The sequence below is a fragment of the Cricetulus griseus genome, chromosome 2 (assembly GCF_003668045.3).
Source record: "Cricetulus griseus strain 17A/GY chromosome 2, alternate assembly CriGri-PICRH-1.0, whole genome shotgun sequence".
NCBI classification, from domain to species: domain Eukaryota; kingdom Metazoa; phylum Chordata; class Mammalia; order Rodentia; family Cricetidae; genus Cricetulus; species Cricetulus griseus.
In genome coordinates, this window is record NC_048595.1 from 216,717,157 (window position 1) to 216,861,335 (window position 144,179).

The window sequence follows — 144,179 nt, forward strand, 5'->3', positions numbered from 1 at the left end:
TACATGCATGTGACTACGTATTCCATGTATTTTTTTCTTTCATACACATACTTCTTTTCTCTTTGCCAGTACTTTATTCAGCATCTCCATGCACAGTTTCTCTCTCCTACTCATTTTTCTCTCTTCATATGTTTTAAACACAATAGATGATTATTCAGCAGTTCGAGACACATTGTGGGCTAGCACTGTCTGATGACTCACCACATATTGAGCCCATTCCAGCCTGAATCTGGACTCTGAGAATGGAATCTGGGTGTTCCCAACCTCAGCATATTTTTTAGACTCATGCTCCCTGACCTATGCCAATGCAGGAGGGTTGTCTGCTACCGATTGATTGCAGAAGCATCATAGCATAATGATAATTGGAGGCCAGTGGCTGCTAATTGAGGCTATTTCATAGAGGGTGTATACGTTAATGAGTGTAGTTTCTTTTGTTTAATGGTAATCACTCTTAATCCATTTACACAAAAGAAACCATAGTTAACAAAACTGTAAAGTGGAGACATGTGCTCTCAATGGAGCTTCTTCTAAAAATATTTCCAGATTACTACATTCTTTTTCCATCGTATATTTACTCTATACATTATGTTGTTCATATCTGTTATATATATATATATACATATATATATATTATTTTATCTGTAAGTGTAAGGACAACATATACCTTATTAATGAGAATAGAAACAGAACTGGGGATGAAAATATTCCTCTTATTAAAAAAGATTTTATTTATTTATTATGTATACAACATTCTGCTTCCATGTATACCTGCACACCAGAAGAGGGCACCAGATCTCACAATGGATGGTTGTGAGCCACCATGTGGTTGCTGGGAATTGAACTCAGGACCTCTGGAAGAGCAGTCAGTCCCTTAACCCCTGAGACATCTCTCCAGCCCGAAAATATTCCTTTCTAATGAATATTCCTTTGCTATTATATGACACAGCTATGAATAGTAAAGATTTTAAGTGTAATTTTTAATTGAAATTCACCAAGAGAGTGCACAATTTAAAAATATGAGTGTCTTAGCCTATCAAGTACTCTAACATCAAATTCTGAAAATGTTTGGCTTCAATGGGTTAATTTAAGACACTGCAAACATAAAATACCTCTAGCTCAAGAAATAGTTCTAAGTCTACCCAAAGGATTTATGTAGAGATGGTCCTTTATAATGAGTAAATGTTAGAGATGAGTTAAATGCTCAGTTAAATCAGTTTCGATGCATTTACATGAAGGAAGTCATGCTTCTCTTAAGCCAGTTTGAATTAAGTGTGTGTGCTAAATGGAGAGAGCCCTAAATTGCCTTTGAATGGCTGCTGGTGTTTCTTTTCTTAAGCTTGACAACAGTTTTGATAATAATTGGGAGTGGCTGCTTTAGTAAAATTAACTGTAAGAACCCTTAAGAAATCATTCCTAGTAATTTTCACAAATAATTTAATTCTAAATTCAATAACCTTTTACCCAGACAGTTTCCAAGTTCACTGGAATTGCTGGCCTTTCTCTCCACGCAGTGAGAACATATTCTCATGTTCTAAGTCAGTGTTTAATAACATGCTGCTTCAAAGAGGAAGAACAACTGACAGTAGGGCTACAATTAAAAATAGGTTCTAGATATTCAACTTTGAAGGGTATCAGAGGAAATGGCAAAAAATGAATGCTTTTTATTTGTTTGTTTATGTACTATACCAAAATCAAAAAACTGGGGATGTGGTTTCAATAGCTCAGACTTCCTTTTCCTTTGCTTACACGTTTTCACATAAGATTGCTGTCCATTTTTTTCTCTTCGACTCATACATAGCTTTATCAGTACAGTATTCCTACAAGTCTAGTCTTTTAGAATAAATGAGGTCACCTAACAGATACTTTAGTGCAATTAAAAAAAAACTGTTTTAAGGTCTTGAATTTTTGTCTTAAGTAGCTCTTCCTTTAAGTTGTCCACATGTAATCAATTTCACTGAAATGTGTTGCCCTGTCTCCTTAAAACACACTGTCTAGGATATATAGAGATTTACTTGACACTAATGATTAAAGAAATACATGTACCACGTGAGGCTTTACATGTTAAGCTTTCTTTTTTTGACTATAAGGTTTTGGTAAATGAGAAATTATGCAATGTTTACACAATACAATTAGTTCTCCCCCTTAGTCTCTGAATTATGAACTTAGGATCTGTTACTTTGTTCTTAAGTGCTAAGCTCTTTAATATTTGCTATAGCGTCTTTTCCTTATCCCTTAAACTTTTATGCAGACAAAAAGAGTACTTATTTTTGGCTTCATATGATTTCCACTGTTCTTTTTCTCCTTGAATGGTATTCTTTCTTAGCAGAGCACAAGGCCTGGTGTGTGATTCTTTGAATATTTCTTCAATGAGTGCATCTGTACTCACAACTTTAGGTAGCCTCAGCAAATAGAGAGATAAAGTAAAAGGCAGCCCTTGGTGGCAGGCAGATGCAAATATCATGTCTACTTTTCCCACTTTGTGTTTCGGGACAAGGTATCCTGCATCCCAGGTTGCCCTTTACATTTCTAAGCAGCCAGAGGTTACCATGAATGTCTGACTCTCTACCTCCACCTCCTGAGTGCTGAGATTACAGGCATACACCACCACACCTGTTTTATATGGTGCTGGGTCTTGAACCCATGACCTAAGCTGTATATCCTGCCCACTTTTACACATTTGTTCATGAACACAGGAATAAGGCATACTTTCCCAAGATTCCATTATTTGTTAAAAGGAGCCCTTGCTGGTCTATTAGGAATATTCACCTAAATGTCTGCTGTGGCTCTTGATTAATAGTAATAGTCCTTTAACAGTGAATTTAGTTTCATCCATAATACCTAACACTTAATACCTGACAATATTTATCATCTTCCCACAGCTCCTATCACTGCCATCAAATGCAACTGATATTGAACAAACTGAATTAAAACAGAAGACAAGATACCAAAGTTCCTATTGCAAGAGCCATTGGTGTTTACAAAACCTGAATGCTACAGCAGCATTACCCCACTGCTCCAGATCAGCTTCTATATTACTCATAATGCACAATTAGGGTGAATGTAATGATTTTAATGTGATTAGTCTAGCAGATTGGAGTTGTCCTACAGGGGGAAGGGATAACAATACAAGAATAAAGTTTCCAGTGTAACAAAAAGAAAACAATAAGAAAACTATGGCCTTGTTACATTATTATTATTATTTTGTTTTTATGAGGCTGATATACTTTGGGATATTCCTTGTGATGTCTAGAGGACTGACTCCTAGGAGACAGAAAATAATAGGAGGTAAACACAGTGCACTGATGGTGGCATCAACTGGAATGTCCTCTCTCTGGCAAAGTTGTAGTGCTTCATGGCACAGGCTATACCTGAATGCTTTGATGGGGAGACAACTCCAGATGATGGAAGTAATTGCACAAGCATATGTCCTCTGATTTGTCAATGCACCCAACAAGGCATTTTTTTTTTTGCATGGGGCTTATGCACAATTCCTGTTTGCACCCGGGGGGCAAGGCAGGTTAATAAGTCCAAGAAGGAGGGGAGGCTGTGGGAGGACATAATAACTGGGAGGACTTCACAGCCTCTACCTGGGGGTAAAGGGAGGAGGGCTGAGGATGGAGGGTGTTGTCTTCTGCTTCTGACTATGTGTTAAGTGGCAGGAGAAATTTGGAAAGCTGCTTTGAGGAGGAGCCAGAGGTTGGGCATGGGGTGTTTTGTGCCTCACTCTCCCCACTTGTAGGAAACCTCTCTACATTCACAGGTAATTGGTTTGGAAGGAAGAAGACTGGCCAGGGAAGAAGGCCATTCTGTTGCTCCTCCTCTTGTTGCTTATCTCTTGTCTCCTGACTCTCTTCCAAAGCCACCTCAGCCGAGCCAACGTGGCTGCAGAGCATCTTGACAAGTGGCAGCATCTGCTTGGCCTCCCTGTGCACTCCAGGCCACCCCATTAGCTGCTCACCATCCCTGGCTATTGGGACCTCTTCTGATGGCTGTGGCCTCCGCTGCCCCAGGGAGCACCTTCTCTAAGCAGCTCCTTTTCTCTCTCCTGGTGAGTAACAGCCAAAGGATTAGGGAACTAGGCATGCTAGCACCTGCTTCCTCATGCCAGTTGGGGCTTGAAAGTGAGTCTTGGTAGGAAGAGAAGGCAGGGGGATAGAGAGAGGAAAAGAGAAGTTTATGAAAGAGCAATTCAGAGAAGAGCTGAGGGGCTCTTCCAGGATGGGAAGGAATAAGCTTAATCTCCAAGCTCCAATGCCTGGGTAGTAATGTCTCTCCAGGGAATCCCTCATTTAGTTTTCTGTGGTGTTTTTTTGTAGGGAGAGGTGAAGTAAGTTTTTGGAATTTGGCCCAGAAGTTTCTGAGATTTGCTTTAGACACTAGGCATCTATAAAGCTCATGTATTTAGCATGCTATTCCACTGAGCATCAAAAAGAGAAAAAGATTCTGGATACAGCTATGAATTACTCAAGATGTTCTTAGTTGACTCAGAAAGCCTTTAGAGATGAGTAGAACCATCTGTGTGATGCTGCATTTCAACTCAACAAGAAGAATGGGGCAGTCACTGGAATTGCCATAAAGTTGCCTCCCACTGGGGTTACAACCACCTTGAACTGTTTACAGGATGCTATGTGTTGCCTTTAATGGGGAAAGTTTCTCAAATCTCCATCCAGAAATTCTGCATTGTAACTACTGGTTTTTAATTTAATGTTTTATTTTACCAAAAATAATTCAGTTGTAAATCATATTTTCAGAATTTAGGGGACAAACATTTTCTCCATATGAATAATTCTTAGTGCAGGGTTGACAGTCCATTTCTCATCCGGTCACTATCTGAAGAAGGGCACACAGAAAGCACCAGAGTTAGCATTGGTTAAGTAAAATGTGGTTAAACCCAGCTTCTTCTTGCTTTTGGTTCTGGTCCCTGCCTAGCCCTTTATCCCTTGATTTATCCTTAGCCTTTTCATCCTTGAATCCTATACTGACTGGATAGGTCACAACTCCTTCCAAGTCATTTAGACCCCAATTTAACTTGGAGACAGAGGAACTACTTTAGATGTTCTGGAAATTTCCATTGTTTCCGTCTAGAGAAGGTGTATTCCTGAGGTGGGGGCCTTAAGAGAGGGATGAACTAAAATGAGGAAAGGTTTGGAAATCTAGATATATCCTATAAAATATATGTACACACACACACACACACACACACACACACATATATGTATACATATAGGTATAGGTATATGCATATGTATACTCATCTATTTATAGTTATGGTGGGTTTTTCCTACATTATACATCTAGACTTTATCTACCTAAACTTTATCCTGAGGCACAGTCTAATGCAATTCTTGGCATTAGGGATGATGATAATTCTAAAAAGCCAAATGAATAAAAATGTCTCTTGTTTTCATAAGTGGTTTATTTAAATTACAGCTGTATGTAATGTGACCTATTAAATGGCAGCTTGCCACATTATATGCCTAACAGATTTGTAAAACAAATTTACAACCTGTTTTAAGCCGCTATGGTACATCTGGTAGACTTGAGTTGAGTTAGAAGGATACAGCATTCTTATAATGAACATTAACCATTTTGCTCATCCTTACACAAATAACATGCCCGTAACTTTAGAACCTGACCTTTGAGAAAAATTTATCACAAATTGATCTGTGTGATTCTGGAAAATACAGCTGTGATCTTTTTTAAAAAATCAGCATGGAATCATTTTAATAAAGACAAAAGAGCAAATAAACATAAAGTGTCACAAAAGAAATAAAAATATTTTGAATTCATGGAATTCTCCGAGTTCAGTACTTTTACTTTGTTAGATATTGCTTGTGTATCTGCTTTGGAGTTCCCAGTTTTTTTTATAACAATAGCTGTTCCTTGAATATAATTAAAATTCAGAGAATTCTGTTAGTTTAAAACGTTTAGCTAGGTGGTTTGAAGACAGATTTTGAAGGCTTTTATTTTCTTTTCTAAGACAATCTGAAAAGTGATTTAATCAAAGTGGGTTGGTTCTATTATTTTTATAAGCCTCAAAAATGCTTCAAATATTTCTCACTTCAACAGTAACCTCAAGTAACAATAATAAAAAATAAAGGCTGGAGAGATAGTACATCAATGCTTATAGAATTCTAGAATTCAGTACTTTTTCAGTCTAAATATCTGAGATTCGTGGACAGTTTTGGAGGCAATACTCTATAAATTCAATAGATCATAACACATTTTGTTGCAATTACATAATAATGTTGTTTCCTAAGAACTGTTCACTTATTTTTTTCATTGATACTAAATGATCCTGGAGTTCCCAAAGATTGTGTCAATCACTTTCTAAATGGATATGAAAAAGTAGAGGATTGAAAGGTTCGTTTGTTTCTAAAATTGACAGTACAGACAAAATTGCAATGTAAAAAAAATGATCAAATATGATATATAAATTTGTGTGTTTTTTTTTTTTTTTGAGGTTTTGGTATTATTTTGCGATGCTTGTCGAAAAATTTCTCTTCGAGTTCCCTCTCATCTTAAGGCCGAAACTCCTGTAGGCAAAGGTGAGAATTTGCCCTGGGAATTTGACAGTTGTAACTTACTGCAATTAGTATTTGGCTGCTCTTTGAAACTTTGGATGAAAGTTATGTAATTGCTACTCATCATTAAAACTGGAAAGTAGCTCCTTTTTTATTCATGGTGCTTGAATGTAGTCAAACTATCAAATTTGGTTGTGTATCTTTCTTGCTAGAAAAATTAGAAAACATCAGAGAATGAAGACAATTCTCTTAGTTCAAACAAATCCAAGCACCAAAACCTGAAGCTTATCTTAAGTCATGTCAACACTTCACCAGCCAGAATCCCAGTGTCAGCTTTCTTGGCTTGTGAAGCATGAAACAAATATCTAAGTTGAAATGCTCCATATAAAATCTGCACTTGTGGTTGGTAGCAATGAATACATATTTATATGGTCTCTTTCACAGAGTACCTTGTGAAAGTCAAATATAGTTTTAGTGGATTTTTCTAACACCGCCATCAATATGTATTAGGCACTGAGTTTATCAAACCTCAAAAATGTTTTATGTGATGATTATTTGCATTATTAATGAGAAACATTGCACAAGAACATACTAGGTTTCTCACCTGTTGCAACATAACTTTTATGTTATTGCCAAAGAAAATTTAACTTAATCTCAAAATCTATTGGCACCATCTTAGGATAAATGAAGTTTAAAATTATATAAGTCTACAATGTACTATGAAACAGAAATTTATATATATGCAATTTATGTATACTATGTTATGTAATTATACACAAATTACACATATATGATGTATATATAAAATTTCTATTTCATAGTGTATTATATGTATTTATACATGTAAATGTATATACATGTTTATATATGTTGTTTATATAAATTTATATATATATATATATATATATATATACCTATCTACCTCCAGATAGTTCTTGATTTATGATGGAGTCACCACATCCTTTTAAATCCATTGTAAGGTAAAAGTAAGGGGAAAATGCATTCAACATACCTAATCTACCAATCTATCTTAGCAACAGGGTCCACTGTACAGTTTCAAACATAGTCCCTTACTATCTCCTCATTTGAGGATCGCTAGGAGTGGCTCATAACCCTGGCCAGCATCATGAGGAAGAGTTTTACCATATATCCCTACATTAAAAAGGCTCAAAGTCAGTTGTTACCATATGTATATCACTTTCTCACTGTCATGAAGTTGAGCCAGTCAAAGTCAAGGACCAGTATACACAAACTTGTGCACACTAGGGAAAGTAGAAGCAAACCAAATCCAATAAAGCTGAAGCATGTTTTATTTCTTAAATTAATTCATGATGAAAGTAATGGGAGAGGCAGGAATGTAGCTCAGTTTGGTAGAGGCTTGACTTTGCTGGATGAGTTCCTGGGTTATATCCTCAGCATTGTCAAAAAGGAAAGAAGGAAGGAAGGGAGGAAGGAAGGAAGGAAGGGGAGGGGGCACCAAAACTCCATTAGTTTAATTTTCACAGTCCCTGTGTTTTAGAACAGCAGGTGTTCAGTGTCCCACCCTCCTTCTGCTCCTCCCATGTTAACTGGCAGCTGTCATTCCTGTAAGACTCGTTCCCTTCCTGTTTAACCTGACATCACTGTGTAATGTCTTCACTGCAGTGAATCTGGAGGAGTGCCTCAAATCACCCAGCACGATCCTGTCCAGTGACCCAGCCTTCAGAATTCTAGAAGACGGCACAATTTATACGACTCGTGACCTGCTTTTGTCTTCTGAACAGAAGAGGTTCTCTATCTTCCTCTCAGACAGTCAGAGTCTCCTGCAAAAGGAGATAGAAATTGTGCTGTCAGCAAAAGAAACAAAGGTAAAGCAGGTTAGGGAAGAAGGTCCTTACAGGGCCTCCATTGCATCTGCAAGGCTAAAGTCATCCTTGAATAATTCCTTCATCTTTTGCACTCAACATTTTCATAACTGAGGATTGGACTGTTAAAGAGAATGGCATATACACTATTTACAGTTAGTATTGATGAAGAAGACCATGGCTGTGAGCAGAGTCACAATTTCAAAGATTTCAGATAAATTTTGAGGTGTGGCAGGAAGAGCAGCTAACCTGAAGAACAAGAACAAGAACAAGGCTAGGGTGGGACTCAGAGAACAATGAAGCAGGCCAAGCAGTGCCACTCCACCCTGTGGCTTCTTTCCAATGGGGCTTGTGGCACTACCTGCTCACATAGTAGAAAACTCTATAAGTCCCCTATCTTTTTAGTGATTGTGTGGCCTGGCCAAGAGGGGTATGTATGTCTTGTATTTAAGAGTGATGAGTCCCAGGCAGGAGAAGATTGCTACACTTCATGTCTATGTTAAGTAAACTAAGCATAATGACTTAGTCTCACAAAACTACTGATTACATTTATAAACAGATTTCTGAACGAACCCTCTTTTGATTGCAAAGACCACTCTTCCTTGAATTTAAATTATGCTTCATGCTAATCAATCATTATTCTCTTTATCCAAATTGCATGAAAGCTGCTTGAATAAATGCTGCTCACATTTTTTTCTGGTGGTATATAAATACTTATAGACAGTGTTTCCATGGATTTTATCTGTACTGTTCCTTATTAAATGAAGCCAGTTCTTAGGTATTTGTTAATGGATCACATATTTGGAGGCCAGGAAAAGTCTATAGCTTCTCAAAGATGTTTATTTATATCAATGACCAACCAAATTTTGATTGCTAAATGGTTACAGCAGAAAATAGAATGAGGGAATATGATGTGGATGAGGTCAGTGTGTGTGTGTTTATTGAAAAAATAATACAATTTCTTTAGAGAGTATCCATAATATTGTCATATTTTCTCCATCTTGCAGTACATGGAAAACCACAATTTTAATAATGCTAAGTAAAGCTGTATTTCATTGCTCATCAAATGTAGGTTTTTAGGAAGAGACATACTGAAGACACAGTGCACAATCGCAGTAAGAGAAGATGGGCTCCTATACCATGTTCGTTGATGGAGAACTCATTAGGCCCATTTCCAGAACACGTTCAGCAGGTAGTTCCCATGTTTTTAAAAATTTCATATGTGTTGAATATTTTACTTACTTATTTGTTTTACATCCCAACTGCAGTTTTCCCTCCCTCCTCTCCTCCCAGTCCTCCACTCTCTGACTTTCCTACTGTCACCTCCCCCCAATCCACTCCTCCATTTCTGTTGAGTTAAGGGCAGGCCTCCCACGGATGCCAACCAAACATGGCATATTGAGTTGAGGTAACCCCCCTCATATTAAGGCTGGGCAAGGCAACTCAGTTTGAAGAGTAGGGTCCAAAATGCCAGAAAAAGTATCAGAGACAGGCCTTGCTTACACTATTAGGAATCCCACAAGAAGATAAGCTACACAACTAAGGTGAAACTTTAATGGCTGGGGATGAGGGTCAGTGGTAGTATGTTTTCCAAGCATGCACAGGGTCCTAAGTTCTATCCCCAGTTCCCAGTAAAGTACATAAGTAAATAGTGTATAATATATTGAATGAGGGATTTAGATTATTAACAGTACTGGCATCATCTATTCATCCCAACAAGGAATGTATAATGACTTCATAGAGTTTCTTCATCCAAATACTTGTTTTTCAAGTGTTTTTTAAACACTGTATTCATTTAATTGGGGTAGGGGGTATGCATGTGCCCTAGAAACATGTGTGTATGGTTCGTCAGATGGCTTGAAGCAGTTGGTTCTCTCCTTCCACCATGTGGAAGGTTTGAACTCAGGTCAAGCTTAGTGGTAAACATCCGCATTCTTGGGTCATCTCTCTCATCCTATGCTAGATCTCTAGGCAAGGATTTGCAGAGAGTTTGCCTACCAATTCTGCATAGCTCAACTTTGCCTTAAATGAACACTTATCCCCTAAAAATTGGTCACTTTTTGGTTTAGTAAGTGAGCTGCCTCTTTGCCACACAGCTGAAATGAAAGAATAGGGCAGCTTTGGAAAAATTTGTGGAATTAATTGTGCAAGAAGCTCTATTACTTCACCTATGATAATAACAGTTTTTAATGCTAAATGCTTTGAAAGCACAGAAACGTTTCCCACACTGAGTGTAGGAACAGAACAGGACAGCGAAGGCACACTGCTCCACAGGCTGCAGAACTGCATGGATAGTAAAACATTAAAGATCAAGCAAGGGACAGAGTCTGTGGCTTCACACATGGAAGAATTGAGATAAGATTTTGAGAACATTGGGAGATGTTGGGCAAAGGAACAAAGTGAAGAGAGAAAGTGATTAAAAAGAAACTTTCACAAGACACTAGATTAAGATATTGGTCAAGATGTATTTGTTCTTTCTCCAAATCATCTCTTCTTCAGATCCAATCTGATGCTGCCCAGAATTATACCATCTTTTACTCCATCGGTGGACCAGGAGTAGACAAAGAACCTTTCAATTTATTCTACATAGAGAAAGACACTGGGGACATCTATTGTACCCGAAGCATTGACCGTGAGCAGTATGACCAATTTTTGGTAAGATTGATGAAATATTTGTTTAACATTAGAGGTTTATTATTCATATCTTAGTATTTTAAGTATTATGTTTTGCAAATACTAAGTGTCTAATTATTTAATATGTAGATTGTTACTATTCAAAATAAACCTCAAAGTTCCATTGGTGCTAGGCTGAAAAAGTGACAGTGGGTATAATAAGGGAAGCAAATAGGTAGAGAAAGGGAGGGTGTGTGAAAATACAAGGACATATTTCAAGCATAGATGTTTATCTGTAAGCTCTGGAGAAGTAACCAGATTTTCCTCGAGTTCAAAGTTCTCTGTAATAAAATACTTCAATTATTTTTACCCATGCTTTTACTTTGAAAAACACATGAGATCTGAAAAACAAGATAAGTAAAACTGGTACTTGGGCGAATACCCAGAGCTAATTGTTCTAAGCTGGGTTCGTCACCCAAGGGATTCTGAATGTGTGTAAAAGTTGGTTGGGTCCACCATTTCAGGCCTTGCTTAGTGGGGTGATACTACCTCGTCCCCCCATTCCTCAGAAATTTAACACCTGAATAGCATTGTGTCTTCTTAGGCATCTAGAACTTATTTACCAGTTCCTCTTCTGCTTCTATCTAAAGACAAATCCACACATCTGTTTGCCATCCTCATCTTTAACTGGAGTATAAGAACATCCCCATTGGTTTAGGAGGATGATGTCGAGGGACACTAGTTAAGTTCTTACAATTGCCAACTATAAGGGAGGTTGATAACTACATTCTTTGCTGATAGAGTTTAGCCAAGAGAAATATCTATTTAGAAGTTCAGAGAGGCATCTTAGCAGCCTTCTGAGAACTCAGCAGGAGTTGGAGGCCACAGAAAGCCACCTGTTAAAGGAGGGTGGAGAGCTCCCAAGAAGATGCATTTACAATAGAATGACTTATTTGAGCCAGGCATATTGGACTGACCTGCCATCCCATCATTGTGGAGGGGAGGCCAAGACAGGACAATTGTGAATCTCAGGCCAGCCTGGGCTGTTTAGTGGGAGTCTACTGAAATAGCAAGAAAAGAACAGAAAGAAAAAAAGGGTGAAGGGAGGGAGAGGAGAGTGGGGGAGAGGGATGAAGGATGGAAAGATAAATCAACTATAACCAACTCTGACCTGAACGTTACTTGATACTTAGAATGTGAAATACGAAGGTAGAAGGAGAAATCAAGAGGAGAGGTGCTTGGTAAAGAACTGACAAAGAGGAGGCTGGTGTTTGTCCTGGAATATCATTAAAGAACTCATTGGGGTAGAACGAGTTTTAAAACAACATAATTTCCACTGTAGATATTTCATAATTGAAGGCAAAGGGTGGGCTGTTGTGACACGTTCTTTATAATTTTATGCCTCTTCCAAAATTCTCTAGATTAAACATATTTTGCTTCTAATAAGATAAAACTATTTCTTTTTTAAAGATTTATTTATTTAATCTGCACTGCTGCTTTGCCTGTATATACTCTGTGTGAGAATGTCAGTTCCCCTGAAACTGGAGTTACAGACAGTTGTGAGCTGTCATGTGGTTGCTGGGAATTGAACCCAGGTCCTCTGGAACAGCAGCCAGGGCTCTTAACTACTGAGCCATCACTCCAGCTCCTTAAATTGTTTCTTTCTTTTGTTTTCCTTTGGTTTTTTGAGACAGGGTTTCTCTGTGGCTTTGGAGGCTGTCCTGGAACTAGCTCTTGTAGACCATGCTGGTCTCGAACTCACAGAGATCCACCTGCCTCTGCCTCCTGAGTGCTGGGATTAAAGGCGTGTGCCACCAACGCCCTGCTTAAATTGTTTCTTTAGAATGTTGATTGAAGCTGTAGCAGAGAGAAGCCAAGTGTCACTGTAATCTTTTCATCTTTAGTATTGTAAGTGTTGGGAGAGGAATGTAAGCATTGGGCATAGGAGGCCAGCGAGGGCTCTGTTGCAGAGCTATCTGTAGCCCATCATGGTTTCTATTTTTATCTCTCTCTCTTTTTTTTTTTTTTCTGCTGATCGCACGTGGGGTCTCACCTATGTAAGCTAAATGTGTATGCCACACCCAACCCCACCGGAAACACTTTCACCTTTCTGTCCACACACAAGAGACACTTGCTAGAGACAGTGTAACCACTCACTGCCTTGACAACGCCTTCCCCAGAAGCAGAGCGGTGACCCACAAGGCACTCTGCCTGAGACATAAGAAGCACTGCTGCCCTAGTGCAGAGCTTCACTTCACTGAACATTCTCTATGAGAGTTCTGATAGGGGCTGGCTTTCAACCTTCTGTTTTTCCTTGCTTCTTACTATAAATACTGTTAGGGGATTGTTAATACAAGCTTCTTTGAAATTTTCAAAGTTTTTACTATTGCTCGACACTTTTATGCATTTACCCAATGAATTTCCATCATTCTCACCTGTGGTCCCCAGATCCCCGCACCAGCCTCAATCTCAGCCATGCTCTTCCGTCCTCAGCATCATTTTTCTGTGTGGCTAGAGTTCCTTTCTTTTTGTATGAGTTGTTAGCTTTACATTTTCATGTGGGAGATGAATAAAATAATTTGGAGTCAATATTCAAAGTTAGACTTTTGAGCAATTTCATCTGGTGAGCTACCCTGTTTCTCTCATGTTCATGTCTTAATGGGCATTAAGAAATACCACTTGTAAAATATATTTTTTAAAAATCGAATTTACTAAGTGAAATATCACAAGACGATGTAAACACATTGCAACAATAAAATCACCAGAAGCAGGATGGATTAGAAGATTTCTTTGTCAAAGGAAAAGTTTTAATTAATATGCTCTAAAATTACATATCAGTATTTTTTTAATTTTTTTTATTCAAGTTAGGAACAAGCTTGTTTCACATGTCAATCCCTTCTCCCTCTCCTTCCCCTCACCCCATCCCTCCTCCCCAACCCCTGACCTACCTCCCACCCCATCCACCCTCCACTCCTCAGGCAGGGTAGGGCCCTCTACAGGGGCTCTGCAAAGTCCACCACATCTTCCTGGGCTGGGCCTGGGCCCTTCCCCATGTGTCCAGGGCCAGAGTGTATCCCTTCACGTGGGATGGGCTCTGAAAGTCCCTTCTTACACCAGGAAAAAATACTAATCCACTACCAGGGGCTCCCTGGAGTGCAGAGGCCTCCTTATTGACATCCATGTTCAGGGGGCTGGATCAGTCCTGTACTGGCCTCCCCGACAGCATCTGGGGTCGATGTGCTCCCCCTTATTCAGGCCAACTGTTCCTGTGGGTTTCTCCAACCTGGTACCGACCCCTTCGATCTTCATTCCTCTCTCTCTTCAACTAAATTCCAGATTTCAGCTCAGTGTATATCTGTGGATGTCTGTCTCTGCTTCTATCAGCCACTGGATGAGGGCTCTTGTTATGGGTCAGGTCGGCACACATATCAGTATTTTAAAACAACAGTTTAATTATTTTAGCTTACTATAAAAGACTGTATAGATATATTTGTCTTTTTCTGTCTTTTTTTTATTTAAAAATTATATGGCTTATTCTTTATGTTCCCTAAGTCCTCTTAGGCCCTACCAACCTCCATACCCATCCAACTTAATCTCTCTCTGAAAAACAAAATAAAATAAAACACACACACTAAGATAATAAAGGTTAAAAAAAAAACAACCAAACAAAACAAACAAAAAACCCAGCAAGACAAAAGTATTAAAATAAAAAACAAAACAATAAACACAAAAACCAAACCCTCACACAATAAACACGGCTTTTATTTTGTGTTGGCTAACTGCTTTTGGACATGGAATCTTCCTGGAAGTGTGATGCTTCCAAATGATGCTCCATTGGGAAAAAAAAACCTTTTTTTCCCTTCTTGCAGGTATCAATTGCAAATGGCTTCTCTATTATTTGTGTCCACTTCCTCTTTTCAGTGCTGGGACTTTCCCTGGTTTGAACCTGTGCAGGCCCTGAGCTTGCTTCAGAGTGTCTCTGTGCCCAGATATGCCTTAGCCATATTGTGTCTGGAAGATACTGTTTCCTTGGGATCATCAACCATCTCTGGTTCTTTTAGTCTTTTCCAACAATTCATTTTTTTAAAAATAAATTGTATGGCTTGTTCCTCCAGTACAGCTTAAGTTTCTATCACTATTCTTTGTATCTTGGTGATCTATAACCTCCAGGAATCTGTCTCGTTAGTTTTAGGCTGTTAATAGCTATCTGTCTGCCACAGAGGAGTTCTAATGGGTGACACAACACTGACCATGTCACACACAAACAGAACTCTTTAGAGACATATACTATACATACTCCAGAATTTTGTACTGGGGGGGGGGTTATTCAATTTCTTGATTGTCTGCTTTTATTTAATTTATAGAAATGTGAGTTTTTAATTATAAGTTGCTATGTTTAAAATAATTTCATTTATCCAATGGCTGAGAATAACAGCCTTAGGGCCAACTAACTATTATTTTTTACTGTGTTCATATTCTGTCTTCTGCCCAAGCTATGTTGTTTATCTTGACTTCTGAAGATTTTCCAGGCAGGTCACTCCATCATTGCAGTTTAAAGAGTTATTTTTTATTATTAAATTTAGCTAATCTTATAGAGATTCATAACAGCATTTTGGCAGTTATCAAATATGAGGGGTGTTTTCTATGTATTTTTTCTTATAAGAAGGGAGATTTTTGTACCCATTCCTAATTATTCCACAAAGACAGTGGCAAAGATTTTTCTTTCAAGTTGTTGGAGGTTTACACCTTTTAAAAAAAATCTTCAAAGCTCTGGCCTCTTCCCTTTTCACCCAGAGGTATCCTGTGGAGTGTTGCTGATCTTGTTCCCAGACATGCAGCTCTGTCCATCATCTATTAGACCCTAAAATGTCAAAATCTACATTGTCATAGTGGCATTTACTTCCAAAAGTAAAACTTATATCACCACCACAAATTACCTTACAATGACTATAAAAATCATATGTTATGGGAAATTTGAAATAAAATCTGGATTATTAAATCCATATTTCATTTCATTCTTATATCCAATTTCACAATAAAAAACACCTTTGCTGAGACAATAGGACTAATTACAAAACCTAAATGAAACAGAAATCTATTTTGCCAGTAGATGGAAAGTAATGGACTAAGTAAGTCAGTTTAGTTTAAATGTAAAGTTTCCATGAGATGTAACTTGGTACATATCTATAGTTTCCCACAAATGACTAATAAAGTACAATTTAAATATATAGTTTTTATAGACCAATAAAATATTTCATTAAAATGCTGAAGACATTTGTAATCTAATAGATAATTTTATTTTATCTGGTCTTAAATTTTGAAACCAGCCTTTTGAGAACAAATACATTAAATCCTGGCAGCTGGGATCAGGATTATCCTATTGTCATATAGTTTAGAAATGAATATGTTTTTATTAGCATTTATTAGAAACACAAGTTTGTGATAGAAAATACAGGTAAAGATATCACCCAGATACAATTGTGATATGTATCTGGGTATAATAAAATTGAAACCCGTTATAAGCTTTGATACAGTCATTATGAGCATAACTTCAATGGGTCTACCTGTGTTCTAACAAGTCAAAAGATACATAATTAATTCTGAGAGCCCCTGGAGCTCATGGTACTGGGAGCACATGGGCCTTTGGTAGGAAAATAATGAGAAATAACTCTTCAAGGTGGCTGAAACTATATGGTGCATGCACACAGTGACTCTGCATTCTATATGTTGTGTCATTTCTTAGCTATGCATGGCTGTGTATGATGTTCTTAAACAACACTCTTTGCCTTACTCCTGGGCTTCCTTTTGTGCATGTTTTGTCACGTAAGAATCAGCTGACAGTGTTGTCTTCCTTCCAGGTGTATGGATATGCAACCACTGCTGATGGCTACGCCCCAGACTACCCTCTCCCCTTGCTATTCAAGGTTGAAGATGACAATGACAATGCCCCATATTTTGAAACCAAACTGACAGTTTTTAGTGTGCCTGAAAATTGCCGAATTGGTAAGTTCACATTAAAAAACAACATTTATAATTTATTGTGTTGTGTGCCTATGTGTGCACATGTATGTGTGCATATGTGTGTATGTGTGTGCATGTGTGTATACGTGTGTCTGTATGTGTTTGTATGCATGTGTACATGCATATGTGTCCATGTGTTATGTGTGTATGTGTATATATGTGTCTGTATGTGTTTGTGTGCCTGTGTGCATGCACATGTGTGCATGTATCGTGTGTGTGTGTGTGTGTGTGTGTGTGTGTGTGTGTGTGTGTGTGTGTGTGTATGTGTATGTGTTTGTGTGCATGAGGCTGTCAAGGATGGGTTCTTTCCTTGCACAGTGGATTTGGGGTCTTGAACTCTGATTGCCAGGCTCAGAAACAAGCCCCTTTACCCTTTGTGCTATGTTCCTGGTCCTAGATTTTACAATGGTTTAATAAAAAGTTACTTGCACTTCAAAATACTTCAATGTAAAATGTTTGTTAGGCATGGTGGTACATCCCTTAAACCTCAGTACCCAGAAAGTAGAGATCAGTGATATCTGTATACTCAAGACCAATCAGGACTTCATAAGGCCAGCCTTGGCTACAAAGAGAGACATTATATCAATAAATATTTCATTTTTTGGTACTTTGGATTATACTCATCTTTTGTTTACCTGTTAGAAATAGTTTTCCTATTAAGAGTTAGATTGGTCTGAGCAAATTTTCTTAAATTTATTCTTATACTTGAAGTAAGTTCATACCCTTTCCTTTTTATATCATGACCACAATTCTGGTAATCTTTACTTGATTCAGTTCTCCCTAGGGTCAGTTGTTGGTTTTTGGTAGTTCGATATAACAGAAATATTGTAGCATGGAAAGAATTGCTGTGTTTTTATTCAGCTGGGAGCTTTCTAGAAGAAGGGATATGGCTAGAAATTCAGAGAGAATATATGGAGCCAAGATTGTGCTCTGGGCCTCTGGAAGAATGTAAGAAAACTGCCCAGTGTTTAAAACACTGTAAGAAGTGTAGTTAGTTACAGCCCTCTGCATTCTGCTTCTGGGTCATGTGCAGATATGATACTTCCCTCTTAGAAGTAACTGTAAAGCTGTAATGTCCAGTCTATGAATATCCTCTGAACTACGGATCACTACATTGCATTTAATTCTCTCCTATATTAACAACCGCTTGCATTTAAGAATAATTCAGCACATTTATTAAGACGTAACATGTAAAGTCTGTGCTTTACCAAGACATTTTACTAAATTGTGCTACAAGAGAGAAGTTGCCATTTAAAAGTAGTCCAGGAACGGCTGTTAGCTGCCAATTGTTGACAGGAAAAAGAATTTGAGAGACATTGTTACCAAATGTCTGATTTTCTTGAGTGTAAAAATACAAGCCATGCTTTCCACAGTATTCATTTAGCTGAAGTTCCAGTACGAGGTGCTTGGGGGAATTTTACAAGAGCATTTGTATAATATTCAGATTATCTGTAAACATCACTGGTGTGTGTGTGTGTGTGTGTGTGTGTGTGTGTGTGTGTGTGTGTGTGTGTGTGTACAACATATTGCAGTGGTGCCTTTTTTTGTTTGTTTGTTGTTCAATTGTATTATGATTTAAAATTTTGACAATACCGGCTTTATCTAAACAGGAACTTCAGTGGGACAAGTGACTGCCATAGACCATGATGAGCCAGGAACCCTACACACTCGTCTGAAATACAAAATCCTGCAACAAATCCCAGATCACCCAAGGCACTTCTCTATACACCCAGACACGGGTGTGATCACTACCACCTCGCCTTTACTGGACAGAGAGGTAATGGATCACTGCATTAATTCATCAGTCACTGTGTTTAAGCCGGTAATTACTGGCAGGATGATTACAGTGCAGCCACTGTGCTTACTCCTTAAGCTTTCTTCCCAGGCTATGCCCAGGCATTCTCTGGAGACTTTTGCCTCTGCAGAGATGCTGAGATAGTACAAGGTTAAGACAGGTCTGACTTGCTCTCATTGTGCTGATATGCTGTCTTAATAACATTGCTTTAATTTATTTCATTTCTCATTTGGAAAAGTAATTTCATTATAATGTATGCAATTTAAAAAAACGAACAAAATGTTTCATTAAAGAAGTTTTAGAATCACTGGTAAATAAGAGCAGAAAGTCAGTGGATTCCCATTTGCTTCCATACTCACACAACACAGGTTCACTCCTACAGGTCTACTGTCCATTGATATTTAACTCCTGGGATCACTGACATATGTAAATATGTATCATTTATATCGATGTCTATACATACATATATATAGAGACGGGAGGGATTGGGAGAGAGATTCTTCATACTTTCACCCTTTTCAGAATGTCACAGTCTAAGTATGTATACAGTATGAAGCTTTTCTAGACTGGCTGCCTTCTCCTACTAATCTGCATTCCCCTGTGTCCTTTCATGGTTCAATAACTCATTACTTCACAGAACACACTATCCCTCTGTTGTCTGAATGTACAAGTCTGTTATCTCATTTCTCAGCTAAAGAGTATCTGGGTTTTGCTTAAGTTTTGTCAATTATGAATGGAGACGTTTAAATTATACATGTAAACATCGGCTTCTGCATAGTTGGTTCCTTTTCTTTTGTTGTGAGAAAATAGCTGACAGGAGTAACTCAAGGAAGGAGGGTTTGGTTTGTGCTCAGCTTTGAGAGTACAGTTCAGCATGGCAGGAAGAAATGGTGTGAGGTCGCTGGTCACACTGCACAGTCAGGAACCAGAGTGCTGCAGCTCAGCCGTCTATCTCTGTTTCCCCTTATGTTAGTCTGGGACCTCAGAGTGCAGGATGGTGCTGTCCCTTAGCAAACAGGGTGACATCTTCTTCCCCAATCAAATCTTTGGACACGCCCTTTCAGGCATGCCCAGGGCTGTGTCTCCTAAGTGATTCTAAATCTAGGCAAAGTGACAGTTGAAATTAGCTTTACCATTTGCTCGATTTCTTGTTTGTTATTTGTATTTAAAATGTTTTTATTAGATAATATTCAGGGATGGGCATGCAGCTATGTGTACAGAGACATATAAAAAATTTAAAGCATATTTTTAATATAAGTAGAGCACAAAAAGTATTACAATAATTGTAAGTGAGGGGAAATATACATCTTCCCCAATAAACGCCCTTTAATTCCTCCCTCCCTCCCTCCCTCCCCCTCCCTCCCCCCTCTCTCCTCCTCCCTGTCTCCCTCCTTCCCTTTCTCCCTTCCCTCCTTTCTTTTTTCCACAGAAATGTGATACTTATAAGCTAGTGATGGAAGTTCGAGACATGGGGGGCCAGCCTTTTGGTCTATTCACTACAGGCACAATCACAATTTCACTGGAGGATGAGAATGACAACTCACCATATTTCACCCAAACTTCTGTGAGTACACTTGTGTGTTGTTTGTCTAGATTCCTTCATACTAAAAACAAGATCTAGAATTTGGCAGCTCCTTGAGAACAGACATTTTGCTTTAAATAGTCATCATTTAATAACAAAAGAGTGAGAAAAACATGGTTTCTGTAAGAATACTAGCTGAGGTGTTGCAGTTTTGGGATGTAAGGAAGTAGTCTTGCTCTTGGCTGCTGAAAAATTAATTCTTCCCCTCTGATGGGGCACATGTGTTCCATGTTTTCTTGGTTAAGTTTACTACAGTTTTGGGATCCTTGGAATTAAATTCTTTTATAAACTGAAGAAAAGACTTTCTTTCTAATGTCCCATGTATTACAAGTTCTGAAGAAGGATAGGAATTGGCATTATATCCTCTGCTGGGGTCAGATAGAAGTCCTGCCCCCAGCTCCTATTGTGTAGTGCCTTAGCCAGTAAATTTTGTGAGGCATAATAGATGATGAGATTTCCAAGGAGTGGTTGTTTTTCTTACTTTTAATGAGCAACTTTGCATTTTTTCATGAGTCTACACCAGAGTTTTAGCCAGAGAATAAGGAGTCTAATACAATGATGGACTGTCAAAGATCTCATTCACATAGACCCTAAACCAGGATTTAAATCTAGATCCAATCCTTTTCATCTTTCTACGAATTCATCTTACCTCTCTTGCAGATTATAATTTATCTTTTTAGTCTTTTAATATTTTATGTTTTTTTAATTTCAAAGAGTGATACTTATGATTTAAGTTCTCAAAAAGAGACAGAGAAAACTTTTCTCTTAAAATGTTTGCTTGTGAATCTAAGTAAGTAAAAACAAGATTATTTTGAACATTGGTAATTCTGAACAACAGCCATAGCTCAGGGGTTGAGCTCTGGTTTTGCATACTTGAGACACCAGGTTCAATCCACAATATTATGAAAAAAATTCCATCATACAAATTCTCGCTACCAAGTATTATGTGATTAATATGTCAGTGTAATTTAATTGGTGTTTTCTATGTCTAAGGAGGGGTACAAAATCTAAATGCCAGATAGGATTAGAGAAGAGATCAATCTTCAGATCAGAGAGATGGAAAATCACCTCACAGAACTTTGGCAGTTAAGAGATGAGTCACCTGCAGTGAATAGAAGGGATTTGTAAAGGGGATTAGGAAGAAAGAATTTAGCCAGATATGAAACATAAATTCTTTTCCAAATTATGAGTGTCTATTACCTCCATCTTACATTCTTTATAATTTTAAATATAAAAACCACTCTGATGAATAATTAGAAAGGCATTTTACTCCCAGTACACTACAGAAGTAGAAGAAAACAGAATTGACGTTGAGATTCTAAGAATGAAGGTACAAGATCAAGATTTGCCCAACACTCCTCACTCAAAGGCGGTGTACACAATTCTCCAAGGAAATGAAAATGGGTACTTCAAAATCACAACCGATCCGAATACAAATGAAGGAGTCTTGTGTGTTGTCAAGGTATGTAATAATCATAAAGATAATCCTTAACCCTTTCAAGTCCATGTTTCAGCATTGATATAGAAATTACCCACCTTCTGTGAGCCCTTCTCAGAGGAGCTACAGGCAATTAAAGGACACACAGGCTCAGCAATGTAGCCACTCCATCCACAGATAAATAAGCCAGGAGGACGAGTTGGGAAGAAGAAGGGATTTTGTGGTGGGGAAAGGGGATAAGAGAAGATAATGGGGCTTTGGTAAAAAGACATTATATACATGAAGGTGATGTGTAGTAAACATATTAAAAATCAATATTTCCTGTATGTGTATAACCACAATAGTGCAGTATGGGGCTGAAATGCTTTACACTGGTTGACACAGACACTTTCCTATTATTTTACTCCTTCTTACTCATACAGACACAAACTTTGTTTTTGTGTAGAGGAGGATAACCATGGCAGAGAAATGTTGAATCTGATACTTTACTTGCCTCAGTGGATGGCATTGAGTGTGCACACTCCCTGGCTGCTCTCTGAATCACTATGCCCATGTCTCCCTCTTGTATGTCTTTTCTCTTATTTCCCAGAGGTAGCTAAAAGCTTTCTGAAGAAGTTATTTTTGATAAGATTCTCATACATTTACACTGTATATTCTTTTTCACTTTTGCTTCTGTATTTCTTTCCTTCACCATTTTCCTTGAAATTTAACTTGTTTCACAAGTCTTACTTGGATTAGAAACTATTATGCTGCAATCCTATTAGTGTTTAAAGTTACAATAAAAAAAATGAAGATAGGATCTTCCAAAACAAAATTAGGAAGGAAAGTTGTTGAATCTTAAAAATTGTTGATTTTAACCATTTTAAGAAGCAAATAATTGACCTTTTCATTAATACTAACTTTGAGTAACATTTTAAAAGTAAGAATGGCATTCCCTTTGTATTAAAACTTGGAATCATCAGTGTTTTGCACAACACTACATTGACTAATCAATGTATGTTTATACACAGCCACTGAACTATGAAGTCAATAGCCAGGTCATTCTGCAAATTGGTGTCCTTAATGAAGCCCAGTTCTCTAAAGCTGCCAATGGACAAACCCCCACAATGTGCACCACTACTGTCACTGTGAAAATTAGAGACAGCGACGAGGGCCCTGAGTGCCAGCCACCCGTCAAAGTCATTCAGAGCAAAGATGGATTGCCAGCGGGCCAAGAGCTCCTGGGCTACAAGGCCATGGACCCAGAAACAAGCAGTTCTGAAGGCATAAGGTGGTGTGCTTTCCTGAAAGCTCCTGCACTTTTACTGGGACATGAACTTATTTCATATTTAGGGATGCTCATTGTGTTCTCTCTTTGCTCATTTGATGTTTGATTTTTAAAATCCAGGTATCAGAAGGTGGGAGATGAAGATAACTGGTTTGAAATTAATGAAAGCACCGGAGTCTTGAAAACCCTAAAAGTTTTAGACAGAGAGTCAAAGTTTGTGAAAAACAACCAATACAATATTTCAGTAGTGGCGATGGATGCAAGTGAGTGACATTTTATAAAAATAAAATGTGAATGTACAATGTATGTCTAAGAAAGCATGGGGGTAAGAACTCTCTGTGTCTAGGTCAAATTTTAGTTCAGTCATTGTTTACACTGAGGTACTAATAGTTTACAATGAAAAAACAATGTGTTCAGTATGATTTCTCATTAGACTCTGATCACCCATTTAGTCCTCTGTCCACTCCTCAAGCAAAGCTACCTGAGAATAAGTGACCAAAGTCTTATGTTGAGTATTGGTTACTCATTTCTGTTGAGGGATCTCTGAGTTACTTCCTCTTCCATTTGGGTTATGATGCCATAAACATGCTGAAATGGCTCAACCCATCTAAAACAGTCTAGTTCATGGTAGGTTTATTCTGAGCATCTCTTAAAGAAATAATCCAATTTTGGCTCACACCTTTGCTGGAGTTTGTGATTGTTGAGAGCAGTTCTATAACCACTCAAAAAGGAAAAAAAATAGTGTTCTTCAACAGTCTCATAGTATATACAAGCCACACTTAAGGATAGGGCCCCAGTCTCAGCAGTAGGTGGCCAACACAAAACAAACTCTGGTATTTTTTGATGTTTTTCTTTTTAAATTTCATAATGCCTTGTCTGGGCTTTTTTGTTGTTGTTGTTGTTAGGGTTAATGAAACACCACTATTAAAAGCATGGTGCCTCCAGTAATCTGGAGGCAGGAGCTGATGCAGAGGCCATGGAGGGGTACAGCTTACTGGCTTGCTCCTCATGGCTTTCTCAGCCTGCTTTCTTGTAGAACCCAGAACCACCAGCCCAGGGATGATATTACCCACAATGGACTGGATCCTCCCCCATTAATCATTAATTAAGAAAAATCTCCCCATTAATCATTAATTAAGAAAATGCCCTACAGGCTCTTTTACAATGGGATCTTACAGCATCTTCTCAATTGAGGCTCCCTCTTCTTCGATGAGTCTAGTTTGTGTCAAGTTGACATTAAATTAACCAGGACATTTACCTTACAGGTCTTTTGCTTATATGTTATATACCTGGTTTTTGGTTTTGTAATTTTATTGGATTTTTGTGTGCATATGTGAGTGTTTCTGAGTCTATATATGCTGCTTGTACTTTTCCTTTGGCTCTTTTTTCTATGTATTTTGTCCTATTTTTGTTTGTAGTATTTTATGTTATTATTGTTTTTATATGCCTGTTTGTTTTTCCAAGGAGAGAGAAAGAAAGGGTATGGATTTGGGAGGGTGGGGAGGTGGGGAGGATCTGTGAGGAGCTGAAACAGTAATCAGAATATATTGTATGAAAAACCCATTTTCTATTAAACAACAATAACAAAAGACTAGTTCTAGAACCTACTCTATAGAGAGTCTCGTCAAATATTGTCAACTCTTGAAATGAACCTTTACTGGAACCATGTTAGATAGTTTAAATAAACACATGCATATAAAAATGTGCTAGTAGTGTTTGCTAGTGAATGCATGTAATATTATACAATGTATTATATAAATCTATATCATAGAAATAAGAGAAATGAAAGTTAAACAGAAGTTACACTTTGATTATGTATGTCCCCATGTAAGATGAATCTTCATAGAGATAAAGGGAAATGATCTTGGGTTTTTCTGATAGAGCTTATTCTTTATTCTTTTTTTATTTTTATTTATTTATTTATTTATTAGTTCTAGTTAGGGAACAAGCTTGTTTCACATGTAAATCCCTTCTCCCTCTCCTCCCCTCACTCACATCCCTCCTCTCCCACCCCCATCCACCCACCACTCCCCAGGCAGGGTAGGGTCCTCAACGGGGGCTCTGCAACGTCCACCAAATCTTCCTGTGCTGGTCCTGGGTCCTTCCCCATGTGTCCAGGGCCAGAGTGTAACCCTTCACGTGGGATGGGCTCTCAAAGTCCCTTCTTGCACCAGGGAAAAATACTAATCCATCCCTGGAGTGCAGAGGCCTCCTTATTGGCATCCATGTTCAGGGGTCTGGATCAGTCTTGTACTGGCCTCCCCGACAGCATCTGGGGTCAATGTGCTCTCCCTTGTTCAGGCCAACTGTTCCTGTGGGTTTCTCCAACCTGGTACGGACCCCTTCGCTCTTCATTCCTCCCTCTATTCTTTATTCTTTTGCCTCTCTGATTAACCAAAGTCTCTGCTGGTTTTCAGTGTGCAAGCTGAGTGTGTAAAACATACTGCCAGACAGTAACATAGGCTATTTCTACACCTGTCTTGAATTTGCGTAAGTTAATAACATACAATGATTCCCCGGGTATTTTTGCTATAATGTTTTTACAATTATTTTTTACATTAAATTGTGTGTATGCATGTGGGTGTGTGTGTGTGTGTGTGTGTGTGTGTGTGTGTGTGTGTGTGTGTGTGCACGTAGATATGTACATGTGAATGCAAGCTTTAGGTGTTGTCTCCCAAAGAGCTGGAGTATAGGTGGTTGTGAGGCACCTGATAAAGATCCTAGGACTTGAACTCTGAAGACCCTCTGGAAGAGCAGTGCATGCTCTTCACCACTGAGCCATCTCCCCTGCCATTTTTGCTCTAGTTTTAAAGTAGCAGCTATATCTACTGAAAGAGAGACAAAAGGTTAGTAATGAAGAAGCCTGCTGCTTACTGTTAACCACAGGGGCAAGCTGACTCATGCCCACTTTCCCTACCGAAGGCTTTTCTCATGTCTCATTCCTGCTGCCTTTGGATAAAAATACCATATCCTCTTCAGGGAGTGGGCCAGCAGGATTAAAGAACCCTCCTCCCAGATAAAATCATCCACGTTTCAGAATCTGAACTGCTTCTAAATGTAAATGTCATTACCAAGTAACATACTTATGTATCTTCTTTCTTTTTTGTTCCACACCTCAAACATGCGTTCCTTTTATATAATTATTTTACTGTGAGTTAACAAACCCTACCAAAATATGGGAGGAACATTAACTGAGAAATATTAACATATTATGCTTTTTAATTCTGGGTGTTTTGTTATTCTTTCTTTGAAATGTTTGCTGTTCCCATAAGTAAAAATAAAATCTAAAGTGGTTTACACATATAATTATGATGGAAAATAGGGTTCTCTATTCATTTACTTTTAGATGTTGATTATGTATTAAGTTCTAAGCACAAGACCAAGGAAACTAGGGATCATGAGATGAGGATTTTGGTCTGACTAATAATGATAATTTTACTACTTTATTTTCTCAGAAGAATGTCTATGGTATGAAAAGTTTAGCAATAGAGAATGTTTAGATGTCTTTACACAAGGAGAAAGTTCAGAGGCTCTCATTTTGGAGCATGAAGAGGGGAACATTGTAGAAATGCTGGAAAGACTGATGGAAGAAAAATGAAATTCTAATTTAGAAAGGAGGAATTTACAGAGAGCAAAATAGAAGAAAGTAACTTTGTTGTTTAGTACTGAAAGATGTAGGCATGATGGGGTTACTATAAAAGAGCAAAGCTTAGGCAAGCAATGTCCCAGAGTTATACATAACCAAGATGTGCCCTAGAAATGATGAGGATATTGCAAACTTCAATGAGAAAATCATATTGCAATATAAACACTTCCTTTCAGTTTTAGTCTTAATATATGCATGAGTAAAGTATAATGAACATTTTGTTTTGATTCTCAAAGTTATGTTTTAGATGATGATTCAGGAAGTCCTAATGACTTTTTAGAATCCAGCTCATTCCTTGTATTTCTTGTGTGCTGCATTCTTGTCTGTCAGCTGATTTTCTGCTGTCAGTGTAGGAGACACTGTTTTACACACCTTACTCCTAGAACATGAGAACACCAGTGTTTCCTCCAAATAAGCCCCCAAACATAGGTCCCTTAAGCTATTCAAATGAATAGCAATGGCAACTTCTTGATTGTTCGCATTGTCCTTGTTTGATTCTCAATACTGCAATTTAAGCATTTGTATACACTGGAATTAATATTCCAATTATCACACATGTTGTGTTGTTACTCTGAAAATATGCCTTTTCTCTTTCTCACTCATATAATTTTTTTTCCAGATTGGTTATGAGCTCAATTTTTTCCATTAGTAAACTTTTCCCTTTTGAAGCATCAAGATGAGAATTTGTCACATATATGCTTAATGCAGATTTTGAGAGTCTATGTATGTATGTGTGTGCGTGCATATACATGCACTGTGTTTAGAAAGCTAGAAGAGAGTATTGAATTCCCTGGAGCTAAGAGTTGCAGACAGTTGTGAGAAGCTGGACTGTTGATGGCTAAGCTAATCCAAGACCTTCTCAAGACCCTGATAAAAAGACAAAGGGAATCTAGTTCTGTGTCCTGGCCTAGGGATACACTTGGCAAGATGGAGGCTAGGGATGGGGCCAGGGTGTTAAACGAGTTAAATTCCTGAGAACTTGGCTTTTCCTCCTTAAGAGACTGAGTTATCAATCCCGAGGTCTCTGTGTGCTTGCTGTCTGATACTCGTGAGATATGCTGTGTTCACTTTATGGAGCATTGCTTTACGAGCTTTCTGCTAAATGAGTCCTGTTTTTCCCTTAAAAACTCTATGTAAGTTGCTGTGCTTCTTAATAAACTTGCTTGGCATGAAACACCTTGTGCAGTAACTCCTGATTCCAGGGTTCCTTTCTCTTTAACTTCTGATCGTCCCCCTAAGAACCCTGTCACTGAAGAATGAACTGCTTGTCCACTTTACCTGACATGTATGCTACGATCTTAACTGTGGTCCTCTGAAAGAGTAATAAGTGCTCTTTTCCAATGAGTCCCAATGCAATGCAAATACCTAGATTTGCTATTCCTCTATGGATTGAGAGGTATATAAACCTCCAGATCTAGTTTGTGAAATTCACTACTGAGGACTTTATAACTTTGAGGTGTATTTGAAACAATTGAGCTTACACTTTATAAAATACCTTCTTTTTATCTTCTTTAAAAAGTCTTAAAATTATTATTGAGTGGCTATCATATCAAAGTGGTATCAAATTTTATTTGATTCCAAAAGTAATACACATAATATTGAAGAGTTAATGGGCTTACCACAACTTGAGAAGAAACAACATGGACTCTTTCTAATAATAACTCTATTCATTCAGGGGCTGACTTGTAATAGGATGAGCTTGCAGACATGGAAAACATATAGTAATGAGAACTACCCACTTTTCTAAGGCTTTTTCTGGAAATTCTAGGCATTTGTAGGTTAGTTGGCCTATGTACTTATTAGCTGTGACTGATACTTCCCACTCACTAACACTTATCATTTACCTAAACAGATAATTCAAAGTAAGTTGTTGAACTAGATAAATGTATGGCGCCACCTCTTCATGATGTTTTGCCATTTCCAGGAACTGGAAAATCAGCTTTTGGTATCTTGAAACATCTAAGAGTTTATTTTCAACTCTGGTTTTGACTAACAAACTTCCCAGTAATATCAAACATCTCCCATTCTGTTTTTATCAGCATGCTTCAAACTGAGAATCTTATAGGAAGAAAATCTTAACATGATAAATATTTTAAATACTGACTTAGGTGAATCTCAATTTGCTTTGCTATGGGAGTAACTTATTTGCAATTTATCCTAGTTGGCCGGTCCTGCACAGGAACACTGGTAGTTCTTCTGGAAGATTTTAATGACCACGCACCTCAGATTGACAGAGACCTGACCATTTGTCAGCAGGATAAGGATTATGCAATTCTGGAACCAGTTGATCTGGATGGACCTGACAATGGTCCACCTTTTCAATTCCTTTTGGATAATTCTGCCAGCAAACTTTGGACTCTAGAACCACAGGATGGTAAGTGATTATTCTAAATCCTGAAAGCAATCCTGGCTCAAGATGCTGAAGGCCTTTGCCTTGGTTAGTCATAATAAATACATACACACTGTAGGAAATTACTGATTTTGGAAAAATAATAACACTTTAATATCTATCTTTTTGCCTGTCATATATCATATGCCTATCAAATATCTATCTTTTATTTCTATATATTTTCTATTTGTTAATCAATTATCTACCTAACACCTTGCAATTATCAATTATCTACCTATGTATGTATGTATGTGTCTATTTATGTATCAGTCGTCATCTATCTTATGTATGTTACAATTAGACTTTTGCTCTGAATATCTTTTAAGAAAATATAAAAATCAACTTTAAAATAATCTGAATAACATTTTAAATAAAGGTCAGTCTATTTTTCAGACTATTTTCAATCTATTTTCTTCTTTCTTTTCTTTTCTTTCTTTCTTTTTTTTTTTTTTTTTTTTGAGACAGTGTCTCTCTATATAGCCCTGGTTCTCCTGGAACTAACTATATCAACTATGTTGGCATTGAACTCACAGAGATTCACTTGCCTTTGCCTCTGCCTCTGCCTCCTGAGTGCTGGGATTACAAGGCATGTGCCACCATTCCAAGCCTGGATATCAGTCTATTTTTAATGTAACCTAATATCAACCCTTTCTTGCTTTTCTAAGACATCAAAATCATTTTTAAGAAAGAAAAATGAACCATTATAGTTTTGATTGTAGGTTAATTCCTTGAAAGCACACCAAGTAGGAACAATGTTGCTGTTGAAAAGTCACATTAATGTATACTCTACCCTTTTTCCTTTAGGTAAACGTGCCTTTCTTCGTCAACGACACAATCTCAATTATAACTATTACTCTGTGCCAGTCCAAATAAAAGACAGACACGGTTTCTCTGCAAAACATGTGTTATCAGTGAGAGTATGTGACTGTACAGTTCCATCCGAATGCAGAATGAGTTATAAGGAAGAGAGGGATGCTAAACCAAATGTAGTCCTTGGGAAATGGGCCATTCTCTCCATGGTCCTTGGCTCTGCATTGCTACTGTGTAAGTATTATTATTCAAAGTGTATTAACTCAAGTGTTATATAGTACTTATGTGTTAATTTTCCACCAATGTAACAAAATCCTGGGGAAAACAACTTACATAGAGAAGAGGTTTGCTTTATTTTAGTTTCAGAGTTCTTGGTCATGACACACAGGCTCTGTTGTGTTGTGCCTGTGATCAAGAAGCACGTGGCAAAGCAAAATTAGAAACCAAAAAGAAGAGGGTTCACTCTTCTTTTTAAAGGCATGTCCCCAGTGATGCCAATTCCTCTCATTAAGGCCCACCATTTGAAGATCCCACTGCCTCTCAACAGCACTCTGAGGTAGGGACCAAAACATTAACACATGGACCACTGGGGGCAGCTTGTCCCAGCTATGGTAGTCTAGAAAGATGTACAAAAAACATGTGTAACTATCTGCACATGTGTAATTGTTGGCTCATGTGCCCTTTAAAAACTTTGTACCTCATCTGTAAGTGAGGTTCTGAGTCATAGATGAAACAGCAATAATAGCAGATTAAAACTGTTTAGGTATGTTTCAGAGATCATGTTTAATTCTTCAGAAGTTATTTGTGAGACAGTGAAGATTTCTGAAAAATTGTACAGATAGTTTTAAAAATCTTCTTTTCAAATTATTTCTTAGATTTCTTAAGTCATTTTTTATTTGAATTAGAAACAAGATTGTTTTACATGACAATCCCAGTTCCCTTCTCCTTCCCGTCCTCCCCTATCCCCCCCCAAATAAAACCGTACCTATCACATATCCTTTCCTCTACTCTTCCCCTGACTCAACCTTTCTGTTCCCTCATGATATTTCTTAATTTTTAAATTTTTTTGTTTTTTGTCAAATTATTTTAATATTTACCAAAATGCAAAATGGTATTATTTTACTTTGTGTTCTAATTTTTTTAGGTATACTGTTTACATGTTTCTGTGTGACTACTACTAAGAGAACGGTAAAGAAATGCTTCCCAGATGATGTAGCCCAGCAAAATTTAATTGTATCAAACACTGAAGGACCAGGAGAGGAAGTGACGGTAAATTAGAACTAAAATTCCACTGAATTCCATGTTGATCCAGTGAACATAAATGATTACTCCACTGTAATAACAAAATGTGATGCTTATTGATGCTTATTGACCCTTACTTAACCAAAAATTGAAGTGCCCTGCATATTTTCTTTCAATGATCATTTATTTATATTGGCCTCAAAGAACTACTGTAACACACCGAGTGACCCAAACAATAAAAACTAGATATCATAGATAAGATATTGGCAAGATCATGTGTCATCTGAAGTCTCTGTGCAGGGATGTCCTAAGCTCTATTTACTTCTTGTTCCTTGCTTTGTAGTCACATAAAACGATTTTCATGGTATTATCTCCTGTATGTCTTATACACCAATTTTCTCTTTTGGTAAGCTCACTGGTTACTTTAGATCAGATGCTTAGCTAATCTGGAGTAGTTTCCTTGAAACTTCACGTGGTTGTAGCTGCAGTGACCCTGAAGTGAGGACCTCAATCTGTGAATTCTTGGGAGGGGAGGGCAGAGTTTGATCCAGAATGCCCATGATATGGTTCTTAACATTATCCTGGTTTTACATGTGCAGGACATGTACAGCATGTGATTTATCTAAGGTAGGAAGGAGGTGGTTCCAACGCCACTGACTCATTTTCTAACTCCATCTTTAGGAGGCAAATATTAGACTCCCGACACAGACATCCAACATCTGTGACACAAGCACATCTGTTGGGACTCTTGGTGGCCAAGGAATAAAAACACAACAAAGTTTTGAGATGGTTAAAGGAGGCTACACTTTGGAGTCCAATAAAGGAGGTGGCCACCACACCTTGGAATCTAGCAAGGGAGGCGTTCTGGGAGCAGGAGACGCTGGCCGATACACATACACAGACTGGCAAAGTTTCACTCAACCCCGGCTTGGTGAGGTAAGTCCCCAGTTCTTCAGGTGCCCACTATGTGAAATCCCAACATGATTTATATACTATCCCAAAGTATAAACTATCCTCTCATACACCTGAAACACACCTTCCCATCTCTTGTGCCAGCATAGACATTGACGTCAAGAGAAAACTCAGAGAAAAATACTCTTTCAAAGTTCAATTTAAAAAATATGATTTACAAGACTTCAAGACTAGTTTATGTGGATGTCTTTGAGATATTGAAAGACTGATGTCTTCCTTACTAACTATTATCAGAAAAAATAACTGTGAAAAATTGGCTATAGTATAGCCATAAATTTCCAGCGTTTTGCCTGTGTGCTGGAATTCTACACGTGGTTATGAAATTTTGCCTACCTAATTCAACCAGATAGGTTAGTGAGCTTTAATCTTAGGTTCTACTTTAAGATTTGGAGTGTTTTCCTTGTTTGTTTCAGATTACTCAGGCTAATGTGAGCCAAATTAGTGTGTTAAATAATTATAGCTACATAACATGTTGTATATGTTACACATGTTATATATAACATTTATGCATTAGACTCTTACAACTACTTAATAGTATAAATGCAAGCAAGAATCACAGCCTACATTGGCTTTTCCCATATATATGAAGAAGCCATTGAAGTAAATTTCAACTAAATACTCCTTTATTCAAGTGGGAAGTTTAAAGGTATTTCTGTGATATATGCATAGCCTTAGTTCTTAAAAATGTGTTCACTGTGACCATTTATTTATTTGCTATACTTTAAAATGAATATAATATAGACCAATCATGTGCATTTTTTATATGTAGGAATCCATTAGAGGACACACTCTGATTAAAAATTAAACAGTAAAAGGTAAATCCAAGACTCATTTTTATGCTAGTCTGTTTAGGTGTCTTTTAAAAGCCATAATAAATTGTGCTCTTTCTCCACACAGAAGGTGTATCTGTGTGGACAAGATGAGGAACACAAGCATTGTGAAGACTACGTTCGTTCATATAACTATGAAGGCAAAGGCTCCATGGCTGGCTCTGTAGGGTGTTGCAGTGATCGGCAAGAGGAAGAAGGGCTGGAGTTTTTAGATCACTTGGAACCAAAATTTAGGACATTAGCAAAGACATGTGTGAAGAAATAAATGTCTGGTTAATAGAGAGACACCTGCAAATGAATATAGAGGCATCACAGGATACAAAAGGATAGCACCTTGTAGTAGTGACTTTGCTTATTGAAGGTGAAGTCATTTGTAGATAAGGGTGCTTTACCAACCACAGCTCTCCAAATTCTCCTTGTCTCCAGAACTTCCTTGTTGTCTAGACAGGAAGTTGTCAGTGTTCCTTTTCTTTCTGTGCATGTACACATTGCCCTCTAAGGACTGGACTGTGTCTGCCACTGAAACTGGTAATGTTTGAAGCTTAAGCTCTTTTGCACACTGTGCAAGTCTCCATGGTGCAGTTGGGTATTGTGGAAGCTTAAAACATGAATCTGCTCTGTCTATGTACAAATTAATATTTTCTTCAAAGTTGTGGGGAAAATTCTGCTTCTAAAATACTTTCTTTCTTGCCAAGATATTGTTTTCTCTATCCCAGAGTAGTTTCAGATGAATTTTTAAGTATTTCTAGGTGTTGCCTTTTGTGTGCCTAAACAAGCTTGATTCTTGCTACACTTTTCACTCTTTCAAAGAGCACCATCTTCATCCAGCAGCCTTCAAAGCTTAGTCCTTGGATATCTGCCCATGTGGCTGTGTTATCATTGGGTTCCTGGAGCTTCTGTTGGAATGACATGGGTCAGAACATTAGGCTCACAGTGCCTTGAGCTGCAGAGATGGGTTAAGGATTCCATGAAAACACTAGAATCCTCATCTCCATAGGCTGGCTTAGGCTCACAGATAAATTTTGTTTGTCTGACTTAATGTGGCATTACTTTACACACAGACACACACACACACACACACACACACACACACACACACACACACACACACACACTAGCTTCTTAAATTGATACTGATTCACTATTTCAGTGGCTTTCAATTGGTCTTTATCTTCAAGCCTTTTTCCAATCAGCCTTAAAAGCATCAAGCTGTAACTGGCACAGAGTTTCTCACTTTCCATGTGTCAACACTGAGTTAACGTCCATACTGGAACTTAACACTCAGTCTACCTTGGTAATTACTCAAAGAAAAGCTGGAAGACCAGAAATAATTTTGGGTAGATACGCATCAAAAATTTTAATTCATTAGAGCAATACTCATCAAATATTAAGGAATTGTGAATTCATAAATATTTTAACATGAGTAGAAAAATGAAGATTTAGCATTTTAATGAAATATTATTTTATTGATCTTTAAAGAACTATATATTTAAATGATATTTTATTAGTCATCTGTGGGAAACTACAGATATGTGTCAAGTTACATCCCATGGAAACTTTACACTTAAACTAAACTGACTTTCTTAATTCATTATTTTCCATTTATTGGTAAAATAGATTTCTGTTTCGCTTAGGTTTTGTAACTAGTCCTATTGTCTCAGTTAGCAATGTTTTTTATTGTGATATTGGAAATAGGAATAAAATGAAATATGGATTTAATAAGCCAGATTTGAGTCTGTAAATTTCCCATAATATATGATTTTTACAGTCATTGTAAGATAGTTTGTGGTGGTGATGTAAATTTTACTTCTGAAAGCAAATGTCACTATGACAATGTAGATTTTGACATTTTAGGATCTAATAGTACTAATTTGGAAATGTATGAAATGCCATAGCAAATTATATTCTTCATATGGGATATTCTATGAGCAGTTACAATTATTAGCTTAACAATAACATAAGTGTTGTTTGTCTTCATCTTTCTCCTATACTTACTGAATTATAGATCAGAAAATTTATGACTAAATTAAACAGCACAATTGATATCCACAGTGGATCTCTCATTCATCAAGAGAAGGCTCCCCAAGGTATCAGATGAGTTATTAGAAAATGTGGGAAATTAATCTGTATTAAGCAGTTTAGCTATTTTAGATATTTTCAAGTCATTATTAAAATTTATATCAGAAGAATTATATTTATTGTTGGATTTATTAGGCAACTCTGGGTAATTCTCTTTTTGCACCAAAATTTAAATATTAATTGTTTGATGAATTAAATCTATGAAACCCTATCAGACTGCAAATTTAGTTTGCTAATAAAGTACTGTATTTCATACAAATTTTGAGTTAATTGTTGATTTAATAAATGAATAGTTATGAATGTTTTCTGTATCTCAACATATATGGGGGTCATACAATTCGGTTTTTCACTTTTTGATTTAGGTTTAAAATATTTCATGAGAAAAAAATCCCATGGGAGGTTCAAAGGGACCAAATGGTACAGTTTCTTTGAGAAAGCTACCTTCACTTCAACTCCCCCTAACATACTGAATTTTCATTCTCAATGTTTAAAATGGATTGCATCAAATTTGAAACCTGTATATACGTTTACTTATAGAAATGTCATTTGAAAAAAGATTGAAACAGGTGTCTTAAATGTGATGAGTTTTACTTTCCCTTTGGTAGTTTATCAGTTAAAAGTGGCATGTGGAAATCCTAAATGAGATGACAGCTGCAGAACAGTCCATTTTAGGGCACTGACCCAGCCCATTATCTGCTATTCTATCTAATAAGTCTATGGCAGCACTGTAGGCAACCAGACACTGCCTTTGTCTTTCTGCATTTGGATGGATGGCAAAAGGATAGGAGAAAGCTTTCTAAGAATGGATAGACTCACACAGTGTGTAGAGCCCAATCAAATAAGCAAATATATAAAGTAAACACTTTCTAGAATAGGTGTTATCTGCATGAAAGATAAAAGCTATGCTATATTACCGTAAATCCCTTTAACCAACAGCAATAGCCATTTTTAAATATATATGTAAATGTGTGTCTGAGGATCAGTATGAGAAACCCCTGACACGACCCTTGGGTTTCTAGTGTACTCATAATATGTATTTTATAAAGATGAATTGTTTAAAGTCTGCATTACTAATTGTTATTAATCAATGGGAATAAGGTACCTTTTGATAAACAATCTACAGAGTTACAAGTCATTCACTGACTGTAGGGGTGGGGAAGTAAAAGTAGGCATGCCCTTCCTTTGGTCAACATTAGGCCTGAGAATATGAATACATAGTATTTGAAATTTGTCTTTAGTTGTCAGTATGCAATAAATATCTGGCACTGTGGGATTTCATTTCTGATATTTAGGAACTTTATAACATGACACTATGAATTGAAAAATAAATTTCAAGGCTACAGATGAGCTATGAAAGGTTTTACCTAGATCTCATACCTGGAATTCACATAGTTACTTTCTCCCTGTTGAAGTTTAGGAAAAGTAACAGAAGCTTCAATTTAAATGTGATTCAGGGGTGAATTGCTGTTTCCCATGTGTGGGCAGCTGGGTTTGATCCCTCAGACTCCAATGCAAAAGAAAACCCAGAGTGAAAAGGGTTTTCTTTCTTTGACTTTGCTTCCCATAATACGTGTAGTGGGTGAAGAATTACAGACTGGAGAATAGTTACATAGCTCCGAGTTTCCCTTGGAAGGTAAGTCCATGAGACATTCCACACATGGCTGCTATCCTACAACAGGGGTGGAAGTGCCTTGTGTGTCATCATTGCTCTCATTGCTCATCTGGGAGACCAGCACTGATAGCATTACTTGCAAAAATTTAGGAACTCAAATTCTTGAGTCCTGAAGCTCCTACACAGGCGACTGTGAGCTGGACCCGGCCCTGGGTTTCTGATATAGTCCACCTTAGGGACCTTGCCCTTCTACTGTCTTTTATCTCAGTGCTAGCTCTTTGACTCTCCGTGTCCTGTGGTCCCAGAAACACGACCATTGCCTGACAGCTTGCCAGGGCAGGGACGTCTCACACTCCACCTAGGCCTGATTGAATTGGTATGTGCATTTTAGGAAGAGCGCATTTAGGAAATGTGCATACTCACGAAATGGCATGCAAACGATGAGGTGAGAGGAAAGACAGAATCCATTAGCAAGTGAGGGAAGCCAATAGCACATTAGAATGAACAGGGCAGGTCCCGAGAGCAGCAGGCCCAAGACAGTTATTCTTGCTGAGTGGGTGACCCACATTCAAAACCATCTGTCAGCACTTGAGAAGTATCAGCCCCTCTCCTGTTTGCTGACAACTGACTTTTTGAAGACTTTGTACCTCAACAAGACCATATACTGTAAGAGACACGGGACATACAATGTACTCAAATTTTAATAAGGGGCATTTTCATTACCACTTAATAAATTGGATTTTTCCCACCCCAAATTAAGGAAATCACATTTAACAAAATTCTGTAAGTTTTGAGCAATCCTGTCAAAACAATTTATCCAATTTTAGCTAATCATAAAGTTGAACAGGCCCAGTGAATGCTTTAATGATTAGGTGTGTTGCTGCAGGCTTTTTTTTTTTTTTTTTTTTTTTTTTTGTACAGTTTATCGTGGCATGCCCTTAAAATCTTATTTTGTTGCCTGTGGCTGATACAGACTATCATGGGTGTGACTAAGACAATGTCAAAACCAGTCTTTTGTGTCAAGTAATCACATTCTTTCAAGGTTGTTCTTCTTATTATTAATTTTCTTTAGGTCTGGGAAACCATGCAGAAAAATACCAAGGTAAATAATGTCTAGGAAGATGACTCAGTTGGGGAAAGTACCTGTGGTGCAAGCTTGAAAACCTGAGTTTCAATCCCTAGTCTCCATGTAAAAGTGGGACTCTACACTCCTAGATGAAGGGTAGAGAAAGGAGAATTCACACAAAACAATATGAGACCTGTCTTACTTATACAAGGTAGAAAGTGAGGGATGAAATCTTAGGTTGTCTTCTGACCTCCATTTGGGAGTGCCTGCATTTATATATACACGAATGTATACACACACACACACACACACACACACACACACACACACACACACACTGAGACATATGCAGTCATACATACACACACACATACACACACACACTCATACTCACACACATAAACACATATTCTCACACACTACCATTCTTACACACTCACACACTACACATACACATACTCATATCATATGGATATTTACTCATATACAGACTGACGTGCACATACACTCACACATACATTTACACACATACACTCACACTTATCCACTCTCACACACATACTTGCATACTCAAATAACACATACACTCACACACATACTCACACATACACATGCAGACAAGTTTTTAATAGTTAATTTAAAGATTTTAGTAGCAGTGAGAACTCATTGAGTTGAGGAGCTTCTTTTTAAGTCTCAGAACTAAATTCACTCCCTGGAGCCCACATGGTAGAAGGAAAGAATGACTCCTGCATGTTGTCCTATGACTTTCACAGGCACTGTTTTGGTATGCATACATTCAACAAAATGTGAAAAAGTAGTAGTCTGATGCAATGTTAATAAAATTAATACTGTTTAAAATGTTGTGTATATAACATAAACATACTATTTAATATAAATAAAAATCATTAAAATATAATGCAATTATTAATATTAAATGTTTAATTGACTTTTTGTGCTTTCATATATTATACTCACAGTTGAGCATTAAGAAAATACTTGTTTCTGGTGGCATATGTCTGCTGCTATTCATGGTGGTCGAGGCAGAGATTTCAGGGTTTCAAGTATCTATTTACTAATATCTATTTCTAATTTTATTGAGTACATATGTGCCTAACTAACCAAATGCAACATTGTCTTACATTCTGACCAATGAGGAGTGAAAATATTATGCATGAGGCTTCTGGGTAGGACTCTAAAGAGAATCAATTCCTCTGGAAGATGCATTTGCTCTACTCCCTTTTCTATATTTAATATGTGTTAAAATGCCTGATACTCAGGAAGCCATTAGGTGTGCATCAGATCAAAGACTAAGTGCCAAGAGTGGAAGAAGTAAGTATTGAGAAAGATTAAACAAAGAACAATGGCTTGTGCTTTTAATTCCAGCAGTCTGGAGGCAGGAGGATCTTCAGTTAGAGATGAGCCTTGCTGCAGAAGAACATATTTTAAATAAATAAATAATAGAAGGAAGATAGACGAATGGAAGGATGGATAAATAGATGATAGAGATAAAAAGATAGATGATAGGTAGGTGATGATAGATTGATGACAGATAGGTGATAGACGGATGATAGAGAGATAGATAGATAGACAGATAGAATAAAAGCTCCCTTGGTAGTTTGGTGGCACCGTGGCCATGCTGTTAAGTACATTAATGAAATGTGTATTACAGATACAAAATCTTAGTTTTTTTTGTTACAATGTAGCTGATTCTAAACAGATGCAAATAACAAAGATTGGCTCCAAATATTTTTTGCCTATATTTTGATTCAACAAAATTCAATTTCTAGACCTCTCTTTCTCCCCCGCCCCAGGACCTTCTTCCTGTCTTCTTGCCAGGGTCTCATGAAGCCCAGGCTGGCCCAGAGTTTGCTGTATAACCACGGATGACCTTGACTTTGGGGTTCTCCTTCCTCAGCCTCCCTGGTGGTAAGATTGGAGGAGTGAGCACTATGTTGGCCAATAAGTCATTTTCTTTTCATCTAGACTGCAAACCAATGAGGCCTGATGATATTCTAGGGTTCTTCCAACCCACCCCAAAGCAAAGTGTGGGGAAGAATTAGTCACTTAGTGGAAATAAGACCAGGATAATAATAAACAGCTAGAAGGTACTGTCTTCCTGTCTTACAAAACCTGAAGCCTGACTTCAGAGGATATAAGATATTTGGAATTTTCTAATGGGATGTTGTATGATTCTCCAGGTTATTGAACCTCTTTACTCTGACCCTTCAACTTTAAGAATAATCTTGTCATTGATTTTTTCCAGATTTTTAAAATTTAAATTATAAGCAAGCCTGTTTTACATGTCAATCCCAGTTCCCTCTCCCTCCCCTCCTCTCCTGCCCACCCAATAACCCCTATCCCATCTCCTTTCTGCTCCCCAGGGAGGTTGAGGCCTTTCATGGGGGGATCTTCAAAGTCTGTCATATCTTTTGGAGTAGGGCCTAAGCCCTCCTCTGTGTGTCTAGGCTGAGAAAGTATCCTTCTATGTGCAATGGTCTCCCAAAGTCCATTTGTATACTAGGGATAAATACTTATCCATTACCAGATACCCCATAGATTGTCGAGGCCTCGTGGCTGACACCCAAGTTCAGGGGGTCTGGATCAGTCCTATGATGGTTTTCCAGTTATCAGTATAGGGTCCAGGAGCTTCCCCTTGTTCAGGTCAGCTGTTTCTGTGGGTTTCACCAACCTGGTCTTGATCCCTTTGCTCATCACTCCTCCCTTTCTGCAACTGGATTCCAGGAGTTCAGTTCAGTGTTTAGTTGTTGGTGTCTGCTTCTGCTTCCATCAGCTCCTGGATGAAGACTCTAGGATGGCATATAATGTAGTCATCAATCAATGGGGTCATCTTTGTAGATCACAGGACATTTCCCTAGTGCCAGATTTCTCTTTAAGTCTACATTGATTTTACCAACCGAATTATCATGTTCTTAGAATTCAAGGACTTGTGTTTTCCTTGCTGTAAGGTAGCCCTTTGCAATAGGGCTCAGCGAGATTTTGCTTTAGTTTTTACTTTTTGTTTTGCCTGGGATAGAATCTCTCTCATGCATGCTAGCCACAACTCTGCCCCAGAGCTCTACTCCAGGTCTGGGGTTTGTTTTTAAATTGTTTATGTACATGGTATTAGATATTTAATTGTTGCATTAAATCAAATCTCTAAATGAGAACAGCTTCTGCCAGTGTACGTTGGTTAAAACACAGTATGTTATGTCTGTAGTGTTTTATTCTCTGCCCCTGTGAGTACTCCTGTCAAATGGTGTGATACTGATCTAGCTGCCCGCAGTCTGACAATTTCATAGCCCAAGGTATGATTTCACTGTTCATTTCATCAAAAGTCTGTCTCTTCATTTTCATTACAATCCCAAACCATTTTCTATGTTTCCTTGAATAAACTTCAGCCTTAGAGCCAGTAAATGTGAACTTGACAGAGATGGTGGTAGTTTCAGTCTGTGACAAGACAATTATGTGGTTTTGCTGTATGACTAATGATTGTTATAGCTCCCAGTGAACTGCATTGGAATTCTGTTGTTCTACGTTGTAGACTATATAAAACATCTTGTTTATTGCAATAGAATGGCTAGGACCTGTATTAGTCTGTAATGACAGGTGAACAGTGGCTTAAACAAAGTAAAATTAGTTTTTCTCTAGTGTAAAGCAAGGCAAATGTAGGGTTCTTATGGAGGCAACTTAATGTTCTTGAAATCATTTTTTGTTTACTTTCTTTTATACAAAAAACTTCAGAAACACAAGATGACCAATGTAACTTCAACTATCACATCTGCTTTAAAGTGACTGTCGAGACAGAATACTAATCTAGAACTCTACAATTTCCTGGCTGTGTAATGACTGGGAAATTAGAGACAGAAGATAGATTTACAAATCTAATCATGACAGTTATTCAATTGGTTATAATGATATAACTGGACAAAAAAGTCACATAGAAGAGTCAAGGACTTTTTGTATGTGGAAAAATGAGGCATGGCTCAAGCAAGGCAGGGGATAGCATTTTGTTGATGCAGAAATAAAGACTAGAGACAAGAAACGGTAAAAAAAAAAATAGCAGAAACAAACAGTCAAGAAGCAAAAGTGCCCCAAAGTACAGCTAGGAAACTGATGTTAAAAGATTTGGTGGGAGATGGTGGTGAGCTGGAAGACCAGGTGAGGTGGTCACATAGCAATAAATAGTCCAGTGCACCATGATCAAGAAGCTTGGCAGGAGGCCTAGAGGTGAACAGAAGCTGAATCCTCTGACTCTAGTTTCTTGACCAAGTGGGAGTATGACAAAGTCAATAACTTCACTGAGGAAAACAACAGAGCTCAGTTTTATTTTGGGGTGATGATGACTTTAGAATACTTTGAACATGAGTAGTTTATGGGAGTTTCAGGCAAATCCTTTCTGTCTCTAATTTAGTCATAAAGGGCACACTATATGTGCCTTTTTGCTACTATTTAGTATCTGCGTAATCTATCCTAAGGGTTAGAAGTGCATTCAGGACCAGAGCTGCTTTTTACATAGCAGTTACACTAAGAAGTGTCTATAATGGTGTGATATATTTCATTCTGTGTGGATATTCAACTGTGTGTTTTTATGCTCAAGGACATGCCAAACATTTTGTCCCTTGTCTATTTCTTCCCACTCACCTAAGTTTTCCTATCCTGACTCTAGGTTCTAAGATACTGTTGGGAAAGTCACACTAATATGTTAACTTTCATCATTATCATCATTGACAGAATCTCTAGTATCCCAGACTGTTGTCAGACTTTACATGTGGCTGGGGATAACCTTGAATTTCTGATCTTTCTGTCTCCACAAATCTGAGAGATGGGATTACAGACATGCACCACCATGCTCCGTTTATGAGTTGCCATGTATCAGACTTGGGGCTTTTTACATGCTAGGCAAGCAATCTACCAACTGAGCTACCAGCCCCAGTCCTGGGGCTTGATTTCTAGTGAAATATAATTAACAGGAGTGAGAACAATTTGAGTTATAGTCAATAAAACTATCACAGAAAGAAAAACAAAGTGAGAAAATTTGAAAGAATCCAATGACCAAGAGGTGGCTTATTTTCTATTAGGTGGACATGGTTGAGTGGAGCCTACATGGTTGGAGAGACACATTTTATCTTCCAGAAAACAGCAACAGGCTGTGGAAAGACTCTTGAGAGGACTCTTATGCCTTCTGTGAATACACTGGAATAGCCATGCAATACTTGGCCTTTCAAATCTGGGAGACTGTTGGAGATTTGGCATTTGGTCTCACTGAGGTGAGAAACCTCTGTGGGATTTTTGCTTTGCTTTTTAAAAGTTTGAAAGAATTTTAGAAGACCTTAGTACAATAAATTAACATTATGAACTATTTACATGTCTTTAATTCTTAATGATTTATTGAGAAAGTTACTGTGTATGTAGCTCAAGCTAACCTTTAACTCCTGGTCTTTTTTGCCTCAGTTTCTTGGGGGCTGGGATTATAGGACTGTGCTGTTAGATTCAGTCCTACACTATTTAATGACAAAGACAACAAATTTGCTTGGTTGAAAACAAATTAAAGTTAGGAACATTGGCAACAAGAAAGCCAAATAAGAGGTTTTGGGCATAATCTTGAGAGATGATGGCAGTTTGAATCAGAACAGTGTTGATAGAGATGGTGATAACAAGGTGAAGTCCAGGTATGTTTCCCAGCTGCCTTTGGTAGGATTTACTCATTGGATCTAGCATGAAAGAAAAAAAGAAGAACCAAAAAGTTGCTTAACTAGTGGAAAGGGGATGTTTGTCTTGACTGAAAGCAGAAAGATGGATTTTGCAAGACCTTTTGGTACCAGAGTTAAGACTGCAATATGTAGTCGGAAACGAGAATCCAGAGAGAGAGAGAGAGAGAGAGAGAGAGAGAGAGAGAGAGAGAGAGAGAGAGAGAGAGATCTGTAACAGATTTAGAGATGCTGGTCTCAGCATCCTGCCAAGACTTAAAGTTGGAGACTGGATGAAGCTGACATCGGAGTGAGAATAATGGGAACCATGATGTAGGACCAGCACTAAGTCCCATGGCACAGCAATACTGAGGGATTATACAAGAAAAGGCATCAATTAATGATATGGGGAAGGAAAGACAGAAGTCAAGAGAATGATATATTCAATGATGGGTTGACTAGCTTCTTGCAATTCAGATACTAAAACAAAGCTAAAAGCAATGCCTGTTCTACCCAACTTTAAGAACATCCCTTTATTCTTGGGATATAGTAACTACTAGAAGAAATAGGGTGGAGCAAGATAGGGGCTTTCCTTCTTTTTCTTCACATGTGATTGGGAAGATACAGGTGGTTCAGTGGATGAGTGGGAGGAAGACGCAGAATTTTTCCATCAATGACCTTGAGCAGCTGGGAGTAGAAAGTAGACGATGGCACATAAAGAGAACCTGACTTTAGTTGTGAAGGGGTGGTGCTTACAAGGAGTAGAAGAAGAGATCATACATCTGCCTTAAGTGCCCTGAGTACAGGTGGAGAGAACCTTCTGAGGTTCTCCATAATTTCAATTGCTCTGTGAAACAGAAAGCAGGTCAGTAACAGGTCAGGCAGATGTTCTGAAGTTTTAAACAGAGAAAAGGTATCCAAAGATTTCTAATAAAAAGCTCTAGGGAGAGTGTTTTCATGACTTTAAACTGGATAATGGTAGCAACCAACACAGAAAAAAGGAAGAGGGCCTGGTGAGTGTGCCCATCAACAATTACTGTTTTTGCTTCCATCTTTCTCCATTATATCTTCTAGGCACAGTGACCGTTGCTTCTTTCTTCTGTCTGTCAGCTGCTCCATCAAACACTCTGAAACCCCAATATTCATCCATACATACTTGAAGTTTTAAATCTTCACATTTTAGTTGTGAAGTTTGAAAGAACAATTTTCCTTGAGCATGTGGAAACTGGTCATAAATATTACCAGTTAAGATTATTCATATAACATAAGCTATAGTTGAATTAATAGTTCTTTTTTAAAATTAATATTTTAAATAGTAGTGTAATGTGAGTTTTCTTGGCCCAGCAGGTCCTGCAGTTGCCCTTGGACACCCCAAATAAGCACACAAAGACTTATATTAACTATAAATCTGTTGGCAATTGGCTATTTTTTCTTATTGGCTAGCCCTGTCTAAATTAACCCATAACTACTAATCCATGTATTTCCACATGGTCTTGGCTTACCAGACCTGCAACTCCATTGCCTGCTACATGATGATGGCTGGCTCAGCAGGTCCACAGAGAAGAGAAGAGAGCAATTTCTCGTTTGTCCCTGCTTATATTCTGATTCTGCCCAGCTATGTCACTTCCTGCCTGGCCAATCAGACAATCAGTGTTTTATTCATTAACCAATAAAAGAAACATATACACAGAAAGACTTCTCCCATCATATTAGAATTAAGTAAATAAAATAATTTCAAAGTACATTACTGGGTTCTTCTAAACTATCAATTCTATTCATCAGTTTCTTCATTCTGTGTTGTTTTTATTGTTTTAGTGTTACTTATCCAGTCATATGCTTAGAATTTCAGTAAGATTTTTTAAACTCATTATGGGCTTGTAATATTCCTAAGAAGCTCTAAGGAACAGCAGAGTCTCAGATAAGCAGTGGTTATAGAATCTATCTACTGAACAATTTTCTATTGGGCACAGAATTTAGTGGCTTCCTCTTAGTGGTTGATTAGCATTTCAGGCCTGTTTATTCAAGTTTTTTTTCCTTCTATTAAAGTACATCTTCCAATAAATTTTTTGAGACAGGGTTTCTTTGCAGCTTTGGATTCTATCCTGGAACTTGCTCTGTAGACCAGGATGGATTTGAACACACAGAGATCCACCTCTATGTGCCTCTTGAATGCTGGGATTAAAGGCAAGTGCCACCACCAACAGGCAAATAAAATACTTTACTACTTGTGACTTGAAATGGTCTTCTTTACATACCTCACATAAAACATCACAATTTACTGATTTGGTTGACCTACCTAATTTGAAGCTTGAATTCTCATTTTTTTCTACAGGCTACCTAGTGTTTTCATCTTTTGTTAATAGATTATGACATATTGAATCTGGCCCACCTTGAGGATATTTGGTCTCTTTATCATTTGGAATATGTTTTTGAATATCCTCGAATATATGATTATGTGTGACAAAAATAACAGCCACACATGTGTTCTACCAGTTGTGATATCCTGTTTATATGTACCACCCAAGACTTCTAGCTACTCCCATTGAATCAATGTTGGCATCTTCTAAACTCACTTGGCTTGTAATAGTTCATTTCATTATTATCCCTCATTACAGGATAGAAACAAGTCTATACTACTAACAAAAAGACACATAATAAAAAGCAATATACTATTCAACTTCCTCATAAAACATTTTACTATAAAATGCTCCTCTTAAAACACACTTTAATATATCAATTTCTCTTTCTTTTTGTTAGCACCTTTTCCCTTGCCCCCACCTTGCACACATGTATTTCTCCAACTCATGTTTTACCACCATGAGGAGGTTAGAATATAATTTTGTAAAACCTTGCTATTGTTGTAAACTCTTTGCTCACTTATATTTACATTTAATTCAGAAATGCTCTATTTTAGCTATTGAACTAGACTCTGTTTTTAAGAACCACTCATGATGGCATATGGAGCCTGGTGTTCCTGACTTGGAACAGGGATCAATGGGGGGTATCGACAATGTGATTTATCTATTGCTTCCTGAAGATGGTGATGCAGATTGTCCCTAACATACTCACAACAAACATTCTTTTTATAGAAAACAATGAGAAGCTCTAGGAATTGCACAATAAGATAACAATTGCTCAATCAACAGGAAATGAGTACATTGATGGATTGCTCAGCCTTCTTTTAAAATTGTAATTCTATCAGGGTTCTCAAATTGTTCACAACATCAGCTTTTACAATTATTTGGCAAAAGGATAATTTAATGTTTTAGCAACTGTTCTCTTATTTCTTGAAATACACATTGGTAGCCTCTGAGATTCCTCTGTTTTAAAATGCCCTGTCCCTTTCTTGTACATTTGTCATCTGAAGCTCTGTTACATTCCTGCACATGTGTTGAAGTCCCTCCCTCGACTATCTCGTTATGTTTTGTTTGTTTGTGTCACAAAACATGTCTTCTTGCTACTGAAGAACTGCTGTAGTGGTCTCTGTTAAACAGAAATCTCAAACTTAAATAAATACAAATTTATTCAAGATTTCTTTTTCTAGAAAGGAGATCAAAGAAACGGGATGTGGTGGCTAGCAGGAGAAATGGAATAGAGAGAGGTAGAGATTTATTTTGACATCCCTTGGTATTATTGGGAGGACTGAGAGGGTTTAGTGAATGATGTAAGACAGAAGGGACAGAATTACTCCCAAAATGACCTTGAGCAGTGGGAGCAAATGGGATGATGGCACAAGAGGAGAGGCTGAGCTTAGTGGTGAAAAAGGTGGTGCTTCCCTGCCATGGAAGAAGAGACTTGGATTTATTTTGAAAATTCCTTTCTACCTCTTGGGATATAGTTGTTTATTTTGCACTGTCTTCTCTTAACTATGAATCTGCAGCCACAGCACAGATTGGCCAAGCCAGAAGCTACTTTGCATATGGGGTTGAGTAAGGGCCCAGTTTTATTTTTATAGAACCACACATCTGTTCTCTGAATCCCATCACTCAGTGGTTTCTTCTTTCCCTCGGGGTGTCTGTATCAAGCAAGATCCTCCAGAGGGACAGAACTGACAGAATGCATCTACCTTACCAAAGAAGAGAACAGTTTACATGATAGAGGCTGGATAGTCCAACAATGTTTGTCTGCTTGCCTGAGAAGCCAAGAACCCTACAACTTGTCTATTTGGCTGGATGCCTCAGTTGTCCTAATCTGACACTGGAGGCTGGAGGCTCTTGGTCTTCGGTTCACATTCCAAGGCCAAAGAAGCTGGGAACTGAAATGAGGGGTTAAGGCAGCAGCATAAAGAATGAGTGCCCTCACCAGGGGGAGGCAAATGGCCTGCACTTCCTTCTGAAGGTGCTTGTTACCCGGGGGAGGATCTTCTCCTTTATGGAATTTCTCTCAGGGGATAATCAAAATTAAGCATTGTGGGGTCTGCTGCAGCCTTTATTTATTTTATTTTTTAAGACAGTAAGTTCTTGCCAGGTGGTGGTTCACACCTTTAATCCCAGCACTCAGGAGGCAGAGGCAGGTGAATCTCTAAATTCAAGGCCAGCCTGGTCTACAGAGTGAGTGCCAGGACAGCCAACACTACACAGAGAAACTCTGTCTCAAAAAAAAAAAAAAAAAAACCAAAATAAAAAAGATATTAAGTTCTTAGTTCTTATTGCACCCTCATCTTTCTTAATTTATAAATTAAAACCAACCAGTGTATTTGTCTACTCTTTTACAGGGACAGTGTTCATTCTTTGTAGGCTTCAATTAAACATGTTTGGTATGTTTGATATGTATTGGGAATTCATGCTCTAGTAAATGTGATCCAAGACATCAGTCTAATATATTGGTATACACGGAGAGTAGAAAAAGGAAAGAATCACTTATCAAAAATGTGTCCAAATGAGCTGTGTATTTGCCATTCATTCATTTGCTCATTTCCTCATTCATTCCACAAATACTTAACTGTTAGGTGTTTAGGAAGTGTGCTAATGCAGGATCCATAAAGGTGAGCTCCTCCAAAGGGCATAGTCATTAAATGTAATCTTTGGTGAGAAAGAAATATTAATTAGAAATTAATTAATTTATTAACAAATTTATCATGATAATTATGACAAGTGTTCTGAACTAGTTCCTTGAAGAGAATTTTACATTGTTTGGGGATAAATGAAAGCTGACATTTGTAGAGTAGACAGGAGTTAACCTGTTGAGGGACAGAGGAGAAGCCAGGTGGAAAAAAACAACACACTGTAGCACTTACAGCAAATGAAGTCTATGAGTGCAGAGACCTAAAAAACACAGGTGTGTGTGTGTGTGTGTGTGTGTGTGTGTGTGTGTGTGTGTGTGTGTTTGTATTAACACTTAGAGTACAGCAATACTTATAAGTCAGATAAGGCACAAGGGACAGTCTACATATAATCAGAAGAGAATACATAGGCACAGCCAACAAGAAAGAGGAAAAACCAGGACAGATGATCTTGGCTTGTTTGACCTGGGATTTAAACTCAAACACACTCTCTATTACTGGCTCCCATGAATATATTCTGGTTCACTGACACTAATTTTGAAAAGCAAGCTCATAGAAGTATGTGCAATAGTAGAAAGTAAATAGTTTATATAACAAAAATGCAAAAATGTATCCTTTGTGTTACAAACAAATTCGTTTTTTAAAACTGATGCAAATTTTCGAAAAGTACACAAACCATATACAATCCCATTTTAGTTTTGAATATTTAAGTGGTAGATGACAACGGAAGTCTTCGCTTGCTGCTGAGAAGGGGCTGAAGGATTACAAGTGATGAGTGAATCAGCATTAGATAGAACCAAGTCCTAGACCAAATGGAGAGTCTCCTTAGGAAGTGGTAGAAAAGCAGGGGACAGTCACAAGAATGAAATGGAGCATTAATATAAGAGGCCAGAGATGGGGTAGCACAGTGTGGAGAAGAGGGGTGCCCATAATAACAGACACTGAAGAACTTAAGGAATATTTAGAGTGTTTATTCCAAGTGCATCATACACCAAATCATTTAATCCTTATGACACCTCTAGGCAGAGAAGAGTTGTGCCCTTGTTGTCATTGGACTGACTCTTTCATCCATCCCTGAGATCTGAGCAGAGCATTTGAATCTTGTTTTATTTTCCACTGTTGGTTTGTGTCATCCTTGCTTCATTGTCCATTCTGTGTTAGGGACACACCTTGGATAGATAGAGTCCTCCTGAAAGCCACATTCATCCACAGGGTTCTCTTTCATGGACTCTGGCAATGGCAGAAGGTGGAGGTGGGGATTTATCAAGAATTAACCTGCTCAGTGGCAGGTGAGTTTGTGCACACAGCTGTGTAAGTGGCATTTTGTTTGCTTGCTCATTTACTGCAGTGTATTTAGTTTCTGGCTTCGGAAACTAGAAGACTGTGAAACTATTGGGTAGAGTTGGGCCCTCGAGTTTGAGTTGTACATTCTTCCTCTCTTTGTGTCTGACTCTCTTTGATATCTGTGTAAGCAACCTCTGTCTTCAGCTGTCTCTTGGTAAGTCTCTCACAATCAGTTCACTGGTTTTGTTTTCGATGGAGAAGGTGCCATAGGATCGCTTTTCTTTTCAAATGTGAGTGCTGGTGCCCCAGGAGTTCTCAAAGCAGTGCAAGATGGACAGGAAGTCAATCATGACTTCTGTGGTAAAGTAACAGAGCTGGCATATGTCTGCAGAGTTAATGTTCACAGCCAAATGACATTCTCAAAAAGCCACATCTGTCTACGCCTCTCACACTTTCATGGTAAGATGTTTCAAAACTGGAGGAATTTACAATGGTCAGCTAGTCTAATCCATTAAGGTGGAACATTTACTTAGAATATATAAATTTCATCTAATCCCTTAAGTCAATTTTCATGAACAAATAAGAAATCTACATTTTATAAGTTTCTGTTATCTGGTATCTCTGAGATGAACTGTCAGATCGCTTGCTCTCTCACCCCTTTCTGGAATGAAAAAGAGTATGAGCCATCCCAAAGGTATTGGAGACTGAAGGTAGGCAAGAGTTTGGCAATGTCCTATTGTTAAGAGCTGTGATGCTGAAACCAGATGGCTTCTGTGCTTTCTGGAAAGCTTGGAGCTCGACACTGTGATGTCATCACCAATGAGTTGATTGGCATTCATGAAATCACCACTGGGCAAACATGAATGAAGGTCAAGAAGTAAGAAAACAAAAGCATGACACTCAGACTCATGACCCAGGTTCATTTTTACTAGCAATTGTTGATAATTTTATGGCTATGGAGACAACAGAACACTTACATAGTATTCATTAATAGAAAATAACATGGCAGGCATTTACCATTAGACCTTAACATTGAATTTAACATGTGATTGCTATTAACACCATTCTGGGTCTGGGCAAACACTATCAATAATTGAACCGGCATCAAGTGCTGTGGTTATGTCTTCAAACTTGTTTTCTGCTGCTGTCTTTAAAGCAGGTAACAGCGAAGGGACATGTTTGTCTTACTTGTGAAACTTCCCTGGCCTCTTTGAGAAGAGGTGCAGAGGTGAGTCAGAAAGCCCATTCTGAGGAGTGCAAAGCACACAGCTCTTGAGCTCAGTCTTCCTGCTTAAGTGCTGCTGTAATTCATAGGCTTAAGTGCATGACAAGACAGGATGCTCACTCTCCTCTAATCCCGATGACACCACAGAGAAAAGTAATTGGTACCGGGACTCCCATGTGGGAGATGCTCAGAAGAAAATCACAAGAAAACATGTTCATATATGACAAGGTTCTCAGAGAAAATCAGTAGCCCACATTTAGCTGACGGCTGGGCCTCAGCTGATGAGTTTTCTGTAGTAACTTTGGATTTGTTATTTTCCCTTCCTTCCTTCCTTCCTTCCTTCCTTCCTTCCTTCCTTCCTTCCTTCCTTCCTTCCTTCCTTCCTTCCTTCCTTCCCTCCCTCTCCACCTGCTTCCCTCCCTCTCCACCGGCCTTTCTTTCCTTTTCCCGCTAAATTATAGAACCTGTGTCACTGTCAATCTACGTAATTTCTGGACTGTATTTACCGTCTGTCAGTTAGACTTTGTTTTACACAATAGAATTTCCTTGAGTTCACCTCTTATCAGGCTGGTCTCCGGCAGCTGTGAGTAACTCAGCCAGTTGATCCAGGGCAGTTGTGGGTCTGGGAGTGACCCCCCAGGGCAGGGACCTCCACCAGCATTGGGCAGTGCGCTGGGCGGGGCCAGGACAAGAACTCTCCTGTGACTCTTAGTACAGTCAGGGCTTCTGCTGGGCAGGGCCAGCTACTAATCCTGCCAGACGGCCACTGGGGCGGGGTGGGGGTGTGGGGGTGTGGGGGTGACAAGGGACATATAGGTGGCGTCTGCTGGTGAGAAACACCTAGTACAGGTGAAAGGGTGGCGGTGAGAGGAAGTTCCCACCGGTTGAGTTCTTAAAGCCATGAAGACACAAGAAAAATAACAAGGAGTGGCCAATTGGAGTCTTTTGGACTTGCCTGGAGCTCCACCCTCGGCCAGAGGAAAAGCCCCTCGGGACTGAGGCGGGAGCATCAGACAAGCGCGAGAAAGAGGCCTGTGCGCGCTCCACCTCTGCGCAGCGGGTGCGGGGCGGCGACCTGTCCTTTGGGCTGGCTATGGCGGCTACAGGAGCTGCGCGCTTGCGGTGTCCAACCCTTGGCCTTCCGCCCCTACTGACCCTAGCGGTGAGCTCCGGGGACCATCCCAGGGACGGGGAGAGGGGCATCGGGGCCGGGGCGGCTGGCCCAGGTGGGGTCATCGGGACTCGCGATGTCTTAAACTGCAGTTGTTGGAGGTGAGGGAAGGGCAGCAGGAAGCAGAGCGACCCGGGCGCCAAGGTCCCGCAGGGGAGGGAGTGCTGCGGCGAGCTGTAATAGGCACGCGCGGCTGGAGACTGGGGGCGGATCGCGAAAGCCCAGCCAAAACCCTCGCCTCGGGGTTCCCTGGGCAGAGCAGGGTGCGCCGGGGCTGTGCAGAGGAGTCTGGAGCAGGTCACTGGAGCCCTGGATGCCCGCCTTCCTGACTGAGGCCAGCTGCCCAGGGGGCGACAACAAAAGCCAGTGTGGTGTCCTTGGGGTCAAAAAAAGGACTTGTTGCTCTTGAGGGTTCTGGACCAGGGTTGGGATTCGAGAGAGAAGTGAGAGATGGAATGAGAGAGAGAGAGAGAGAGAGAGAGAGAGAGAGAGAGAGAGAGAGAGAGAGAGAGAGAGAGAGAGAGAGAGAGATGGGTGGACACTGATCCCCTAAATCCCTGAAAAGTGAACGAACTGGCCCTGAGATCTTGTCCTGGGAGGAGTTTGCATTCTTCATCTCAAGTCTGCTCAGATTCATTCTCCTTTAAGAAGAAAAACAGTCTCCTCTGAGGCGTGAGCCAGAAAAGTGGCTTTATTTCAGACAGGATTGGTTCTCTCCAGGAAGCCAGAAGCATGCAGAATTCACCCCAGGATTAGGCCTTTGGGGAGTCAGGGATAAGACTGCCCCAGATTGTAGTTTTATATGAGTCCCTTGGACAAGCAAAAGTCACTGTGCTAGGTGCAAAAGAACAACCAACTTGGTAATGTCCTTTACTCTTGCTTGCAGCAGTAGGCTCAAGCTGTCCATGAAGGAAATCTGGGGACCCTGTGTCTCTCTCTCTCTCTCTCTCTCTCTGTGTGTGTGTGTGTGTGTGTGTGTGTGTGTGTGTGTGTGTGTGTGTGTGTGTGTGTGTGTGTGTGTAAGTGAAGGAAGCCTGGAGGAACCCAGGGAACCATGTGTGTGGTTGTGTCTGTGTGTGTGTGGGTGGGTGTCTGAATGGTTAGGGTGCCTTCCATTTTTCCTGGACTTTCTTTTTACAAGGGATTCCTGCGGTTTTAGTTACTGAAAATGTGGTTGATTACTGGATTTAGAATGTCAGTTCCAAGGCATGAATGGACTTTAAACTTTTGATTACAATTCCCCGGGTCAATCCATGGACACAGGTAGGGATAGGTATCTCACAATCAAGGTTTTATGGCTGAAGAAACAGCCGAGGGCAAACAATGGTCACAAAATATGCTGTTGATGACCAAGAATGAACTTTGGTTGGTATCTGGTGAGGGAAGTTGCCACTTCCTTTCATACAGCAGGACTTACTCTCTGAAAGAAAAGGCATGCTTAGTTAACTTTGTGGTATAGCATTGCTCAGTGCAAACCGGTACACCTAAAGGCACATGCCTCAGACCCTGTAAAGAGAAGTGAGTGCTGTGGATGAATAGGCTGAAGTAGAATCCTCAATCCCTGATCTCTCTTAATGTCAGAGTCCAGGAATGGGGGCTGAGCAGGGTGTGGGTGGGTTGTTCTGGTTACTGGCACTTTGCTTTCAAGTAGGACAGTGTAGTCTCCTCAGGTTGCTCTAAGCTCCAGTGGGGTGCATATGAACAGAGTTTTGCCAGCCTTAGAAGGGCGTGAGAAGTGCCAGGTCTACTGAAGAATACCTTTTTTGGGGGAGGGGGTGCGGCTTCCTTCATGTCTCCTATTTCCCATACACTCAGGTAATCCTTTGACATTCCACAAGTCAGCTTCTCTCCACTTCCTAGTATTGCCCCACCCCATAGTGTCTTAACCACTGGAACTTTCTTCCTGAATGCTGCAATGGTGCTTTGTTCTCTACAGCCTTCTAAGATCTTTTTTGACAAGTTCAAGTGATGAGTTCTATTCTTCACATAATTGTCCCCTATGATCGATTCTTTGTTCTGAAAATTAACACCTTAGAAAAAAACTCACTGACCCCCAGATTCTGACTCCTTACCCTGTTTCTTCATCCCCCACCCCATTTTTTCTGTGTATGAGTTAATGGCATAGCATGAGATCTTCCCTTTTGAGAGGGCTATAAGTGTACAGTAAGAGAAAATTAAATACAAACATAGTGCTGTAAACAGCTATCTGGACGCTTGTGTGTTATACAATAGAAACTGTATAGCTGTTAAGCCATGGACTCTCCTCTTCCTATGCCCCATGCCCTAGCCACTGCCTTCTGTTTATTACTTTTGTCTGTTTGTACACTGTTTTTCTTACTTGCAAATGCTAATTTTCTGGGGGAGCCTTGTTCTAAGTCTTGTTTCTTGGAATATACACACATGTACATTCTCCCCCTACCCCACGTAATTTAATCTACTTTGTGCTTTAAAATATCACATTATCCTAAAATCATGTTGCTGTTCCAGACATCACCTTTAAACAACAAGCCTTTATATTTCTACGTACATGCTCTGTAGCATGCCACTTATTATATTTCAAAATGATATTTTTTTTGGTGTCAGATTCTACACAGATGTAGAACTCCTGTGTGCCTCTATCCTCATGGAAAAGTCTAGAAGCTTTTTTCTCCTCATGACTCCTCTTAATTCTTTATTGTCAAAATAAGTTCATCTTCAGATACTGTATGGGTTTGTGTGCTGGAATCTATAGCTTCTGTTGTTGGTTTTTGCTCTTGCTAATATTGTCTTAGTGGATAAACCTGGTTGTATGCTGGTCATACATGAACAGGCATATTTACGGATGGGAGTACCAGAGTCAGAGAGGATGAATACAATGCCAGTGACTGTGATTTTGAAGATGCTGTCCTCTCCAAACAGGTTATATAGGGCTAGACCGAAAGCTATTTAATAGTTGATGTCATGTTACATCAGTGGTTTTCAACTTATGGGCTGAAAACCCTAAATCAATGAAAAACACAGATATTTACATTATGTTTCATCACTGTAGCAAAATTACAGTAATGAAATAGCAATGAAAATAATTTTATGGTTGCGAGTTACCACAACATGAGCTGTGTTAAAGGGTCACAACATTAGGAAGGTTGAGATAACTGTGTAGCATCTTTTTGAGATTGACTTTGAGGCTACTTGAGCTAGGCAGAAGTTTTGCAAAAGATAAAATTGAATCAATACTTTATGCAAAACACCACAGGAAACTCCAAATAGATGAACTATTAAAATGCAAGGTGACACCATGTGGATACAGGAGAAACATGATGAGTCCTATAAATTCTCAGTTAAGAAGGCCTATCTATGACCCAAATTTCAAATTTTTCAAGTTGGGAAAGGCAATAATATAAAAACAAACAGAATTTCTAAAGTAAAAACACAAAAATAAAACCAAGTGAAAACAAACATAACAGCATAAGCCATTTTAAAGGCCAGTTGTAATACATTAAAATTTTCTGATAAGTTGTAAATAAAAATTCTAGTGTGAATAAGGACAAGACAAATTCTAGAAGTTAAAAAATCATTAAAATATAAAATATAAAAATAAGGAAAAGTGAGTTAAAAACAACATTGAAATTCCTTTTCACACTTAACAGTGTTTGACAACATGCTACCTAGGCAAGAAAGTGATGAATAGAAGACTAACAAATTATTAGTGACAAATGTTGTGTATGTCCTTTGTGGACTGTAAATAGAGCAGGTGTAGGCAGGCATGGCATTTGTCTTTCATAAATCATGTAACTAATACTTTGTATCTACATACTGATACATAGTCTTGTTTATTTAATAGGATTTTATATGTTTTTAATGTCTACATAACCCTTTGCTGCCCCTCTTTTCCATATTTTTTCCTGTGTCCTTTTAATTCAGCTTATTTAGCTCCAGGAAATACTGTGTTGATATTTTTATGGGGATCATAAAGTTTTAATTTAGGATTTATGTATGTATGTTGCTGATTTTTCTTACTGTGCACTAGACTCACTTTTCTTTCTGTGTAAATCCACCTATCTGTTTTGCAGAAATGTGTTTAGGTTTTTCTGAAATTGGAGGGTTTTTCATGGGGAATTCATAGCAGGGGAGCACAGTCAGCAAGCAGACAGCAGTTAACCTTGTAGGCACAGTACTGAATTTACTCCCTGGCATTTCCACACATTTCATTGCTTTAGAAAACCACTTCTTTTATACTGTATGACTGGTTTCATTTATGGACAGCAAGAGTAGTGATAACTGTTTTAGCAGCTGCTTCTCTCATGGTGATTCATTAATTGGTTTGCTTCAGTTTTGTAGGTTAAGTCAAAGCAAATGCAAATAGAGATATTCTCCCCTCTTGGCAAGCCCTAGCTCTGTTGTCTACCCTTTTTTCAATGTGACTTAAAGCACCTATGGTGACCTTAGAAAACCTATTATGTTTCTGGGTTTAGTGATGATATCATCTGCTTTTCTGGTTGCTGTGAACAAATACCTGACTAGAAGCAATTAAGGGAGGAGTTTATTTTGGCTCTAGTTTGAGGCTACAGTCTCTTGGTGGGAATGTCGTGGCAGAAGAAGAGTGAGGCATCTAGAAGCAGAGCGCATGGGTGCTGGCACTCAGCCTATTTCCTCATTGCTCTGTACTGCACCCCTGCCCTTGGGATGGGGTCACGAGCATTCAGGATGGGTCTTCTCTCTTTCTTAAACCTCTTAGAAGTGTCTCATAGACATACACGAGGGTGTGTGTCCACTCAGTCGACTGAGGAGGAACCACCATAGTGGGGCTGCTTCCCATGCTTTCCCTGTGGCATTGTGCTAATAATATAAAAAAGATTCTTTTACTCAAGCCATGGTTTTGAATACAGATCCCGGACCCAAGCAAAAAGGCCACATTAACCATGGCGCTCTCTCTTATTGAAGGTGCAATGGAGAGTAGCTTCCTGTACATTCCTGTAGGTGTATCCCGTGTTTCATTTTCCTCCATCTCTAGTGAGGACAAGAAACCAGAGCCAATCTCAGCAGGTCAGAAGTTATTTCTGACTCTTCTTTCCTGTTGTCCGGGTTTCAGTTTTATCTGCAGACCATGTCCTTCAATGCTTTGCTACTTTGATCAGTTCTTTGATGCTGTATGATGTTTCAAAATCTTGTTACTCATCGTTGCTAGTTAGTTTTCTCATGACATTCTTTGAGTTTTCTTACATGCCTTCATTGAAATGAAAGTTCTTTCCCCTGATTTGTTTCTCCACAGTGTTCAGACTTACCAAACTCTGATAGAAACCTGCTTGGGCAGTTTATTTACTGCAGACAAATTGTGTGTGTGTGTGTGTGTGTGTGTGTGTGTGTGTGTGTGTGTGTGTGTGTGTGTGTGTGTGTGTGTGTGTGTGTCACTTTTTTTCAGTGCTTTGAGAAACACCTGACAAAAAGATGTTACAGGAAAGAAGATGTATTCTGGCTCAGAATTTTAAAAGTTTTAGTCCATGGTTAACTGATACCATTGCTTTAAGGCTCATGTAAGGCAGAAACATCATGGATGAAGGTCATGGTGAAGGAAAGCTATTTATTTCTTGGTAAACATTAAGCCAAAAGGAAAACAAGGAGGCAGGACAGGATCCACCTTTCACACCAGTGACCTCCAGTGACCTCCTTAGGTGAATCAGGAGCCCACACTGACTTTACACCACCTCCTAACAACGCCATTAAATAAAACATTCATTTATAGCCATTGATTAAGTCTCGCTCACACCATCCAGTTGCCTCTCAATGGTTGGATGTAGTGCCCAGAAAGCATGCCGTTGGGGTCCCAGGGCATTTGTCAACCATAGCAGCTCCTTAGAACGCGTGAGAGGAAGTGCATATAGGTTGTTGACTTTATTCAGAAAGTGCTCTACACTTTTTCTTCAGAATCACTCTAATTCTTTTGCTCCTTGTGCTATATGTGTCAGTCACTACAGCAGTGGTTCTCAACCCTCCTAATGCTGTGACCCTTTAATACAGTTCCTCATGTTGTGATGACCCTCAACCATAAAATTATATTTCCTGATACTTCGTAACTGTACTTTTGCAACTGTGATGAATTGTAATATAAATATCTGTGTTTTCAAATTGTCTTAAGTGATCCCTGTATAAAGGTCACTCGACCCCCATAAAGTGGATGAAAGCCACAGGTTGAGAACCAACCACTATAGGATAGATTTTTATTTAGGTTTCTGTCCTTCTCCTATCATGACTGACTCATGGCCACTCCTCAGTTAATCTCATCTGGTTCCTAGATGAGGCTGGCTCTCCAGGCTTTCCTCTACCAGCCTGTACTTCCCTGCCATGGCATTTCTATACAAGTATATCTTATCTTGGGGTTGAATTTTCATGCAGATCATGTTTGCTGCTAGGTGTCTACTATGTAGTAGACTTTCAATGAAATTTGTTGAATGTGTGAATGAATGGATGTCCTGTTTCCAATTCTTGGCCAATTCTTAATTGGGCCCCTCAACACTTCTACCACTAAGACTTCAGAGCAAGTACCATGACTCTACCTTAGAATACTGCTACACCTTTGCAGTTGCTGTCCTGTCTCCTATTCCCTTGTGTCTGCGGTCTTGTCATGAAGTCAGCTGATTGACTGCTTGTGAACACCAGATAAGGCCACTCTGCAGCTCCATGCAGCATTTCTTTCTTTTGCACTTAGAACGAAACCTGTGCTTCTCACCATGACATTTTTACATCCTAATTAATATGTTCCAGACTGTTCTTTAAGTATGGAACTGCTTTTTCCCTCAGTTCATGTAGACTCCAGCCTTCTCTATCATCTTTCTCTGCTTTATTTCTCCCATAATTGCTATCTGGCTTGGTGGGGTGTGGCATTTATGCACTTTTCTATTTGTTTGTTGGCGCATTGCAAAGTGATCTGTTGAGGGCAAGGTCTTTGCTTTGCTCACTGCTGGAGCCTGTGACTCAGCTTAGCACCTCCTTATCCCCGACTGTTGGTTGAATGGATAAGTGTTGGTTGAGTGAATGAGATATTCTTTGTCAGTCTCCTTGAGTCACAATCCTTAAAACATCTGGCTGTGTCTCTGCTCCCTTGACTAGGCAGCCTGTGAAAATTCCCTCCTTTTACTTTCAATTTAAGTCTTTTTTTGTGGGGGGGCCAGGGTATTTCAATTTTGCAAATAAAAAGTAATCTCGGTCTTGTTTGATCTCTCCTATATAGTTTAAATTGGATAACTACAGGTTTAAGATATATTAAAATGAGAATTTTCATTCAAACATAGCTGATTTTAGTTTATGATAAAGGACATCATACTTAGCAGCATGGTGCTGGTTGGTTTCCTTGCTTTGGGCAATCATTTGGTGAACTGAAGAAAGTGGAGCATACATCGCTCAGAAGCACCCCCAACAGAATCAAATTTGGGTTTTCATATGCATGATCAATTGAAATTGGCTCCCCAAAGATCACTAAATCATTTAAAGTGAAGGCAAGTGTTTTCTACAAAGGCCTTAGCTGTCAGTGAGAAGGTGTGTCTTCAGAATAAGGTCACAGTTTGTATAAACTCATACCTAGATCTTGCCCACCCCTTCCGTGGCACCTACAGTGCCTTTCAGTAATGGTGCTCAGGTTTGGTTCAGCAGACTATTACTTAGGCTCTGTAGCTCCTGGGATAGTGAACGTTTATGGAAACAGTGTGATGGGATGGTGAATTTATGTTTTTCTCTTTCCTATATGTGTTTGGTACAGTCTTACACATGTTGCTGCTGGATCCTCACTCTGCTGTCCCAGTCAGGGAAGACGCTAGTAAATTCATTTTACAAATCAAAAACAGTCCTGAAAAAGAATGTGGTTCCCAGAGTTTATAAAGTGCCTTGTAAAGAAGGAGCCATGGGGAAGTGTTACCCTTTGATCCATCTACTTTGTATATTTCTGGTTTCTTACTCTAGTACATAGTCCGTATTTTGTTAAGTCAAATAAATTTTGTATAACTATACATATATATTTAAGTACTTAATGTTTCTTTTATGTAATTAAATGGATATTGCTATGTAATTGAGACTTAGGTGAACTCCATTCATTAGTCCTGTGAGTGTGTGACACTAATTTGTTTGTTCTAGATCCTTGCACTTGCCTGTGATGCATGTAAAGAAGTGGTCCTTCAGGTCCCCTCTGAACTACCTGCTGAGAAATTTGTTGGCCGAGGTAAAGAGCAGCTGCAGTGTGCGATAAATCCTAATATGGTGTGCTTTGTTAAAAGTTACTGTGACGTTTAGGACCATGAAGGATTTATGATTTATAGTTAAAAGTGAACAGTGCAGTCATTTTTAACACATGTTATATCATATCTTTATTGAAAAATATGTTTACCCAAAGAAGATAAAAAGTTAAGTTTAAATAATAACATATTTTTTTGACATTTATATTGCCTGGAAGATATTTTATACGCTAAATATGTTTCTAAGAATTTGAGAAATAATATTGAAATTACTTCTTGAGTTTGATGATATTGTGTTTGGATTTTCATCAGGAAATGTTTTGATATCTTACTGCATTTTTCTTCCATCTCATTATTTATTTATTTACTTATTTACTTATTTATGTGTACTGGGCATCAAACCCAGGCCATTACACATGCTGAGCAAACAATCTGCTCTGAGCTATATCTTTAGCCCCATGTACTTGTTTTCATCAATAAATTCTTTATTTTATTTAATTTATTAAGTAAGTGTGTGCATATGTGCATTTGTACTAACATAGGGCAACAGATTTACTCCCTCCCTTATATTTACTGGCCTGTCAATTCTTTATAAGACTTAGTTGTATAGGGAAGAAGAAATCAACCCAATGTGGCCATAATATGTTAACCATTTTGCATTTAATGGAGACTTAAGTAGTATTTCAATTTAATAACTGTAATCTCCAATAGCTAGTTGTAGTTAAAAAAAAAAAAAACTTTTTTAGTGTTGTGTCAAATGTTCAGATACTGTAGCTCACATGCCTTTGTTTCAGGAGAAATATCTCTTTTAACAGGTGTAAAACAAGCATTAGAAGCAATATTTGTGTTTAGGGAGGACCTGAACCATATAGTTTCATATATGATTTAAAAATACTATATATTCCATTGGGAATGTGGTTGAAGTGTTTTGTCCCCCCACTCCCCACAGGCATACTGTATGTACTTTTGAACTCTATGTTGCTGAAGTGACTGCTGTGTTTATTTCCTTAGTGAACCTCAAGGACTGCCTTAAATCTGCAAATCTCATTCATCCGAGTGATCCTGATTTCCAAGTCTTAGAAGATGGTTCTGTGTTCACAACCAATTCTGTTGTTTTGTCCTCGGGCCAAAGAAGCTTTACTATATGGCTTTTCAACTCAGACAGCCAAGAAGAAAGGCAGCTATCTGTCCATTTAGAGGGTCCAGTAGAGGTAAGTGAGATGATATGCAGGAAGTGTAATGATGCAGTCTCTTTGGGGTTAACTAACACCACCAAGGAAGACCTGGAACTGCAGAAGAGTTGGGTGGTTTGGGTGGGAGAAGAATGAAAACTGTGGGTCAACAGTGTGTAGTGAAGGCGGGAGGCTTGGTTGTGCAATGCATGTCATTACAACTTGTCATCCCTCTCATTTGGGATAAGCTACATTGAGAACTTGAGATAGGACACAAGAGACACTTTTTAATTTTTGGAATGAATTTCCAAAAACAAATTTGGAAATTCTACCTCTTGATTAAAGCTTTTTCCCTCACGTATATTATTGTTAAAGGGGTCTCTGGGTCTTGTCTTTTGGAAGAAAAGAATTCAGTCAAAACATAGATAGTTTAAGCAGATGTTTATTTAGCCAATCCAAGGCAAGCAAACAAACACCCCACAGAGAGATTGGCTTGTGCTGCCCAAGGCAGTCATCAGCCCAGTGAATTCTGTGTTGTGGATCTTAAAGAAGTTTGTGAATATTCATAAGATGGGTAGCACATTTTAGGGTAAAGGTGACCCTTTTTTGGTGTCAAGTTATGATGGACCACATTGATTTTGGGGGGTTTTCTTTCCGTGATCCTCTAGAAAAGCCCGCAAATGGAGTGTGTGGGTATGTGTGTGTATGTGTGTGTGTGTGTGGGGATCAAGCTACAATGCAAGTAATAAAATGACATGTCAGGCCTTGGAGAATGGAGACCTGGTGTTAGGGCATATGCATGGGAGAATGCTCTTGTGCCTTAGTTTCTAATACAGCAGGAACAATCTAACTGTGGCTTTGAGGTGCTTAACCTCAGAGGGATCTGACTATCAGGAGTCTCAGACTCCTGGACACAGCTACAGCTTTCCTGCTTTGCCTCACTTTTAACATCTTACGATCCTGTGCCATTAGCATGGCTTGTAGTCTTAGAAGACAGATAACAAGGGAGGAGGTTTGGACCATGGATGTGCCTATTGATTGTGACACCAAAGACAATCTCTCCTCAGTCTCTGGCCATTCTTCAATGAAGTTTGAGCACTGTCACCACATTTCTCTCTTCGTTCTGACAGATCTCTGTTGGTCCCCTGGCTCTGTCTAGCTGCTGGTGAGTGGACTGTGCTTATGGTAACTATGGGAGTGATGCTATCCCAGTTATTCTCATTGCATCTTCATCCTCTTGTGTTCTTGCATGGCAATGTGGCAGCAGGAATTTGCTTTTCAGTGTTGCATGTACTCCTCTAGCCCATCTATCTTTCTTCCATATTTCTATCAAAGTATTTTCTCAAGAGGTTGGTTGGCATAACAACAACAACATCAACAAGTCATATTCTTTGTCATTATCATTATTGTTTCTACAGTAGTGAAGATTAGTTTGGTGTTGAAGCACTACCATGGGTTTACACCTCCCTAGCCAATCTTCATGAGAAGAGACAAATGTGTCAGGTCTAATGTCTGGAGATGAAATCTTCATTGACTTTAACAATTAAGGTTTATCTTTCTTGTCTTCTAAATCCAGGTACTAAATAAAAAACTGCACACAGAGAAAGTCCTCAGTCGTGCCAAGAGAAGATGGGCTCCTATCCCCTGTTCCATGCTAGAGAATTCTTTGGGTCCCTTCCCATTGTTTCTTCAGCAGGTATAGTTTACTTTGGCTGCTAAGATTTGTCATACCCATTTTCAAAACAATAATTAATAGCTATTTAAAAATAGTGGTGTGAGGGCTGAATATGTATCTCAGAATGCTTGCCTGTCATGCTCAAGACCTTGGTTGAATCCTTAGTAATTAAAAAAGATGTAAAATAGTTGCATGGAATGGAAGGTTTGAGTATCATGTTTCAACATATATGTGTAAGTATTTCTTAACAGATGAGTATACATTTTTCAGCTTTAGTCATGCAAAAGTAATCTTTAGGAACTGTAAAGTTCACCTAGTATTCTAAAGCATGTTTCTTTAATTCCTCCTCCCCCCAGTCAACAAGTATTTCACATAGGCTGGGCACAGCCTATAAAATCTAAAAATGTATGCCTCCATAAAGATTAAAATTGCAGACCTGAAGGAGAAAGACAGGCTTTGTTGTGATTATTTCCAAGCCTGTTTCTTCCCTTCCTCCTAGTTTTGGAAATTAGGTTGTAGATGAGTGCACACAGTGAGTTCACCATTACATCATTTACTTCTTTCTTTGTACTTTGCTCATATTCATTCCCTCACTAGCCTGTTGCTTCTTTTTATCTTCCCTACAAGTCCCCATCTACCAAGTCAGTTTCTTTTCAAACAGGATTTGTTTTAGGTCTATGTCTGTGTGTGCCTATGTGCATTTATGTGCATCACTCTCATGTAGTCCTGTGGGGAGGTGCAGAAAAGGGCATCAGATCCCCTGGAACTCGAGTTATAGATAGCTGTAGGAGCAGGAAATCAAACAGGTTTTCTGCAAGAGCAGGGAGCTTCCCTTACTCCCAGTCTGAGGCACGGTTTCACCATGGAGCTCAGTTTGTATTCATTTCATTCGCCGTTAAGCTTCACAAAGACGGGTCCTTTCAAGCATATGTGTATTTTTACCATAATCCACTCACTTCTTTCTCTCTTTCCTCTCCTACCAGTCTCCTTTCTTCCTCCAGCCCCCCTTCTGCTTTATGTCATACATAAATGGTTATGCATATTTTAAATGTATATACATATATATATGGTTAGTGTATATATACACACATACATACACATAAATAAATATATATATATATATATATACATATATACATACACACAAATATAGATTTATAAACAAGAGAAAATGTTATGTTTGTCTTTCAGAGTCTGTCTTATCCACTTAGACAGGTCTTGTTCTGTAGCCTTGGGTTACTTTTCTCCTAGTTCTGCCTTCTCTACTTTCCCCATGCTGCAGCTACAGGCATATGCTAACATAGCTGAGGAGAACAGTTTTTTAAAATACTTTGCCAATTGCAAGTTAATCTCTGGACTTAAATAGCATGTCAATAGATAATCATTCACTCTTGTATTGCTATATTTTCTAACCCAGAGAAGTCCCAAGTGTTTGATTCATGTATATAATGTTCAGTCTTCACAATATTCCTTGATTTGAAAAGTAGGATTCTGCTATAGGATTTTGCAAGTATCTTGTTTTTGAAATTTTTCAGTCATGATTCCTTATTCTGTTGCTACATTTTTCTAATACTGAATAAGAGAGGAGACTATTGTTTACTCTAGTAACTGGCAGTGTAGCAGCATAAAAATACTCATGCAAGTTCTGCTGAAATAAAGATCTGTCTCATGCTTATAATATCTACTCTCTAGATCCAATCTGATACAGCTCAAAACTACACCATATACTATTCCATCAGAGGCCCAGGAGTTGATAGAGAACCTCTAAACTTGTTTTATGTGGAAAGAGATACTGGAAACCTGTTTTGCACTGGTCCCGTGGATCGTGAGCAGTATGAGTCCTTTGAGGTAAGGTGTAAAGATCATGTGTTGTATTAACAGGTGTCTTAGTTTGGGTTTCTATTGCTGTGATGAAACACGGTGACAAAACAAGCTGGGGAGGAAAGGGTTTATTTAGCATTCCACACCATTGTCCATCACTGAAGGATGTCTGGATAGGGTAGGAACTCAAACAGACAGGAACCTGGACCAGGGGCTGATGCAGAGGCTGTGGAGGAGACATGGTTACTGTCTTGCACATCACAGCTTTCTCAGCTTGCTTTCTTATGGACCCCGGTACACTCTTCCACCAGGATTGTTCCACCTGCAATGGGATGGGCCCTCCTCCATCAATCACTAATTAAAAAAAAATGCCCTACAGACTTGCCCACAGCCCCATCTTATGGAGGCATTTTCTTAAAGTAGGTTCCCTCTTTTCAGAGGACTCCAGGCTGTGTCAAGTTGACATAAAACTGTCCAGCATAGCAGTTATGAACTTTTATCCACTGCGTCTTTCTCTTTCAGTTTACCTACTTTTCTTTTTTCCCTGAGGTATTCATTGGTGCTCTAACTACAAATGAATTGACCTGAAACAAACAAATTAAGTGGAATAAATAAAATTCAATTCTGTTAGGTTATTCCTGGTTTTATGATTTTTTTTTCCTGTTTTAATTTTCCAAAGGAGCAAAAACTTTGGCAACCCATTTGTTTGATATAGAAGCTCTCTGTGGAATGTGGTTACCACAGGAGTCAAGGGAGGCTCAGTAGTTAGCTGAACCCCAGCCCTTTGCAGTGGGACAGTTGATTACAGTGAGGTCAGGAGGGTGGGGAGCCCTTAGCATAGCTCACTCAGTCTTTCAGATGTTCTGTGGATTTCCCTTGTGGGAATATGTGGGGGTCCTTCCCCCTTTGGCCTGTTGGCCACCAGGTCAAGAGGGAAAAAGGCATAAAGGTTAAAAGAAAGCTTTGTATTTGGCCCATGAGCAGGAATGGAGACAGATTTCAGTGAATCAGCTCATCTTTATTCCAGAATATAAGGAATACATACAACCGGGGAGCCGAGGGACAAACCCTAATTTGCATTAAGTGAACTCTGCTATCCTAAGGCTTAGTATGTGGCAGTAGGGTCCTATAGCAGAACTCCTTAGCACAAGTCTTGTTAGCAGGGGTCTGTGCCAAGGGTCAAGATAAAGATCAACCAGCATCTGGTTTAGAGATAGCTTTCAGATAAGGTGAGTCCTCCAGGCCCAGGGACAGTCTCCAGATAAGGGCATCTAGAGAGCAGGAAGCCTTGCTGTGGAGGGAGGGAGTTCCATGTTGCTGAACTTAGAGAAAGCTGCCAGAATATGGCAGACTGCAACCTCTAACCAGCCAGCAATGTATTCCAACAGGAATATCTCTTTTGCTGTAAAAACCTGACTTCATGCTGACATGATTTCCCTGCTGGACTTGTTCATCTTATCTCATTTCCCATTATTTTACACAATTTTGGATGAGTTCATTCTTTCTTCTCAAGGAAACCAAACTAACTGTATAGACATGCAAGCTCTGAGTTCTGTGTACAAGTTTAGGATTGCTGCAGTGTGGCTTTCTAAGTATCCATAATGTTCTGCTGTTTCTATGATACTTGTTATAAAACTGGTTAGGTTTGAAATATGCATTATAAAATTAAAAAGAATAAATTGTAAAGAAGGGTGGTGCCCCAGAGTCCATACAAGACACACTGAGACACAATTTTCTTAGCACAAAGGAGATTTATTACCCACAAGGGACAAGCATGTGTGTGGGGGGGGCAGTGGCTGGCTCTGGATTGGGCAAAGGTAGCCAGCAAGCAGCAGCAGCAGCAGCAGCAGCAGCAGCAGCAGGAGTTTCTAAGAGTGAGCTTTTAAGGAGAAGAAGGGGGAGTCTGTGCTAGGGTGAGTTGGTAAATCCTGATTGAGCCTATTGACCAAATAATGAATTTTGATTGTTGGATGTGTCTCGGGAATGAGTCAGCGATCAAATTAGGGCATGGACTTAGGGGGCTAGCTTTAGGAATACAACCTAACAGTTTTTAGCAAAGGAGAGGGAAAGGGTACCATGTTTGCCATGTTTGGCTGTGCTTGCCATGCTCAGGCCTGCTGGAGCCCTTTATGCAACATCTGTAGCCAATCATTTGTTCTTTCTAACTCCTGCTTTTCAAATGCAAACATTCTTAGGAAACGTTATATATAAGTCCAGCAATGGTGGTACCTAAAATACTAATAAAAGAAAATAAAATCATATCCCAGTTAATTGTGCCCAGAATTTGTAGTGTAAATTAAGAAATATCTAATAGTTATACTTAAAAATCTATGTGTCTAAAATAATAGGACAAAAAATCAATGTTTTTGGTAAATAATAATAGTAAGCATTATACTTATGGATGACATACAGCAATAGTGAGGAAATTAAAACCATGCATATTAGTATACTAGATCAATATCACAGGACATCCGGTGCATCTTTCCACATCACAGTCATGTGTGCATCCCAAAGCAGTGACAGTGAAAGAAGTGCTCTAAGCCTGAGTCGTCTCCAGATGAGAGTCAAAGCAATCTTCAGGCACATTTTATTTTCAAGCATCATTTGCAGGGTTGCTGAGTGTGTAGTTCAGTGGAGAGAGCATGCTTGTGTGAGGCCCTGAAATTCGTCCCCAGCATCACAAAACAAAATATGGTCATTTTCTGTAGATGGATTATTTTTTAGGTCAACAACCCACCCAAAAAAAGGACACAGAGACTAATTAATTATGAAAACTTGGCCTTCACTTAGGCTTGTTCCTAACTAGCTCTTATAATTTAACCCATTTCTCTCAATCTACATGACTTGTGTCTTTTACCACTCCTCTTGCGTGTCCTGCTTCCTCTTTGTCAGGCTGGCGACTCCTCTTGCTTCTTCCCTGAGACTTCTCTGTCCCCTAAAATTGTACATAATCTCTTCCTACCTAGCTACTGGCCAGTCTGCTCTTTATAAACCAATCAGAAGGAGCCTTGGCAAAAATACATTTTCACAATGTACAAAAAGATTACCCCACAACAATTTTCACTTTTTCCTGACTTTATTTGCAGCTGACTGCATTTGCAACAACTCCAGATGGGTATACCCCAGAGTATCCACTGACCCTCATCATTAAGGTAGAGGATGAGAATGATAACTACCCGGTTTTTACAAAGACACTATACAGTTTCACGGTTTTGGAAAACAGTGCAGTTGGTAAGTAGTCACACCAATGATACAGGGCAGCTTGGATGGGCTTTGGTTCATAAATGGAGCCTCTCTGTGACCACAGAAAAACAGCCCACTGTGGTGGCATAAATGTGGGTACTGGGAGGAGGTTTTTTCTCTTTCACTACTTTCCTCATTTGAAAAGCTGCAGTTTCTTAGTTTCTTATTCCAGTAAATGGGTTATCTGTAGATTAGATTATCAAACAAACTACATGCATCTGGTTGCCTCAAGAAAGAAATTGTGTTTCTCTGAGAGTAAATGAAATGCTTCTAAGGGAAGTGTCTGTAGGTGTAGCCATTCAGCATTTGGAGACATGTCTGCTGAACTCCTAATGACTAAATGGGTGGCAGTATTCTGGGCGTGATCAAGAGTCCCTGAGAACAGTACAAAGATTTTTCTCAGTCTTGTTATCCTCAGGCCAAGATTGGTTGGATGTCAGGCTGCAATTCTGGGGACTTCCCTTAGGGAGACCTGACTGTACCAATAGAATTTTTAGAGAGAACTGCTGCAGGTGGTTAATTTAAGCACAGGCCTGCAGATAGAAAAGAGTTTAGGAATAATTACAAAATCTCAGTAGAAGTTCAAGGTTCACAGAGGGATAGCATGATCATTAATAGGAGCTCATATAAAAATACAGTAAAGATAGAAGCTGAGGTCACCATATCCACAAAATATTAGGACGTGAGTGTATTTAAAAGGAAGTGTTATTTTATGCATGTATCAATTAACTTCTAAAAATTAATTATCAATTAACTTCTGATGCTAATCTGTGACAATGTGCTCCAGAAGGGCTTCTGAAGTAGGCAGAAAAGAAGGAAATAAGAGCCATAGATCGCATGAGGGTTTGGAAATTCAGCAGGAGCTTTTCCTCTGCAGGTTCTGTCGTGGGGGAGGTCTGTGCGACTGACAACGATGAGCCTGATACAATGCACACTCGACTGAGGTACTCCATCCTGGAGCAGTGGCCTTCCCCACCCACCTTATTTAGTATGCATCCCACTACTGGTGTGATCACAACCACGTCATCCCAGCTGGACAGAGAGGTAACAAACACCAGCAGAAAAAGCTGGATTAGAGCCGGGCTTTTAAGAGCACACTGCCTCAGTTGGACAGTTAGCAGAGAAATATGGTTACTTAAGAACACAGATATGTTATCCCTAATTGGAAATATCTCAAGGCGCATAGGCCCCAAAGTAGGAGCTTTTTAGAAGTTATCCAAAGTTATCATTGGTAACACAGAGTTGCTTTTATTGAAGTGATTTAACAAAATGTCTTCTAAATGTTCTCCTCTGGACAACTACAGGTTCCTTTCATGTGTAAATACTGCCCTTGGGAATGGAAACAATAAACAACCACACAAAAAACAGCAACAAAAAAATATAAAAATGGCTTGTTAAGCTTCCAAACCAAAGTCTTTAAATGAACACTTACAGGGCTGTGAAGATGGCTCAGCAATTAAGAATGCATCTTCAGGGGCTGGAGAGATGGCTCAGAGGTTAAGAGCACTGTCTGATCTTCCAAAGGTCCTGAGTTCAACTCCCAACAATCACATGGTGGCACACAACCATCTGTAATGAGATCTGGTGCCCTCTTCTGGCATTCAGGCATACATGCAGACAGAACACTGTACACATAATAGATAGATAAATCTTAAAAAAAAAGAATGCATCCTCATGCATGTTCTGTGGGGAACCTTAATCCATATCAGCTGTTTGTGCCACCAACCCTAGGGGATTGATACCATACTCTCTTTGGGATTTTCCAATCACCTGACCCCCCAACACTCACATATACACATGACAAATAAGGAAATTAAATCTCAAAAAAAAAAAAAAAAAAAAAGGCTGTTGATGACCAAAACAGTCACAAACATTAGACACAGAAGTTGACTAAATAGTGCTTGGTGGTAATTTTTTGATCTCAGGATTCCAGTTTTGACCTGTTGCTCAGCCTTTTTAAATATTGGAGTTTCTCTGTTGTCTGCAGATAACACAAATCAGCATTTTAGGATAATAAAAGCCTATGTCTTTGCTTTCTCACCATCTGACTGGTTTTGATAAGTCTCAGTGCACTTTAATGCAAAGGAAACGTGCTGGCCTCCTGGCAGATAGCAGCATGAGGTTTGAAGGGTAGTCAGGTGAAGGCAGCCATCATTTAAGCTGCGAACTTAAGAGGTTGTGCAGGATAGGCGCATTGGAAAAGGCACGTGTGAGAGACATCAATATTAACACTCTAGTGTTTCTTTAGTTAATGGGTAAAGACAGGAAAGATGAACAGTGGCAGAAGTTATGGTATGAAGATGGCTGAAAAGGAGAAGAGCAGTCATTTAAGTTACAATACTTTTGAATATAAGAATGCACTTTGGATAGGACATAAAGCATTTTTGTTTTGCACTGCCATGCAATACTAAATGTACTCCCCCTTTTGAAAGTTGGTAATGCTAATTGATTATATATTCTGGGAGTTGACAGCACTTTTCATTTGAGAAATGACTCAGTTTTCATATAGTGATTGCACAATACTGGAGCAAGGGACTTTTTAAAGAAGTAACTGCTGTTAGGCATAACAGTGTTCCCCTAAATTATTAATGCAAGAAGAGCTACAGAGCAGAAGTCAAGATTCTACTTGTAAAGATGGTTCTTTTGCCTAACAGTTACATTTTCTTTGTTTTTAGCTAATTGACAAATACCAGTTGAAAATAAAAGTACAGGATATGGATGGCCAGTATTTTGGTTTGCAGACAACAGCAACCTGCATCATTACTATTGGAGATGTGAATGACAACTTGCCAACATTCACTCGCAATGTCGTAAGTGTGTGATGTCTATGAGAGACAAGCTCATGACTCAGTGTCAGTTGAAAAGGATGCGCGTGTCTTTCTGTGTCCCGTGGTTTGGCATGAAATGCTCACAGTGACACGAAAGCAGCTTGGGGTTAGAGTTTTAAGCATGAGAACATGGTGCTTTGGAATTTGTAAGAATGAGGCTTACTTCATGTGGTGATCTTGTTTTGTGAAAGTTAATTAATGAAACTTTATTTTTTTTTCTTTTTATTTCTTTAGTATGTGACATCAGTGGAAGAAAATACAGTTAATGTGGAAATCTTACGTCTTACCGTTCAGGATAAAGATTTAGTTAACTCTCCTAATTGGAGAGCTAATTACACCATTTTAAAAGGCAATGAAAATGGAAATTTTAAAATTGCAACCGATCCCCAAACCAATGAAGGCATTCTGTGTGTGGTTAAGGTAAGAATTAATTAGTAAATTCGATATTTGTAATTGATAATATAGAATCGCAGGCAAAGATATAATGCGAAGATATTCTGAACTTCACCAGCTTTGCAAGGGTTTGATCTGATTATTCAACACATTTCCTGTAGCCTCTGAACTATGAAGAGCGGCAGCAGGTGACCCTGCAAATTGGTGTAGTTAATGAAGCCCTGTACACGAGAGAGGCTAGTGCAAGGTCACCCATGAGCACAGCCACAGTGACTGTCACCGTGAAAGATGTGGACGAGGGCCCCGAGTGTATCCCTCCAGCACAAACTGTGCGGATTCAAGAAAATGTACCAGTTGGTACCAGAAATGATGGGTATAAGGCATATGATCCCGACAACAGAAGCAGCAGTGGTATAAGGTATTTGTAATGCTTTTGTTCCTCTCACATTTACAATACTAGAGAAGTCTATACCCTCTTTTGCTATTGGCATTACGATTTGGCTCATGGTCCTTCTTGCTGTGTTACTTCCACCATGGTTAATAGGTACAGGAAGTTAAGTGACCCAAGAGGGTGGGTCAGAGTTAATGAAGACTCAGGATCAATCACCATTTTCCGAACCCTCGATCGAGAGGCCGAGACTGTCAGAAATGGCATCTATAATATTACAGTCCTTGCATTAGATGCAGGTAAGAAATTGGTTTTTAAGACAGCTACTGCATCTTCAATTGTATACTTCCTCAGTTTTAAAGTCAATGACATATATTTTGTTTTAATCTCATGGTGTAAAGAATCAAATCAAAGGTCTTCCAGGTGCTAGGCAAAACACTCTGCTACCCAGCTTCAGCCCCAGTCCAATAGTATACCTTTTTTTTTTCTCTTTTGAGACAGGGTCTCACTGTGTAATCCTGGCAAGCCTGGACCTCCCTTTGCAGGCCATATTGGCAGATATAGAGATATATCTACAGCTACTTCTAAGGGCTGAGATTAAGGTGTTTGTCATCCTGCCCAGCCTACCAAACATATATTTTTAAAACAGGCTCCATAATTCTCAGTTTATTTTTCCAAAGTATAGCATTCAGAGCAATTAATTAATAAGTTTGCTGTCACTTAATAACTCTTGTCAGCTAATAGTATCTTTAGTATTAGATTCCATTATAAGATAATATGGTCTAAGATGGAGCCACTGAGATGGCTCTTGCTGGTTAAGGTCCTTGCTACCAAGCCAGATAACCTGAGTTTGATCTCCAGGTGAAATGAGAGAATGGACTTCTGAAAGTTGTGTATACAATACCCCTTCTGTGTATAAAATCTAATTCTGTTATAAGCTATCTTTGTTTGGGCATGGTAAGTATTGACAATCCCAGTACTTGGGTATTAGAGGCAATAGGATCAATTCAAGGCCAACAATTACATAGTTACCCCTAGAAACTGTTTCCAAAAAAAAAAATACCTCAGCCAACCAACAAAACAAAAAGATAACCATGAGAAAAAGGTGTAATTGAACTTTGTGTATTTGTAAAATAAATACGCAATTAAATAAACATAACTCATTATTCTCTAACTTGCAAAATTAAATTGTAAAAGTGATTTTAAAAGATAGTTTAGGTATCATAACTCTCTCTAAATTAACTCAAATTCTTAGCAGTGAATCTCATAAAATATCATTTCTTTTCTGTTCCTTCCTCTTCTAGAATATGTATTAGATGATTTTTGCTGTTTGATTTCTTCAGGGATTTAGCTGTGATTTCATTTCTGTTTAATAAATTACCTTCTTCATGTCCTTGAAGCTCTAAAATGTGCTCAAATACAGTGAATTCATCTTCCAAATGGTGATTTTGTTGTTTACATTAATGTTGCTCATGTGTGACCTATCCTAGCCTTGATGGGGGCATCTGCTATGCTCTGCCTTTGGTTTCTCTCCTCCTACTTCACTCTACCTTAACTGGCCAGCACTTCTGTAGTGACCTGCACATACATCTATGTGGTCTGTAGTTCAGAATCAGTTCTTAACGTGGTTGTATGAGGTGCCCAGACTATGAGCCTGCTCTAGAATTACCAAGATCCAGCCACTGTGCCAGAGGGGCCTTGGCTAAGGTTCTGGTTGCTATGCAAGCTTGGTGTCCATTTCCTTAGGTTGGCAGTTGTATGTAAGATGGGGCCCCCAGGTACGGAGTGGTGCAGATTTTGTTTTTCCTTTTCCTCCATCTCTAGTGTCCAAATCCTCCTCAATTAGTAGAAAGAACAAATGGTTTAGAGGCAGGAATCCTAGTTTCATGTTTGGTTTTAGACTTCATAACCTCCCTGGCCCTTGATTGCTTCATCTTTTATGCCCCAGACTTCCCAGTACAGTGCCTTGTAGCCTTGTATAAAGTTATCAGGAAGATTTATATGTATGTAGGAATGACAGGCCAATTACAGAAGTTACACCTTGAGTCCTAAGTCCCATTTACTTAATATATAGATGACTGGCTATTTATGAGACTACACCATTTGGAAATGTTCCTCCACCCTTGAACCATCTCCTTAAACCATTATCTGTTTGAATTTTCCAAATACATATCTTCTACTATCCAACTTCCCTATTCTAAAACCTTAATCATTCTCATTGTGTGTGCTAAACTCCAAGTTCTCTACTCAGCTTTCAAAGGTCCTTAGCTCTTGTCTGTGTTGGCTCCCACCTGCCTGCCTTCTCCCTTTTCTCCACATCACAGGTATGTGTGACATTCTGTGCACACCCTTGAATTGACCTGCACTTTGAGAATACTGTGTGACCCTATCATACTTTCTTTTTGTCTCTTCAAAATCAACTAAAACTTCTCTGTCTAAAATTGTCCATGACTGATGTCATGACATAGTGAATGGATGGAAATGTCTAAGTAGCAGTTATTACATGTATAATCCACTTGGAATCAATAAGATTTTTCTTTGGGTGTTCCCTATGTCATCACTCATGGCAGTACTTGTTACTGTAACTTATGCATTGTAAGTGATTAATAAATATAGATATTAATTTTCAGTGTATGAATTTCTAGCTAAAAATAAAGGCATTAAACAATGTGTTCTTATTGTTCTGAATCTAGATGGGAGAAGCTGTACTGGAACTCTGGGAATCATACTTGAAGATGTGAATGACAATGGTCCATTCATACCCAAGCAGACGGTGGTGATATGTAAGGCCACCATGTCCTCTGCTGAAATTGTTGCAGTTGATCCCGATGAGCCAGTGAATGGCCCACCATTTGATTTTAGTTTGGAGAGTTCTGATTCGGAAGTACGGAGGATGTGGAGGCTCACGAGAATTAATGGTTTGTGATTTCAAATGTTGTCTTTCCCTTTTCAGCATGAGCCCACCCCCCCTGAAAATAAGAAAAAATTTACTGTCAGAAAGAAGACATGAGTTTTGGTATAATAGGCAGTGAGCCTCTCCAGTGTTTGCTGGTGATGATAGCAGGATCCCCTTAGGTATCCCCTAGATTTGCATTCGTATCCAAGCACTCATCTGCATGGATGCATTGTAACTTCTGGCCCAAAGTCTTTAAGCAGCTGGGACAGTGAGCTCCCCCTTGCATGGGTATCTGTGTCTCTGACTGTCCACCACCCTATTGCTTCTCATTGCCACCATGCTGACATGTCACTGTTTTGTTTCTAGGGTGTTCTTTTTGGGAATCTTCCTTGCTTTGGTTCCCAGTTGACCCGTAGCCCAGAGGGGAGCTATGGTGCAAAAATGGCTGAAGTTAAAGTGGCTTTTCTCCACCACCACATTGCATTGCACCAACACCAGAACTTAATTCCTATCTTCTATACATGCTGCCATGGACTGTGAGATCATGGCCTTAGCTTTCTTAACTCAAGTACCTTAGTCACCTTTTGGGTGACTTGAAACTTTTTAAGTTTTTAAGCCCAGCTCTCAGTGTTCATGCCTCAATTTCCTGCTATGACAAATTGAAAGAAAAGCTAAAAACAACAACAAAAACAAAACAAAACAAAAATGCAAGCAGAGGCTGGGATGGGGATAGAAAAGCAAGGGCATAGCTAAGCAAGCCAAAGGCACTCTTTCTTGAACCATGACGATCTGTATACTGACAAGATTTATACATTGTAAAACAATATTCTTTTGTATTGTGTGTCTTGAGGAAGAGGAGAGAGGTTTTTTGTTTGTTTGTTTGATTTTGTTTTTCGAGACAGGGTTTCTCTGTGTAGCTTTGTAGACCAGGCTGGCCTCGAACTCCTTGAACTCACAGAGATCCTCTTGCCTCTGTCTCTTGAGTGCTGGGATTAAAGGTATGTGACACCACTGCCAGACTGAGGAGAGATATTTTTATTTGTTTTTTTTCTTAAAAAAATAGCTTTATTCTTGGATTTTTGTCCTTCCTACTATTTGAGGTCAGAATGTTTTAGTTCAAGTGATATTAAGAGAAAATTAAAAAGTTATCCTTGGCCAAGTAACATTTTTGGCAGCAGTGTTCTAGTCAGAAACCTTGTGTCATTTTGTCTCTGTGGCACAAGAAATGCACCGGGGGGCCATGTGTGTCATGAATGCTGATGTTGTGGGCTTTTCCTCCTTTTTTTTTTTTTTAATCCAGGACGCCAGCCCACAGGATAGTGCCACCCTCATTCAGTGTGGGTCTTCCCTCATCACTTAAGTATCCCTGGGAATGCCCTCAGAGTCATGCCTAGAAGTGTGTCTCCTATGTGACTTTAAAATCTTGTTAAGTTGGCAGTGGAAATTAACCATTGCCGGCAGCGTTAGACTACCTGTAACCACAGTGTGTTGGCAGTGGCTGTGGGTCAGAGGCTTCAGATCAGTCACAGCTTCAGGATCATAGCAGTTATAATAATCCCCAAGTGTCTGTTTGTAGGGAAGTGGGTATCTATTGGATAACTGGCCGTTTTTGCTAAATCGATGTTGGCTGCTTTTGTAACAGCTGGTTTTATTTATTCATTCAGATACAGCTGCTCGTCTTTCCTATCAGAATGACCCTTCATTTGGATCCTACGTAGTTCCTATCCGAGTTACAGACAGGCTTGGTCTGTCCTCAGTCACTTCACTGAATGTCATTGTTTGTGACTGCATTACTGAAAGTGACTGCACAGCCCGCTCAGGAGAAAGGACCGGCTATGCAGACATGAGACTTGGACCATGGGCTATTCTTGCTATACTGTTGGGCATAGCCTTGCTGTTTTGTAAGTCCTTTCTTGAATCTGTCCCAAAACCTTTAAGATAATTTTAAGATATATTCTTAGGATGAATGTTAATACTTATAGGTGGTGGTTTGGGCATAGATATATTTCTATTTAACGAATATATTTAGCATGTGTATTTATTTTATTTTACATATATCTATCTTATTTTGATGGGAATGTGCCCTGTGTGAAGATCAGGGAACAATTTTCTGTTCTCTCCTTCCACCTTTGGGGCTCTGGGAGGGAACATAGGTCATTCATTTTGGATTTGGTGGCATGCACTTTTTCCTACTGAGCCACCTCACTAGCTCATGTATCTAATACATTTTTTAAATATGTACTTTGTGTATTCTCAGCAGAATATACAGTTCATTGTAGAAATTTCACTGTAGAAATATATGTGATACGTGTTTGTAGCATATCTGCTAAGGGCACACATACAATCATATGTTCTTGAAAGGTGTTTGACACACACCCTTTGATGCATGTTTTATTCATGTCAGACACTGTAAACACAGTTGCACATTATGAATGAGAGACCTAAGGGAGCCCCCTTTTTTCTTTCTCCAGGTATACTGTTTACTTTAGTCTGTAGTGTTTCCCAGACAACAAAACAACAGAAAATTCTTCCTGATGACTTAGCACAGCAGAACCTAATTGTATCAAACACCGAGGCTCCTGGAGATGACAAAGTTGTAAGTCACTCACCTGTCTTTTGAAACCAAGTACAGAGGACGATTTAGTCTATATTATGTGTTCTTTCTAAAACAAGTTTTTGTTTTGTTTTGTTTTTCTCAACAAACTTCTTCTGGTGTCTGGTAACTTAGCATCAAATGTCATCCATCCCAGGGAATCAATAAAATGCATATGTTTCCCACAGATGTGGGGCATTTCAATTTAGCCATGCAGTGTATGGCCAAAAAATCCTTTAGTATGCATTCTTTTCTGCCATATGTGTCTCGTGGCTTCAATGTTAGGGCTGTATTTTCAAAAAATCTATGTAAACTGCTATTTATGCTTTAAAATATTGCATTTAATTACTCACAGATCATAAGTATATATTTTTTTTAAATCTGGCTCTAGCAATAAAATCTCTACGGACTTTGATGATGGTGGGAAAAGGTTTATTGGAGTCTTCCTGACTGTAATGTGGTTTTGAAATGAGCCTGAGGCGGGCAGTCTAAAGCAGCACACCAGCAAGGGAATGCCAAGTGGCTCTGATTTCCTAGCCCAATATATGAGGGAAAAACAAGTAAATATTTTCCAAAAAAGCACATACGATGGCCAGAGCAGGGAAGGTCTAGAAGTACAAATAAACAAACAAAAACAAAACAAAAAAAACTGACCATATCTGAGAAAAAGACGTTGAAAAAACCTTAAATTATATTTCAGAGTGTAAACACACAACCTAGAAGAGGAGTGGCCAGTTTGTTGGCATTTCTGGTATTTTCCTTTCTGGTTTATTGCTTTATTAATGTAGACTGCAAGGATTACATGTTTATAATAATTTTTTCTTTGTATTTGACTTGGGAGGAACTGAGGTCGTGGTTGACTGAGAAAGCTTGTCATTATTTCTTTATCTTCTCTTGCCTGGTAAAGGGGAATGGGTTTAGCTGAGAAAGCAAATTGCTGTGACACAGAAATGCCACTTTCAAGGCATTGGAAGGCCATAACGGAACATGTCCAGCATGCTAACAAGTGTTTAAAGGTGGAATCTACATCAGTCTTCTTGATTTGCATCTGCAGTTTGTTCTTGTGCTAGGTATGACGTCTCTTACAGGGCACATGCTACAGGTACTCAGGGTTGGAAAGACAGATGGAAAGACTCCCTTATAATGCTGTTCTAAAGCCAAGGTGTCATCTTCACCTGCTATTCCTCTTACTGTCTTTTCTTCCTCTGTATATTTAACTGATACATGCCATTATCTTTTCAGTATTCCACAAATGGCTTCACAACCCAAACTGTGGGAGCTTCTGGGCAGGCAGCCTTTGGTGCCGTGGGAGGAGGAGTCAAAGGTGGAGGTCAAGAGACCATTGAGATGGTGAAAGGAGGGCACCAGACCTTGGAGACCTGTGGGGGGGCTGGCTATCATCACCACACCCTGGATCCCTGCAGAGGAGGACATGTGGAAGTGGACAACTACAGATACACTTACTCTGAGTGGCACAATTTTACTCAGCCCCGACTTGGTGAAGTGAGTTTCTGAGCTGTTGCCCAAGCTTATGGTGATAATCTTTTAAATGTTACAAAGGTTCCAAATTAATGTTTGTGTAGACTGCTACTTTTAATAAACGGTGAATCTGCTTATTGGAAAGTTACTATTTTTAATTAATTTGGGCTTAATTATGTTCAGATTAATGTGGCCATTCACTTTCCTGGTTTGTTTGTTTTTGTCTTTTTGGGTTTTGTTGTTGTTGTTGTTGTTTGTTTGTTTTTTTGTGACAGGGTTTCTCTGTATTGCTTTGGAGGTTGTCCTGGAACTTGCTGTGTAGACCAGGCTGGCCTCGAACTCACAGAGATCTACCTGCCTCTGCCTCCTGAGAGCTGGGATTTAAGGCATGCACCACTGCCAGGATCACTTTCCTGTATATTTTATTTGATTTTGTTACTCTCTTTGTTGTTACTTTTTGGTCTTTTGAGACACTTTTTTTTTCTTTTTTTTTTTTTTATGTTGCCCTGAAACTTGCTTTGTAGATCAGGCTGGCATCAAACTCAGATCTGCCTCCTCTGCTTCCTGAGTGCTGGGATTAAAGACATGTACCATTGCTGCCTGATGACTTTTATTACTTATCAAAGAAATAATTTTGTGCTACGGTTTTGCATCTGACAAATTTTGTTTTAGCAGCTCAACATATGTACCATCGCTTTGATGTTCAGAAAGAGTGGTGCTCACATCAATTATGGTTCCGTTTACTGAGTGTGTTTTCACTTTTCTCATTATTTAGAAAGAGGGAAGCAATGGCCACTTAAAATGAACACTTGGGTACTTAGCGCCACTCAGGACTTTTAGAAGCATGCTAATACTGACTTTATGGTGTGATTTTATGATACAGACCAATCATGTGCATTTTCTACACATAGGAAACCATTAGAGGACACACTCTGATTAAAAATTAAACAGTGAAAGGTAAATCAAAGCAATTCTTTTTCTGTAAATACGTTTTGGTGCTTAAAATAATAAAAAATAAAATATTTTGTGCTTTCTCCCTGACAGAAAGTGCAGTTGTGCCATGAGAACGACAATCAAAATCTCGCTCAAGACTATGTCCTGTCTTACAACTATGAAGGTAGAGGCTCAGCTGCTGGCTCTGTGGGTTGCTGTAGTGACCAACAGGAAGAAGATGGGCTTGAGTTTTTGGACCATTTGGAGCCTAAATTTAGGACATTAGCAGAAATATGTGCAAAGAGATGAAGAACTTCTAACAGGGCAACCAAACTAATGGATTTATTACCCATTCCTCCCTCTTATAAACGTAAACCAGGATTTTTTCAAGAAAAAAAAAAAGATGTTATATTTGGAGCTCCCCAGCAACGTGCCTTGGTCTACAGAATCTCCACGGAAATGCATATTTACAGAGAAACTTGGTATATTAGTACACTTGAACTTGAAAGCCATTCTGCATGGGTTTTAAGTATTTATTTTTTACCCCGGTGTCATCTACTGATATAAACTTTAAGGAAATTTGCATTATTGTTTACATTGGGCATAATGATATCAGCCAACTTATAGTGCAATAAATTTAATGGATCTGAGTCTATTTATGGACTACTTAACCTATAACCCAATTGGAGACTGTAGAAATGGTTATCTCCAGTTAATGGATTAATTGATTGTTCATATGGTGCTTGGAAACTGTTGTTTTCCCAAACATTCTAGACTGTATATACTGTGTCTTGCTTTTGTTATATTCTTGTAATGTGGCCTGGTTGCATAGTGCTAAGGTAGATTGCCAGGCAGCCATTGAGTGTGTTTGCAGTCCCATGCTAGTGTGGTTTGCTTTTGTATTCTATTCTGGGTGAAATCCTACACTAAATCTTTATCTCCTTTGTACTCATTTTGTCAGTTAAATTCAGATTTCAAAATTTCTTTAAAATGTATTTTTGTTACTCTCACAAGTTTTTTTTTTCCTATGAATAACAAATGGTCTACACCATCATCCCCTCTCCATTTCTGTTTCTCTTTATCTCCTGTCTGATTTTGAAACTTGTACTTGGAGTGAAGAATTCAAAATATTCTTAAAGTTGTTTCTTCTTATAAAATAGCCTTTCTGTGGTATGTAAGCATTTGCATTGTCAGTTTTCTTATGGTCAATGTAATAGCAACTTGTTTGGTAATTGCTTCATTTCTGTACTTAGTGAAGAACTTTTATTTTTTTTTCCATTGAAACTTTAGGACTCTTTTGTGATCTGTTAGAAGCAATATTCTATATAACAGAAACAATAATGTAGTTAGAAGTAGAATGCCGCTACCTAGTTTAGAATAGCACATTTATAACTTCTGTCTTTAATTCAGGGACACTGGACATGGGAGATAGCGATCGTGTTAAAGCTCACCATAAGATCTCAAGAAATCTCTGGGATAATGATGGTATAACTTTTTAGATAATATAACTAATCATAATTACATGCTTGTAAACTTATTTTAAAAGATAGTTTGTTGTTATAATTTTTACCAAATTTAGAAATGGGCCAAATAATTTTAAAATTTTCTAAGAATTTACACATAAGAAAACTATACAGCCAACCAAATTCTATCACAGAAGTCACACTTCCTTCAGTGAGTACAGCACTTATACTAGATGCATGGATTTTCTAAGTGCAATTCTGATGCATGAGATTGTTCATGGTGTGTCTATCTTGAATTCACCAAGTTGGCTTATAACAATTATTTTCCAGAACACACATTTGGAAAAATTTGGAATACCAACTATGTTTGCAGTAGAGTCAAAAATATTTTTTAGTTATTTTTAATAAATTATGTACAAAACGATTGTGTGTTAGTAGTGATGATAATGTAAACTAAGCGACTCAAAGCCGCTAGGTGGGTTTGTTATTCTTGGGTCTCATATTAGTGTGAGTGGTTATAATATAGGGAATCAGCTTCCCTTTCTCAGCTGCTGTTCTTAAGATTGTTGAGTTAGCTTGATTCACAGACCTACCTGGTTACCATCTCACTCAATAACTGTGTGCTGTGGCATTGGATAATTTGTATACTTTCTGTTTATTTACTTTTGTCATCTCAAGATGGAAGGTGATTTTAGCGTTCTTACCTCAGATGTTTAAAGATGCTTGAATTAAAAGAAAAATGTGTTTGCTTGTGTCTTAGTTGGGGTTTCTCTTGAAGCAAGCACCATGTTTAAAAACAACTTGGGGAAGAAATAGTTTATTTGACATACATAGCTGAATTTTAAAAGGGGGACAGAGTTAAGAGTACAAAATGATCCATCTAATGTTACCCCAATAATAATAAGTGATTTTAAATATGTCATATATACAGCCCCTTTTATACCAATAATATTCAGTTAAGAAAATGGGACAATGGAGGCAATTTTGAGTTGCCATTTGAGAATGCATATCTTCATAATGGTAGACTGATGACTGACTCTCATATGTGGAGTTGTTCAAAACACATCTGCAAAAATTGTTGAACCATATGCACAGTACTACCTGGTTTGTCATGCTATGGATATACCAGGTTCATGCAAATTGACAGAAGAATAGCCACTTCTTATATGATGGATGATTCTGAAGCCCTCTGAATTAAAACTTTGCTTGGAAGGCACTTTGTCAACAGTTCACCTACCTGTCCTACCAGACATTAGCAATGGATTGCTGCAAGTTTATAGTTCCTTCTAGCCAACACAGCAAACCATAGTACACAGCCTCCAGAGGGGATTCCCTGACACAGATCCCATCACTATCTTTACTGGGCAATACCTCTGAGGTGCCAATTAACCTCTCTAGGCCTGATTTCCTAACTTTTGTTGAGAAAGGAGAAGACCATTCAAAAGGACCGCAGGCAAGGATGAGTTAATTTAAGAGGACTTGTTGCAGAATTTCACTTAGTACACCTGGACAACTGTTGCTGATATGGGCAATACTTAGGGGAGTCATCTCTGCTGCTGTCTGCTGCCTGCCCTAGCCAACTATCTCAGAAACCTGACCAGCATCTTACCTTTTATGGACTTTGGGAATTTGTGGCTCAGAATTGTCTCTACATATCATTTTTGCAGTTGTGAAGCTCTGTTTTACTCATCTATAGCCCAATAGTCAGCATGAGAAGTCTTGAGACAACAGAAAAGGTGGGGGGATGCTTCCTAATCAGGCACCATTGTATTAGGAGGCAAGATTTTAGGGATTTTTCTCAGAGAAATGCATATGACTACATCTTCACTAGGAGAAACCAATGGCACTATTTATTTTTTTTCTTTTTAAGACAGGATCTCATTTTGAAGCCCAGTCTAGCCTCAAACTCATGATCCTCCTGCCTCAGCCTTCCAGGGAGGTTCAGTGAAGTTTTATTTTGAGTTTCTCTGTAGTCATTTTTTTTTTTTTACGGCTGTAGTTTTCTTGCCTAAATTTCTCATCTTAACATGATCTTTAAAAATATTTTTTGAGATTTATAATACAATTACATCATTTTCCCTTTCTTCCCACCAAACTGTCCCATGTAGCCCTCCTTGCTCTCTTTCAAATTCACGGCCTCTATTTTCATTGTTATTGGTTATAGATAGGTCCTTATATATACATATATGTCTCTAAATATAACCTACTCAGTCTGTATAATGTGTAATGCTATTTGTATGTATTTTTGCAGGGCTCTTCCATGGGAAGACTTTCTCTCACTCTCAGCATTCCTTAGTTGCCTGTAGTTCCTTATGCAGGTTTGAAGCCTCATGGGCTCCTCCACATCCCACCCCATCCATTTTACTATGTCTGTTGCCCTTGTTCCGCTCAGGTTTAGACAGTCATGTTGGTGAGCCCGTGAGTGTAACTTCTGACAGTACTAAGAGACACAGCCCCATAGGTAATTCCCTGACCCTGTGGCACTTAGAATATTTCTGTTCCCTCTTTCATAATGTTCCCTGAGCCTTAGGTGAGGGGGTTGTTTTGTAGACTTGGGACTGGAAACCACAACCCTACTTTTTGATCGATTGTGGTTTTCTGTTGCAAAGAGAAGTTTTGTTGATAAGAGGTGAGGATTATACTTATCTGTGGGTATAAGGACAAATGTTTAGATCGTTGATAGGGGTTATGCCAGTTTAGTAAAGTGGTTTTAGATTTTCCTCCAAGATCCACAACTTTGGAACCTTTTGGTAGTTGGTTAGTTATCCAGTACCAGGCATATTTTCTTTTTTGTTCAGTGGATCTTAAGTTCAATTAGAGAGCCGTTGTTTACCACTAAGGCATATGTGCCACTACAGCATCCTTGGGGTTATCATATCATGCTGGTCATTGATTTGTAGGTAATTGTGGGGATGTAGGACTGTTGGTTGCTTTCCTCCTTTGTAAGATTGCATGGCACCTTATGACACTATGAAAGCTAGTCCTCAAGGACTCCCAGGCCCTCTTTCTGAAGTTTGTGATGTCTTCAGCAATAGGTACTTACCCTCCTCCTTTGCAGGACAACCAAGGACAATAGGAATAGCCTATAATGTTTTGGGAGTCTCTTGGACAGCCCTGACCAACAACTCAAAAGGGCTTCTCATGCCTGGTGTTGGGTTTTTGTTATATGGTCTTTGGCTCTTGAAGGGAACATTGTTAACCCAGATGAGAAAATTTCATTTTGACTATATATCTATATATGTGTATCTATACTCAGACTTTGGTATAATGTAGTTTTTAAGGAAGACATTTAATAGCATGATTTCTTATGACTTATTCAGATATCTTTACTGTTATTTTACCCTCCTCCCTAATTAGAGGCCCCCTTTCCCATTTCCCCAATCAGATCACTTGTACCCTGCTATTCCTTTTTCTCTATTGTTTCCCCATCCCCTTACTCCAGTAATAGTCCCCATTTTACTTTGCTGGCTTTGGCAATTACTCCAAGTTTTGACATGGTTTTTTAATCTAGGGCATTGACCCTCTCATATAAAATCTGATTTTGACCATAACCTTCCCTATTAGTCTCCATTTTTATTCCCTTTTCTTGGTCCCAGATAAAAATTCCTTTTGTTGTTTTTTTGTTGTGGGGGCATGGACTTAGGGCCTCTCTCACGGAAGGCAAGTGCATACCACTGATAAACATTTTCCTCCCTAAGGTGATGCTTGGCACCTAATTTCAATCTGGCCAAGCGACTGTTGTAAATTCCTGGAATAAAATGTTATTTCCTTCTGTGCCCTTCTAACCTCCTTAAACAACAAAGACTTGGTATCTATGGAGCTTATAGGTCATGCTCAGTTCTGAGAAAGCCCTGATGACACTCTTCACTGTGTAAAAAAGAGAAATACATTTTGCTACCCTGTCAGATGAGGTTCTCCAAGCTCCTGTGTCCATGATGTCCTTCCAGTTACTTAGGCTTGAAAGTAGGAACCTTTGACTCCTCTGTCTCCTGCCCAGACATCTTGTTTGTTATTTGCATTGTCAAACTTTCTGAGAATTTTTTTTTATTTTTTTATTAGTTCAAATTAGGAACAAGCTTGCTTCACATGTCAATCCCTTCTCCCTCTCTCTCCCTTCCCCCCAACTCTACCCCTCCCCTCCACCTACTCCCTACCCTATCCACCCTCCACTCTCCAGGCAGGGTAAGGCTCTCAATGGGGGCTCCCCAAAGTCCACCACATCATCCTGGGTCAGGCCTAGGCCCTTCCCCATGTGTCCAGACCAAGAATGCATCCCTTCACATGGGATGGGCTCTCAAAGTCCCTTCTTACACCATGGAAAAACACGAATCCCCTACCAGGGGCCTCCTAGAGTGTGGAGGCCTCCTAATTGATGTCCATGTTTAGGAGTCTGGATCAGTCCTGTACTGGCCTCCCAGACAGCAGCCTGGAGTCCATGTGCTCCCCCTTGTACAGGCCAGCTGTTTCTGTGAGTTTCACCAGCCTGGTACTGACCCCTTTAATCTTCATTCCTCCCTCTCTGCAACTAAGTTCCAGAGTTCAGTTCACTGTATATCTGTGGGTGGCTGCCTCTGCTTCCATCAGCCACTGGATGAGGGTTCAAAGATGGCATAAAAAGTAGTCATCAGTCTCATTATAGGGGAAGGGAATTTAGGTTATCCTCTCCATCATTGCCTAGATTGTCAGTTCTTGTCATCCTTGTGGGTCTCTGGAAATCTCCCTAGGACCAGATCTCTCCTTGGACCTACAATGGCTTCCTCTAATATGGTATTTCTCATCCTGCTCTCCTCTATTCTTCCCCCAACTCAATATTTCTGCTCCTCAATTTCCTCCTCTCCTCTCCTCTTCTCCTCCTCTCATTCTGGCAGCTCCCTCTCCCCTACCCTCATGCTCCCAATTAGCTCAGGAGTTCCTGCCCCTTCCCATTCCTAGGGTCCATACATTTTTCCCTTAGAGTCCTTCTTGTTTCCTAGTTTCTTTGGTAAAGAGGATTGTAGGCTGGTAATCCTTTGCTCTATGTCTAAAATTCATATATGAGTGAGTACATACCATGTTTGTCTTTTTGTGACTGGGTTACCTCATTCAGGATGGTTTCTTTTAGTTCCATCCATTTGTCTGCGAATTTGAAGATTCTGTTGCTTTTTTTCTGCTGAGTAGTACTCCATTGTATAAATGTACCACATTTTCTCTATCCATTCTTCAGGTGAGGGGCATCTAGGTTGCTTCTAGGTTCTGGCTATTACAAACAATGCTGCTATGAACATGGTTGAATATATGTCCACTATGTATGGACATACATTATTTGGTTATATGCCCAAAAGAGGAATTGCTGCATCTTGAGGTAGACTGATTCCCATTTTTCTGAGCAATTGCCATACTAATTTCCAAAGTGGTCTTACAAGTTTGCACTTCCACCAGCAATGGAGGAGTGTCCCTTTTTCTCCACATCCTCTCCAGCATAGATTGTCATTGGTGTTTTTGATTTTAGCCATTCTGGCCAGTGTAAAATGGTATCCCAGAGTTGTTTTGAGTTGCATTTCTCTAATGGCCAATGATTTTGAGCACTTTCTTAAGTGTTTTTCAGCCATTTCAGATTTCTCTGTTGAGAATTTTCTATTTAGTTCTGCCCCCCACTTTTTAATTTGTTTGGTGTTTTGGTGGCTAGCTTCTTGAACTCCTTATGTATTTTGGAAATCAGTCCTCTGTCAGATGTGGGATTGGTGAAGATCTTTTCCCATTCTGTGGGTGATCGTTTTGTCTTACTGACTGTTTCCTTTGCCTTGCAGAAGCTTCTCAGTTTCAGGAGGTCCCATTTATTAATTGCAGACCTCAATGTCTGTGCTACTGGCGTAATATTCAGGAAGTAGTCTCCTGTGCCAATTTGTTCAAGGGTAATTCCCACTTTCTCTTCTAGAAGATTCAGTATGGCTAAATTTATGTTGAGATCTTTGATCCATTTCCACTTAACTTTTGTGCATGGTGATAGATATGGATCTATCTGCAATCTTCTGCATGTCCGAATCCAGTTGTTCCAGCACCATTTGTTGAAGATGCTATCTTTCCTCCATGGTACAGATTTAGCATCGTTGTCAAAAATAAGGTGTTCATAGGTGTGTGGGTTAATATCAGGGTTTTCAATTCGATTCCATTTGTCTGTCTATTTTTGTGCCAATACCAAGCTGTTTTCTGAACTATGGCTCTATAATAGAACTTGAAGTCAGGGATGGTGATACCTCCAGAAGATCCTTTATTGTACAGAGTTGTTTTGGCTATCTTGGGTTTTTTGTTTTTCCATATAAAGTTGAGTATTGTTCTTTCAAGTTCTGTGAAGAACTGTGTTGAGATTTTGATGGGAATTGCATTGAATCTGTAAATTACTTTTGGCAAGATTCCCATTTTTGCTATGTTGATTCTACCTATCCAAGAGCATGGGAGATCTTTCCATTTTCTGGTATCTCCTTTAATTTCTTTCTTTAAAGACTCAAAGTTCTTAATGTACAGGTCTTTCACTTTTTTGGTTAGTGTTACCCCAAGATATTTTATGTTGCTTGTGGATATTGTGAAGGGTGATTTCTTTCTCATTGGATTTGTCATCTGTATTAGTAGGGCTACTGATTTTTTAGTTAATTTTGTATGCTGCTATTTTGCTGAAGGTGTTTATCAGCTGTAGGAGTTCCCTGGTAGAGTTTTTCGGATCTCTTATATAGACTATCGTATCATCTGCAAATAGTGAAAGTGTGACTTCTTCCTTTCCAATTTATATCCATTTGATCTCCTTTTGTTGTCTTATTGCTCTAGCTAGAACTTCAGGTACAATAGTGAAGACATATGGAGAGAGTGGACAGCCTTGTCTTGTTCCTGATTTTAGAGGAATGGCTTTGTGTTTCTCTCCATTTAGTTTGATGTTGGCTGTTGGTTTGGTGTATATGGCTTTTATCATGTTTAGATATGCTCCGAGTATTCCTGTTCTCTCCAAGATCTTTATCATGAAGGGATGTTGGATTTTGTCAAAGGCTTTTTCAGTATCTTGTGAGATGATCATGTGGTTTTTCTTTTTCAGTTTGTTTATATGGTGGATTACCTTGATGGATTTTTGTATGTTGAACTATCTTTGCATCCCTAGGATGAAGCCTACTTGATCATAGTGGATGATTTTTCTGATGTGTTCTTGGATTCGATTCGCCAATATTTGGTTGAGTATTTTTGCATCGATGATCATGAGGGATATTGGTCTTTAGTTCTTCTTTCTAGTTTTATCTTTGTGTGGCTTAGGTTTCAAAGTGATTGTAGCCTCGTAAAAAGAGATTGGCAATGTCCCTTCTGCTTCTATTGTGTGGAACAATTTGAAGAGTACTGGTATTATCTCTTGTTTGAATTTCTGGTAGAATTCTGCAGTGAAGCCATCTGGCCCTGAACTTTTTTTGGTTGGGAAGCTTTTGATGACTGCATCTATTTCATTAGGGCTTATGGGCCGATTTAAACTTCCTATGTGTTCTTGGTTTAATTTTGGTGATAACTATCCAGAAAATTGTCCATTTTCTTTAGATGTTTTGAACTTTGTGTAGTACAGGTTTTCAAAATATGACTTGAAGATTCTCTGGATTTCCTCAGTGTCCATTGTTGTATCCCCATTTTTGTTTCTGAGTTTGTTAATTAGCATACTCTCTCTCTCTCTGCCTTTTGGTTAGTTTGGATAGAGGTTTGTCTATCTTGTTGATCTTCTCAAAGAACCAACTTTTTGTTTCATTGATTCTTTGTAATATTTTGCTAGTTTCTATTTTTATTGATTTCAGCCCTCAGTTTGATTATTTCCTGGCATCTATTCCTCGATGGTGAGTTTGCTTCTTTTAGTTCTAAAGCTTTCAGTTGTTCTGTCAATTTTCTAGTGTGGCTATTCTCCAGTTTCTTCATGTAGGCACTTAATGCTAACTGCTTTCAGAGTGTCCCATAAGTTTGGGTATGTTGAGTCTACATTCTCATTAAATTCTAGGAAGTCTTTAATTTCTTCCTCAACCCAGGAATGGTGCAATTGGGTGTTATTCAATATCCACGAGTTTGTAGGTTTTCTGCAATTTGTATTGCTGTTGAATTATGACTTTAAAGCATGGTGATCTGATAAAATACATGGGGTTATTTCAATTCTTTTGTATCTGGGGCAGTTTGCTTTGTTGCCAACTATGTGGTCAATTTAGAGAAGTTGCCATGTGGCACTGAGAAGAAGGTATATTCTTTTGTGTTTGGATGGAATGGTCTATAGATATCTGTTATACCCAGTTGGGTCATAACTTCAGTTAGATCGTTGGTTTCTTTGTTAAGTTTCTGTGTGTTCCTCCTGTCTAGTGGTGAAAGCAGGGTGCTGAAGTCTCCTACTGTAAGTGTGTGTGTTGTTTTATGTGTGGTTTGATCTTTAGTAATGTTTCTTTTACAAATGTGGGTGCTTTCGTATTTGGGGCATAGATGTTCAGGGTTGAGACTTCATCTTGATGGACTTTTCCTGTAATGAGTATGAAATGCCCTTCTTCATCTCTTTTGATTGATTTTAATTTTAAGTCTAATTTGGTAGATATTAGAATTGCTACACCAGCTTGTTTCTTAGGCCCATTTGATTGGAAAATCTTTTCCCAACCCTTTATTCTGACGTAACACTTGTCTTTGAAGTTGAGGTGTGTTTCTTGTATACAGCAGAAGGATGGATTCTGTGTTTGTATCCATTCTGTTAGCCCATATCTTTTTATGGGCAGGTTAATACCATTGACATTGAGGGATATTAATGTCCACTGATTGTTGGTTCTTGTTTGTTTTGGATTTATTGTTGGTGGTGTCATTGTGTGTGGATTTTGCCCTCCTGTTTCTTTTCATGTTTGGTAAAATTGTATTATCTATTGCATATGTTTTTGTGAGTGTAGTTATCTTTGTTGGGTTGGAATTTTCCTTCCAGAACTTTCTGTAATGCTGGATTTGTGGATATGTATTGTTGAAGTCTGGTTTTGTCATGGAATAGCTTGTTTTCTCCATCTATAGTGATTGAATGTTTTGCTGGGTACAGTAGTATGGGTTGGCATCCAAGTTCCCTTAGTGTTTGTAGTATATCTATCCAGGATCTTCTGGCTTTCAAAGTTTCCATTGAGAAGTCCGGTGTGAATCTGATAGGTCTGCCTTTATATGTTACTTGGCCTTTTTCCTTTGCTGCTCTTAATATTTTTCTTTATTCTGTAGGTTTGGTGTCTTGATTATTATGTGTTGAGTGGACTTCTTTTTGTGGTCCAGTCTGTTTGGTGTTCTGTAAGCTTCTTGTACTTTCATAGGCATATCCTTCTGTGGGTTGGGAAAGTTTTCTTCTATGATTTTGTTGAATATGGTTTCTGTAGCTTTGAGCTGTATTTTTTACCTTCTTCTATACCTATTATTCTTAGGTTTGGCCTTTTCACGGTGTCCCATTTTTCCTGGATATTTTGTGTTAATGATTTGTTGGACTTGAAATTTTCTTTGGTTGAAGTATGTATATCCTTTAGTGAGTCTTCAACAACTGGGATTCTCTCTTCCATCTCTTGAATTCTATTGGTTATACTCACATCTTTAGTTCCTGATCCTTTATCCAGCCTTTCTATTTCCAGCATCCCCTCATTCTGAGTTTTCTTTATTGTGTCTATTTCAGCTTTCATGCCTTGAACTGTTTCGAGTGTTTCCTTCACTTGTTTGGTTGTTTTTTTCTTGGTTTTCTTTAGATTCTTTAAGAGATTTGTTTATTTCTTGAATTTTTTGGTTTGTCTTTTCCTCCTTTTCATGTAATTTTTTGCTTGTTTTTCTTCTATTTCTTTAAGGGATTTTCTTGTTTCCTCTTTAAAGGTCTCTATCATCTTCCTAAGATAATTTTTGAGGTCCATCTCTTCTTCATCCTCTGTGTTGGGCTTTTCAGATCTTGCTGGTGAGGAATCCCTGGATTCTGGTGGTGTCATATTGGTCTTTCTGTTGCTGAGTGTGTTCTTACTCTGTCTTCTTCCCATCCCTTCTTCCAGTGAGTGCAGGTGGGGTCTCTCCCTCTCTCTGGTGGCAGAATGAGGGCTCAGCCACTGGCTGCAGCAGGATGGCAGAGGGCTGTGGGTGGACAAGGGTGAGGTGTGTCCGGACTCAGGTTGGGCCTTCCCCGTCCTGGGCAGGTCCACTCTTGTCCGGGATTGGGGGTTTCAGGCAGAAGGGAGCAGAGCAGGGGTTGATGGGGGAGGTTGGGGGTGCAGAGCAGCACCCAGACTCACCTGAGGCTTGGGCGCCTGCTGCAGAACTTTCTGAGAATTGTTTAAACAATCTCATTCATGAAACCATTACTTGTGCCTTTCTTGTGCAGTCACCCATGGCTTTCTATAATGTGCACACAGTGACTGCTCTCCATGAGAAAGGACATGATGAATCAGCTCCTCAACCCTCCTGCATCCCCTCCTACAGGTCAGGACCTGCAGGGTGTGGTTAAGGTATGGGCTAAAGCCTATAAAATGCACATGACGCCTAGAATACGGTAAACACTCAAAGCATGTGAAACAATTCACAACAGCATAAACAACAAACAGGTGCTGTAGTCAAGAAGATATCCTTCTTTCTCCAGTTCTTAAAGAAATACGTACGTACATATATGCACAAATGTATGTATTATTTTTAATTATGTAGGAGTGTGTGTGGGATGGCAAAGTATGTATGAGTACAGGTGTCTTTGAAGGCCAGGGGAGGGCTTCAGATTCCTGAGAGCTGCAGTTATAGACAGAGGTGCACTTGGAAACTGAACTATGGTCCTCCTCAAGGGCAGTGCCTGTTCTTAGCTGCTGAGCTGTCTCTCCAGAACCCCTGCCACCAACTATAGTCTTCCCAACAATACCTGCTCATTCTAGCCCTCAGCAGGTTAATAACTGGAGAGTGAGTGTATGCCTCTCACTTTCTCTAAAACTACTCTTCTTCCAGTTGCCATTTGAAGAGCAATGGGTGTACAGCTTACTATGGATCTGAGACAGAATTACACTGAGCTCCTGATCTCTATTCTCTACATCATCTTTGCTGTGCAGATAGTTGCAAGTATGTTTGTGCAATTATTCCAGGTGGGAGGTGTTGAGCTGATCTAGATCAATATGTACAAACAGCACTGCTACAAACCCATCTTGCTCATGGTAGGCCTGTTACAACTGGCTCACCCACTGTCCACTTCTTCCTTTGTAAAACTAGGACTCTCTTTGATGACCTATAGTTCAAGTATCCTCTCCTCCAAAAGGGAAGACATCTGTGTGTATAGAGCACAGTACTATAGCTTTCACTCTTTATTTATTTATTTATTTATTTTATTTCATTTTATTTTTGTTTTTTTGAGACAGGGTTTCTCTGGGGATTTGGAGGCTGTCATGGAACTAGCTCTTGTAGACCAGGCTGGTCTCGAATTCACAGAGATCTGCCTGCCTCTGCCTCCTGAGTGCTGGGATTAAAGGTGTGTGCCCACCAATGCCTGGCTCCTAGCTTTAACTCCTAAGTGTGTATGTATGTGTTTCTTCTCATGGAAGAAATTCACGAAGAGCAGAATGGTGTTCACATTTTCATGTCCTTAGAATGCTGCTGTCAGCACATTTTAATGAGATCAAATTGTACTATATAGGTCCCAAAGCACAAACACAATAAAAATTACACATTAGAAGTTTGGTGTGCTCATTGCTTTCTCTTGGAATACATTTTTTTTTTAGACAGACAGTGCATGCATTATTCTTCCCTCATATAGGGACATTAAATAAATAGAACATGGAACATTTGCATTTGCCATTCAGCACAGGAATGAGAAGCACTGGGGTTTGGGATTCCATCCTGCTCCTGCACGGTGTCCTGTGGGTGTCAGAGAGCAGGACTTCTAAGCAGTGTGACTCTGAATGTTACTGCTTCTGGTCACCTCCACTTCCATCACCATTAATCACATAAGCCATGTCAGCGAGTTGTGACTTACAGGGGTCTTGCCTGTCTTCTCCAGTGTTCTCCAGCACTAAGCATTTAGAAAGGGTTGATGAGTGAAAGGACAAGTGAAGGAGTTCATATTGGTTCCCTACCTGATCAAGAAGGCATTGTGATAATTTAAGATTCTCTGTCCCCTTACTTTGAAACCCATTTATCAACATGAGAATTACATCTGAGATTCTCTATTGTCACATGTTCCAACATACTACTGATTTTTTTAATTGAAGCATCACCTTCTGGAAAAGTACACCTAAGAACTCCTTGTGTTGATGAATTCATGAATGGATTTCTGCAAGTTTGCCAAAGTCACTTTATTTATGAACTGCTGTTAAGTCAGACCTCAACTCAAGAAATATCATGAAATAAGTAGGCAGTGTTAGGATCCCAGGTCTGAGTTCTGCTTCCAGTGAAAGAAGAAGAACACTGTGTAAAGCACTGTCACATACATACTGAGATGGAAACCTTTAGTGGAAGACTCAAGATCAGAAAAAGAAACAGATGGCCATGAGCTTCCAAGGCAGCACATTCTTTCTAAAGGCTTATTTATCTATATTTTGCATGTGAATGTACAAATAGGGAATACATATGAACATGTAAGTGTGTGTGTGTGTGTGTGTGTGTGTGTGTGTGTGTGTGTGTGTGTGTGTGATTGTATGCACACACAGAAACCAAAATAGGGCATGGAGTCCTTCTCTGCCACTCTCCACTTATTCCTCTGAAGCAATATCAATCTCTCTGGGTCTGGGGCTCACATATTCTCAGCCAGGGTCACAGCCAGTAAGCCCCAGTAGTCTTCCTGTCTCCACCGATTTCAGAACTGGGGTTTCATAGTTACATGTATGCACAGGATACCTAGCTCCATGCATGAATTCTGGGATTAAGATTCCAGAGGTCATGTAAGCACTTTTAACTGCTGAACCATCTCTCCAGCTGTCCCTGGGTCATGGGGATGCTTTCAAGTTAAGTGTCAGTAGTAGTGACTTAGCTATTGAGTTTGTATTATTTGGGGGTTTATGAAACAAGTATCTTACAAAACATAAGATACAAACATTGTAAGCACAACAGTTGGATGAGACAGAACGATTTTACAAGTAAATAAATAAATACATAATCCAATGAAAAATTCAAGAGACTTATTTATGTAGTACCTTAAAGAAAATGCTAGTAATACAAAAATCGAAGCACATTTGTTAGTAAAATGCTCTAGTTTCAGTAAATTAAGCATCTTAGAAGAGAAGCTCCTACATATCACATGGGTGTAAACTGGTGGCACAGTAATATGATTGGAATGAACATGGACTAGTCTATATAGCAAGCACTCAACAAGAGGAAGCGATTAGCCCTATGTCTGCTGCTAGGTAGTAAGATGTACACACATTAGGCTGAATGTATGTCAAAGACAAAGTGGGGCTGTCAGGTCTTCAGACATGAGTTACACTTCATGGAACAGATGACTGCCTAGGAAGTGGCAACCATTTGGCAGCACTGTGCTATTGTGTGGAGGTTGTGTTGGGAAGGTGGCATATAATCTTTATTGGATGGTCACGCTGGCCCAGACCTGCACTAAGAAACATGAATAGGCCTAAGAAACACAATACTGAGTTCTCACACAAAATTGGAAGTCAGATAAAGAGATTTATCAGAAGAAGTAACAATAATGGAAATAGTCTACTCACTGAGGCATTAAACAGTAGTAGACAGCTAGACTAAAGGCCCTATGCTCAGGAAAGTGAATGATATGTAACTGTGAGACAGTGACCATAGTGGGGCAATGGATATAAAGATCATGGCCACTCACCCTGGTCAGAAAGACAGATCCAAAGTCAAGTTCATAAGCCTCCATTTTCTTACACAACAAATGAAAAGAAAATAGTAACAAATGAGGAGTCTCTTAAAGATCTACATTAGTGTTCCCCCGTGCATTGAGAAACACTGGCTTTTATTATTGGGGTAGTGCTGGTGATGGAGAATCATGTGATGGTTTCAATCTGAAGTGAATTAAATGGAGAAAGGCACAAACATTACCACTAAGAAATGAGAGGGCTGGGATGTAGCTAAGCAGTAGAGTGCTGGCTTAGCGTGGGCAAGGCCCTGGACCTAATCTCTAGTACTAGAGTAATAAAGGAAGAAAAAATTTTTACATCAATATAATTCTAAATATAAAATAAATACGAGGACATGGATACTAATGCATTTAGTAATAATCTCACAATGATGGAATATCCACTAAACATTTCTATATTTTCATTTTATAATGGACATATATTACATAGAAAGTTGAGGGGAGGAGGTTATTGTAAGTGAAACAGGATAATAAAAGTTCATAGGCATTGAGAATGTTCAAGTTTGGGACCAAGGAGATGGCTCATGGGTTAAAGCACTTGCCACACAAGCATGAAGTCCAAAGTTTATATTTCCAGATTCTACATAAATGCCTGGTGGGGTCTGGAGACATACCTTCATTGTTTGAAGGCAGAGACTGGATTGCCAGAGCAAGCTGACTAGCTAGCTAGACTAGCTAATGGGGTATGTCCTCCATTTTTAGGGTTGCCATATCAGACAGATGGTTCAGCTGGGGAGACTCTTTCTCAATGTATAAGGTAGATGATGATTTAGGAAGACTCCAGACATTAACCTCAGAGTAGGAACTTGTGGGTCACCAGTTTCTTATGTAAGTGATTTCTCCCCAAATAAATTTAACTTATATCTAACCAAATCCCACGTATCTTAATGTGAATATCTTTGTAATGCACCAAAAATCCCTCCTGTGCATGGGATTTCCTGACAATACCAGGTGGCATTTCCTGTTGGGGTGACATAGACAGAACATCAGTATCTTCTCTACCACAGCAGTGATCCTGAAGGGCTTGGGATAAGCTGATGTGTTTCCATGCTGTCATTCTCCCTTTCTGTAAAAGTGTTTCCTTGGCACAGTTAGTGACTTCAAGGCTGCTGATTTCACTTTCATGGGACACTGAGGCTGAGGCTATAGTGGAGCCCAGGGCCACCCTCAATTAGGTATGATCTGTAAAAGGGCCATAAATCTAAAGCCATGATGCTCTCCTTTAATTGACACCTGGGAAGAAGGTCTTAGTGCATCATTGTCCACATTGGGTTGGCCTATGGAGGTCGGGTCTGAATTAAGTTAATTGATGTGGAAAGATCCAGTATGGGCAGTACTATTCCCTAGGCAGGGTGTCTTGAACTATGGAAAAATGGAGGAACTAAGGTAAGCACAAGCCAGAAAGTGGGCATTTCTCCCTGCTCCTTTCTGGTGTGAGGTGACTGGTTTCAAGTGTCTGTTTTGACTTCCCCACAGTGATGGACCATAACCTAGCATTGGAAGCTTTCCTCAGAGTATTTTTATCTCCTCAGCTGCTTTTCCTCAGAGTATTTTTTATCACCAGAATCACAATTAAATTAGAACAAAACCCAAAAATCTTATGAACATGATGTCATCATCAGATTTCTGTCTCCTTTAAATAGGAAAGGTGAGAACACAGAGCTTTCATTACAAAGCCTTGAGCTAACAATTTTGCATCCTACCAACAGAAGGAAATCCTGGTTCTTTGGGGTAGGGAGTGGAATCACACCAAGAGTCCAAAGGGTTGGTAGCTGCTAAAACAATAAATCATAAATAGCAAAGTTTGTCTTATGATGAAGACACTGTTGGCTACCTTTTTGTATAGCCACCCTGTCTCATTTTTTCCAAGTAAAAGAATATTAAATGCAGTCATTATTTCTCATTATTAGCATAGCCTTATAGAAGTCTCATTATGTGGCCAGGCTGGCCTTGAAATGATCTTCATAGTCTATGTGCCCGAGTGCTGGGATGACAGGCATGCACCACTATGCTTGGCTCAGCAACCATTTCTGAATGTGTTGATCTATCTCTTATCTCACATAAAGCTTTTGTAGAATCATAAATCAGATCAAATTCCTTGTTGCACAACACTCCACACAAAAGAAGAATAGAGATCATAATGCTAATACATCTGTGTAATACAAATATTGCTAAAACTCTTTCTCTCTGTGACTTAGTGATCTCTCACAAGCTTTCAAAACAACAAATCATATGACAATAAAAAAATCTGGATAATTTCCTGGAGACAAGAGCAGGATTTAACTTGCAAGTATTGCTTCATTTTCTACTATTATAATTAAGTAATTTGTTTTTCCCAAGAGTGACACTAGAAATTTCAATCTTGCCAAGACCCTTTAGTTTAAAGTATAAATGAAGAAAACAATACTTTGGTTTTGGTTGACAGATGATTCATATTTAAATACTTCTTTAAGTGATTGGAATAGAAATAAAATTCTACATTTTATCTCAGCATCTTTCTTTTTCCCTTCTTTCCCTGTTTTTATAAGGACTTATGTAGCCCAGGCTGACCTTGAACTCCCTATGTAGCTGAGAATGACACTGAATTTCTGTTCCTCTGCTTCTACTTCTTTAACACTGTGCCATTGCAGTTGCATAGCCTCATGCTGAGAATTGAACCTAGGAGCTCATGAATGGTAAGCAAGATCTACACCATCCCAATTCAATTTTACCTTTCTTAGAAATCTGTAGTGTGTTTTAGATAAATCACATAATCCCTTCTTGGGGCATGTATTTCTTCAATGTAATAAAGATTCAAGGCTAGCAAGATGGCTTAGAGGATAAAGGTGCTTGCCACTAAGCCTGACAATCTGAGTTCAGACCCTTGGAATCATATGGTGGAAAGAGAGAGGCTTGAGCTGTCCTTTGACCTTCACATCTGCGCTGTGGCTTATGTTTGGTTTTGGTTCTTTGAGACAGAGTTTCACTGTGTAGTCCTGGCTGTTCTGGAACTTACTCTGTAGACCAGGCTGGCATCTAACTAAGAGATCTGCTTGCCTCTACCTCCCAATGCTGGGATTAACTCCGTGTTGTTACCTAAGTTCAATGCACTTACAAATACTGAGAGACAAAACTTGAGAGGGAGCAATATCAATTATGAATGTATTAGAAGACAATGGGGAAGAATAGTGTGTTAGAAAGGTATAGTACCTACTATTCATTAAGCTTTTGTTTCAAATTACACACAGTTATTGCACCTAAGTATACAACAGTAGACTTTGTGTTTGCTTATTTATGTATTATTTGTAATATCAAGGACCAAATCCAGTACCTTATGCATTGTAGACAAATTCTGCTCTTGAATCGCATACCCATCCCTGAATATACAGTTTTAAAGTAGATTAAAGTGAACAATTCAAAACTGAACTTTTCAATTGTTTACTTCACATCTCCTCCACTTTCCTACCATTGCCACAGGGCCCACCAGCATCTCTCCATGTACTCTGATTAGCATCCTTACAATAAATGACCTCTCTGCATCCTCTACCTCTCTCTGCATCTTCTGATGTCTGCCTCTGTCACTACACTGATCTCCCATGACCTTTGCCTCCTCAATAACTCTGTTCCTCAAATTTCTGTCTCTTTTACTATCACTTATTCACTCTTTCCTGTATGGTTCCTAACAATAAACAGAAGTGATTAGCAAAAAGGTACATCTTAAGTATAGAACAGCTAACATGCACTGGTTCTTGTTTTGATCACCTGGATAAGAAATTGCTGTTCTTATTTGTTTCTCTGTCAAAATCCTTAATGAGGGTGGAGGTGTTTTTGCTCCTCTTCCACCCTCTAGAAGAAACTCTGCCTATTGGAAACCTCAACAGCAAACCAATGAAATGCTAATGCAGATGACTTAGTGAATTTAGGTGCAGAATTCTCACATGAAACTGGGTATTAACGTGTGTCATTTTAAGTCTGTGAACTTGGAGGCACTTAATAGTTTTTAATTTTAAGACCGTGCATGTCTGAAGAGCATTCCATTCATTTCTTAAAGGATGTATTAGTTATTTTCCTCGTTGCTGTGACCCACTAGTTGAGAAAAAACACTTCAAGGGAGGAGTCAAGATTTATCTTGGCTCATGGTTTAGCGGTTCAGATCATCAGAGTAACAGGAGGATGAAGCTGATGGTCACATCTGGGCAGATGAGACAAACAGAGGAGAATTGCAGGGCTCACCTAGCTTTCAACTTTCCTCTTTATATTCAGTCCAAGACCCCAGCCCTTGAAATGGTCAATGCCTTCAGAGTGTGCCTTCTTCCTTCAACTAATCCCCTGTGGAAACACCCTTGTAGACACACCCAAAGACATGTCTCCTCAGTTACACCCCATTAGGTGTTTTTTTTTTTCTTCCAATCAAGCTGACAATCAAAATTAACAATTGAAGAATAGCCATACCTGGGGAGGTTAAGCCTGTATTGCTCTGTCACCCCAGAAACACACCCTTTGTTAACATCTGCATCTTTCTCTACCTCTGGGCTTACCTCTAGACAAACTAGTTTCTCGCATCCATATTTGTTTCATCTTTCAAGAGAACCAGTGGGACAGAAGGGAGCAGTGACCTGAGAAAGATCAGCTATGTCTCTATTTCCTTCTTACCTCATTCAGTTTGTCTTTTATACACGGATATTGTGTTCTCACCATCACCAGACCAATGAGTCTGACTTTTTTGTCACCAAGGATTTATTTATGCTCTATCCACCAGTTGAATTTTTCTTTTAGTCCTAATCTTACTTGACTTCTCAGATGCTCACTCTATAGTTAATTGCTTCTTTCCAGTTGACAAACTGTCTGTCCTTCCTGGGTTATAGAACATACATTCACAAGCTGTTCATTCTAGGTCTTAGTCTAGAAGAAGCCATTGCCTCTTTCTCTCCTGGTTCCTAGAGCTGGATTTTATCTTTCTCATTCCTTGGACATTCTCTTTTGATCTCAGAGTTTTAAATAATAAAATAATCTAATAGATATCTCAAATTTCACAGTTCTATAAATGTCCTTGATACTTTTATCAAAGCCACTTTCTCTCCCTGACTTCATCATTTCTTCATTCTACCCAAATTCTTGTTTAATCCAAAATCCTCAGTTAGCACTCCTGTGTCTTCTCTTTCTCTCATACCCCATCTCTAATCTGTAAATGAGCCCTGTGACTCATTTCAAGTCATTACAAATCAAAGTTATTGCTTTTATCATCTTTTATCTTGCAGTAATCTTTAGTTAATGATTTTAAAATGCAAATTTTTCATATATTACAGTAAGTCTTTATTTTTCAGTAGGTTTTTGTGAGTAGAGTTAAAGCCTACACCCTTTAATAAATACTGTGAGACCAGTGGTACATCATCCCTCCTTCTTTTAAGCCCCCTGTGTCCTTTCCAAGTTGTTACCACTACAGCTTATTCACTCCTCTCTGTTCTCTGAGCAAACCAAGCTTTTCTTTTTCAACACTCAGAGCTCTCTCAAGCTGAGATGCTTTTTTTCCTAATCACTGGACACTTCTGTAATCTGAGTGAATTAAAGTTTGCATTTCAGGCTTTCATGGAAGACCTTTCTAAAATACCCTGTCCCCTTCTATTTACACTAGTCCAGGTGTCAGGGAGACTGCCTTCCTTAAAGACAGGGTGGGAAAGTTGTGGTTTCTGGAATCATGCTGCCATTGCTGTCAGACATCTGTTACCTGAGAGCTCTTACCATTCCAGTTCAGAGTAGAAGGCTAAGATGAAAGGTAGGAAGAACAAGAGATAATCAACTTTACTCTTTTGGTAGAGATGAAAGAGATATTTCAAAGAGAAGTAGAGTTTACTTTAGGACTGTCCTAAGCCCCTGATTAGTATTAGTATTGAACTTTAGTAGTTAGTATGAAGGTAGTGGAACTATATATCTTTTGTATAGTATTTACTTATCTGTATGTACCAAATACTAAAAGCATTATATGAAGCTTTAGCTAACCCAGAAAGAATACAATGTGACAATAATGTGGAGACTTTTTCAATGACTTTAGACATCAAGTAAATTGTAGAGATCTTATCTGCTGTTAGCAGAGGAAATTTTAAAGGGAATTATATGAAACAGTGAGCCCTGAGAGTTAGAATAGAGACTTTTCCCTGGGTATAGAAGACAGAACCATTGAGATCTTTGCATTAGTGAGTATTTCTCTAAGGATAGGAAACATCCAAATTTGAATGGCTAAGATGGAAAAATTCTTCCTTGTTACAGCTCTAAATTGGAGTTTCCTTAAATCAAAGAAGAGACTTGAAATGTAAAAGTAAGAGAGCATAGACAAAAGAAACTATGGCAGAAACTACAGCATGTTCAGTATCCATCATGAAAGGGCTTGGTCTTTTACAAAAGGTGTTCATACATTCTTATAAACAGAGATTATATGGATAGTAAAAGTTCCATCGAATGGGCCAAGGCTTGGAGAATGGAGACATTACTTTGGATCCAAAATAAAAATGCTTTTACAGAAGAGCTATTGGAGAACCTACCTCATACAGCTCCGTATACCCCATGGGGGAAATTAAGTGAATAAACTCTTCCAGACATGTCCTCACTTCCTGGGTTCTGTATCTCTATCATTCTCTTTCTTGGTAAGCAAAGGGGTCTCTGTTCCTACTGATGCTACTGAGATAGGAAGCATAGTTAGAGGACTGTATATCTAAATCACAAATCATATCTTAAACCTAGGGAAGCTGTCAAATGGCACAGAACGATACATAATTCAGTCCTCTCCCCAAGGTGCTCATGTAATTGTTCTGAGGTGGGGTTGGGTGTTGGTCATTATTAACATCTCCCCAGGAGACATCTGCACACAGTCAGTGCTCAGAATTACTTTTCTTGGTTATAGTCCCCTAAACTTGTAGCTTCACTGGTAGGCCTTTGTCTTGGCCCAACTGCAGCTGAAATTTCCTTGTGTACTAGTCATATTCAGACCTTAGTTCCTTCTGTCATGATAAATTTCATCTAGGTGGATAAAGAGATTTAAATTTTTTATTTGCTTTTTTCTGAATTATTCTGAATCATAAGGCTTTTGTTTTTCTTGTTTTTTCCTCTTCTGGCCCAGCACTTTTTTGGCCTATGGACTCTGGTGCCCTATCCCACTGTGGATGCTTGGAATAAATAGCAACTCCTCCATGGAAGTGCCAGTATGGCTCTCATTTACTCTTCAATACTTGGTGGATTTTGATACATATAGCCTCAATGGCCTGGTTTGCTTCACAGGTGTTCCTGAAGTGAACAAGATTGGGATTTCTGAATTCCTTGGTCAGGATAACAGTGAAGCATCTTTACAGAACAGCTCTGTCTGATCACAGGGGGAGGAATGAGCAAAAAATAAGTGCATGCATGTGCCTGTGTATGTGTGTGTGTATGTGACTGTGTGAGTCTGTGTATGTGTGTGTGTGTGAGTGTATGTGTGTGTGTATGTATGTATGTATTTGTGAGAAAGAAATGTGTGTGTGTGTGTGTTTATGTATGAGAGATACAGAAAGTGTGTGTGTGTGTGTGTGTGTGTGTGTGTGTGTGTGCGCGTGTGTATGTATGTGTGTGTGTGAGAGAGAAGGTGTGTGTGTCTGAGTATGTGTGTGAGAGAGTGTGTGTCTATATATGCACAAGTGTGTGTGTGTGTGTGTGTGTGTGTGTGTGTGTGTGTGTGTGAGAGAGAGAGAGAGAGAGAGAGAGAGAGAGAGAGAGAGAGAGAGTATTTGTTCATGAGTGTGCTTGTACGTGGAAGCCAGTGGTCAACATTAGGTGCTGCTCCTCAGGACAACATCCAGCTTGTGTTTTGAGCCATGACCTTCCTTTTTTATCAGGAACTTACTGATTTATCTATGCCAACTGACTCATATGAGTCCTGGGGACATATCTGTCTCCAACTCCTTAGCATGGGATGATAAATATGTGCCACCATGCCAGATTCTGTTAGATGGGCTTGGGAATTAACTCATATCTTCATAGTTTCACAGCAACCCAAATGAGCTATATCCTCAGCCTTCATCCAAAAAGAAATTTTAAAATGGTCCATTGGTCCCAAGTTTAGTCATTGAATAAGATGCTTTTGCCTCCATCTTCCTACCACAAACATGGGACAGAAAACCATGGAACAGAAAAATAAGCATTTACTATGGGAAGGGAGAAAATGAATTGGGTTAGATTTATAGCAAAAAGAACTCTAGTCAGTGTACAAAATTTTAGTTTTTAAATACATATTTAATTATTTGATACCATTATTATATGGTATATATAATTATGATTGGGTAATATTTGACAAATATTAACATTATAAAACATTAACACTCTGAGAAGCAAGACCATTGAACTTACAACTGATAAACCAGCGCATGAAAAATTGCTCAACTCTCTTAGTCATTAGGGCAATGCAAACACAAGCACAAAGAACAACACTTCATCAGAGGAATGCAATTCCCATCACAATTGGACATGGCTGAAACTCTGATTCCAATAGAGCAATGATGAATAGGACAGAGAGTATTTGGACTCAGTAATGTTGATAAGGAACTGGCTTGGATGTTTCTAATGAAGTCAAATGCAGCAACTGCCCTGTGGCTGGGTAATTCTGCTAATACTAGAGACATAAAAAGAAAAATCAGAAATAAAACTTATGCACACAGATGGGAATTACATAATGTTCAGGGCTTGATACCACACATGGAAAAATATCTAACATCTTTTAACAAATTTATCAAATGTAATTCTGGGGGACAAGAAGAGGAGCCAGCTGCTGACATGCTTGACCATAGACGATGGGGTTGAAGCATGTAGACTGAACAAGAGCAGACATGTGACCACCAGATCATGCGGTAGGCAGTGAGCCTCTAGGGTGGTGTTCAGTAGTTTCTGCCTCTTGGTAGGCACAGTCTTGGGTGACTGTGATGCTCACATGCTGTCCTGGATGAAGGATTGCCAAATGACTTGCTCCTACTTCATAGAAGCCATAGAAATGACAAGCACTCCTGATACCGAGATACAATGACTTCTGTTGAGTATGTTTTCCACCTTGCTTTTTCTCAAGTAGGCCAGGTAGATGCACTGTGTGCTGCCTAAGAAAGACTCCTCGTAAGTCATGATGTCCCTAATCCCTGCACTCAAGAGACAGAATCAGGAAGACCAGTTTGAGACCAGTTTGGGTTACTTAAGGAGACTCTGTCTCAAACAAAGAAACAAACAGGAAGGCCATAGTGTATCCAGTTGATGGTCATCAGGAACCTGAGGCCTGCCACCTGACTCACTATTGAGCTTCAGGCCAGGACTACGTTGATACAAGTATTGATACATAGTATCAATAAAGAGCAGCTCCAGTTAAACGCTGTGACTGCATCCTTGGTGGAAGTCCCTATGCAGAGACAGGTCAATAAGCTGTGCACTGTTTTCCTAGTATCTAGGGGATGAGAAGCCCTTGTTTAAGGCACTAAACTTTGAAGCAATGTAGAAGAGAGTTCTAACAGATGAAAAGACATGCATCAACAGATTGTCATCCCGGCTAGGGTTCCCTTTATGAGACACTCTAGGGAACTTAGAACTATTCTAGGCACGGGAATCAGAACAAGAGTTGTTACCCCAGGCTAGGGTTGGGATTGATGAGAGCGAAGGAAATGTTCTGTATTGTGTTGTAAATGGTGACACAAGTGTATATATTGTCAAAATTGATTGAACCCTACATTTATGGTCTGAATTTTATTATATTCACTACAACTCATGAAGAAAAATGAATGACCAAGAATGTCAGTCTTTGATCAACTGACTGAGGTGACTTTGAATCTCTTTAGATGTATAGATGACAATAATTGCATCAAATGACAAAGACAAAGTCTTTTCCAGAGGGCTTTGTTCTGGTAAGATAAAGCAGCTAGAGTTCTGAAAAACACCAGCATGGTGTAGCTTAAGGCAACTGTGCCAAATGAGTCAACTGATGATTTATAACTTCAATAAAGTATCTAAATTGATGAGGTCTGAAAAGCCTTACAACCCAGAAGCCTGAGACCCTTAGCATTGGAGAGGCCAGGCCTTGGGATCCTTAGCATTGGAGAGGCCTTGGGATCCTAGTTTTAGAGAGGCCTTGGAATCCTTACTACTGAAGAGGTTTCTTCATTTCCTAACACTAAGTGATTGCCAAAACAGTACCTTAAATTTTGTTCCAACAATAACCAACAAAGATACTAAAGAATGTTGTCTCCATTTGTTCAAAATTAAAAATCATCTAGGGGAGGCATAGGCTAGAGCCCCTGGCTAAACTTGGGGAAGAAACATGGTACCCATCTAGTCAACTGCCTAAACACAGTGGTTCCTCCAGTGAATAAAGTATTTGGGAAGTTGTCAGTGGGCCAGTCAAAGGATGGCATTATAGGAAATTATTTAAGTTATAGGAAGGGAATGTGCAGAAAAATAGATACATTTCACAGGCCTGTGTACTAAGATCATAAAGTCCTTATCATTTCCAAGGATCCTTAAGGAGGAAAAGAAAACCCAAGTAAGAAAGGATAAGAAAGGAAGAATGGAGACTGGATGGCATTGGTGTCAGTTATCAGAATTTTATAGAAAGGCAAGTTGCCATAAAGGACAAAAAAGGACAAGGTCACAGCCACAGAACTTATCCACCTAGTCTTCTTTAGGACAGGTTGGACCTGGTCACAGACACAACACTTATCCACCTAGACTACTTCAGGACAGCTAGGACTGTTGATAAAACCCATGTGAATAAGAAGCCTGCACTCTACCACTGAACCTCAGCCCCAGCACTGTCCCCCCTCTAGCATGGAGGAGTGGGGCAGATTCAGGTAGAGACAGCACAGCACTTAAGTCAGATATCCATCAACAGAGGACTGAGAAACTGTCCAGATACCACCAGATCAAGACACTAGTCTGTTCGGAGCTGAAAATATGGTAGCTCTGGCTGATGATACTTTCTTTGAGTTTGGAATCATTTATTCTGAGAATTATTTCAAGCAACTACTGAGACACTGGAGGAGGCAAATTTATAAACTACATGCTATTTCCTGGTTATTTATTTAAAACTAACCAGGGTCTTTATTTAAAACTGAAGTATAGTTAAGTACAAAGCTTTTTCTGATCATCAGCCATAAAGAAATTGGAAATAGGGAGAAACACCCAACAATGCTGAATTCTTACTGAAAAGTATGAATGAATAGCTTTTTGGGTACATTACTACACTTCTACTAGGAAGACTTCTAGCTCTCTTCTGTTTTGAAAGGAATTTATTTATATTTTATGTATATGAATAGCTGCCTTTTCACCAAGTACACACCTGATGCTCACAGAAGCCAGAAAAGGAAGTTGAATCCAGAGAATCTGGAGTTACAGACAGTTGTGGATGCTGAGAACTGAACCCGTCCTCTCCAAGAACAGCAAACACTTTTTAACCACTGAGCCATCTATCCAGTGCATTACCCTTTAAATCTTCAGAAAGGACCACAGAGTTGGGATTTATGAGGGAGTGAGACTCTGATGTATTCTTACACAGATGAAGTTGGGAACAGGATGTTGGGAGGGTTCCTGGAAAACTGGAGGGAAGTGTGGGTTGCAGATTGATCTAAACACGTTGTAGTTGTCTATGAATCTGTCAGACTATATTAAAATACTGGTAAATCTCAGCCAGACTTCATAGTATACAAATGTAATCCCTGTATTTGGGAGACTAAGGCAAGAGAATCAGTGTGAATCCAATCCTGGGCTACATAGTGAGTTCCAGACCAGCCTAGGCTGCCTAGTAAGACAATGCTTCAGAAAAAAAAATCCCAGAACAAACAATACAGCAAAAAGGGGGGGGCTTTGAAAATCAGGGAAGGATAAATCAAATAGTCACAATAATTACTAGTGAAGTGAAGAATGAAAGGATGGATGCTAAAAAAAAAAAAACAGTAGTTTCCATAGGGAACTGGTAGGAAGCTCCTTTTGTATGCCTCACATAACTGACAAGCCTCTGCTGGGACTGTACAGCTTCCCTAGACAGATGTTGAGGAATGACCCTTAACTTCTGGGAAAAGAGAAGGTTGATGGGGCAGTGATTCAAGCATGACGCCAGGATAATGACACATGAGATCTGGAAGTCAGCCCACTCACACCTTAGCTTTCATGCTTGGGCAATGCCCTGTGTGCATATTGAACCTCAGAGAGAGCTCCAGAAGCATTGGAAGGTCCAGGACAATCTGGAGTCTCAGCCAGTAGCAGAAGATTCTTTCCTGTGAGCAAAGTAGAGTTAAAGACTTACAGTACCTTTCAAATGGGATTTTAAATTCCTTATGAGAGCTAGAAAGATGGCTCAACTGGTAAAAATGTTTGCAAATGCGAGGATTTAAATTCAAATCTCCAGAATTTATGTGATGTGGTTAACAGGGGTTAACCACATCTCTAACCCCTGTTCTCTCTCTCTCTCTCTCTCTCTCTCTCTCTCTCTCTCTCTCTGTCTGTCTCTCTCTCTCTCATCTCCCTCTTTCTCCCTCCCTCTCCCCTCTGTGTTTGTGTGGGGGTGGGTGTCTGTGACAGGATAATTCATTTGCCTTACTGGCTCCTAGCCAGTAAATCCAGGTTCAGTGAGAGATCCTGTCTCTAGGGATAAAGAGGAGGGTGTGATATAGTGGACAGCCAGCATTATCTACTTCTTGTTTTCACCATGCACTGTAGTATATACATTTACACAACACACTAGTGCGCGCGCGCGCGCACACACACACACACACACACACACACACACACACACACACACACTCGAATTACATTCAATTTCTCTGAATATGAGCCTTTGTTCATGACTATATGTCATCATCATTGACACAAAGGGCTTCTATTTTCTGGGTGGAAATTATCATTCCTACCAGACCAGTGGGAAGTCACTGGGGCCATTGCTCTGCCTTCTTAAAAGAACTCTTTGCCGAAGAGTCTACCTGAGAGGAGCCTCCAGAATTCAGTGGAAGGAGGAAAAGCCCTTGTAACAGTTCTTGACTCATGTATTAATAATAAAGAGAGACTGACAGACTTCCACGCTTGGCACACCCTGTATGAATTGGACTTACTGTTGTTATCCCTAAGACTGCATGACAGTGAATCTGGGTGATGAATAAATGACAGCCTTTTGTGTGATGGTTGCTGATGCTATAGTGGAAGGGCCAATACTCTGATAATCCTACTGTAAATCATTCTGGGAAGAAATGAATCCTAGGATGAGAAGTGACACTTGGGAACCATTACAGAGCAGAATGAAGGAGAGGCCCCTCTTCTCTTAGGAGCTATTGTCATTTTGGTCTAGAACTGAGGTTCCCCTGGCTGCCTGGAACATTTCTGTGGGGGAAGAATAGAAGCTGGGGAGTGTGTCTGGGAATTTAGGAAGGCAGTCAGACAGCTCCTACAGGGGACACAAGGTCTTGAATGGGAATGCCATTTGGTACCAGCTTCTAGCAGCCTCTTGGTGACACCCCCAAGTCAAGTAGGATTACTAAAACCCATCTTCTGCTTGCTTTTCACCAAAGCTGTGTTTCAGTTTCTGGTTGGAAGGTTTGTTTTGGGCATCACGTTGCCTGCCCTGGCTCAACATTACAGAAGTGCTTGAGCTGAACCACACTTGCTTCATCCCAGCCACAGACACACAGGTGAGTGAGTGGGTGTGCTAGACTGGTTGGTGCTAAGTTGCACAACATTGCCTGGACCAGTGGGATCAGGGGTCAGCCTTATCTCCTAAAATTAATTACCCCTTGCCATTGCTGGAGACCCCTCCCAGACTCAGGTACATTATCCCTCTACTTCTTCTTCCTCCTCCTCTTCATTTGTGCTTTTGGCTTGAGATGACAGGCTTTTCCTAAATAGCCTATATGGGGTAGGAGCTCTCTGCACAGTCCATGGTGGCCTCAAAGTCACAGTACTACTGTCACTACTTTCTGAGTGCTGAGAATACACATGTGAGCACTAAATCCAGTTCAGAAACTCCGATGGTTTCAGGTTTGCTTTCTGTTGACCCTGTTCTAGCTCACCTGGATTACTATAGCTCTGAGTGTTCATTTCAAACCTCTTCCAGTTATTGACTTATCTTTAAAACTAATATCAGAATGAGGGATAATAACTTTTTTTCCTATCTGGACCATCATTGTTTTAGCAGTGATTTCCAGGTGATTTTCTATTTTGAAGATCAGAATATTAAGAGACATGTCTGAAAAGTGGCTTGTGTTTCCTCGGGTTTCATAATGATTTAAAGTTGCTTTTGTTGCAGGTAATAATTATAACTATATTTAAGCTAAAACTCATATTTCAAATAAACTTTCCAAATTTGTTTTAAAACATACCTCATGTAAAAATATATGCAATTGAATCTATCTCCAGGGTGTTATGTTGCCATAACTGATGGAAGGATGTTTCCCTAAATTACAAATGCACATTGCCTTATAGTTGGAATTAGACTAATGTGTACACACAACAGGGAATGTCAACGCCTCTATTAATGCTATATTCTGTCATCAATATACTGCACCTAAAATTTAATAATGCAGGTTGAAAATACAGCTCATGTGCTTTCTTAGGTTTATGGAACAGATTTATGTCACTGTTAGTTTGTAGGAGGAAACTCAAAGCAACTGTCTTATCAGTAGGCTTATCAGTACTTCTTATCAGACAGCACAGTCCAAACAACCAAAGGGATAGTCTTGCTGAAGCTTTAGCCACTTGGAAGACAGCCATGGCCATTTAGATTTTAGTTAATCTAAAGAGCTATTTGAGGTCATCAAAAACTTAGGGGCATTCATTTAGAATAGAGTCTTAATAAATAAAAAAGTCTACATATGTGTGTGTGTCTGTGTATAGAGACATACATATTCCATAACGACCAGGAAAATCATATAAAGAAATAGTTTCATAAATAATGCACTTGGCAGCTCTTTACATACCCCCAGCAATCGCTTTCATACCTTGAAGTTGAATGAATTGCCATTTCTTCCAGGACAAGTTCTTGCTCCTCAGTATGGCTTGTCATGAGCCAGTCATGTTAGTCTTACTGCCAGCCACAGGTGTTCCTCTGTCTATCTCATCTGAACCAACAGCTCTTTCTGTCTCCATCACATATGAAGCTGCCCCAAGTCTCTTCAGTGCTTCTCATGCTCTGGGCCTGCTGCTGTTGCCCTTACTAGAGCACTCCTAAACTTCAGCCTTTCTGTTTTTATCTCAAGCCTCTTTGCCCTTCACAGATTTCTTCCTGAATTCCACCAGCAGAGTTCCTAGGGTATGGCCCCTATTGTGACAAGCCAATGGTCAAGGGTCTTCCCACCTAAACTTTGAGTTACCTTGGGCAGAAACTGGGTCTGTGTTAATTCTGTCTCTAGCCCTTTGAGTAATATGGATGGATTTGGATCCCTATAAATGTTTGTTGAGTGATAGTCAAATTGAAAACCCCATATTAGAGCACATTTTTATTGGAGACTTTCCTGTGACTAGATTTGAAAATTATTCTTAGTACAATCACATTTTTTTAAAAAAAGAAATACAAACAAAACCTCCATATCTGAAAACCCCATTTCATAAGTGAACATCCAAGAACATGTTTTTTCGTCCTTCATTCTTCCCTCCCTCTCTGCCCCCCCACCCCAGGCCCATTTTCTTAGAGGGCCCATAGAAGGCCACAAATACTGGCAAGTAATTAAAGCACAAAGGCAATCACTCTCATTTTGGGTGTGGATAAATAAATGGTCAGGTAAGAACTTCTTTTCTCTGGTTTTAAATATCTGGCACAGATAATCCATGGCAATCGGGACAATTTTCCTTCGGTGGTTTATTTTATCATGTTAATGAGATTTGGAGAGACTGCCTGGGTTTTGTTTCAACGTGTGAAGAGGCTGCCCAGATTTCGCACACAGCGGACTGGATGGGAGGATCCCATGATCCGAATCAGGTGTGTGTTCCTGGCACCCAGAGTAGAGTCAGAGCAGGCGGGGCCGAGTTTGGAGTGGGGATGCTCAGCGCGGTGTCAGCGAAGGGGATTCGGGGAAGGTTGGGCGGCACCGCCCCCCTCTCCGCCCCAGGGCAGATGAGGGGCGTGGGAGAGCGAGAGCGGGCAGAGGGTGGACCCGGGACCGCTTTCCCGGGGAGTGAGCTCCCTGGCGGCCGCGGGGAGCGCAGGGCAGGCTCAGGCAGCTCCAAGGCGGCCCCGGAGGTGATAAAACTTGAGAAACAGCTAGGAGGGGCCACCCAGCGTCTCCCTGGTCCAATCCAGTTTCAGACAAGAACACGCTCCTGGGCAAAGAAGCTTGAGAGAGGCCAGAACGACTTTTAGACAAGCTGCTGCGAAAAGCCTCCCGAGCTCTGGCTCTCAGAGTCCCTGCTAGGAGTCTGTCTGTGTCCTGAGGAGGACCGAGCCATGATGTTTTCTGGGCTCCGGAGCCCCCGGGGCAGAGCCATGGGCACACAGCTGATGCTGATGCTCTGGGTGAGTTATCCGCGCAATCGATGGGGACCCCATGGGGAAGGAAAAAGGACGGATCCGCCCTGGTCACCACGGGAGCGCAACAGGCAACAAACAAGTGATGGGTTGAGTTGAACTTCGGTTTAGAGGGGTGACAGGTGAAAAGTTATCATGGGACCCCTAAGACTCAACTTTTTGTTCTGGGCTGCCTAAGGCGATGTCTGAATTAGGAGTCCTCCTCTGGCTTCTCTGCGCTGATGTCTTGGTCCTGGGTGGGCAGTGGATACTATTTGCTTCTAGCTGGCAGCTCCTAAATTGGGATGGTGACTGGCTAGGCTTGGGTGAAAAGGAAGGAGGACAGTTGGGGCGGGGAGGGGGGCTTGTTATTTAGGATCCTTAACCTAGCAAAAGGCAGAGGTGGTCGGACTCCAGGAACTTCCTTGCCCCAGATTTTTATTGCGCCCCACCTTAAAGCGGAGCCAAAGTTGTGTTCCTGGATATTATCCTGGGGTTGCCTCTGAGAAACTGTGTTTTAACTATTCCTCCTCCAAAAGATTGCTCAAAAGGCTCGCCTGAGCGTCCACCCATGCCTGCTTGTTCACTGTGCTCTGTGTGCCAGAGATATCCAGGTGTGGAAAGGCTGCTAAAGGGTTGCATTGGAGTTCCACGGGGTGGCAATAGGAGTGGGGTCACAGGACTGAAACGCTGAGGGAGAGATGTGGCTGGTGTCTTTAGTCTGGCTCGGGAGAGGCACTGTTCAGTGCAGAGCTTTTCCTGGTATCTCCTGTGATCCCACATCCCAGGTGGTCTGCCTGGAAAAGAAGTTAATGACAGTTTTCTGAGCACCAGGAAGATTTGAAGAGAAAATAAGGAATTCTGAAAGCATGGTAACCTGTAAAACTTCAGACCTGACCAAGGCTACCACTAGTGATACAACCACTTCGACGCTCCAAAGACAGGCAAGACGTTCAGGGCCCAGAGGACCCCATCAGACCACAGTATTATGTGGACATTGTTTCTTTGTTTGCTTCTTTATTTATTTAGTTAAGAGTATCTCAGGCTGACCTTGAACTAGCTATGAGGTTAAGGATGGCCTTGACCTCCGGATCCTCTTGCCACCACCTTCTCTGTGCTGGCATTACAGACTTATATTACCTTATCAGTTTCCTGGCTAGCCCTGGTTGCAAGTTGATGGTTGTGGGCTCAGGTTTCATCCCCTCTTTAAATCAGGGAGTTACAGACATGAGAGTGGTATTTGTGATCTGAAACACATTAGGAACCAGGAAGATTGCAAAGGAGCCCAGCAATCTACCTGCAGTAGTATGAGTTGTTGGGCTTGGAAGACTGTAAATGAAATCCCCTTGAGTACTGTGCTCTTAGGATAGATGTGTTTGGGTGGATTTCCAACATTTTAGTTTAAAAACACGACTTTGGTGTTTTATAATTTCACTGAGAGAGAAATTAGAGAACAAGGAGAAGAGACTTCAGTGTTTTGTTCTGAGGATTAAGGGTACTAGCTGGAGGGGAGGACACAGATGATGAGGCTCTATAAGACGGGGAACTGTGGGTCAGGGGCCTGGTGGGTCAAGCCCAGAACGTGCTAGCAGTTCTAAACAGGTGAGCCAACTCTACTCCACCACATGTTCATTCAGGGTTATTTACAAAGTAATTGCACAGGTTAAACAGCAGACTCTGAGATTGGCACATGTGTACAGATTAGGCATTTGTCTCATCAGTAGCCCCTCTTTATAAATACATTGAATTTCACGACTGGGTGTTTTTTTTTTTTTCCCCAGCAGCCTTTGAGCATAACATTAATGAAGGGACTTTAGAAACATCTTTAATTATGTGGAGATTAATCATGGAACTTTAAAAACAGTGGCTTTTTGAGGGAGGACTTTTCAAAGTAAACCTTTAGCACACATCGAAGACTCTTAACATGGTCAACAAAACAGCTTTCCAGCCAGGCACAAGAATCTTTCCAATGGCGAGTTTCTGCATCTCTTTCCCCCACCGTCACTCTGAACAGCCCTAGAGTACAGCTGAAGGGAGGAGACAAATTTGGAAAACAAAATGAGAGAAAAACAACCATCTCCCTGTTAATGAACATTCTCAAACAACGCTTTTAGTGTTTTTCCCATTTAATGTGACAGCAAATCATCAGGAGTGATGACACTAACAACAGATCAGCTGTTTCCTACTGTTTTCCTAAAGGGCTCCTCTTTCAAGACTCTCTGCTTTCCCTCCCCGGAGTCAACTGATGTTGATAAAAGTGCCTTCCATCTTGTCAGGTTGTGTTATTAATTAATGGGGGAGCTTCTTTACCAGAAAGACTTTTGCTCTAGAGAACATTTGACATACTTAAGGTATGTCAAATATAGAAATTTACATTGACTTTTATTAGTGAAAAAGATTATGGCAAATAAAGTAATTAACGGGGGAGAAGTTTTATTTTAAAGTTTCATTGTAAGAAAGTCATAGTGTAAGCCAAGCACGATGGCCTGTGCCTTTAATCACAGGACCCCACAGACAGCATAAGATCGATAGTCTACATAGTCTGGTTTACATAGCAAGCTTTAGGCCTGTGAGGCTTCATTGTAAGATCCTACACCCCACTTAGAAAAAAAGAAAAGAAAGGAAAGGAAAAGGAAAGAAATTCAGTTTTAATGTATGTTTAGACTGATGCAATATCTCCCCCACCCTCAGTGAACCCCAGATCTCACACTTGGTAACTGGCTACTTTGTAAACAAGGTCTTTGATAGTCATATTGAGATGACTAGGCCTTGGAGCAACTTTTGACTGTGGAATAAATGTAAGGCGGTGTAGATTTTTTGACCCTGCTGTAATCCCCGTGCTTGGTGTCTTCCATATAAGGTATCTCTGGAGATCTGTGGTTAGTTACACTTCCTTCTGAACAAGAATTCCCATCTTATGTTGAGTTTGATTAGGAGGAAATATATTAGATCCATCAAACTACTGTGACTTGCAGAGTGGTAGATCTTAGCATTTATGCTGGAGGTGGTAAGAATTTGAAGGCTAGTGTTTCCATACTGTAGAAGTGTCCACAGGAGAAAGGAAGGGTTTAAATTCTAGTGTCAACTACTGCTCAGTCAGGGTATCCTTTGTACCTCAGGCAGGGTGTCCGCAGCATCAGTTGCTTTTCTTCTGTATCTCTGGCTACTGAAACCAGGGCTGTGCTCATGCTGGGCAACATGTTCTGCCGCTGAGCCACACCCAACCCTCTTCTGTGGCTTCATTTGCTTTGGTGGAGAACGGTGCCTCTTTTCTGTGTTGAAGTCATAAAACCGGAACTACTCAAGATGAAATAATTGTAGGTAGCTGCTTTACTCTTTCAATGCTCATTTGGCATTAGATCTTTGCATCATAATTTTGTAATCACATCACTAGAAAAATTTGTAGAATACTGTAAAGTAAAACAAAATTTATTATATTTAAGGCTATTCTTATATTTGTTTTTTAAAACAAATATTTGAAGTTACTCTCGAGAGGTCTCCTTTTAAAGTGTTTCTTTAAATTCAAGCTGTCAATTCATTAACTTTTTTAGAAATAATTTTTTTGTATGTTGTGCTTTTAAATGTATTGCATTTATTTATGTAATTTGAGGGGAGGCAATGGTACATTTGTGGAAGTCAGAGGACAATTTGTGGGAATTGGTTCTCTTCTACCATATGAGTTTCAGGGGTAGAACCTAGACTTGTGTGTCGAGGTCAGAGAACAAAATGGAGGATTTAATACTTCCCTTCCGCCATGTGTGTTCTGGAGACTGAGCTCAGACTGTTTGTCTTGGGGCAAGCCCAAACATTCTGTTCTCCTTCACATTCAGCAGACCAGTAAGAAGTTAATAACTTAGTTATACAAAATGGACACAGAACAGAATTCTGAGAATAGCAGTTGAGCCAACTCTTCTTAGCTCACTTTCCAAGGATTGTGTGGTTAGAAAGTGGTTTCATGTCACCAAGGACATCATGCATGGAAGATGGAAATGATGAAATACATAGCAGCCAGTGAAATCCATGGTGTATCTGAAAGTTATGTCTTAAGAAGGATTGCCCCAGGAAAGGGAGGACTCTATTATTTATGTTTGAATATGCTAATGATATGCTAATAAAGCAAAACTGTAGTCAGTTCAAAATAAGCAGCCAATTTAGATTTATTATTTAAAGAAATTCTCAGCCGGGCATTGGTGGCACATGCCTTTAACCCCCAGCACTCGGGAGGCAGAGGCAGGTGGATCTCTGTGAGTTCGAGACCAGCCTGGTCTACAAGAGCTAGTTCCAGGATAGCCTCCAAAGTCACAGAGAAATCCTTTCTTGCAAAAAAAAAAAAAAAGAAAGAAAGAAAAAGAAAAAAGAAAAGAAAAAAGAAATTCTTAGCTAATTAGTTATATGGAAATTTTTTTTTTTTAACTCAATGAAATATACCTAACAAACATGAGTTGAGGCTGGAGAAATAGTTCAGTGATTAAGAGCACATATTGCTCTTGCTGTGGATTCAAATTTGGTTTCCAGTACCCACTTAATACATCTCACAACTGCCTTTAACTCCAGCTCCAAAGGATGTGAAGACGTATTCTGGCCTCCATGGGAATTTCCACTTAGGTGCACACACACACACACACACACACACACACACACTCTGTCTTACACACACAGATACACCTCTCTTACCACATACTATCATATAATTAATGTTTTTAAAAATTAAAAAGAATGAATGATTGAATGTAGTGAAAAAAGTAAAAAGAAACAAAAAATGGTGAAATGGTAAACATCCCCTATCTGCTTAGAAATAGACACTTTGCTCATTGTATCTGTTTCTTTTGCATGTTCTACTGGAAGCCCACTTAAACACACCACACCACACACACACACACACACACACACACACACACACACACACACACACACGGGGAATTATGGGCGAGATGTAGGGAGAGTGAAAGAAAATAATTCTGATAGACATGGTTCAAGAGGCAGGACCAGCTTTGTGGAAGGCATATCAGGCAACCAAACTACTATAACTTAGAAAACTCAGCAAGTCCCTTCCATATAAGGTCAATTTAAATAATTAAAGAATCATTCCTATCGACTGTCAACAGACAGATAATATAAATAAAAGAAGAATCCTATTCATGGTAGTGTTGTCATTGATATATTTAAAAACAGCCTACTGGGGCTGGAGAGATGGCTCAGAGGTTAAGAGCACTGACTGCTCTTCCAGAGGTTCTGAGTTCAATTCCCAGCAACCACATGGTGGCTCACAACCGTCCCTTATGAGATCTGGTGCCCTCTTCTGGTGTGCAGATATACATGGAAGCAGAATGTTGGATACATAATAAATAAATAAAATCTTTTTTTTAAAAAAAAAAACTTGTTGTTAAAAAAAAAAAAAACAGCCTATCAAGCTGGGTGTGGTGGTACATACCTGCAATCCCAGGACTCAGGAGGTAGACAGGGAGGACCATCCTCAACTACAAAGTGGATTCAAGGCCAACTTGGGGCTATAAGAAACTTTATCTCAGAGCAAAAGGAAACAAATAAAAACAGCCTAACAGATCCTGAAAGAGCTTCATAGCAAACTCAGAATGCCTCTTCAAATGGCACAGTATAAATTACAAACGAATGAGAGAATGTGTTTACCATGCTTAGGGGCCCTACCATGTCAAATTCTTTTTAAAACCTAAGTGAAGTTTAACGGAAAATTTATGTAACATGGGCTGCTGATGATAAAGTTTCTTTGAGAAACTTGGGGGCTAAAAGAGCTTTCTTTAAAGAGATGTGATCTAGTTCTTGGGGCCACTATCATAGAGATTTGACATAAAGCTATACTGAGTAAAACAATAGAGCATTGATGGAGAGATAGATGTCAATAGACAGAATCAAGGGGAAAGACCAGAAGAGTGTGTATGGGGGCAGTACATATCAGGCATGTTGTGGATGTCATACCATGAGCTAAGACTGGCAGAGTCACTGGTGATCTTTGTAGCAGGAGATAAATATATACATCACATGGGCAAAAGACTTAAAGTAAGAAATGGTTTTACAGTTTCAGAAGAAAATACTGGGTATATGTTTATGTTAGGAGTCATTAGGTCATATTAAACCCAAAGCAGAAGAAATTATTAATAAAATTGATTAAAATTACAAAAGAGATAGCAAAATTGTTTACTTTAAAATGTAACCAGACATATCAAAAAATTCCACAAATTGTGAAAAATAGGAATCTTGCAAGCAAGAAACCTTGCAATTAAAAAAAAATAAAGCACACAGAGTGTAACATGAATGAAAACAATAAAAATAACCAAAAATAGAGAGGAATGATGATTATATTGTGAATTTCAATTGTTAGGATATGTCCATATTAGAGTAGGGTTCTTGATCCTTTATGTCTACATACAAGTGAGCATGCCTTAACCACTTCAATCCTATTGTACTTGATTATTTCAGAGCTGAAATCCTTCCTTATGGTTATTACAGTATTTCCCTGAGATTTCATATATTAAGTTATAGATCTAAAAGATGCAGGGATGATGTGTAAAGAATCATGCTTTCGTTAGTGATGTGACTTGTTTTGTTTCAAACAGACTTGCTGATGGCTGTCAGAGGCAAAATTACACTCTGAAGTACACAATTCAGTGACTTTCAGCAAATTTAGAGTGCACAAAAATCACCACGTGCTAACCATGGAGTATCTCCACAGCTTTACCAAGAAGCCTTGGGCCCATTTCAGTTGCTTCTTTTCTTTTCCCCATTGTAGTCAACTGACACTACAGTCTTCTGTCTCTACATAGCTGTCTGTTAGGACACTACTTAGAATGATATGTGTGTGTGTGTATACACTGCATATATACACATATATACATACACACTATATACATATGTACAATATATATAAATGTACACACACACACACACACACACACACACACACACACACACACACATATATATATATATATATATATATATATATATATATATCCCTCTATTGTTCTGGGTCTGATAGGTTTAATGTTTACATGTTTACCCATGTTTTAGCATGAATAAATAGTCTGATTTTTAAAATAGCAATATAGTATCCTATTGTATGCTAGATCACATTGTGTTGATCTATTCACTAGCTGGTGGATGTGTTTGCATTTCTTAGACCTTATCTACTGTGCTTTTATGACCAAACAGGTAGAAGTTGAAGTGGACAAAGTTGTAAACAGCATAGAATTGCTGGATTCTATCTTTTTCTGACATTTAATTCTCTTAGAAACTGCAAATGTGTCCAGATGGCCACATCACCTTCCATTTCAATGAACAACACAGGAAGGAAGGTTCCAGTTTCTCTGCGTTTTTAACAGCAACTTGGCGTTTTCCATCTTGTTTATGTTAGTTCAGTAGAAGGAATCTTGTGGTTTAGATTTACATTTCCTAGTGTCTCATGCTGTTTAGCAACTTTTCATATTCTTAGCCATCATTGGTACATCTTTGAACACTCTCTATTTGAATTCTTTATTTTTTTCACCATTTACCATCTTTTTGTAGTTACAAAGTATCTTTATGTATTGCGGATATGTCACTAATTGTTCTTTCATTTGAAAATATCCTCTCCCATTATGTGGGTTTCATTTTTGCTTCCTTTATCACATTGTTTGAGGCACAAAGGTTTTAAATATCTAGCAAGTCCTGTTCATCCGTTGCTCATGTTTTGATATTTCAGCTAAGAAATCATTGCCCAACATTGTGAAATTTTCTTCTAAATCAAACGTTCTCAACCTATGGGTTGTGGTCCTTTTGGAGGCTGTATATCAGATATCATACATATCAAATATTTACAATATAATTCATAACAGAAGCAAAATTATGGTTATGAAGTAGCAATGACATATTTTTATTGTTGGGTCATCTCAATATGAGGAACTGTGTTAAAGGGTCACAGCATTAGGAAGGTTGAGAACCACTGTTCTTCAATAGTTTTCAACCTTATCCTTGAGTCTACAGCCCACTCTGTTTCTGTGCATGGAATAGCTTAGGGCCTCATTTCCACTTTTGTCATCCCAGCACAATTTGGTAAGGAGATTTCTGACTCTTGAACTCTCTAGAAGCTATCCAGAAATGAGGCTTATCTCCAGGATGTCAATTCTATTCCATTTGTCTGCACATTTATCTATCTATGTTAACAGCATTTGGCTTTGGCTAGTGTGGCTTTGAGCTGTATCAACACTGAATAATGTCAGTCCTTCATGTCTTTCTTTTTCAAGTGTGTGTGTGTGTGTGTGTGTGTGTGTGTGTGTGTGTGTGTGTGTGTGTTTTGCATTTCCTTAAGGACTTCCTCCCTCCCTCCCCTCCCTCCTCCTCCTCCTCCCTCCCCTCCCTCCCTCCCTCCCTTCCTTTCTTCCTTCTGGTCTGTTTTTGTTTGTTTGAAAAAGTGTTTCTTTGTGTAGGTTTGACTATTCTGAAACTTGCTCTTTAGACTAGGCTGTCAGAGATCTACCTGTGTCTGCCTCTTGAGTGCTGGGATTAAAGGTATGTGCCACCACATCTGCATATATGGCCAATTTCTTCAAAAAAGAAATCGGAGATTGTATTTGTAAAATATTTTCTCCTATCCATAATTAGAGGTACACTTCCCACTTCTATGTGTCTTTTACATATACTCTCACCATGTTTCATTGTTTTCAGGGCAAGATCTTGTACTTTTGACAAATGAATTTGAAAGCATTTTATCCTAAGTGGAACTGTTTTAGGATTTTTTAGTTTACAGGAAATTTTTTTACAGTATTTATTTATTTGGTGTGTGTGTGTGTGTGTGTGTGTGTGTGTGTGTGTGTGTGTGGTATGTTTGCAAAGATCAAATGAAATGTTGGTGGGTTCTCTCCTCCCACCATGTGGATTCTGGGTATTGAAGTCGGATTGCCAGCCTTCGTGGCAGACACTTTTACTCACTGAGTAGTCTTGGTGGCCCAAGTAATCCACTTTTGTATGTTCATTGTATTTCTTAGTCTTTGGAATTCATTTAATTTGTTTTGTTTCTAATATATATGCTTTTCTATTATGCTTTTCTATATGCTTCCCAATGCTTTTCTATGTTTGGATCAATTTATTTTCTTTTATAAGTGCCCTGGCTAGAAGTTCTAGTATAATATCACATACAAGTAGTGGAGCAGGAATGATTGTCTTATTTCCAATAATTGAGGAAAACATTTAGTCATTCTCACTTAAATATGAACTTAGTCATCATTTTAACATAGACTTTTTTCGTTAAGCAAGTTCTCTTATGTCACTAGAATGCTGAGGCCGTTATCATAAATGTCAGGAAGAACTTATCAGTTGATTGTTCTACATTTACTGAGATGACCATGTAGTTTGTTTCTTATTCTCTGATGAATTAATGTGATATTTTATAATTTCTAGGTCTTCAGTTTTGTTGGTGAAGCCTGTAAGAAGGTGACATTAAATGTACCTTCAACACTAGAGGTGGACCAGATAATCGGAAGAGGTGAGGACACTCTGAACCGCTGCTTTGAAACAGACATGTGGTGTACTTAGTCTGCCAGGGGCATGGTGTGTCATCTTTGCCTTCTGGAGCTAGTCTACATTGACTTAGAAATAGAGACAATTCAGTATTATTTCAAATACACAATTTTGCCCTTATTTCTGTTGGATTTAGAAGTTAATTGTAGTGTGAGTTTTCCAATCAACAGTTTTTGCAGTCACTAATCTTTTACAGTTTAAAATACCACATTCTTAACACACTGGGATCTAAGAATTGCATAAGTATAGATGAATATTGAAGAGAAACACCATACCATTCTTTTACTTTAAAGTTAGATTTTATTTATTTTGTGCACAAGTTTGTGCACATATGCTATGTATGTGTGCATATGCAGGTGTATGTGTATACGTGTGTGCACGCACATGCGTGCGACTGTGTGTGTGTGTCTCAAAAGGCCGCTTGTGGGGTTTTGTTCTTTCCTTCTTCGCTGTGAGTACCAGGGATAAACTCAGGGTGTCAGGCTTGGTAGCAAACACCTTTATCCACTAAACAACCTTGACAGCCAGGGAGCAGTATTCTGATCAGTGTTGCATTTTTATTGAGAAGTATAACAAAGTCCATTCTCCTCTGGACTGCACATAGTCAACCATTTTGAAATGGACACCTGAGAGGCAGAATGAACTTCAGTTTCTACCAGCAGCTGGGAAGTTCTGCCCAGGTGTTGCTTATTTGTTTATTTTGTGTTCTTGTTTGTTTCTAATGTGATCTTAGAGAAATTAGAGGTAATTGCTAGGAGTTTTGACTTTTTTTAAAAAAAGAGATATACTTGTCCAAGAAATATGAAAATGATCTTTTCAACAGTGTTCAATTTCTGACTAAACTATCTCAGTTGATTTCATCAAATTAATATCACTTTTCCTACTGTGGGAAAGAAGATATAAAGAGAGGTAGGTTGTTTCTCTGGGAGAATAAACCAGAAGGAATCCTTCAGCTAAAAATATAAAGTTGAGAGATCTGTATTGTTAGCTCTTACAACATTCACTGCCTTTTGGTGGAACATCCATCATTTCATTAAACCCACCCATGACAGATTTAGGTAAAAGCAAAGATACACACGAAGCAAAGGGGCCCTTAGGTGAGGTAATTGTTTGGGCATCGCCAGTTTGGTTTCTGCAAAAGATGATGATGAATGGGATGGGAAACATTTGTGTTTTGATACTTAAATATACCTTTTACTAGGAGGCAAAAGTCCCAGATAGGGAAGATGCCATGGAAAGCTGTGTTTGTGGGCTTGGAATGTACAAGAAAAGCTGTGGGAATAGCTCAGGGACCAGTTTGCCTTCTTTACTGTCAGCTTGTGTGCCCCTCTGTTCCTTGTGCTTTTGTGTGTATCTTCTGACTACAGGCAGGTGCATCTGAAGACACACTCTATGTGTTGTTGAGGGAAATTTCTCTGTGTTTATTCAGGTGTGCCTGAGGGTGTGTGGCTCACCTTGTCATGAGAGTCATATGTGTACCTCTTTAGTGGAAGATAATTTTCATAAGTTCACTAGAAGAATGCCAATGTGTAAAAATCATGTTCAATAGAAATATACAGTCAAGAACCATGATTCTTAAATAAAACGAAATTATTATTTTTAAAAATGGAAAGACTATTATGGCATTCTACAAATGCAGTGTGCTTGATTTTCATGATCATGTACAGTATTTTAACATATATGTTTCCTTTACACATGCATCTCCACCTTACAACTGGAATTTTTTTTTTTTTTTTTTTTTTTTTTTGCGGGCAGTTAATTTGAAAGAGTGTCTCAGCTCTGCCGAAGGCATCAGGACAAGCGATCCTGATTTCAGAGTTCTAGATGATGGGTCAGTCTATCCAGCCAGAGCTCTTGTGTTGTCTGGAGAGAAAAGATCGTTTGTCATTCAGCTTTCTGACTCAAAGACACAGACACAGAAAGAGATTCCTGTAATCCTGGAGCACCAGAAGAAGGTATGAAAAGCACACTGCACATTCTCAAGCATGGGGGCTTTTTTTTTTTTTCTTCAGTAAATGTCCTTCCTTGAAAATGGCAAAGAGGACCAATGGAGAAATAGCATCTTTTCTTTCCCCTCCTGTCCCTTTTCCTCCTTGACATTCCTTCCATCTTCATTATTTTCCCTTCCTCCTCTCCTACTTGTTTTGATCCTATTTCCCCCTTTCCCTCCGTTTTCTTTCTTTTCTTTCATTTTCCAACTTTTAAAATTTGAATTAGACACAGGATTGTTTTACATGACAATCCCAGTTGCCTTCTCCCACCCATCTTCCCCTACCACCCCCCACCACTAAAACCCTATCTATCACATATCATTTCTGCTCCCCCTGGATGGTGAGGCCTTCCATAGGGTGTCATCAGAGTCTATCGTATCTTTTGGGATAGGGCCTAGGCCCAACCCCATGTGTGTTGGCTCAGGGAGTATTTCTCTATATGGAATGGGCTCCCAAAGTCCACACCTATGCTAGGGATGAGTACTGAACTTCTACAGGAGGTCCAGTAGATTTCTGAGGTTTCCTCACAGAAACCCATGTTCCTGGGGTCTGGATTAGTCCCATGCTGGTATTCTAGCTATCAGACTGGGGAGCAAGAGTTCCCGGGTGTTCAGGTCAGCTGTTTCTGTGCATTTTACCAGCCTGGTCTGGACCCCTGTGATCTTCACTTGTCCTTCTCTGCATCTGGGTTCCAGTTCAGTTCAGTGATTAGTTGTGGGTGTCGACATCTACTTCCACCAGCTGCTGGATGAAGGCTATAGGATGGCATATAAGTCAGTCATCAATCTCATAATCAGGGGAGGGCATTTAAGGTAGCCTCTCCTCCATTGCTTAGATTGTTCCCTCCATTTTCTTGCTTTGTCTTTTGTTTCTAAATCTTTCTCAACACCAGATAAACAATGGTTTTAGTTTTTCTGGTGTTAAATGTATGATATCTCCCTTCTGTGAAGCCTTTGTCTAGCTTTGATTTCTACCAAATGTCAGTTGTGTACTGGGATCAGTTTGAGATCTCTTGCATCACAGCCTTTAGAGTTTCTTATTACTGCCAACACTTACTCATGAGAAACAGCATTGTGAATGTAGTCACAAAAGGATGGGAGATTTCAATTGGCCTACCAAATCTATGCTAATGAACTAGTGGTAAAGCTAATTAATTGACTGCTTAGCATTTTACTGAATATTTAATAAATTATTAGTTGTTAATAATGGCCATGAAACCAAGCATCTCCCTTTGCTATATGAGATAAAATTATTACTTCTAAAGCACCTGTTGGATCATTTTGCAGTGATAGAAATGTTCTAGAATGTTCTATAATCTCCAGTGTCTGGCACATGTTATGTTAATTGCTTATGTTAATTGCTACTGGGTACTTAATATACAACTAGTGCAACAAAAAATTGAGTTTTCCATTTAAATTAATTTTGGTTAACATGGATCATCACAAGCCTACTGGTGGCCAGTGGCTATTGTATAGGACAGCACATGTAGATGGAGGAGTTAGGGACATGCATTTCCTTTCCATGTTTTACCTGATGGGGATACTCCTGATACTTAGTTTTACCATTAAATTCAGGTACTGAAGAAAAGACACACTAAGAATACTGTGCTCAGGAGAGCCAAGAGAAGATGGGCACCCATTCCTTGTTCAATGCAAGAGAATTCCTTGGGCCCCTTCCCATTATTTCTTCAACAGGTAGGTATTCTTTCCTTCTGATTGTGGTCCTGCTAGGAGGAGAATCTGTTTGACTCAGATTTAACCATGGTTAAGCATTAAAAAACAAGCAGATATGACTAAAGTTGCTCATGAAATACAATACAAATGAATAAAGTAAGAAAATGACTGATTTACTAATAGTGTAAGACAACCTATAGCCTTCGTGTGCCTTCAGTCATTTATTTGTTTCTTTAGGTGATGTTTACTGGGTATCTGTATGCATTACATGGTATTATAGATATTGATATAAGCATTGGAGATGGAAATAAATTGAGTCCTGTCTTCTTTTCTTCTTGGAACGGGTAGAAGTGAGATGAAGTCTCAATATGTAGCCCAGGTTGGCCTCAAACTTATTATCCTCCTGTCTCAGTCCCACATATGCTGGGGCTACAGACTTAGCTTGGCCACCTTGCATGGTCAAAATGGCTTATCCCTGTGTTTAAAAGTGAGACTGCATGCTTCACTTTCTAGAGCCCAAATCTTCACAGATCCTGATTATTTTGTTTATGCAATCTATTATGCCATAATTATTCATACTATTATTTATATTAGTACATTTCATTATTATATTATAGTTTATTGTGTATCCCATTGACTTGCTCTCATGTAGCCATAACTAACTTCAATTTAGATGGAACTTCTTCCCAGAAACTTTGGGCTCAGCTATAAAGAAAATGGCATAAAAGGGTCTGCAAAATAGCTCAGTGGTAAAGGTGCTTGCCACCAAGCCTGACACCTGAGTCCAATCCCTGGGACCCATATAGTGAAAGGAGAGACTTCATCACTGCATGTTCTTCTCTGACTTCCATATGTGTACTGTGAACTTACTCTTACCAACTATAAGTTATGTTGTTCTTTTCTACTGAAATATTGTTGTTAAGATATATAAAATACTTATAGATGTATATATTACAAGGTAGTATTTAAATGTAATTCTAAGTGCTTACTTCTGTGTATTTTTCTTTCAGGTTCAGTCTGATGCAGCTCAAAACTATACTATCATATACTCAATAAAGGGGCGGGGAGCCGACCAAGAACCCCGGGATTTGTTTACCATAGACAAACACACTGGGAATCTGTATTGCCATAAGGCCGTGGATCGTGAGAAATATGATGTTTTTGATGTGGGTGTTTTATTGATAACTATGGCTCTATATTAATGAACTATTTGTCTTCCGAGGCTTTGCCTGCTCTTTTCTTTTTAGGTTCTCTCCTTAGAGGGTGTTGTAAAGTCAAAGGACAATGGCATGCACTGTATGTTGGAATGCTTGCTCAACCCTTTATTTCAGCTTGCATTAGGCAATTGTGAAATGAAGCAAAGAGGTTTAATTGTATTTGAACATAAAACCCAGTACAGTTGTAGGAGGTTTAGCTTGTCAGACATCATCTCTGGTTACTAGAACATTTTCAGTTCTCCACAGAGATTCACAGTTGATCTTCCTCCACTGCTCTACCTTTCTTTTTTGTCTTTCTTCTACATATGTTACTCTCTGATCATGTCTGATAACTAGATAAAGTAAAAAAGTAGGAAGCAAGGTCTAAATAAAGGCTATCAGGTCAGATATCTGATATGGATAAGTGTGTATTCAGTGGGGAACTGACTTAGGCAGTTTCCATCATAGAGCAAACTGTACTCTGCTGTCATGAACCAATTTCAGCAAGAAGGATTCCCCTTTGGGGAGAAGGGTTACATCTGTTTCTGGAAGATGAGAGAGGTGCTGAGAAACTAACCTGACTGATATACTCATATGGCATTCTTTGCCTTGGGCTATAAAAACATTCAACTTGATGTAATTATATACTGAGCAGTACTACGTTCTGATGTTACATTTCCTTTGATTAATGATCAACGAGGGAATTAGTAAATGTGTTTTATAATAAGAACTGTTTAAATCGACAGTCTAAGAGTCCAGAAACAACAAAATTGGGAGATTTGCTTCATCGATCATGTAGAAGAATTTTTCAAATGGCCATGAGTTGCCTGTTCTCCCCATGAAGATTAATGACGACAGAGAGATTAAAGCTGTAAACTGAGTTACAAGTACACCCAATGCCTCACAATAATGCATATGGAATGTCATCCAAATTCTCTCCATTCTGACCTACTTTGTATCTGAAAGGGAGCTGTTTCCTCCCTACAGTGAAGGCCCATTGCTTTAATTATCTCAGTGTGGAGCATTGATGAGGTAGCTTATTCCTGAAAGGACTTGCAGGGAAGGGTACAGGGCATCTCATCTCCCCTGTGCTGTGATGTTGACTGCCTGCTGATGTTGTCCTCCTTTCTCCCACAGTTGACGGCCTATGCATACACTGTAGATGGCTATTCGGCTGATTCACCTCTCCCACTGCCCATCAAAATAGAGGATGAAAATGACAATTATCCTCTTTTTACAGAAACAATTTATAATTTTGAAGTTCCAGAAAGCAGTAGAATTGGTAAGCCTGTTTCTATGTCAAATATGTTTTTGTGTATATTTTTAAGACAGTGGAATTTTTATTTTTTGTTTCTGTTTGCACTGTTTGTGTGCATGCATCCGTGTGTGTGTGTGTGTGTGTGTGTGTGTGTGTGTGTGTGTGTGTGTACGCGCGCGCGCGCGCGCGCACATACAGGCATGTGAAGACTTGAGTAGAACCTCCCCTGTCATCTTCAAGTTACAATTTACCTTGTTTTTTGAGACAGTGTTTTTCTCAGTGGCCTGGAGTTTATCAAGTAGGCTAGGCTGGCTGGCCATTGGGCTCTGGAGATTCATCTGTCTCTGACTATCATGCTGTGGAATTCTGAGTCCACCATCATCACCAGCTTCTTTTTAAATATGGATTCTGGGGATCAAACTCAGGTCCTAGTGCTTGCAAGACATTACTTTGTCAATGGACGTCTCTCCCCATTAGAGATTTTTGTATTCATGGCCAGTCGATCATGAGCTAACACAGATCTGGCATCTACTTATCAGAAAACATTAGTTATATCCCATCAAGTCTAATCAGCATGCCTCTCACCAGATACTACAAGGACTTCCAACATGGTCAGTGAGACACTAATTATCAATGAGGGCATGCTGCCACTAGTCAGGATTTGTACTGTTTTACTTTATGTATTCATGCATTTTACTTTATCTTCTTACTGTGTGCTTTTATCATATCCCCCCTTTCAAGAGGACCCACAGGGTAGAATGAACAGTAAAAACATAGTATAGATATTTCAGTGGGGTTGTGGGAAAGTATTAAATGATAGAGACAAGGGACACAGTATTTAAATTCTTTTTAAATGTCTGTTTTCTTGAACTACTTTATGACATATTATTTAGAATAAACACTAGAATAATTTGAGGACCCCTAGATCACACAAGTTCCATTCTAAGAATACCCCTTCAATGTGGAAAAAAATTGTTTTATTTCTGTGGCATTTTCATATTTTGTTCCTGAGGCTTGCATTATGAAGAGTATATACCACCATACCAGGAGAATGGGGACTCAGACAAAAAAGATGGCTAATATTTTTTCTGCTAAGATTTCTGGTCATTGTTTATGTCCTTACTGTAATGTATCTGCATTTCCCTTTCTTGTTTTACTGTGACAATTTGATTATCTAATGTTAACATCCTCTTTGCACACATGTGAAATTAAATTAAGATGGAGATTTTGGAGTTTAGGAAACACACTATTTTGTACATGTTCTATTTTAAAGTCACTGAGAGGAGTCAAGGCAACCTTTGAGTTCTCTCACCTATAAATGCACAATATACTTCATGTCACAGGAAAACTATCTATCTATCTATCTATCTATCTATCTATCTATCTATCTATCTATCTATCTAAATGTGTGTGTGTGTGTGTGTGTGTGTGTGTGTGTGTGTGTGTGTGTGTGTTTGTGTGTGTGTGTACGTGTTTCTCAGTTTCATGAACTTATGGCCACATTGTATTTTTCTGGTTTCTTTTTTTAAATTTTATTTATTAGTTCTAGTTAGGGAACAAGCTTGTTTCACATGTAAGTCCCTTCTCCCTCTCCCTCCCCTCACCCCCATCCCTCCTCCCCCACCCCCAGCCTACCCCCACTCCATCCACCCACCACTCCCCAGGCAGGGTAGGGCCCTCAATGGGGGCTCTGCAAAGTCCACCAAATCTTCCTGTGCTGGTCCTGGGCCCTTCCCCATGTGTCCAGGGCCAGAGTGTAACCCTTCACGTGGGATGGGCTCTCAAAGTCCCTTCTTGCACCAGGGAAAAATACTAATCCACCACCAGAGGTTCCCTGGAGTGCAGAGGCCTCCTTATTGACATCCATGTTCAGGGGTCTGGATCAGTCTTGTACTGGCCTCCCCGACAGCATCTGGAGTCGATGTGCTCTTCCTTGTTCAGGCCAACTGTTCCTGTGGGTTTCTCCAACCTGGTACAGACCCATTTGCTCTTCATTCCTCCCTCTCTTCAATTAAATTTCCGATTTCAGCTCAGTGTATATCTGTGGATGTCTGTCTCTGCTTCCATCAGCCACTGGATGAGGGCTCTAGGATGGCATAAAGAGAAGTCATCAATCTCATTTTAGGGGAAGGGCTTTTAGGTTATCCTCTCCACCATTGCCTGGATTGTCAGATCGTGTCATCCTTGTAGGTCTCTGGAGATCTCCCTGGTTCCAGATCTCTTCTCAGACCTATAGTGGCTCCCTCTGATATGGTATCTCTCATCCTATCTCTCTCCTCTATTCTTCCCCCAACTCAATATTTCTGCCCCTCCATTTCCTCTCCTCTACTCCTCTTCTCTTGCTCTTATTGTAGCAGCTCCCTCCCCCCTACCCTCATGCTCCCAATTAGTTCAGGAGTTCATGCCACTTCCATTCCTGGGGACCATTTATCCCTTAGAGTCCTTCATATTTCCTAGTTTCTTTGGTGAAGAGGATTATAGGCTGGGAATCCTTTGCTCTAAGTCTAAAATTCATATATGAGTGAGTACATACCATGTTTGTCTTTTTGTGACTGGGTTACCTCACTCAGGATGGTTTGGTTCTTCTAGTTCCATCCATTTGGCTTCGAATTTCAAGATTCCATTGCTTTTTTCTGCTGAGTAGTACTCCATTGTATAAATGTACCACATTTTCTCAATCCATTATTCAGTTGAGGGGCATCTAGGTTGCTTCCAGGTTCTGGCTATTATAAACAACGCTGCTATGAACATGATTAAACATATGTCCTTGTTGTATGAACATTCACTATTTGGGTATATACCCAAGAGAGGAATGGCTGGATCTTGAGGTAGACTGATTCCCATTTTTTTCTGAGCAACCACCATACTGATTTCCAGAGTGGTCTTACAAGTTCGCACTCCCACCAGCAATGGAGGAGTGTTCCTTTTTCTCCACATCCTCTCCAACATAGATTGTCATTGGTATTTTTGATTGGTTTCAGTTTTCCCTTGAGATTAAGGACAAACACTTAGGCTTAAACACTTGGGTTACTTGAAGCACACCTACCATTAGGTTCTGACTTATTAATGTTGTGTAGCTCTTGAAGAAAAATAAATAAAAATAAATCAAATCAGAGCAGACAAAGCAAGGAAGTGAGCAAGAAAGAGACACAGAGGAATGTTTTCAAATGAGCAGGAGATGAAGAGGTAGACTAAAAAGGTCACCCTGAGGACTTACGTTATGATTCATCAGGCAAAGGAGCTTGCCACCAAGCCCAACAACCTGAGTTGATTCCTGGGACCCATTTGATAGAAGAGAACTTATTCCTGTAAATTGTCCTCTATTCTATATGTGCTTTGGTATATCCCCCAATAAATTAATGAATTAAATTAAAAATCAATTTGATCATTTACGTAACTATACTAAAATGAGTCCTAATTTAACAATTAAGTCTGGTAAAAGACTGAATTACTTTAGGACTTATTATTACAATATGTTGGAATTCATGTTGAAATTATTTTATCCTTGTTTGTTTGTTTTTAAGATGGGCTTTACTGTATAGCCCAGATTGATGTCAAATTCTCAATCTTCCTGCTTCAGCCTCTTTAGTGCTGATAATACAAGGGTAACACCCATGCCCTGCTCTGAATTTACAATAGACGCATATTTAGTTTTTGGTAATTTACTATAAAAATTTTAATTTGTGACTCTCAATGCCAGAATGTTTGGATCCTCCATTAGACTTTTTCTTTCTATAGTCTGTTTAACGTTGTGATCCATTTGGGTAGATTCACATTTTAAATTAGGTTTCCACTGTCGTCACTCTGATAAGTTGAAAAGTGTAGAGACCAAGCACACTCTGCTGCTCTGGGAGTTCAAATTTGCTTTTTAACACACAGGTACTGTAGTTGGAGTGGTTTGTGCCACAGATATGGATGAACCTGACACGATGCACACACGCCTCAAGTACAGCATCTTGGAGCAGAACCCAAGGTCACCTGGGCTCTTTTCTGTGCACCCTGATACCGGCATCATCACCACCGTCTCTCATTACATGGACAGAGAGGTAAGGTCCCTACTATAGAAAATCATTCCACTGTGGGTTTAACTCTTTCCCACTTACTATAACTTGCTATGCTATTTTGTATTTTATCTGAAGTATAAGAAATTATGAATTCCTGAAATGTTTCCTAGTTTTTAAACAATATTTTTATTTCCATATGAAAGAGAGGCATTAAGAAATAGAAACTTTTCTTAATGATTTGTGTTTAAATGGGAAGATACAATGTGTTTCTTAGGAAAACTATTGCTTATCATTTTATTTCCTTTAAAGTGTGAGGCTAGTTGGTTTCAGAGAAGTAAAATCTTCAGTCATCATGCAGCACACTAAGGTTTAGCTTTTTTTTTGATGAGTATAGTGCTTATTCTAATCCCTATTCAGTTAGTTCTATCTGTGTGTAGTTTATCAAAGAAAACTATTAGTTGGGATAAAATTAAATTAAATTTATTAATAAAAGTATATGGTCCTGTGTGTGGTAATTGTATTCAACCTCTTTATGTGAATTTAGAATTATCTACTTGATTGATTAGGAAGGTATAATAAATATCCAATCTACATAAGAGAAATATGGTAGAAAAATTTATTCTTTCACCCAAGTCAAATTATTTCAAGAAGTCTTCAAATCTTTTGTTATTATTTCTCTGGTCAGCCTGTTTAACTCAGAGTCAAGAATTATTAACTGAAGATGAATCACATGTGTAAAATAACTCTGTTGGGGTGCTTCTAGGGTCTGTCTGCACTATAGCTAGAACAATGTACCTAGAATGATTACTATGACAAGGACAAATGGTATGGAAAGAATCAATGGAGTGTGAGTCCAAAGACAAGAGGAAAGAACGTGGGACTCTATAGAAAGCATATAAACTAGTACAAAAGTTTTTGTTTCTATCATTTAGATTTTTTGTAACATTGGAACATTTATGTGGTAAAGCATTGAGCAATACTGTTTTAGTTGCTTTCCATGCAGCAAAATACCTGATAAAAGCAACCTAAGGATGGAGGGATTTAGTTCAACGGTATAGTCCATCAGGGAAGGAAATCATGGTGGCAGGTCACCTTGAGGCAGCTGGTCACAAGGGCACTCACAGCAGGAGTTGAGATAGGAATTCTGCTGTTCAGCTGCTTCTCATTCTATGCAGCCCGGGCCCAGCCTTTGGAGCTGTGCTGCCCACATTTAGGTTGTCTTCCCATCTCAGCTCATCCAAGCCAGTAGCTCCCTCACAGACAGATATACCTAGATGTTTGATTCCATGGTGATTCTAGATTCCATCAGGCTGGTGATGGAGATTAATCATCACAGCAACAAATGGGAAATTTGGAAGCCATCATATGGATATTTTTATACATTTCTAGTGTGAAAATGGGTATGTTAATTAATTGAAGAGAGGGCTTCCCCCATCTGACAGATTAAAATTGATGAGGCTAAGGAATATGAAATAAATTTATAAGACTTGATTATCACACTTTTAAAGGCCCAAACCTGATCTAGTCTCAGGCTGCAAACAAAAATGTAATGGGACTTTGTGTGGTCAAAGTCCCATTTTGTGCAGAGCAATATAGAGAGTGAAGATGTTAATGAGCAAAGGAGATAACAAATTATGGAAGTTAGATGAAAAGCACAGGTTACCGGTGTCTTGGGGACCACTGGAGGAGTGCCTCTCGGTGAGAATGCTGACTTGTAGTAAGAAAGGGAGAGCACATAAACAGAAGACTTAAGGATGAGAGGAAGACCCCAGAAATGAAAACAACCAACAGAAGGAGTGGATGCAGAAGGGTAAAGCAAAAGAAAAGACACCACCAATGACTGTATCTCTGACAAATCTCTTCATGTCCTGATCACTACTCCATGTTCAGTGGTCATCTATAACCTCTCAATGGCCAAATTTAGGATTCTTCTAGTCTCTTTGCTTGGCACTCACTAAAGCCTTTTACCTTGGATTCATGGTTCTCATCTTGCTTCTTTGTCATTTGCTTATTAATACTCTTTGCTTAGTTGTCTCCCTTTCCCTGTGCTTGAGGAGGCTGTTACTCATCACGTCTCAGCTCCTCTCATCATACCCTCTTCCGCATGATTCTAACTACCCCCTGGAAGGGTGCCTCCCTATTGCTACTTCCTGCCATAAGGGATGGGCCACCCATGTATTTATTAGATCTCATTATGCAAATAAGATCCTTCACCTTCTAAAACTCCCTTCATATTCACAGCCCTCCTCATCCTCCTCTGTAATGTTGCTGCCCTTAATGAGCTATCTCATTCTGGACCTCCCATGATGGCAAGTGGTGGCCTTATCTACCTACTATATAACTTGACCTACCATATTGTCCATCACCACCTCTTTATCTCTTAAGTTGATAATTGATTATTGAATCTTACTCTACTCTAACTCCTAAGCACATTTCATCTCCTTTTCCCTTTGCTTTTGCTTTTACTGCCTCAGGTTTGGACCACCTGTTAGTGTAGGGGCACCCTACCTGTTTGTTCACCGTGAAGCTAGGTTGGCTTACTCTAGACCAGTGGTTCTCAACCTTCCTAATGCTGTGGTTCTTAATATAGTTCTACCATAAAATTATGTCTACTGTTACTTCTTAACTGTAATCTTGTTACTGTTATAAATTGTAATGTAAATATCTGTGTTTTCTGATAGTCTCATGTGGCTCCTCTGAAATGGTAATTCAACCCAAAGGGGTTATGACCCACAGGTGGGTCCTTGCTCTAGACAATGCTTACAGTTCCTGAAGCACATTATAAAACTCAAAATGTCATTACTCTGTACTCTATCTCTGACTTTCATTTTTTTTCTGTTAGAAAATGTCTAAATTCTCAGTCTGTTGTTTTGTAAAGTGCTACATTTTCAGAATTATCTTTCTCTACCAAATTTTAAGAATATACCCAAACATAAAAATCAAATAAAAACAAGCGAAAGAATGTGCAACACTGATTTCATTTACAAATCTAAACAAGTGTCTGAGTCAAGTAAATAATTGTTTTACTTTCAGGTTGTAGACAAGTATACATTGATAATGAAAGTCCAAGACATGAATGGCCAATTTTTTGGACTGATCAGTACATCAACTTGTATCATAACAGTGCAAGATTCCAATGACAATGCGCCCACTTTCAGACAAAATGGAGTAAGTTTAGAAAAAAAATCTATCTTTGTTCTATCTATTTCTGTCTACTAATCTGGGCTTATAAGGTTTTTGGCATACTTTGAGGCATGTGTTCATTTATGAATAAAACTGCAGTTCAAATACACAGTATACCTGAGCCTTCATCCAGGAGCTGATGGAAGCAGAAGCAGACACTCACAGCCAAACGCTGAGCTGAACTCCTGGAATCCAGTTGCAGAGAAGGAGGAGTGTTGAGCAAAGGGGTCAAGACCAGGCAGGAGAAACCCACAGAAACAGCTGACCTGAACAAGAGGGAGCTCAGGGACTCCAGGCTGATAGCTGGAAAACCAGCATAGGACCAATCCAGACCCCTGAATGTGGGTGTCAGTGAGGAGGCCTGGGCAAACTATGGGGCCTCTGGTAGTAGATCAGTATTTATCCATAGCATATGAATGTACTTTGGGAACCCATTCCACATAGAGGGATACTCTCTCACAGCCTAGACACATGGAGGAGGGTGTAGGCCCTGCTCCAAATGATATGACAGACTTTGAATATCACCCATCGAAGGCTTCACCCTCCCTTGGGAGCAGAAAGGGGATGGGATAGGGGGTTGGTAGGGGACAGGGAAGGAGGGGAGGGAGAGGGAACTGGGAGTGACATATAAAACAAGCTTGACTCTAATTTAAATTAAAACAAAAACAAATATATAGTATACACATCTACACATGGCCTCTGTTTACTGATATTAGTATTTATGTTATCTACCCCTTGTTGAAGGGCAATAACCTCAGTCTACATTTGTAGGAAATATTCTTTGTCTTAAAGTTTCATGAAACAGTACTATCTGTGACCGTGCTTTTAGACAATCTATATAAACACCACGAAGACAACTTCTTTTGGAAATTAGGAAATATTTTACTTTGGGAAAGTTTTCTATAGCAAGTTAAAATTTTAATGGCTTTCTTTTCTTCCAGTATGAAACTTCTGTGGAAGAAAACACATATAATGTTGAAATCTTGCGCATACCTGTAGATGATAAGGACTTGATTAAGAGTGCAAACTGGAAGGCAAATTTTACCATCTTAAAAGGAAATGAAAATGGACGATTCAAAATCACAACAGACCCAGAGACTAATGAGGGTGTTCTATGTGTTGTGAAGGTAAATAGATAACGTATATAAATGGTTTTATCACTTAGACAGTCTCTGATCCTACACTAGCCAAGTTGAAAAAGAGCAAGTTAGGCTGATGGTTCTCCTGTGAGCCCTCTCTTCCTTTTCTCCTGTGTATGCCAGAATACTGTTAATTATGAAGATCCCTGTATCTCCAGTGGCACCTTTTCCACACTTAGAAAGCCTTCTTTCTTAATATTGTTAATTATAAAGATCTCTGTATATCCAGTGGTACCCCCCACACACATTTAGAGAGCTTTATTTCTTAAGTTCTTAGTATAACTCTACATAAGTCATTTTCTTTACAACTCAAATCCTTAGGCCTGGGTCTATGTCTAGAAGAGATACACATTTTTTTTCCATTTTCTGGAAAATGCTTCTGTGTCCATTTGGGTATTCCTAATGTAACGTAGAAGCCCCATATTCTTCTCACTCTTTTTAGGATACGTGCCTGGTTGTATTTTACCCCTAATAGGCAATACCTAGGGTGAATACAGTTTTACCTAAAACAGCATTGAAAGGACATATTTTTATTTTATATATTGTTATTTGATTGTACTCTATATTATTGGTCTCAAGTTATATAGGCAGGAAGGTCTTTTTTTGACACTAACATTTGTTTTTATATTTCTAGCCTCAAACAAAAAGATAATAGTGTCCCATGGACAGTATTATGTCTATTTACTGTGTGAGGGCCACTTACCTATTAATGAGAAGTGTAATCGTACTGGTTTTAGTTGTTTTCCTATGTGAGAATTCTAAGGGATTGTATGCTAAGGCCTGGAAAGTTCTGTCCAAATGGGAATAATCAGACATGCAATCTGAGTATCAAATGTTTATTTCAGCATGTCCCCGCTTTGTCTCTGGTTCACATTTGCTGAATTTCAGATATATAGAGTATAAATTTTCTCCCCAGCAAAACTTGGAACATATTTAGTTCTATTATTTATAACATGACAATTTCAATTATATTTATAATTATTATACAAATTAATAGATATTTAAATTTAAATTGAGCACAATTAATATTCCTACATCTAATGAATACATTTAGTAGTTAAAAAATGAACAGTGGCTATGAACTGTGCATATTGTTGTGACAGGCAATGGATGAGACTTGTATATTACTTTACCTTAGATGTTGCTTCTCCTTTAGGATAAGGTATGAATATCCTCAACTGATAGTAATAGTGATAGATAATAATAATAAGCAACTTGATGATGATGGGGTAAATTAGTTTCTGAAAGCAAATAGAAATTATCAATTCAGTGAAACCCTGTTTTTTAACATTCCTACTTTGCTGACCTTTCCACGACCCCATGCCCCAGCAAGATCACTTGGCAGTGTTCACATCCTGGTGACTGTTTGCAGTGTCTTCTCACACAGTTATATTTTCATATCCATATCTGGCTAGTAAACCAACACTATCGGTAAATTGTTATTTACCAAATGGCAGGCATATCAAGTCCTTACTGTGAGCTATCTCATTTACTTGGCTTAAATGAGAATAGACTATTTGTTACTTAACAATAAATGTATTATTTACTTTAATTTTATTTTAATAAGTAAGTAGACTATTAATAGATTTAGTTTAAAACCAAAAATATGTAGTGAAATGTCCTGTTTTTCCTAAGAAATTTGGTTCTTCTAGAAGAATCAGTAAGCCTTGCCAACTTGTCACTTGGTGTTTCAAAGGTATCACACACACACACACACACACACACACACACACACACACACACACATACACACAAACACACACACACACAATGCAAACATGCACACTTGCACACATACACAAATAAGCATGCACATAGTCACCCTTATTTTAGCTTATTGTTGAGATTAGAACACTGACATAATAAATTTTTATATAGTTTTAAAACCTCTTCAACACCTATGGAAGTATAAACCATGCATTATACAAAAATTATGTCTGAAAACATTACCATATTAGACTTAAACAGTTCTTCAGTTTTAGAACTATATGTATGGTATAGATATTTTAGTACATCAATGGCATGAGTATAAGCTGTACTACACTAGTGGAAATCTTTTTTTGTGATTTGAAAGTACACTAAAGCAAATAGCCATGGTGTGTGTGTGTGTGTGTGTGTGTGTGTGTGTGTGTGTGTGTGTGTTTGTATTTGTTACACACACATGTGCAGACCCAAGTGTTATTTCACAATACAGGATAATTCCTAGAAATGGTGATGCTTAATGGAGAGCATGGATCTTCTTGTGAGGCAGTTGTGTTTAATACTTTTTCTAATTTGTGTCTAGGGTTTACATTCCTATCTGCAACTGAAATCTGGCTATCCAGTTCTTGTCTTTTATATAGTTGCTCTTAGGCATTATTATCAATTGCATCCTTGATTAGTAAAAGTAGTTTATATGTGCAGCCAAGATGGCTCATTGGGTAAGATTCCTTGATTTTCAGTCAAGATTACCTGAGTCTGAATCCCCAACCCCTATGTGGAAAGGTTGGAATGGCTGAGTGTGCCTATAATGCCAGTACATGGGAGTGGAGATGAGTGGATCTTGAGAGCTCTTTAGCTACCCAGCCTTGACAAAATGGTGAACCTCTGGTTCAGGAACTGATCCTATCTCAAAACAACAGTAAGAATGATAGAAGAAAACTGGAAAAGTCCATACTTCTCTGGTTTCCAAACCTGCGTGTGTGTGTGTGTGTGTGTGTGTGTGTGTGTGTGTGTGTGTGTGTGTGTGTGTGTGTATCTGTACACTTAGGCAAAGTGACACACATACAAACACAAATAATTTGTATTTCCCTTTTCTTGTGCTTTAAAACAGAGTAGAAAAACAACACCGCTGAACTTAAATATTTATTTGGCTTTCATAACCCTGGATTGTTATTTCTAATATTACTTCCATTTTTAAAAATAAGAACACTAAATCAAAGAGAAGTAGTGCCGTGGCCCACATAAGATGGATAGGTAGCTTGTGCCCCACATGCTCCAGAAGCTGAATGTTTATCCTTTCCAGGACAGGAATTGTGAGCATTCATCCAGACTGCTGATGCTATCCCCTTCATGCAGGGCCTTTGCCATCCCATGTTCTTTGCTATCTCTTGCTCTTCTAGCTTCATATCATATGGCATGGTCTCTTTATTTCTTATTTGAGTTATCTGCCTTGATAAAGTATGTTCTCATCAACACGAAAGGGACATCTCTTATTGGAATTTTAATTAGGTTCTATTTTCTGAGTTCACTTTTAAAAATTATCTTTGTCTTAACTCCTTTGTTAATATTACCTCTTTTTGTTCTTTTTATCAATACAATTTGTGTCAATCATGTCAAATTATCCCTTCTAATTTTTTTTTTTTTGCAAAAATCTTAGAAAACAGATCTGATGGGGAAAGTTCTTCTGTATATATGTCTGTCTTATAGGTTAATGAATAAAACACTGTTGGCCAATAGGGAAGCAAGATAGGCAGGACTAGGAGAGAAGGAGGATTCTGGGAAATGTAGTAAAGAGGGGTCACCATGTAATCCCGAGAAGAGAGGATACATGCTGGTGTCCTCAATAAGATAAGTCTTTATAAAATATATAGATTAATGGTTATGGTTGATACTTAAGACAGAGCTAGCAAATAAGAAATCCTAGTTATTGGCCAGCAGCATTGTAACTAATATTTATCTCTGTGTGTTACTTGGGTTCCCTAATGTGGAGGCAGAACTCAGGCAGCTGTGGGAAAGAGTTATTGTTACACAGATAATCACAGTATTTCATCACAGTATTTCACTATAGCAACACTCATCTTGAAGATGGCTTATTATGTTTTTCTAGAAAAAAACTTGTGCAGCTATGCCCTTAGGTATCTTATAACCTCAACAAGAGGTACACCTTTCCTAAATTAAACAAACTAAACACAGCATTTGGGATTTACCTCTGCTAGGTAGACCATGTCTCCAAAGGGAAGTCTTCCTTGCCAGTTGAAGAAACTGGGATTTGTTTGTTTGTTTTGTTTTTGTTTGTTTGCCTGTTTGTTTTCTAAAGAGAAAGAAAGGACATGGATTTGGACAAGCGGGGAAGGGGCTGGGAGATGGGAAACAGTGACCATAAAATATTGTATGAAAAAAGTATATATGTGTATGTATGTATGTATGTATGTATGTATGTATGTATGTATGTATGTGTGAATATATTATGTGTCCCTACACAAAAGGGAAAAAAAGGAATGAAGTCATGAGTTATTATGCTAAAATATCTCTTCATTTCCAATAGCCTTGTTCTTCATTGTTAGTCAAGACCGTAAACTAGAGATACACTTCTATCCTTCCTTTATACCTGGAAGGGCTGAATAATTAGTAGACTGAATCAAGAACTACTTGGATATTTTTCTTAGTTGTCTAGAGCTTGTCAGTTTGTCCTGATTCATATAACTTTGAATGGAAAAAGTACAGATCTTGGCCATTTTTACATGGAAGGTCCTGAATTCAACCTCCACAATTTTCTGGTGTGTTTGTTAGCACTTTTATGCACTCGTGGGATGTTTTGAATACATTTTTAATGTAATGAAACAAGCACTTGCCTTAGTGTGGAGAGAACTTACATTCCTTACCCCATTGACTTTGAGCCTAGAGAGCTGGTGAGAAGATACTGTGAGGCTCTAGGAAGCAGCCCTAGGCTGTGTAGCTGCATTCAGCCAGAACTAGGATCAATGGTTACCTGCATGTCCTTCACTTCCTCATTGCCTAAAGTTGTCCCTGTCTCCATATGGCTGCCCCAGCATATGATTTGTGTGATAGTCTTTGGTAGCATCAAAAAAAGTCTCTTCATACTTCTTTCTTCTTGCTGCTGGGATAATCATAAAAATATTTTCATATGCATGCTACAGGTTCTAAGATTCATCAACTTTTTGACTTTTTAGGGGATGTGTGGGTATTTGTTTCCAATGTATTGATATGGAGGTATAAGGATAGTATAAAAACAATTTTATTTATCAAATTAAAATTATATAAATATAATACACCTCATGTATGTGGTGCTTGTGGCGGCTAGAAAAGGTTATTGGATCACCTGGAACTAGAATTATAGGCAGTTATCTGTGAACTGCCTGTCAAGGATGCTAGGAACAAAATTCCAATCTTCTGGGACAGCAGCAAACACTCTTAACTACAAGGCCATCTCTCTAGTCCCTCCTGTATATGTTTTGATTTTGTTTAAATTCAGCAAGTGACTGTTTTGATCAGTTGAAAGACAGTCAGAGAAAATGTCCTGTGATTTCCTTCACAGTAGAATGGAAAATAGTGTCTTATGGATTTTGCTAGACTTTTCTGTCTAAAAATTACTTATAACTAAGAGATTAATCAAAACATTTCTGGAGGCTGATGAACCAAAGTAATTGATTTAGTGATGTGGAGAGATTAAAATGTGCCCATTAAGGAAATGGTCCGAGGCCAACCTACCTGGCTTTAAACTCTTGCCCAAACAAAATCCTTTGACTCTGGGACGACCGGGTTCGCTTCCTATTCTCCAGATTGCTGCTGTATAAAATGGGGGTGATAATGGGAATTTCTGCTGCACACAGGCATGAGGATTCAGTGAATTTACACTCACTGCTTAAAGCTCTGTTGTTTGTGAGCAGTGATCGTCATGGAGTTTACCATTTGATGGCCTTCTGCATCAACATAAGTGCATGTGGTAAATAACAGACAGTGCCAAAGCACTATGATTAAATTGTCACGAATGTAATCTTTTTCATAACACCAGGTAGTGCTTCATCATTCAGGAAGGAATCTTCAAAAACTGAAGTGGATTCCTAAGGAAGAAATGAGATCCTGGATAGATATTGCTCTGAGAAAAGACAGACTAGAGATGGCTCAATTAGATGTCTTGTATAAGGGGACTTAAAATAGATATTGGGAGCTGAGTGGGGCACACACACCAGTAATCCCAGCACTTGAAAGGTTGAGAAGGGAGGACCATCACAGGTTTCAGACAGATGGCTTTGACAACACAGTGAGTTTCTTGGCTGGCCTGGGCTGTAGAGTAAGATCCTGTTTCTAATAATACAGGGATGAAAATAAACAAACAAACAACAAAAACAAACCAACCATATTCTTGAAACACCACAAAAAGAAAATAGACATTTAGAGTATCTGTCAGACAGAAAGTAAATAAAATATTTTCACCTTTTGGATTTTACTGGTTACCATGCAATTTTACAAGGTTTGTCAAATACCAGTGCCAGATGGACCCAGTATCAGACTGTTAGACATTGATAAAAATCTGCAATACTTACAGGTTGAGAATATTTTTTTTCTTAAAATAATGTAAAAATAGTTGAGGGATTTCTTTCCTATGCCTTTGTAACTCCATCTGTGGATGTTTGGGAGACCACCCTTACTAAAGGCCAGTTAGCCCAGGATCACAGCTCCATAATGGAAGAGGGGTCACTCCTAGCAAAATGTGAACATGAATTTATTACACAGTCCTGGCCACATTGGTAAAAATGTCCAGCTACTTGAAATACCAAATGTACTCCACAGTGAACTGACATGCATATCCTCTGTCTTAAAGCCACTGGATTATGAAGAAAACCATCAAGTGACCCTAGAGATTGGAGTGAACAACGAAGCTCCACTCATCAGAGATGTTGCAAGCCGAGTACCCACCATGAACCGAGCCTTGGTGACAGTTCATGTGAGAGATCAGGATGAGGGGCCAGAATGCAAACCCCCTGAGCAATATGTTCGGATCAAAGAAAACTCAGCTGTGGGTTCCAAGATCAATGGCTATAAGGCCTACGATCCTGAAACCAAGAATAGCAATGGCTTAAGGTACACAAAACTCTGCAACCATGTGTTAACACAGTTGTCATAAGTGAAACAGCGAACTTATTTTGAGAGGTGTTTTGATGACAAATACTTACACAATTTCATGTTATTAACAGGTATAAAAAACTGCAGGATCCTAAAGAATGGGTCAGCATTGAAGAAGTTTCGGGGCTGCTTACAATATCAAAAGCCCTAGACAGAGAAGCCATGGCTCCAAGAAATGACTTATATAATATCACAGTCATGGCAATAGACCAAGGTAACAAAGTTTTGATTTAATATTTTACTATAAGTTGTAGTTATTGTTGTGCAGAAATAATCTTTTGGTAACTATATATAATTCGTGAAAATTGCCTAGTAGACTAGTATCTCTCTTGTTGTCCTACAAGATGACTTTGGTGAGAAGGTATCAGTGATTTCTGGTTTTGTTTGTTTGGTTTGTTTTCTGATAAGTGGGAATTATGTAGTCAAAGCTGCTTTTGAATTCACTGTGCAGCCAAGGATGAACTTTATTATTCTTGATCTTCATGACCCAGTATACTGAATGCTACAATTACAGACTTGCACTCCACACTCAGAAAGGTGTTTTTGTTGTTGACATAGTCTTACTCTGTAGCCCAAGTTGCCCTCAAGCCCACTATGTAACTCAGGCTGGTCTTAAAGTTGTGGCAGTTCTTGCCTTAGCCTTCCCTGCACTGGATTTATAGGTATGAGCTATCATGCTCAGCTAATAACACATCTCTTATTTATCTCCATATTCCATCTGCATGAACTTAGTTCTTACACAGCTTTGTGATAAAGGACAATGATCAAACCTAATCATAAGACTATGCAATGGTCTCCTCAGTCTCTTCTAGGTATCTTTGTGTCACTTTACTTGGAGGTTTTTACTCATTCATGTGATTATTAAATGCTTCTAAACTTGAATTCTGGTCTTAAACTTCCTCTACCTGTGGATTTAATTTAAATAACAATAATTTCGATGTATAGATGTTACCTTGTACTCATTGAATTAGAATTTTTGGTTGTAGAGCCTGAGTGTAATATATTAAAGCCTTCCTATGGGTTTGAATGCATCCTGGGATTAGAATAATATTTCTATAACCATTCATCATAGCTCATTAATATCCATGATCCCAAGGCAAGAAAGCTTGCAATCCAGAATTTGTTTCTATTATTTATAATAAGTCAGGCAAAAGGTTTGTTGAAACTTGTGTCTGGTACTATCAGCAGCAGGAACCATTTAGATAATCCTTAGCTTTTATTTATCCATATTCTTATTTGCTATTTGTCTAATAACCAAGATAATGTTTCTAGGAAAAACAGATTCTAGCTGTGCCATTCATGGGTATATACCCACAACATACCACAAAGCAACCCATTCATCCATGTTCATTGCTGTATGACAGCTGGGAAACAGAACCAATTTAGATGGCCATCAAGGAAAGATAGATAAAGAAAGCATGTTACATACACACAGTTGGATTTCTTGTCTATGTAAAGAAAAATTACCTAGTGGCATTTGCAGGAAATGGACATAATTGGACATCATTACATTAAGAGAAACAAGCTAGAATCAGAAACATAAATAACACATGTTTTGTCTCATGTGTTGGACCTAGACCTAAAGAGATGTATTTGTACGTATATACAGAGTTGGAATTTATTTTCCTCTTTGGAGACTCTAAGATAAACAGATGAGAACTGCACTCAGCCTCATCCCTTTTTCTTCCCAGATGGTAAATCGTGCACAGGAACACTAGCAGTGAACATTGAGGATGTGAATGACAATGCACCCGAGATAATTCAAGATTACCTTGTCATCTGCAAACCAAAGATGGGGTATGCGGACATTTCAGCTATGGATCTTGATGAGCCTGTCCATGGCCCTCCCTTTCAGTTCAACTTGGCAAGCTCTTCTCCAGAAGTCAACAGGATCTGGACACTCAACCAAGT

At 39.1% G+C, this 144,179-nt stretch overlaps 3 protein-coding genes across 7 annotated transcripts in view; all 3 read left to right on the forward strand.

Annotated features, from left to right (window-relative positions):
* Nucleotides 1-3,985: 3,985 nt before the first annotated feature.
* Dsc1 (desmocollin 1) lies at nucleotides 3,986-33,365 on the forward strand. Of its 4 annotated transcripts, none has more exons than XM_027404394.2 (17): nucleotides 3,986-4,048; nucleotides 6,464-6,548; nucleotides 8,169-8,371; nucleotides 9,441-9,560; nucleotides 10,868-11,023; nucleotides 16,840-16,984; nucleotides 18,613-18,779; nucleotides 20,227-20,361; nucleotides 21,656-21,841; nucleotides 22,828-23,087; nucleotides 23,205-23,347; nucleotides 28,892-29,104; nucleotides 29,924-30,163; nucleotides 31,074-31,198; nucleotides 31,853-31,997; nucleotides 32,031-32,107; nucleotides 33,041-33,365. In XM_027404394.2, the coding sequence occupies exons 1-17, from the start codon at nucleotides 3,986-3,988 to the stop codon at nucleotides 33,236-33,238; spliced, it is 2,661 nt and encodes an 886-aa protein (XP_027260195.1). In that variant the 3' UTR covers nucleotides 33,239-33,365. The 4 variants fall into 4 exon arrangements, with proteins under 4 accessions (XP_027260195.1, XP_027260197.1, XP_027260194.1 ...); XM_027404396.2 differs by lacking the exon at nucleotides 33,041-33,365 and adding an exon at nucleotides 32,913-32,948; XM_027404393.2 differs by having other exon boundaries at nucleotides 31,853-32,107.
* Nucleotides 33,366-52,021: 18,656 nt separating this feature from the next.
* Dsc2 (desmocollin 2) lies at nucleotides 52,022-80,027 on the forward strand. Of its 2 annotated transcripts, none has more exons than XM_027404380.2 (16): nucleotides 52,022-52,090; nucleotides 60,200-60,284; nucleotides 61,309-61,508; nucleotides 63,046-63,165; nucleotides 64,837-64,992; nucleotides 68,052-68,196; nucleotides 69,086-69,252; nucleotides 70,884-71,018; nucleotides 71,271-71,456; nucleotides 71,591-71,847; nucleotides 71,974-72,116; nucleotides 74,511-74,735; nucleotides 76,378-76,614; nucleotides 77,185-77,309; nucleotides 78,549-78,809; nucleotides 79,830-80,027. In XM_027404380.2, the coding sequence occupies exons 1-16, from the start codon at nucleotides 52,022-52,024 to the stop codon at nucleotides 80,025-80,027; spliced, it is 2,709 nt and encodes a 902-aa protein (XP_027260181.1). The 2 variants fall into 2 exon arrangements, with proteins under 2 accessions (XP_027260181.1, XP_035294954.1); XM_035439063.1 differs by lacking the exon at nucleotides 79,830-80,027 and adding an exon at nucleotides 79,697-79,732.
* Nucleotides 80,028-111,414: 31,387 nt separating this feature from the next.
* Nucleotides 111,415-144,179, forward strand: part of LOC100771819 (desmocollin-3) — a 40,032-nt gene continuing 7,267 nt past the window's right edge. The window contains exons 1-12 of the mRNA XM_035439064.1: nucleotides 111,415-111,459; nucleotides 120,859-120,943; nucleotides 122,734-122,933; nucleotides 124,544-124,663; nucleotides 125,653-125,808; nucleotides 126,976-127,120; nucleotides 130,976-131,142; nucleotides 134,134-134,268; nucleotides 135,225-135,410; nucleotides 141,967-142,226; nucleotides 142,340-142,482; nucleotides 143,960-144,179. The exon at nucleotides 143,960-144,179 is cut by the window's right edge and continues 5 nt beyond it. Coding sequence (XP_035294955.1) covers nucleotides 111,430-111,459; nucleotides 120,859-120,943; nucleotides 122,734-122,933; nucleotides 124,544-124,663; nucleotides 125,653-125,808; nucleotides 126,976-127,120; nucleotides 130,976-131,142; nucleotides 134,134-134,268; nucleotides 135,225-135,410; nucleotides 141,967-142,226; nucleotides 142,340-142,482; nucleotides 143,960-144,179 — 1,847 coding nt within the window. The 5' untranslated portion in view covers nucleotides 111,415-111,429. The remainder of the gene's footprint in view (nucleotides 111,460-120,858; nucleotides 120,944-122,733; nucleotides 122,934-124,543; nucleotides 124,664-125,652; nucleotides 125,809-126,975; nucleotides 127,121-130,975; nucleotides 131,143-134,133; nucleotides 134,269-135,224; nucleotides 135,411-141,966; nucleotides 142,227-142,339; nucleotides 142,483-143,959) is intronic.

Coding starts and splice junctions, on each gene's coding strand:
- Dsc1 (XM_027404393.2), top strand. CDS start 3,986: ATGGCTGTGGCCTCCGCTGCCCCAGGGAGCACCTTCTCTAAGCAGCTC. Junction 4,049..6,463: donor AGCTCCTTTTCTCTCTCCTG/GTGAGTAACAGC, acceptor TTTTTTTTTGAG/GTTTTGGTATTATTTTGCGA. Junction 32,108..33,040: donor CTCAACCCCGGCTTGGTGAG/GTAAGTCCCCAG, acceptor TTCTCCACACAG/AAGGTGTATCTGTGTGGACA.
- Dsc2 (XM_027404380.2), top strand. CDS start 52,022: ATGGCGGCTACAGGAGCTGCGCGCTTGCGGTGTCCAACCCTTGGCCTT. Junction 68,197..69,085: donor TTTGGAAAACAGTGCAGTTG/GTAAGTAGTCAC, acceptor TTTCCTCTGCAG/GTTCTGTCGTGGGGGAGGTC. Junction 71,848..71,973: donor AGAAGCAGCAGTGGTATAAG/GTATTTGTAATG, acceptor CATGGTTAATAG/GTACAGGAAGTTAAGTGACC.